The 144,179-nt window shown below is 43.8% G+C and overlaps 4 protein-coding genes across 8 annotated transcripts in view; 1 reads left to right on the forward strand and 3 right to left on the reverse strand.

The window, feature by feature from the left end:
- The first annotated feature begins 1,694 nt into the window (after positions 1 to 1,694).
- MFSD4A (major facilitator superfamily domain containing 4A) lies at positions 1,695 to 62,063 on the forward strand. Of its 2 annotated transcripts, none has more exons than XM_063142706.1 (10): positions 1,695 to 1,956; positions 19,171 to 19,369; positions 21,400 to 21,639; positions 43,564 to 43,732; positions 46,100 to 46,215; positions 47,055 to 47,228; positions 50,483 to 50,630; positions 52,260 to 52,330; positions 53,476 to 53,596; positions 61,999 to 62,063. In XM_063142706.1, exons 1-10 carry the CDS (start codon positions 1,724 to 1,726, stop codon positions 62,061 to 62,063), a joined length of 1,536 nt encoding a protein of 511 aa, XP_062998776.1. In that variant the 5' UTR covers positions 1,695 to 1,723. The 2 variants fall into 2 exon arrangements, with proteins under 2 accessions (XP_062998776.1, XP_062998767.1); XM_063142697.1 differs by lacking the exon at positions 61,999 to 62,063 and adding an exon at positions 54,616 to 55,847 and having other exon boundaries at positions 1,696 to 1,956.
- ELK4 (ETS transcription factor ELK4) lies at positions 58,232 to 81,106 on the reverse strand. 2 transcript variants are annotated; one of them, XR_010026215.1, is made up of 6 exons: positions 80,916 to 81,106; positions 73,124 to 73,339; positions 69,712 to 70,584; positions 67,879 to 67,995; positions 65,931 to 66,641; positions 58,232 to 60,060 (listed from the first exon to the last, which is right to left on the reverse strand). XR_010026215.1 is itself a non-coding variant. In XM_063142731.1 (5 exons), the coding sequence occupies exons 2-5, from the start codon at positions 73,328 to 73,330 to the stop codon at positions 66,543 to 66,545; spliced, it is 1,296 nt and encodes a 431-aa protein (XP_062998801.1). In that variant the 5' UTR covers positions 73,331 to 73,339; positions 80,916 to 81,106; the 3' UTR covers positions 58,232 to 66,542. The 2 variants fall into 2 exon arrangements, 1 of the variants encoding a protein (XP_062998801.1); XM_063142731.1 differs by having other exon boundaries at positions 58,232 to 66,641.
- A 5,928-nt stretch (positions 81,107 to 87,034) lies between these two features.
- LOC134394147 (Krueppel-like factor 15) lies at positions 87,035 to 104,668 on the reverse strand. 2 transcript variants are annotated; one of them, XM_063119342.1, is made up of 3 exons: positions 104,612 to 104,668; positions 95,929 to 96,970; positions 87,035 to 88,200 (listed from the first exon to the last, which is right to left on the reverse strand). In XM_063119342.1, exons 2-3 carry the CDS (start codon positions 96,867 to 96,869, stop codon positions 88,017 to 88,019), a joined length of 1,125 nt encoding a protein of 374 aa, XP_062975412.1. In that variant the 5' UTR covers positions 96,870 to 96,970; positions 104,612 to 104,668; the 3' UTR covers positions 87,035 to 88,016. The 2 variants fall into 2 exon arrangements, with proteins under 2 accessions (XP_062975412.1, XP_062975422.1); XM_063119352.1 differs by lacking the exon at positions 104,612 to 104,668 and adding an exon at positions 99,968 to 100,065.
- A 6,797-nt stretch (positions 104,669 to 111,465) lies between these two features.
- Positions 111,466 to 144,179, reverse strand: part of SLC45A3 (solute carrier family 45 member 3) — a 48,415-nt gene continuing 15,701 nt past the window's right edge. For both annotated transcript variants that reach the window (XM_063142676.1, XM_063142683.1), the window contains exons 2-5: positions 121,475 to 121,892; positions 119,628 to 120,452; positions 116,737 to 117,002; positions 111,466 to 115,670 (exon numbers count right to left, since the gene is read on the reverse strand). In XM_063142676.1, the coding sequence (XP_062998746.1) occupies positions 115,239 to 115,670; positions 116,737 to 117,002; positions 119,628 to 120,452; positions 121,475 to 121,694 (1,743 nt within the window). In that variant the 5' untranslated portion in view covers positions 121,695 to 121,892 and the 3' untranslated portion in view covers positions 111,466 to 115,238. The remainder of the gene's footprint in view (positions 115,671 to 116,736; positions 117,003 to 119,627; positions 120,453 to 121,474; positions 121,893 to 144,179) is intronic.

Below are 144,179 nucleotides of genomic sequence, written 5' to 3' on the forward strand. Positions count from 1 at the left end.
GAAATTCCCTCTTCATCACAATAGTTAAAGCTGCAGAAGCCCTGCCCTCTTGACCAGGTACAAAAGAGGGCAGGGCTCCTGCAACTTTAACTGTTATGAAGAGGGAATTTCACCAGGTGCTGCATGCATACAAATGATACCTGCTGAATGACCCCCTTAATTCGGCACTTATTACTCAAGACATTAGAGTGTGCCAGGCACACCCCTTGAGCACGCCTGTGGTCTTTTGCCATTAATGAACAAGTTGCTAGTAGCGGCTTTGACTGCAACAAACAAAGATCATGATTATATGCATATCTTCCCAAGTGAATTCTCACCTTCAATTCTCAAGGGGGTGGGAAGAAATCAGCCCATTATCAAAGGAGCTGTTTCAGACGTTTATTTATTTATTGCATTTACCACCCCATAGCCGAAGCTCTCTGGGCGGTTTACAAAGATGTTACCATTTTTGCATACAGAAAGTATTTTTGTGTAGGAAAGTAGGAGAAAGCATCATCCTGTGTACTGACTGCAGTGCAAACACGCAAGAATCAGGCAGCAATGACTGGCCACTTTCTCTTAAAATTATTATTTTATTTATATATCACCATCAATGTACAGCAGGTGCAATCTCCAGCAGGTGTAGCCGTGTACTCAGTAGAAAAGACACGTGCCCTATTATCCTTGGCGATCTCAGCACGTCTTTCACAGGTGCCATCCGTACAGGAAAACTGTCCCATCTCAAACACCCCACGTGTGATGAACGCTTCTAGACAGATCCCGCTTCAGGGGCGCTTGAAAAAAAGCTCGCCTGGACGCGGCTTGGAAGGTAACTTTTACCCAGGGGCCACGCCGTGCGCGGAGTCAGTTGCGCCGAACTGAGCATTGAGGATCCGGGCAGAGATGTCGCGCGTAGCAGAACGAACAGCGGCGGAAGGCGAGCGCGTCAACAACGCGGAGGCCGCCGCCTCCCCACTCGGCCATCCAACCCTGCAGCTCCAGCGCGCCGTTCCGAGCCGGCTGGCCATCGCCTTTAGGGGAAGCCGCCTCACGCCTCCTTCCCGGCTGCCCCGGGAGCCGGAGAAGGGAGGCGGCCGCCTGCTGCCGCTTGTGCGCGGCTCCCCGAGCTGAAGGGGCGGAGCCAATCCCCGCTCAGCCCTGCCCTGCAGCCCAGCCCGCTCCCCCTTGCGCGATAGGCGTCCTGCTGCTGCTGCTGCTGCTGCACGCGTCGGGAGTGGGACGGCCGGGAAACCTGGGCAGGGCTGCTCCGTTGCCCTTGGAGAGAGGGGAGCCGAGAGAGCAGGATCTGGGACAGGCGGACTGGGGGGTGGCAGCGGGGGCGGCTTGCACGTGATCGTGGGCGGGAGGGGAGGCTCGCGATTGCACTGGGCGGAGAGGCTTGGGGAGGATCCGGGTTGCAGGTGTTTCCGAGCGGGATTCCGGCTCGCTTTCTGAGGGGGAGAGACAGGGCGCACTGGCTCTGGCGAGGCAAGGGGAAGCGAGGATCTGGCCCGCAGCTGCCGCCGCCGCCGCCGCCGCCGCCAGGAGCGCGGATCCGGATTGCTCGTCTCCCGGGCAGCAGCAGCAGGAAGAGCGGCTTGGCGTGGATCCGAGCGAAGCAGAGGCTCGGAGCCTCAGTGCGCGCGACTAGGGGGCGCCACTCGCCTGCCCGCTGGTCTCCCCGCGCCCGTTGGGACTGGCTTGGGGTCGCCAGCGGCCGCTTCTTCGCCGAGGGCAGCCCAGGATGTTGTGGTGGGATGCGCGGGTGACGACGCTCTTCAAGCGGAACCTCCAGCCCACGCTGACCTACTGGAGCGTCTTCTTCAGCTTCGGCCTGTGCATCGCCTTCCTGGGGCCCACCCTGCTGGACCTGCGCTGCCAGACCCAGAGCTCGCTCTCGCAGATCACCTGGGTCTTCTTCTCGCAACAGTTCTGCCTGCTGATCGGCAGCTGCTTGGGAGGCATTTTCAAGAGAACGTAAGGACACCCCTTCGCCCGCCCCACCCCACCCCATCCTCGTTTGGTGCGTGGTGCTCGCCATCCTTCGGCGTCGCCTGCTGCCCCCTCTTTCCTTCTGGAGCCAGGATGCTGCGAGAAAGCCCGCTTGCTCCTTTTCTGTTCCTTCGCCCCACCTCGGCGCCCTTTTCAGCCCCAAGGAGGCTGCTTTGCTGGCAGCCTGCTAGTGTGGCATGTGCCAGGCTTTGCCCTAGAAATCAGTGCCTGACTCTGGTTATTTGCCCCACACCTGCTTTACTCCCCCTACCCTCGGCAGCCTTTCCGGGACTCCATCCCGTGAACCTGTCACCGACCGATGTGGTGCAATTTCTAACCTCTTAACCTAGGGCTTCTGTGCAAAGTTAGGCACATCTAAACCCGTGGAAATCCATGCCCAGGTCCCCCTCCTCGTAGAATCGGGCTGCACAGTTGCAGTCTGATGCACGCTTGGGAGGAAGTTCCATTGAACTTGGCCGGCCTTATTTCTCAATCCTGCATGCATAGGAGCAGACCGTGAACCCAGCAAACGAAAGCATCGAGGTATATTGTGAAATTGCGCCGACACCCATTAGCCCTGGCACTGAAAGGCATAAAGAGCGCAGCTAGAAATTAAACACTTTGGCTTGGACTGCGCTACATCTCCAGGGAATAGGAGCTCTGCTGTTGTTAGGCAGCCAGTGAGAGTAGCGCTCTGTGTGTTGTTGCTGTTGAGACGTGGCGCACGGAGGAGAACACTGAATGGGCACTCTTGCTTCATCTTGGGGAGAGGGGGCTATGATGGACCTGCCTTCCCCATCTTTGTGCCCTCCAGATGTGCTGGACTACAACTCCCATCATTCCCAGCCAACAAAGCCAATGATCAGGGATAATGGGAGTTGTAGCCAGACACAGGTTGGGAGAAGCTGTCAGGTGGAGCATAAGAAAGTCGACTGTCTCTCAAATTCTGTAGGATTCTAAACGTTTCAGGCTTTATTGGTCAAACATGCCAGTTTAATGCCTTTTACTCGATTCCATGACACCTCTAGCCTCCTGTGCTGGCATGTGTCCACCTTTTTTCTTTTTCTTTTTCTTTTTTTACTAGCTCTGCTCCTGTTAAGAGCAGCCAGACATGCCAGAATCTAGCATCTAAATTGACATTTGTTTATTTGTTTAATTCATAGGCTATAACAAAGTAAGAATGAAATGTGTCTGTGATACAGCTAAGGGTGGGAGTAACCATTCAGCTATCTTAAAAATAATTAAATACATAAACTATTCCCCCCAAAAAACTTTCTCACATTTGAAGCTGTGAATGCAAGAGCAATAAGATGTCCATTCATTTGCCCTTGCTACTAACTTGCAAACTTCAGGTTTTTGCAGATTAGGCCAATGGCCCTTTTCAAAGAGTAAGTTGTCCAAGTATTTGGTTCTTAATTCTTTAAACAGCAGGCATTGGAATATGGAATGTGGCAAGTCTTGGACAGTCTCCTCCCCGCAAATGCAACATCTCAGGTTGTGAGGCGCCTTTACTGTATCTACGGTCCTAGCGCTGCACTGTGCATCTGCTGAATTTGCATGAGAGCCACGGATTTCCTGACTGAATGTTTAGAAAAAACTGATAGATCGCTTTCATATCCCAAAACATGATGCTTGATCATATGGGGCTGCCTTGACCATACACTTTTGTCATCTCAGATTGTGTGTGTGTGTGTAAATGTATCTTTCTCCCTATTCTTAAACACAGCTTTTGCTATTCATAAATTAGTTTCACAAAAATATTCATAGACAGAACAAAGAGACTGAACTAAACATAAGGTCTTCTGAAATGAAGAAATCCCCTTCAAAGAATGAAGCTTACAATGCTCTTTAAGATAGCATTTGGGAAAACTGGTGTCTCTTGTAGTTAATATCAGTATCCAATTGTAAAATAATATGAATGTGCTCACCCACTTCAACAGACAATGCTCCAGTACCAGATCGTTTAAGACAGCCGTCCACAACCCAATACTGTCCAGGCAGGGATAGTGGAAGTTCGATTACAACTCCCACTATCCCCGCCCATTGGTCATGCTGGCTGGGGCTGATGGGAGTTGATGTCCAAAACATCTGCAGCGCATAGTTTGGGGAAGGATTATCTAAGAAGTGCTATGAAAATACTTTTGGGAATTCCTGCTATTGATTAAAGGGTGGTGGGTTTTTTGTAGTTTCTGGATTTAATGACCAATAATGCCACCAGATTTCAGCTACTTATAACATCTGTGGGAGTAATTTGGTAGCTGAGATTTTAAGAGCTGGTAATACAATCTACCAGCTTCCAATAAACAGCTCACTTTCTTCCTGGCATGACACCATTGTGTGTTGGGCTGTAGAAGGTACAGGAACAATAACAAAAACAAGTTGGCTAATGTTGGTAGCAGCATTGTTATTAAAATGTTGGAACTGATTGTTTCATTCTAACTATCTCCCTGAACTCACAATTGTGTGTGTGTGTGTGTGTGTGTTAATCTGTTTCACATTTAGCATAATATTCTTCTCCCCTCTCCCTCCCTGCTTCCTCTCCTATTTCCTTACCCAGTTGGTTTCTAAGCCCATCACCCACTCGCATCTCAAAAACCTCTCTCCCACAATCTCTGTTGCCTTATTCCTTCCTGACTTTCTTTTCCCCTGTGTTTCTCTCTCCTCTTGAATTATTTAAGGACATATCTTTAGAAGCATTCAAAGGGCTCATCTGAATAAGATCAAAGTAATCTGGGTGCTTTTGGATCGACCCAAAAATGATTTGGACAGGTTTGACATAGAAGTCATGCAAAATGAGCCTTACATAACTTGCAGAGCACTTAGTCACTTGAGTGACTTCACAGAAATCATCAAGGCTGCAGAGCTTTTCCTCTGTGGGACCCTGGCTCTGTTGTAGAGCCCACGCAGGCAGGCTCTTGGATCTGCTCATATGATGTCACTGTGATTATCTGAGGTCTCTTTGCGCATGTTGATTGCTGAATTTGGGACAGTGGGGCATATGGCGTGATTCTGCAAAGATTTATGGTGCAGGAGAAATAGAACCCAGCAGTTCCTAATCTACGTCAAAATGGAAACATCAAGCTGCAGAAATCCTGCTGAGGATTTCTCAGAGTGTTTTTGCAACCCGAGGGGTCTGTTGTAAAGGACCTGTTTTAATAACCTTGGTGTCAAAACTCAAGCTGTCCTCTGATTCTCCGGGAAGTTGGCAAGCAGCATCCAGGGTCAAACAAGCACTTAAACGTTGATGTAGGGTAAAGCAGGCACAGTAAATATTCCATTTTCATACAGAGTTCCTGGAAGGGACAAATCATAAAGTGATCCCATCAATGAGGAATTAGTCTCTTTCATGGAGAGATCAGTTGAGAACACGCACATGTTGAACCGGGACTCCCCATTCCCAAAGTATGTCTTTAGTTGCTGTTGAGAATTAATTTTGAATTGAGTTGTTCACATAGCAAAGTAAATTAGAAGTACAACCTCACTTGAACTCTACATAGGGCTACCTTTGTGCCTAGTCCAGAAACTTCAACTAGTTCAAAATATGGCAGCCAGGTTGGTCACCGGTACACCTAGGGGTGACCGCATTACATGGTCTTAAAATCTCTTCATTGGCTGCCAACTACTTTCCGGGCAAAGTACAAAGTGTTGGTTATCACCTTTAAAGCCCTACATGGTGCGGGATTGCCTTCTCCCGTACAATCCGCCCCACACACTCAGGTCCTCTGGGAAGAATTTACTCCAGCCAACAAAAACAAGGCTGACAACTATTACCCAGAGGATCTTTTCTTCTGGTGCTCCCAGTTTGTGGAATGGCTTGCCAGTTGAGATTCGTCAATTTAACAGTCTTTCAGAATTTAAGAAAGCCATAAAGACTAATCTCTTCTGGCAGGCCTACCCAGTTGAATTTTAAGATGCCTTTTTTTAATGGTGTGCTGCTTTTAATGATACAGTGGTTTTAAACATTTGAATTAGTTGTATGTATTTTATGGTGTTTTTCTTTGTGTTGTACCCTGCCTTGATCCAGAGGGAGAGGCGGGTAACAATTTTTTTATTATTATTATTATTATTATTATTATTATTATTATTATTAACGCTTAACTGCTGATATGACCATGATTACTCTGGCCTATATAATAACCTGGCGTAAACTTGATGTAGTATGACCATGCCATGTTTTATAGCACATTCAAGTAAGCGTTTAGTTAATGCATGAGGCATCTGGAAAGGGCCTTGGATTAATTGACCCACATTCAATTAATAGACTGGGCTGCTCTTGGGATGCTTTGACAGGGATATGGAATTTGCATATAGATTTCTCACCTATACCCCATGCTGCAGCTGTTGTATGTTGCTGGGATATGGTGCCAGAAACTTGCTGCCAAACATCATTCTTCCAAGGGCTCTCCATAACAGTGAACCTGTTCTGTGGGTATTTAAAGGAGGAATGAAGTCAAAGGCAGGTCAAGTAATTGCAAATTCTTGAACACTAAGAGATCACTGCCTGGCATATGTTCGTCTATGGCCTCATGGTTTCTCACCAAATAGTTCCTTGGTGACTGTGCTTCTCTCAGTAAGGCAGCCAATGGAAAGGAGTTAATTGACAAACTCTTTCTCAGAAAAGCAGAAAGGTGTTGTTCAGGGTTACCTCTATCATTTATTTATATTTATTTATTTATTAAATTTATATTCTGCCCCATAGCCGAAGCTCTCTGGGCGGTTTACAAGTTAAAAACAGTAAACATTAAAAAGTATACAAATTTTAAACTATCAAAAATATTATATTAACTGAAATTGACGTCATATGCAACATTTCTCCTTAAATTTAAAGCATTTCTATGTAGAAGTAATTCTCCACCTGTGTGTGGCTTCGCACATATAAGAATTGAATAAGTTTGTTGTGATTTATAGACATACTGTGACACAGCTTCTAAGCACATGTATACCATGTGGGTACTATCTACACACAGATGTGCATTATTTTCCAGATGGGAATACTTTCTGTGTATCAACAATATAACGTATGAAGTAGCACTCCATGGACAAACTGGTGTGTTATGGTCCTGCACTATTGGCAGAGGAAAAATGTCATATTCAAAGCTGTTCCTACTGAGGTGGGGCATCACTGGCCAATTTTTTGTAGATTGTTGGCTCTTTGGGTCTAGTCCTCTGGCCATGCTCATTACTTCCTATTATGTCATGTGCTTCTAGGATTTGAGGTGAAATTCTGTGCTGTCTTCACAGTAGAGCAGATTATAATGAATGATTTAGAGCGTGGTAAGAAACCTGATGCCCACCAGTTGTTTTGGACTATAATTCCCATCAGCCGCAGCAAGCAGCCAATGGTCAGGGCTTATGGGAGCTGTAGTTCAAAACATCTGGCAGATACTGTATTGTGTACCCCTGATTTAGACTGACGTCAGTGATCAATTTATGCCTCATTTTCTGACTCTTTGGAGTTCATACATATATGTAGGAAAAAAGATAATGAACTTCCTGCCATCCTAGAAGGCAGTTCTAGGTGGGTTTTCTCTTTGCACCCTATTTAATATTGCCATCTCTCAGGATGAATAGAATATCATCTGGCCTATTTATTTAATAATTTATGTTCCATTTGCCTAATATTTGTTTAAAGCAGCTTTACAGTGTGCTTCAAATGCATAAATGATCCAGCACCTAAAATCAATGAGATGTATCTCATTCTGATAAAACCTTTAAGCTGTCATTAAAATTTCCCTGAAATTATGCAGGATGGAAGGAAATTGCAGAGGATGCACGGTTATACACTCTTACATCCCCTCCACTACATGTTCCTCTTACAGTGGTCACACTTGTATGTGCAAAAACAAATGATTAATTTTCAGCATCTTCAGGTAGGGCTGGGGAAAGTTCTTTTCTGAATCTTGGGAGAGCTGCTGTATGGATGGACCAATGGCAGCTTCCCATATTTTTTTGGTGTAGCATAGAGCTGGAAGGGTCTTTGTAGACCATGAAGTCCAATCCCCTGCTTGATGCAGGAAATCAAGAGCTAGAGCATCCTCAACAGATGACTGTCCAGCCTCTTTTTGATGGCTTTCAATGAGTGAGGGAGATCCCAGCATCGCTTTAGGTAATTGGTTCCATTGTCACTTAAGCTCATTAGATTTAATCCTGTTCTTGGAGCAGTAGAGAACAAGTATTTGCCCTCTTCTATGGGAAAAGGAACCTCTCGTGCAAGCACTGAGTTATTACTGACTCTTGGAGGGACGCCAGCTTTCGCGGACGTTTTCTTGGCAGGCCTTATAGTGGGGTGGTTTGCCGTTGCCTTCCCCAGCCATTGTTACCTTTCCCTCAGCTAGCTGGGTACTCATTTTACCGACCTCGGGAGGATGGAAGGCTGAGTCGACCCGAGCCGGCTGCCTGAAACCAGTTTCCGCTGGGATCGAACTCAGGCCGTGGGGAGAGTTTCAGCTGCAGAAACTGCTGCTTTACCGCTCTGCGCCACACGAGGCTCTTATTCTATGGGAAAACCCTGCAGATATTCAAAGAGTGCTAATGTGACCCCCTTGGTCTACTCTTCTTCAGGCTCAGCATTCCCAGGACAAGCAAGTACTTTATAGGTCAAGTGACTACTTGAATAATGTCTTGTATTCTGATCCTTTTAGATACTGAAACCACATAAATCTTTGTTACTATGTCCCCTTTCTTTATCTAATGTAAATGCAATGCAGGTGAGGGCCGTTGTCTTTTGGTCCCCCTACCAAGCAGATTACTTTGCAAGTCCTGTAACCATTGAGCTTATGGTGAAACACACTCTGAACTGCTGTGCCTCAAAAATGATCAGTCCATCATGTAAATTACTCTGAATGAGTGCGCTCACACAGTTGGCTGTGGGGTGGGGGAATGACTTTCTCACTATATTTGGAGAGAGAATTGAAATTACTCTTTGCTGCAAATGTACTGCTGGAAGGCACGTCCTTAAACTAACAGCTGCAGACCCCAAGTGTTCACAAAGTATCAGCATAGAATCATGGAAATTCTGGTGGGGAATCATGTGATGTTTGAGATCATCACAAAAGATTCCGTTATTTTTATTGGCCTCTTTGTTTTCGACCCAACAGGAATTCAGCATTCAGACATTTATTGGAAGATGCAAGATCTCAAAGAACATGATAGAATTTCAACTAAATCCCATGACTGAGTTGGTAGAGGGAAAACTATAACCATATATGATGAGATGCTATCACAAGACTTGGCAATATTCCTCTAGTTTGCCTGTCCCACTCTATACCCTTCTTGTCCTAGTCAGCAATATGTTACTAAAAGCAATGCATCCCATGTTGGAAGGAACAGACTTCAGCTAATAAGGGCAAGCCTACACAGGTCACTGGACTTAATATACCACATTTATGACTGAGTGTGTGTTCATAATTTCAAATTACATCATAGTGCAGGGCTTTTCACCTCTAGCTGAACAGAAAATACATTTTCCTCCCAGATGTTAGTAAGTGTAAAAGATGTTGCTTTCTGTACTGTCAGACCTTAATGCCTCGTTGAGATGATCAGGGACTTGTGTTGTGATCAGATTCCCCCCCCCCCCCCATCATGCTGGAAAAGGCTGCATGACCTACATCTTCTCATTGGCTTCTGCCCTTGTAAAAGGCTCTGAGGCTTACTAAGGTTTGGAGAAACATTAAAGAGCTCAGTTTTGCCATATCCCCTCAGCCAGTTTTCCGAAAGAGCTAACATATTGGTAGGGTAGTGTTCAAATATGTCCTGAGTTGAGATCTGCAAGTGCTGAATTCTTTTTCCGTGCCTTGTAATTAGATTTTGGGGTACATTGCTTTTCTTTTAGAGAGTCTCTACACGAAGCACTTACTGTGCACTCGTGATTATTCACTCATGGAAGTTTGCGGGGCCTTTTCATCATGTTGTCAATTTCGATGCCTCTTGTACTGTTTTCAAAAGTGCCATTTAAAAAGTCACCAAAATGCAGTAATAACCCTAAATCATGCAATTAAGCACCGCCATCTGCTGGCAGTATCCATGAAACATATGGGAGGAAGCCTGCAAAACAACTCCCTCAAAATTCCAAATCTACCCACCAACCCTATAAGGTTGGGGGATCCCTGTCCTAGAGTTTCAGTAAAGAAAATACAAATGGAGAATTCAGCTGATATATTTAACCTCAGCAAAGTCTATGGGGGAAAAACCTGACAGTATCTGTCAAACTGCTGGCGGTCACTCATCTAAGCGCCTATAAATAAGCCATTTCTTACCCTTTTGGGTAAGAGGGGCCATCCTCAAACTGACGCCTCTTACACGACCAAGATTCAGATCAATCTTCTCAGCTGTTTTCTGAGTAGAAGCTGTAAAGCCTAACCTCTCCTCCACCCCACACCCCATTTCTGGTTATAATAGCAGAATGCAATTTGTTCAACTCACACTTAACATAGGGCCAGCAGGGATAATTACAAGAGACCACCTACTATGCGTGGACAACGGTAGTAGGATACTTTTAGAAACCAGGAACAACAGACATTACAGAAGTTTGATTTGGAGGGGTGGAATTAAGTACCATCCTTTAAGATGTTATGTTTAACTGATCTTATATTATCCAATAGCCATTCTAATGTTTATTTCTGTTTATCTTCTTTTTTTGATGTGTCATATTTGGAAAATATAGCACAAGTCAATCATTGTTATTGTTGTTATTATTAGGAAATACACACATACAGCGTTGGTTTCACTGCTCCTCTGTGTCGGCTTTCGATCCTACCTGTGCTATTTTTAAGTGCTTTTGCTTGCTTGCTTCAACCTGTTCCCATTTCACACATTAGGTTTTCATTAAAAATTGGCTCATTCTTTCTTCCACTGATGGACCCCCATTAGCACTATCTTAGAGAGAGAGAGAGAGAGAGAGAGAGAGAGAGAGAGAGAGAGAGAGAGAACGAACAGTGTTGGATGCCTTAAAGCTATTACTACTAATATATTTATTTCTTACCCGCCTCTCCCTCTGGATCAAAATTTCAATAAAATGCATAAAACTGATTAAAAAACATATAAAACTGATAAAATATTAAAATAACAACTGGACATCTTAAAATTCAAACTGTTTAGTTTTGTTTCTCTCTCTTTCCTGGATTTCAAAGCATATTTTTGTGCTTTTCCCCCCTGTATGCTTAGATTTTGTTCCATTTCTGAAAGGTGGAAAGTTCTGTTCAGCTTTCTAAGAGGGCACATTTAGAACGTGTGGACTTGGTTAAACAGCAGCAACAAGAACCTGCCAAAGTTGTAAGATCTTCTGGGGAGGCACTTCTCTTGGTACCACCAACATTAGAGGAATATTTCTTGGTGGCCACTCCCTGACTCTGCAACTCCCTGCCCAGGGGGACTAGGTTGGCCCTGTCTCTGTTGTCCTTCTGTTGACAGGCAAAACCCTTTATATTCAGACAGAGCTTTGGCATGTAAGCTGGTCTGTTGCTAGAACATTATTGTTGAATTTTTAACTGTTTGGTGCTGCTTATTTCTTTTACTGTTGCATTTTTAATTTATTTGTTTTCATTTTATGTTTTAATTAAGATTTTGTTTTTAATCCAAATATTATTGTTAGTGGCCTCAAGCCCCATTCTTTGGCAGAAAGGCAGGATATAAATTAAATACATTAATACCAGCAACAAGAACAGCAACGTGGGAGTATTGGAAGTGTCTTGTCGGTTAGGATCAAAAGTCCTTCAGTGTTCTATTTCTGAGAGGCCAGGTGGATGCTTCTGTAAAGTATACAAGCAGGCGTATTGCTGGGCACTTACATGACATCGTCATGACACCACAAACTACCGTGAGTGAGAAATCATGAGCGCACAATAAATGCCTGATGCAGAAAGGCTCTTAGACTGGATTCCAACTTGCCATGGGGAATGTAAGTGAGAAAACAGGCCCCTCTTCAAGCCAATGCAGTTTATGGTGGGACAACCCCATGTTATGCAGATTCCCCTATGCAGTGGCCATGTGCACAGATGGGCAGGCCCTAATACTCAGCCACTGAGCAGCCACCAAGAAGAAGGGGGAAGGTGATTTGTATCCCTTTATTATGAGTTAGACTAGAGCTAGTCTCTGAGCACGGCTCTTCCGCAATGGTACTCCCGATTTCTGGTCTACTCCCATCTGCCATTGCTGTCCCACCACCAAGATGTGAATTTCCTCCTTGTTCTATTTTGGAGTTGTTCAGCAGCAGTGGCTGGTGCCACTTCTAATACCACTGACTTCATGTTTGCAAAGCTACAGATAGGAAGGTGCCTTTTGCCAACTGCCCTTTACCTAGGGTGACTATATGAAAAGGAGAACAGGGCTCCTGTATCTTTAACAGTTGCATAGAAAAGGGAATTTCAGCAGGTGTCATTTGTATATATGGAGAACCTGGTGAAATTCTGTCTTCATCACCACAGTTGGAGGTGCAGGAGCTGTACTAGAGTGACCAGATTTAAAAGAGGGCAGGGCACCTGCAGCTTTAACTGTTGTGATGAAGAGGAAATTTCACCAGGTTCCCCATATATACAAATGACACATGCTGAAATTTCCTTTTCAATACAACTGTTAAAGATACAGGAGCCCTGTCCTCCTTTTCATATGGTCACCCTACTTTACCATTGGCCCGTCTAGTCCAGTAGTGTCTACACTGATTGACAGGGGCTTTGTCAGCCCTATCTGGAGATGCTGGGGATCAAACCTAGGACCTTCAGCATTCAAATATGTGTTCTTCCCCTGAGCTATGTCCATTCTCCCTATGCTGCAGAGCAAATATACAGTATAGGTTGGGCTTCTTCATCACTTCTGGATGCTCTTGGAAGGCCCCAGCTGCTGCTCCTCCTCCCTGCTTTTGGCACTGGCTGACTGCCCCATCCTGTGGCCACTTGCCCTTCCCATTGCTATCCCTCGTCCATCTTTGAGCCCATCTGCCAGTGCTCACCTCCACCCCACTTGTCTCCCCTTCATTCATCCCCTTCACTCACCAGTGCCCCACTGCTGCCCACCCCTCCTCTCACTGCTGGCTCTGGTTAAACATAGGATACGCAGCTCCTCCAGAGGAGAGGTGTCCTAGGAGACCCTCAGTACACACTATCTCCTGGGACACCTCTTCAGTCTCCATGATGGAAGGGCCCCTCAGAGCCTGGCACTTGGGCCTGGATGGCTCTCTGAAGAGCCATGCTGGCCAGTTTCTCTTGCTGTAGGGGATTTCCCAGGGAGAGGTGGCAGCAGTGGTGGTGAATGGAGGGTCTTCGAGGTCAACAAAGATGGGCGCTTCTGAAGGCTGTGGGTCCTCGCAACTGCTTGGCCTTGCTGATACTGGACTTGTTCTTCATGATCCTGATTCCTCCAGTGAGCAGTGTTGCATGATAACCATCTAAACCAGATAACCCCCCCCAAATCCCAGAAAATTTATGAAACTTCTGGTCAGATGGCATATTGTAGATTAATGGACAATGGAAATCTGGATACAATCATAGGAAGCAAGCGATTTTTTCTTCTTCCTTGTCACCAGTCCCAGGGGATAAATGCAGTGGTGCATAAAGCAAGTTACTGCGTTGGTTGCTGGCAGTGCATAGCAAAACATTTTCTTAATCTCTTATATAAATTAGAGGACAAAACTTGCTCTTTACTCCCCCTCCAGCCTGCACTCTCTTTTACGTAGCACAGATCTTTATGTTGCCCTAAAGAGCTCATAAATAACAATTAATGTTTAACTCCTCAGTGTGTTCCTAAGCCAAGCAAGGGTAGCTGTTCTTGTTAATTCCACTGAACACGCAAAGAGTTCCAGACTTGGCACCATTCCCATCTCCAGTGTATCTGTTGCTAGCATCTGCATCTTTATCCCCTGATGTGCGCTTTTTGTCTCCCAGAGGAGTCATTTTGTAGCTCTGGGCCTGTTGCTGACACATCACTAGCACTTGGCAGTTGTTTTTCATTCAGTAACCCTAATTTTTTTTGCGGCTGTATATTTCTGCATTGAGCTCCGACTTAGGGGCCAGTTCATACAGTCCCAATGTGAATCACTCCTTTGTAGGAAATACCGATGCAACCTGGGTGCAGATTGTCACATGTGATGCAGACCTCTGCATAACTGCAAGTACAAGAAATGCTTCCTGTGTAGGAAACCTGTCACATTCAGTACAGTCTTAAGCACATTTGCAGGTTGGTGGAACGGGCTGGTGTTTCATTGGGCTCTCCTTGCATCAGAGTATTGATGAAATTTACTGATGCACAAACACTTGCATCAGAGTCATAATTTGCATGAGCCAATCAAAGTTATGCTTCTTTCTTTCTTTATACATTTATGAATCTTTTTTCAGCCAAAATAGTGCGCCCCAAGGTGACTGGCAGTTGAAACTTGCAACAACATTTTTTTTCATTTTTTTTAAAAATCAAAACTTTAAAAACAATTTTAAAACTTTAAATCAACCCTGATAAATTCCACTGACCTCAGTGGGGGTGAGGAAAACATGTGCCCATTCAATAGCATGATCCCAGCAAGTGGAAAGAGCTGTTGCAATCTCTGCTCACTGTACTTAGCTTTGTTTGCAAGCATTTTTTTACACATGATCACAGGCATGTTGCATATTTAAATAACAGGCCACGTCTATTCATGTAAACCAGCCTTAAAAGAACAAATATGATATGAAGTAGTATGGAGTTGCAACTCATAATGTTCAAGATCAACCTAGCATCACTCTTTGGCCTAAGTCAGGGGAAGGCAACCTGGTTCTCTCCAGGTGTTTTGGGTTACAACCCCCATCATCCCCAACCAGTATGAGTTTATGGGCATTGTAGTCCAAAGCATCTGGTGGGCATCAGGTTGCCTATCCATGACCTAAGTAGTTCTGCGTGCGTAGTGAATTGTGGTGATGATGTGCATGTGCAGAAATTGCCACTAAAAAATAATTTGACATCCTGCGAGTTTTAATTTTCTTTCTTTCTTTCTTTCTTTCTTTCTTTCTTTCAAAATGGGGGTTTCTAGCCCTCAGTACTATAGATGTAAGCTTAAAAGTATGTCAGCAAAGTCTGTTTAAATCATGCTGTAAGGAATACCAAGCAGAATTTCTTCACAGACCTTATGTATTTATTTATTTATTTAATGCATTTCTATACCGCCCAATAGCCAAAGCTCTCTGGGTGGTTCACAAAAATTAAAACCATTCAAAGTATAAAACAAACAGTATAAAACCATGAGAAGGGAAAAGCTGGGATCTGAGGCACCTGGAAGCAGGGTTGACCCTGCCATTAACCTAAGTGAGGGGGCCTGTATCTCACAGTGGAATTTGGGCCCAGTGAAAGGACAGCAAATTGCCAAGTTCTTTAATATTATATTTTTTTGCTATTGGGGAGGTACGACTAGTGTTTTTCACAATGAGCATCTTAGGCTGGCCCTATCTGAGAGGGCATTGCAGATTACTGTTGTGTGGGCAAAGCTGGGTCCTTTAAATCGTTGAGTTTCAATTGGCAGGTCAGGATCCTCAAGCTGACCTAAGGTAGGTTGCATCGCCACAATTACTTTATTTAGGGGTTTTTTTAAAAAAAAAAAAATTCTGGGCCTGATGCAAAGGAGGACAGCATCTGCTATTAGGCAGAGTGAGGCAGCCTCCTCAGGTGTCAGATGCTGAGGGATGGGGGCAGCAGTGAGGACAGAACTGTGTGTGCCACATGGACTTGCTCATCTTCCCTAAGTTAGCCTCATTGTCACTGTTGAAGTATTTTAAATCTATAGAGAGAGAAAGAGAGTTAAAAGTGGCAATTCAGAATCTTGAGCCCTTGTTTTCTCTTTGTAACAATAAGCATTTGAAAGCATTTTTATTTTTGTTGAAAGCTTTAGCTGTGCTGCAAATTGCAGTTTTTTCTTTCTTGTCATAGGGTTGAGAACTCTACCCTGTTCTCCTTTCACGGAACGTGTATCTAGGACTAAATTCTACCACCAGTATGGCTGGAATGTTCCCACTCCGATACACATACACCAAATGGCATTAAGATTTTTTAAAAATCTCTCCTTTAGCTGTCCTTCATGGTTTTGTACATTCACCAGCTGATTATAGTCTTTCAGGAGGTTAGTAAGATTATGAGTTCGCCCGTCACAGAAAGAAGTTGAATTCAAGGCTTATTTGTTTAAGAACAATTCACTTAGAGTTTGGTTATATGCGCTACATATTCCTTTGTGGCTGTGCAGTTGCTCCCCATTGTTTATATGACACAGCCGCATGCTATTCCCCAGGAAGCTGCACATTTTCGATGTGTCTTTACCACAAGTTTTTACATTGCTCTGATGTCACTACTGTTGTTTGTTAGTCAGTCATTGGCCTGGTTCAGAAGACACTTTAAACCACGGCTTTAAAGGCGTGGTTTAAAGTGCCTTCTGATCCAGGCCAGTGGTGGCTTCACTTTGGATTAAAAGAGTGGGTGTAGTTAGGGGGAGGATCCCAGTGCAGGGTAGGCATGGGAATAGGGGGCAGGGGGCGGGCTGGACAAGCCCCAGGTGAGTGTTTAGTAATGGCTGTCATGGCAATATTAAGGTCTGGAACAAAAGTAAGGACAGTTATTATGTGTAACGCATAAATCCAATGAACTGTAGCAGCACAGATGCACAGATACCAGCTTTCAAAGCCATAATGTTGTGCAGTGTTGCCAGAAAACAAACAAACAAAAAAGTTCTGGTGGGTTTCAGACTCTTGATATTTGCTGCCCTTTACTACCGTGTGACAGTGGCACTGCACATTTTCCTGCCTGGATAGCCCGCGCTCACTCCTGCCATGTAACCCTATTGATGCCACTTCACGACAGCAATGCTGCAGGGCTTGGGGGGAATCAATAGGTAAAGCGACGCCATATGGACGCCACCCAGTTCTTCCTCAAAGGAGTTTAGGATGGCTAATTCAGCCACTCCCATTTTATTTTCACATCTTATGGTTGGATAGCGCTCCACAGCCGATTTGGGACATGTGGGGAGCTGCAGGAGGAAGAGGCCCAGAAATGTACTGGAATTTCCAAATTAGATTACTGCAATGCCCTCTACATGGGGCAGCCTTTGAAGACGGTCCGGAAACTGCAGCTTGTGCAAAATGCGGCGGCCAGATTGATAGCTGGAACAGGGAGATTTGAGTATATAACACCGATTCTGGCCCACTTGCATTGGCTGCCTACATGTTTCCAAGCCCAATTCAAGGTGCTGGTTTTAACCTATAAAGCCCTACATGGCTTGGGACCACAATACCTGATGGAACGCCTCTCCCGACATGAACCTACCCGTACACTGCGCTCAACATCTAAGGTCCTCCTCCGAGTGCCTACTCCAAGGGAAGCTCGGAGGATGGCAACAAGGGAGAGGGCCTTTTCAGTGGTGGCCCCCCGACTGTGGAATGATCTTCCCGATAAGGCTCGCCTGGCGCCAACGTTGTTATCTTTTCGGCGCCAGGTCAAGACCTTTCTCTTCTCCCAGGCATTTTAACAGCATTTAACAACGTTAAGTTTGTTTTTTAACGGCCCCCCAGAACTGTTGTTTTTAAATGGATACTGTTGTTGTTTTTATACTGTTTTTATGTTTTTTTAAATTTTTGTATACTTTTAATGTTTACTATTTTTAATTGTTGTAAACCACCCAGAGAGCTTCGGCTGGGGGGCGGTATATAAAAGTAATAAAATAAATAAATAAATAAATAAATTTAACCCCTAGAGTCCATACATTCCTGAATGAAGCTGATTTATTTCTTGGCCCATTTCAGTATGGCTTCCAGCCCAGTTTTTGGACTGAAACCATCTTGCTTGCCCCTCTGACGGGCCTTCGCCTGGGAAGTATGTCACCCTGTTGGTTCTGCTGGAACCCTTTTGCCGTTTTCTAAATACCATTGACCGTGGTATTTCTCCAGACTGACTGTTGGGAATGCTACGTTCCTCATTGATGGATCAGTTTCAGAAGGGCATCCTGGGAGACCGTTGCTCTGCTGTGTTGTGGTGTTGCTCCATCTTGATCTCCCAGCTATTTAATATCTATCTGAAACGTCTGTGGGAGTTATTCAGACATTTCAAGTGAGGCATCGTCAGCACGATGATGATGATAGATAACTTGTCATCATATCCAGATGAGGTGGTCAAGATATTGAATTCGGTGTCTGGAAACATTAATGGACTCAGTGGGGTGCCAGTAAATTGAAACTCAACCAAGAAAAGACAGGGGTACTGTTGATTGATTGAAGACTTTGGAAACAACCTGCTCTGGATTGAGCTGCCCTCACCTTAAAGGATAAGATCCAGGGCTGCAGGGGAGGTGTTATTACATTTGAGATGGGGGTGTTATGAGATGCAGATGGTCAGCCAAGTGTTGTTCATGGTGCAAAATGCCTTTACCCAATGTCGGTTGGTATTTCACCTTCTTCATGAAATATTGTGACTCATGTAATTGTTCAGGTTCAGTTACTGTAGGGCTCTCTATGGGGTGGGGGCTGGTGCCTGCAAAGACTGTTCAGAAAATTTGGTGGGTCCTGAATAAGAGTTGCTAGGAGGCAGGTGTACCTTGCTAATACTCAAAGAGCTTCACTAGCTGCTAAATAAAGAGCTTCCAAGCATGACTCAGAGGGATGACTCAAACCTGACATATGCCAGATGTATTGGACCACAATTCCCAGGGCTTGCTGGGAGTTGTAGTCCAACGCATCTGGAGGGCATCAGGTTGGGAAAAGCTGTTCTAAATAGTCAGGGACTGCGGTGTTATCTTCCTGGTCCCATATGAACTTGCCTGGCCTTCTAAGATCTTTGTTGGAAGTTCACCTTTACCTTCAGAGTTGAAGAAGGTGGTGGCCAAGAGACGGGGCCTTCTCTGTAGTGGTCCCTCATATGTAGAGGTCCCTCACCCTATCCATGTTCATCACTGCTTGCTTTGATTATTAATCTGGTGCTTGCTTTGATTGTTAATTTACATATTATCATGTCAACACCTTGTTATTTTCCTGGACTCTTAATGGTGCCTTAGTGGTTGACTAATCAACTTTGCTGTTGTTTTTTTAATCTGCAGAAAGTTGTGCATTTTGTTTTAGTACTGTCATCTGTTTTATATTTTATATGAATATTCTGGTGGTAGTGGGGGGCGTGTTAGTGTTGTAAGCTTCCTCAGTAATACAGTTACTAAGTGCGATGTAAAAAGCTTTTAAATAACTAGAAATAAACTGTGTCTGTTTTCTTCTGACCCAGGTTGGCCCAGTCTCTGCTTGCTCTCTTTGCATCCTCACTTGCTATCTCTGTGGTTTTTGCCATCATTCCTGTCTGCCACAATGTGGTGGTGCTTGCGGTGGTCATGGCCATGGCTGGCCTGGCCATGGGGTGCATCGACACGCTGTCCAATATGCAGCTGGTGAAGATTTATCAGAAGGATTCGGCAGTCTTCCTGCAGGTAAGACAAGTAGCGAGGTGGGGCTGGTCCTGTACTTTGGATCTAGGTACGTTTCCCTGCCTTGAGTTTTTGCCAGGTCCCTGGTAGCCATGAGCCTGCCTTCCCCACACAAGGGATGTGTGGGGTCTCTCCTCTGCTATCACACTGAATGTGAGGCCCAGTTTGACTGTGTGGGGTGTCCTTTCTCAGCCTTCCCATGTTTGAGCTAGGGAGAGGGATGAGGACTGTCTCTACTGCACTGAGCATCAGAGGCTTGATGCATTCCAAGTGTCTCTGATGTTAATGCAGCAGGAGGGAATGCCAGTGGCTAATAGTTCTGACAGCTGTATATTCCTCCAGTACCAGAGGCAGTATGTTGGGGAGCACATGCAGGAAGGTTTTGTTGTGCTCATGTCCTGCTTGTGGGCTTCTCTTGCTGGTTGGACTCTGTGGGAACAGAATGTTGGACTAGATGGGCCTTTGGTATGATCCAGCACTGGCTCTTTTTGCGTTCCCGGCTCTAGACTTAACAAAGGGGCAAGACTCCCTTTAGTGCTGCAAAAAGGTCCGAGAAAAATCTGCACTCGCCAGTTGATAAGTCCATTTGTGGGCTCTTGATCTTTGCTTCTGCTCCAAATCCTTGTGCTTCTTCCCCACATCTATCCTATTTCACTATCTTATTGGGAGGCATTATTCCTATTATACAGCCAGGACAGTTCGACCCCACACATCTGTAGAGAAGGTCTTTGCTCTCAATTTAACACTTTAGTGTGAAATTGGAAGTGCTGGCAGCATTGCCTCCAAAAGGAAGAACAATTTAGCACCAGAGAATCCTACATGCACAGAGTATCCTGGTCATTGGATTGACTAGGCTGTGCTTGACCCCCACATTCAGCCCTGTCTTTTGTGCAGAAAATGAAGAGAACTGACATGTGTGCATTGAGAGCACAGGGCATGTCCAGCCCCCATACAGAAAAAGTCCTTTGCTGATGGTGTAATAATTATGCTGTTATCATATGGACCGCCTGAAGTTACTTGCAACAGGCTTTCAGTACGTTGGCTTGGATGCAACTCTCATTTGGTTTAGATTGTTCATGTTAACAATAAATACTTGTACAGTCCTTCCCCAATGAAAGTTAATCTGCCAATCGATAACACCATCTTTTGTGCATCTCAGGGCATCTCTGCCCAGGATTTGCCCATGTTTCCATCTGGGTGCAGTGGCGTTCACCACAATGTGGGAAGTAACTTGGTAAAGATGGATATCTTCCCCACACACTCACCCAGTGAGCTCGCTGCAGTGTTGGCACGCACTGGACCTGTTGTCAGCTATCAGTAGCTGTGATGGTTGAACACTGGGTTCAAATAGATTGTGGCAGATTTATTTATTTACAACATTTGTATATTGCTCCACATGGAAACAGACTCCAGAGTAGTGAACAAGAAGAGATAAAATTATACAAAGATAAAAAGAATAAAATACAATATTGCAGTTATTCTTTTCTTAAAATCAGGGTGCCAATTAAACTGTGGCTGTTCAACCAAGGAAGGCTTCCTGTTTTTAGGAGATGCCAAAGCAACACAGTGTGGTTGCCTGCCTGACCTCCAGAGGCAGGGAGTTCCATAGGAAGGGGGGCCACCACACTGAAGGCTTTTCATATATCAGATATGTAAACACAGTCCCCCCACCAATAAGCGCAATACACCAGTCATTTGGGTCAAAGCGTCGAGAGCACTTAGGCTGCACAAGATCGTTTATGAAATCTATTGCAGAGTTAATTATCTGATGCATTCTAACCCACAGAGATCTCAATTGTCATCTAAAAAATTGCATGCTGGGAAAACTTCAGCTTTCTTATCCCAGAGCAGTACTAATGAGGGATGATGTGGTTCAGGAAGGGTGCTAGAACATAATGCAGCCCTACTGAGTTATTAGAGAGGGTTCTAACCATTGTACTCGCCTCCTTTTTGATTCCCATTCCATTTATCTGGCCTGACTGGGTGCCATGGTGCTGGCTGTAATCAACCAATTTTCTCATTCCTTTGTGTAGGCCCTTCATTTCTTTGTGGGCTTTGGTGCCCTGCTGAGCCCCCTGATAGCTGACCCTTTTCTGTCGGATACCAACTGCATTCTGGCCAATGGCACAGCCAACGGCAACAGCAACCTTCCTCACCTCCGAAAGTCGCTAGTCCCCCATCACCTCGGGAACCTGTCGCATTATGACCTGCCCACGAAAGGACTGGTGGTGACCCGGGTGTCTTACGCCTTCTGGATTATGGCTTTGATCAATGTGAGTAATGCCGTCCTCATGGATAATACTTCCAGCTGAATGCCTGCAACGTTTTGAAGGGAAGGTGTCTTGGTTTGCATATTCGGAGGAGTCCTGTATAAGGCGGGGTGCCAGTACAAGTCAACTGATTCCAGTTTGCATGCTGAAAAATTTTGAGCATTGCAACCAATCAATTCTCCCACCCTGCTGTCTCCAATGTGAAACACTGCTTGCAGTGGTCATATGCAACACAGGCGGGGAAGTACAGACAAACCTTTATTTGAATTTAACCTAATTTAATTTAACTTATTTATTTTATTTTATTTATTTATTACATTTTTATACCGCCCAATAGCCGAAGCTCTCTGGGCGGTTCACAAAACTTGATTTAAAAGATTGATATCATGCCTTTCAATCCAATGAATGTTGAGGCAGCTTACAGTATATTGTGGTGCAGGGCCCAGAGATCAAGATGGGCAGCCCCACTGTGTAAGGCTGGGTTACATCTTTTTGTCTTCTGCCAGAATTACCGTACATGCAAGGAATGGGTTACGTGAATTGTTTGTCACAAACAAAACCACCATTTGCCTGCCATGTACAACTTTTCACTTACTATAGGGTGACCATATGAAAAGGAGGACAGGGCTCCTGTATCTTTAACAGTTGCATAGAAAAGGGAATTTCAGCAGGTGTCATTTGTATATATGGAGAACCTGGTGAAATTCCCTCTTCATCACCACAGTTAAAGCTGCGGGAGCTATACTAGAGTGACCATTGGTTGGATACTGGGAGTTGGTTTTAAACTGCCAGGGTTTGTGTGGGGCAGTATATGGGGACAGGGGCTGTAGGAGGTGGCCTCCTATTCTGTTATTCCGTCAGGCTGTTGGCCTGTCGAGTCCCTGCTGAGGTTCGCATCCGCTCTCCAAGGTCTTCTGTAACTGGATTTGAGCCTGGGACGTTACATATGCAAAACAAGTGTTCTGTCACTGAGCTATCAGATTTGCCCAGAAGCGTTGTGAAATTTCTCTTCTGTGGAGATTTTCAAGAAGAGACTGCGTGTGCAGTTCTTTCAGCCCGGTGCACGTCAAAGGCATCCTGCTGTGGAAGGAAGTTGTGAAACTCCATGGGCAGCCTTCCCCAACATGGTGCCCTCCGGATGTCGTGTACTGCAATTCCCATCATTATAGGAATTGTGGGAGTTGCAGCCCAATACGTCCGGAGGGTGCTGGTTTGGGGAAGGCTGCTCTAAAGGCATCAGCTCACTTAAATTGGTTTAATAGCCATTCCTCCTCTCCAGAAGGGCTGCTTGGATTTTCTAACTGCATCAAACTGCAGTTCCTATAATTCTTTAGCGGCAGGTGGGGGCAGCCATGATAGCTGAACTACTGCATATGTTTGTTGACCTATCAGCCAGGAGTCCCCTTCCAGGTTAACTTTGGTTGCAGAAGTGTGCCTTGAATGTGCATGGGAAGGAGGTGGTGGGAATTGGACCAGATGGCCGTCATGTCATTGTAGATCGACAGCGTTGTTCTTTGAAGCCTGCAAACTATCAGTTTTACATAGAATGTGGATTTGTGGAATGCCCTCCCCTTGGAGGCCCAGTTGGCGCCAACATTGATTTCATTTCGATTCTAAGTAAAAACGTGGCTTTTTAACAAAGCCTTTGATGGTTAAACTCACTGGCACATTGTTTTAACTGTTTTAACTGCTTTTACTGCTTTTAAATTATATATTGTTTTAACTTGGATCATGGTTCAATTTGTTTTTAACTGTGCATATTTATTGTTTTATGCTGTATGATTTTATTTGTACGCCGCTCTGAGATTTTAATGATATAGGGCGGGATATAAATGTTTTAAATAAATAAAAATAAATATGAAAAGGAGGACAGGGCTCCTGCAGCTTTAACTGTTGTGATGAAGAGGAAATTTCACCAGGTTCCCCATATATACAAATGACACCTGCTGAAATTCCCTTTCCAATACAACTGTTAAAGATACAGGAGCCCTGTCCTCCATTTCATATGGTCACCCTATATAACACCATACAGGCTAAGCTGCCACAATGGCTATTTCACTATCAGCAAAATCAGCCCTTCTGGGTGTTTTCCTTGTATGTTACCTGTATGAATATTAACCAGATGAGATTTCTCTCCACCAATAATAACCAGAAATCACATTTTCTGAAGCCTTTTTCTGCAGAGGATTCCTTGCAGGACCTTTTAAAGTATTGCTCAGCTCAGCTCCAAACTCCCATAAAAAATGAATCTTTGCTGGTGAAGGTGTGATGCTCTAATCTCCGGGCCATATTTCTCACCTGGGATAGTCAGCTGGCATTTGACCTACATTATTATGTTGTAAAGCTCCTTGAGCAATTGTATAATTCTACAGTGCAAGGAAGAAGGGGCTGGAACTAGAAGGACTGCGTGGTGTTGAAAAGGGAGGGTCTGGGGCTGACATGTCTTTCGAAAAGCATCGTGTCAGTTTATATACTCAGCAGAATTGAGTAGTTAAGCTTTTTTTTTCCTGGACTGGACTGTTTCAGGAGGGGAAATTGGTTGTTGCAATCTCCAGGCCCTTTTTCGCGCTCTGCCCCACGTTGATTTGCCTGCTTGTTCCTCCATGTTCTCAGATTATGTTTCCCCATTCTCACTGCCAACCTTAATGGACTTTTCAGATTTAATTTCAGCCCCAGGCATGATGTGATCCCTTGGATGTTTATGTCATAGTAGTAACTAGGACACAGTTCAGTGGGACTTACTCCCAGGGTAAGCGCTCATAAGTTTGGCGCTAATGGCTGCTTGACTCTTGGAGGAGATGGGAGCGGGGTGGGTGGGATGGGACAAGAACTTTATGGGGAATTTTCCCTGAGATGGTAATGTGGAGGGAAACCCCCATAGGCCATGATCTCCATCTTGATTGTGAACCGCCCAAAGAGCTTCGGCTATTGGGCAGCATAAAAATTCAATTGCTTCCCCCATCCCACACAACATGCTTTAAAAGAAGAAGAAATAAATGAAATTTAATTGCACATTTCACTTATCATTTAATTTGGCCAACATTAACCCAGTATTAGGAGCTGTTGGTTTTACAGGGTAGATGCTGCTCCAGTGAACGGCTGTGCTCGTCGCTTTGAAAAATTACTCAAACCCTCATAGAAATGAGATTAGGCTTGGCAACTTTTCTCTAGAAGCTGTCACCAACCTCCCCTCTTTCTTCACTTTCTTACAGATTCACAATTGGGAGTTTAGCTAATTCAGGTATATGCACCTTTTGTTGCTTTAAAACAGGTGGCTTCTGTTTTGTAGTTTGGCCAGAATTTTGAACATCCCAGAGTCTAGCAAAGTCTTACATAAAAGATTTGTTTAGGAAAATAGAAGATAATTTCAGATAATTTCTGACTAATACTCAAATAACATAGGGAAGGAAAGCACTACAAAGAATTCTCTGGGGTGGGGGTGGGGGTTAGATCATTCTTTGAAAACAAAGTCAACCGCATCTTGGCTAACAGAGTCTGTCCACAGCATGTGTTAATTAAACTGTGGAGCAGTGTATCAAACCGAGACCTGATGGCCTTGAGTCATATGAGTTCATCTCTTACGCATGCAGAGGGTTCCTTTGAAGTAGAGTAGTGTAACAATATTTCATAGGAAGGAATTATTTCCAGAATCCTTTTAAGTCCTAATTGCACGGTATATTCATTAACACACAATGCAAACATTGACAAAGTTAGGAAGGGGAGGGCCTTGTTTGAGAATGTTATTGTCATCGTCAATATTGGCTCAGAAATGCAATGACAGGAGTGCTCAGATTTAGCTCAGGGGGATGGTGGCAATTTTTAGTATCTGTTCGAGAGCAAAGACAACCAACATGGTTTAGACACCGTAAACATTCACCTTGGCACGTATATAACTGAAGAACGTGTTTTACAGCGAGGACAGCACTTCACAGTCATTTATAAGCTGTAGTCATAGGCCAGTGCTGTCTAAAAAAATTGGCAAGATCAGATGTACACCATAAAGTTCTCTAACGTAACATCTCTATAGAAAACGTTGTCTGATTTTTACAGTTTACCCCATGCTTAGTTTCTTCTTAGGGAATGGAATCCCTTTCAAGGTGCTTTTCAAGTGAACAAGCCTTTAAATAGCTCTTCAAACAGCAATCCCTGAGCAGCTCTTTAGATAGCAGCAATAGAAATATCAATGTTATACATGCTGGTTCACTGACTATTTATTGGCTTCTGTCTGCTTTAACCTTGGATTTTATATGAAAAGATAACTCTTACTTGTGGTCTTTGGGTCATTATTCAATGCGCAATCTGGTGGCGGTGCTCAAATTCTGTGGTGGAACAGCCATCACATCCAAAACCCAGCTGGGGCTCACTATAGTCAGGACAGGGAGCAGGAACTGTTTCTTTCTCTCTCTCTTCCTTCTGGTGCTTTTTCTCCCTTCCCATTTCAGTGGGAAGAAATTAATTATGCTGTCTCCATGGGTCTGTTTTGGGCTGAAACAGGGGAGCAGATTCATGGCCTCCCCTGACACCGCCCTCTAAACACCCCATCTCCCGCTGGTAGAACATTGCCATTTTACTTTTTTGATTTTATTTGTACCCCAATTTCCCTCCAAGAAAATGCTGATCCAGGTGGCTAACCATCATAGGATTGAAAAAAATTTAAACAAAAAACCTGGCTAAAACAATAGCAAAACAAATACATTAAAAACACAGTTAGCCGCACAAACAACCATGAATGAATAGAAACAGCTTCCAGCCAAACAGATCAGCTTACCTGCCAAAGGCCTGGTTGAATAAAAACTTCTTTGCCTGTCGGCACAAGGAAAGCAGATCATTCTGTCACTACGCTGGGGGCCCCCTCTGGTGGATGTGCTATCCTGTCGGCCAGCCTCCCTCTCTGGCAGTAGAGTGGCACTTCTTCTACTCCATATGGCTCATCGCCCTATGGCTCATCAGCTGCCCTCCCAAGGAGCACAGGATTGTACCCTTAAGCTTCCCCCCCTCCTCGGTGCATCGAATTGAATTAGGTAGGATCCATGCTGTTTGTTTGTTTCTCATAAGCCACCATCTTTGTAACACTCCAATCTCCGCAATGCTCATTTTCTTTAGCTGCTGGTCCCTTCGTTACATTTTCTAAAAACAACTGAGCAAGTGATACCATCATCGCTGAAGAACTGAAAGGGACAGCCCATGCCATTTCCTTCCCCCCCCTCTTTTTTTCTTAAAACTTTTCCTGTTTACCTGAGCTGCTGAAGGGGGCCTACCACTATGGTTGCAATCCTATAAACACTTGCACCCCAGTAAGCACAGAGGGACTTGCTTCCTAGGTAAGCATGCGTAGGTTTGCAGTGCACAATTATTTCAAAACAATCAAAGCGTAATAATTAAATCACAGGCTAGGCGATGCAAGATAGTCCACAAAACAGTAGCGCAAAAAGCAAATCAATCATCAGTCAGATCATAGGCCTACTGAAATTAAATAATAATCAGGTGACATCAAAATTCCACCACCATTATAAATTAAATAAGACAGGAACCAAATGGATCTCCCAGGGCAGAGAGTTCATAAACTGAGCACTGCACCAGAGAAGTTATCTTTTATTGTCTTTATTTCATTCACTGAATCATGTAATTAGTTTTCAGCCTGCATTTAAGCTTCCTTTCAATTTGACAGGCAATCTTCTTTTCCCTGAGTCATCACAGGCCACTTCATTGTCGCTCAGGCTTAACTCCATGGGAAATCCCCCAGATCATTGCCTTTGGGGCTTACTGGGGTCGGATTGGAACCTTTAAGTGTTGCTCTCACGGGCTGCATCTAGAATTTTGGTCCCCAGGATTCCATTTCTCTGTGCATGCAGCTTCAGATCTCATGTCGGTTTGTGTGACTCAGTTATACCCAACGTGCATTTATTGTTGTGCCACGTATGCTCTGCTGGAGTACGTTTTGCACAGACGCATGTTCGCAAAACCAGTTGGATTAAAGCTAGGGTAGCCTTCACCAATCCAGGGCTTGTCTAGAGAGGTGCTTTTCCCCGCGGTAGCTTCGGAGTGGCGGCAGGTGATCTACATGACGCAGCCGCCACTCCGAAGTGATCCAGGGGCGATCCCCAAAGCTCCACTCTAAAAAAGTTGGGCACTTAACCCAACTTTTTAATTAATTACTATTACTAATTATTTATATAGCACCAACAATGTACTTGGTGCTGTACAGTATGTACAAATAAAACAGCAACAATATACTGCCCAGAGGCTTACAATCTAAAATCACATTAAAACATATGACGGGAAGGAGTTACACAAAGTCAGAATAAGGGAAGAATTGAAGCATTGTGAACAATAAATCAGGCTAGGGTTCCAAAAGCGATGGAAAAGAGATGAGTTTTCAAACACTTTTTAAAATCTAAGATAGAACTCGTAGTTCGTAGATGTTCTAGGAGAGCATTCCAAGCAAAAGGGGCAGCCAAAGAGAGCGAGAGAGATAGAGACTCTTGGGCAGGAGAGCAACATAGCGTTTGAGAAACGGAGGATACGAGAGGGATGGTAGAGTGAAATGAGAAAGGAGAGATGAGCAAGACCGCAGCGAGTAAGCTCCGTGCCTCTGTGGACCCTTGATATATATTTAAAGGGGGGGTTGGATATTCTGCGAGGGAGGGAGCACCCCATTCCTCCCCCCTTGTCCCCCCCATTTAGCTGTAAATGCGATCCTTCGCATTTACAGCTTTAAAAAAAGAAAAAAAGAACTACACATAGGCCAATTTTTTAAAAACACACACACACACACACACACAACCTAACCTTGAAAGAGGGGGTGCGGATGCTCCCAGGCAGCCCAGAACTGTTACGTGTGTGCTCGGGTGGGTGGGGACAGCAGCAGCGGCGCCGATTCGAAAGCCCGCAACTGCACTCCTTCCGCTGTAGATGGCCAAAAGGAGTGCCAATGCGGCAGCACACCACCTCGCACCACCCCGCACTGCAGACCCGATGTTGTCAAGACGAGGACCTGGTGTCCTCCAGATGTGTTGGATTACTGCTCTCACCAACTCCAGCCAGGGAGTTGTAGGCGAACACATCTGGAGGCCACCAAGTTGGGGAAGGCTAGTCTAGAGAAAGACCCAACTGCCGGCCTGTTCACCGGGGTGGGGGAAGGTCTACAGAGGTTGGCATAAACGCTTCAAGCTCCTACTGAGGAAATAAATGGAAAACTTGAAGGGAAGGTTTGCATCATTTCTCTAAAGTAGGAATGAATTGAATCCTCACTAGAATTGTCTCCCTTGACTTTTCTTCTGCAGGCAGATGCATTCTTGAATCTCAGCTCAATACTCTTACCTGCAGCTGGGTTAAGCTGGGCATTAGGAACACACAACCTTGCATACTGTCTTGTATGGCGCATCCTTCAATATGACCAGGTATAAGGGGAGGGGGCTATCACACAAGTAGCTGACGGCCTAACTATACATTATGTAAACAGCATGACCTGCAGCCACATCCAGGGAGGTTTTCCTCTTTTACCCGAAGTGCAGGTGGAGGGTGGCTTCTATCAGGACCATGATGCGCAGGCAAGGAAGGTTTAACCCCTTCCTCCCAACTAAAATTGCCCTTTCCTTGCTACAGTTGGCGACGTGGCGGAGGGGAGCACTTATTGGCATCAGTTGAAGGTGTTGTTTGCTCATTGCAGAGTTGGGGAGAACTTTGTTGGGATCCTGGCTGGGGAGGGAAGGGTTAAAACTTCCCTCCCTCGCTTGCTGTGGTCCCACTGGAAATGGGGGCAGGGGCTGCCTCTTGGATTGAAGTGAGGAAAAGCCTGACATGGCTTCATGCGATGCTATCAGTGCAAGGATGGGCCACTGATGGCCTTCCAGATGTTCTAGCCTACAGTTCCATGATCCCTTACCATTGGCTCTGCTGGCTAGGACTGATGGGCGTTGTGGCCCTCCAGATGTTTTGGCCTATAAGTTGACCACCCATGTAATTAATGTAATTAGGCGCTCAGCTTCCAAGATGATTGGGCTTTTGATACTCTGCTCTATCCCAGAGTTTTAAATGAAAGATCACAAAAACTTTTGTAACAAATTTATTTATTTATTTTATTTATTTAATTACATTTATATACCGCCCAACAGCTGAAGCTCTCTGGGCGGTTTACAACAATTAAAAATAGTAAACATTAAAAGTATACAAAAATTAAAAAAACATCAAAACAACAGTATCCATTTAAAAACAACAATTCTGGGGTCCATTAAAAACAAACTTAACATTGTTAAATGCTGTTAAAATGCCTGGGAGAAGAGAAAAGTCTTGACCTGGCGCCGAAAAGATAACAACGTTGGCGCCAGGCGAGCCTCATCGGGAAGATCATTCCACAGTCGGGGGGCAACCACTGAGAAGGCCCTCTCCCTTGTTGCCATCCTCTGAGCTTCCCTCGGAGTAGGCACTCGGAGGAGGACCTTAGATGTTGAGCGCAGTGTACGGGTAGGTTCATGTTGGGAGAGGTTTTCCATCAGGTATTGGAATTTAAAGGCAGAGAAAAGCTCTTGTATCATCCCTGCTGTAAGCTTCCTAATAGTTTGAGGGCCATACTCAAGCAGGGACCATTGTCTCCCCCCTTTCCCCTCCCCCCCATCCAATTCCCTGTCCTTTGCAGTTAATTTTGATCCAAACCAGTGATTCAGGCTCTGTGAGAAGCAGGATGGATTTGGCACTATTGCTGCCACGTTGCTGAGAAAACATGGGTGTAAACTAAACAAACAGGAAAAGGAAGCTGTGGGCAAGGAAAGTAAGGTGAGCATCCACATCTAATGAGAGGCATTCCGTTTCCTCCTGTAGATCGTTAATACACTCTCCAGCCTGCCAATTTCACTGGCGCTTCTTCACTGCTGAACCTAACAGGTTAGGCAACATAAGCCTGCCTGGCAAGCCAATGGCTTGGGGACTGAAAGTGCAAGCCGGGAATGGGTGGCCCTCCCATCATCCCTCCCCATTGGCTATGCTGGCAGTGGCTCATGGGAGTTGCAGTCCACCCCCATCTGGAAGGCCGCACTTTCCCCATCCCTGCTTTAAAAGCCTGGAATGGGATCCTTGGATAAAGAGCAAGCTATAATAACGTTGGATGCTTCCCCGAGGGCTGGGAAACTCCGGGAACAGGGCTGCCCAGGTTTGCTTCCCTTTGGACAAGAGAGCAGGGAACACTTTCAAATATGTGCTTTATTTGCAAATAGTCAAGCAGAGCAAAAGTGGAGGCAAGCAGCAGCCGTGCCTGCAGGACATCAGATAGCGCACATCGCATGCACAGCTTTCTCTTCCTGGGTCTCTTGCAAACTGTTGTTTCTTTGCTCTCTCTCTCTCTCTCTCTCTCTCTCTCTCACACACACACACACACACACACACACACCTCTGCCCCTTCCCCTTGCTGTGATGGGTGTATCATTCAAACACAGAGAGATCCCTAACTATCTTCTGACCATTTCCTGCCATTGGCCAGTCACCTTGGACTATTAACCAGCAGCCTCTGGCCAGCAGCAGTCCTTCCCCAACCCTGATGCTCTTCAGATGTCTTGGGCTGCAAATCTCATTTTACCCTGGGAATGATGGAAGTTGCAGTCCAACACATCTGGAAGGTACAAGGTTGGGGAAGGCTGTTATAAATAATAGCATCAGTTTTATTACTGCATTTTTTTAAACGTAGGCTTTTAACGTATTTATAAAAAGGCATGGGCAGCTACATATCACAAGTTTCCCACTGGCAGGCTCTAGTTTCTTCTGAGCAACCTCCGCATATATTCTATTGCTGGAGGAAGTTTCATTCTGATTAGATCCTCTGATAACGCCAGCCTCATCTCTTTAAAAGATCTCCGTTGCAATACGCTTGCACAATTTTTTAACACTTCACAGCCTCTGCAAGGCTTTCTAGCCCTTAGGTGGGTGTCAGAGCTTCTATTTTCTGCCTTGCTTGGGAAATATTAGAACAACCTGCTTGAAATGCCAAGTCTGGTGTAGTCAAGCTAAACATATGGAGTTGGTAGAACTGGAGAATGAAATGTTCTTTGCCTGAAGGAATAGAGAACTTTTTTTTTGGCTAATTAAACAACTGTGTGGTGGAGTGGGCAGGGTGAAAGAACACAGCCAGAGATTCTGTGAAATGTAAGCGTTTAAGTAGGATTGGTGAAAGGGACAAAATAGACATTGCATATCAGGTAATATCTCAAAAGTTATTAAAAGAATGTGTAATTTTTTTCCAGCCAGAAATATTTGAAAGATGCTTTTAATACGGAAGATGAAAATCCAGATGCTAGCTTGAACAGAGGCTTAGTGATAGCAGCAGGTCAGGCAGTGTGGCACTACTGCAACTTTACATTCCTGTAACTGCAGCCTAGTACAGTAAAGCACATTCTGCTGTTGTATACCATTGATCAGGGATGAGAAGATTGCCTTGGATAGCTGCTCCATCTAGCAGATTCTTTGCACAACAGCTTTTGATGAGGAGCAGTCTTATCTGAGCAGAACTTGGTATTTCAAGAGCATTACTATTAAAGGTCCACAACCATGCCTGATCTAGTCTGGTGCTGGTTCTCAGGAGATGGGAAGAACCCTCTTGCCTTGGTTATAGAGATGAATAGCTACAGGATTGTTAAAACAGCTGAATGGGAGGCTTTGTCATTATTGGAGCCTGAACACTGGAGATCTCCAGCATGGCTGAAACTGTTACATTTGACCTCCTGGTGCACCAGCTTGTCAAGTAATAGAACCTAGAAATGGAGTAAGAAAGAACAACAGTGACAATAACTTGCACTAATTTTGAAGAGGTGTTTGTGTGAGAGCCAGCAGGTCTTTATTTTTGCTGGCTGGCATCCCAGTTCAAAGGCTAGCCTTTAACGGCCCTTCAAGAAATGGATTCTTGTCTCGGTCTCAAGTGGCTGATGTGGGGAGCAGTGAAGGAAATGGTTGCTGCAGTTGTTTGTTTGTTTTCAAAAGGGGGATGGTAGCCTCTAGAAATGTGGCTCATTTTGAGCTCATAAATGCACAATTGCAAAGATATCATCATCATCATCATCATCATCATCATCATCATCATCATCATCATCATCATTTGTTAGCTGCCTTTTAAAAAAATGAATCAAGGTAACTTACAATAGCATTAAAACATACAAAATTTAAAACAGCCACAAAACCATCCATTAAAATATGAGAACATCATAAAACAATGTCAGTGACATCTTAAAAGGAACACGGGATCTTGGCTTTGCTTCTAAGGCCAAACTTCACATGATGCCAGGAGATCATGCTGAGGGGCGGGGGTGGGTGGGATTTTTGTTTGCATAAATAGCCTACGGGGAAAGGGGCAAGCCACCCACTCCCCACCCCCTGGTGTTGCTACTGTGATTAAATTCACAGCCCCACCCTAAGTTTGCGTTTCCTTAAAAATACATGTAGTCCTGATTGACTGAGTCCAGATCTCCCAGCATCACTTTTAGCTTGGCTCATACTGCATATCCTTTGCCTCCACTAGAAAATGTGTCTATGTACTGCAGGTTAGTGCAGATGCAGGAAAGGCCAAGAGGAACTTGAGCCTGCCTTGCATACACGGTGGCTTGGATCCAGATTGAACACTCCAGGAATGGAAGGCCTCCTTCCCTGGACAGAAGACACTAGGATCCAGCAGAAGCTCCCTGCTGGGGGCAGGGAGGTTCATCACCCCTTATGCTGCTCTGGAGGGTCCCCCATTCTTCCAGAGCAGCTTTACTGGGGGCTGCAGGGTGAAGGAGGAATCAGGCAAGATCACCTTCCCGCCCCCTTCCTCCATTGCAAGCGGAACGCCACTAAGCACTGTGTTGGATCGAACCCGGTGTTAGTTTTCTTTATCCAGAAAGCCAAAGAAGCAACACATTCCTACCCTACCAACTGCTGTGCATCCTCAGAGAGCCTGTGGGCTCCTTTGTATTTTTAGGGCACTTGAAGCAAGAAGAGGTAACTTGTATCAGGCGACGCACGCTGCTTCTTGTTTCCCCTTGAAAATCCGGCATAGCAGGGGCATGTCGTTTCATCGTTGCTGCTCCCACGTCTTGTTTTCAAAGGGAAAGTGGCGATGTATGCAAGTATGGCCTTTCATAACGGATGCAGTTTGCACGCGTCTGTTCCTTGAGCCCAAATGGAGCGTAAGGAGGCCCTTTGGGGAAGGTTTCAGGTTCAGCCCCTGGCATCTCCAGCTAGGGCTGGGTGAGACCCATGTTTGAAACTCTGCAGTGTCGCTGCCAGACAGCATAGGTCGGGAGTAGGAACTTTTTCAGCCCGAGAGCTGAATTCCATTGCAGAGAAGCGCTTGGGAGCGTGTTCCAAAGGTGGGCGGGGATGAAGGCAAAGGAGGCGGGGTCAAAAAACCCAGCCTATTTTAGCTGAAAGCTCTTACTGCCAGTAACTAAGCCTCAGGAGAGGCATTTGAACTTCTTAGAATGGGGAAAAAGCCACACATCTGCTTGGAAACTCCTAAAGGATAGGTGGTCAAAGGAAGGGGGAGGGCCAAGGGCAGGGCGTGGCCTTCTGGGGGACCCCAGGTGGATAGATTTGACTCTTGGCAAAGATAATAGTCTAGATAATACTGTGTGGATAATACTCAGCATTGGTGTGATTTGGTATAAGATCATTTCTTATGTTCCTCACTCCATTAAGAAACCATTTAAGTTTCCAACTATGCCTTTGGCTCTGTCTTGGAGTGTCTCTCTACATTAAGGGAAATTGCATTGTTTACCCAGGGCTTTTGTGCTTCCTGTTTCTTTAGTGCAATTGTTTTGGGCTGCATTACATGGGAGGAGAGGGACGACAAGGAGTTTGAATTGAATACTTCCCCTCCATTCAGTTCCATTGAGTTATATTGATACGGTGCTATCTAGTAGTGGGAAATCCTGCTGTTCCCTGGCTATTATCACTTTAAAAGTGGTTCTTTTTATCCAGGATTTTTGGAGGACTCTGGAAGAGTTGTTGGTGACATCATGAAATCGACCCTTAAAACTTCCATGAGTGGCCAATCCCAAGCGTACAATGAATCACTCGTTTAGAGGAGCCATAGGTCAATATGTTCGTCATGTTTCATTTCATTTTTCTCTATAGCTGGCTTGGGACTGAGTATTGTGCATTTCGCCTGCATAATTGCAGGCTGGAGGTTGGCTTGGGTAAAATAATGGTGAATTTGTGCAAGTGCACTCAGAAATGCCCTAATAATTCAAGTAGAATGTACTGGCAAGTGTTCTCCAAAACACAAGTAGCGGGACCTTGAAATGGGAACATGACTTTTTAAGTGGAAGGAAAGAGAGATTGGGAACAAGAGTGATTTTGATGCTTCTGTTCAGACAAATGAAGAAATATTTGTACCTGTGTTACGAGGCGTAACCTTTTTATTTTAAGCCAGCATGTGGAGAAAGCAGTAAACCAGAAACAAAGAACAGTGGGCCATGGGATTTAACTGGAGGTGCAAAGCTGTTTTTATTGGCCTTCATCATGTTCTTTCAATAGCTTCCTGACATCTAGAGAGTCATCAAGTAAAGATCTTTCAGAGTCGGCAGTAGGCAGGTTGCTGTTAAAAGCACCAGAGCAGATCTTGGGATGGGAGTTGCAATTTCAGATGCACCACTTCCGCTCTTGGGTGCTTCCATATGGAGGGGTCTTAGGGCTAAAAGGTATTGTGCAGCTGTTTGGTCCCGTCTTAACGGAACCTGGAAGAAGCAGTGAGAAAACGGGAGGTTTGTGAGTGGAGAATATCTTTGTTTGGAAACCCACCCCCCTCAAAAAAATTCTGTGACTGAGACGGGGCAATGGTGCCATAAAAGCTTTGTTTGGAAGTCCCCTTAATTGCTTGAAAACCATCTACCCAAATGGAAACACCCTTAAGTTCAGCGCTTAGCTTCTCACATCCATTGTTGTTATCATGTCCAAGGCGCACAGCCAAATGCAACTGGTGTGTTTAAATCTTGAACCAGTGGTAGATGTGGGAATTTGTGGGAGCTCTGATGTGGCCAGACGTAGAAGGGCAGCTTGTGGGGAAAGCTGTTTTGGGAATCTACCTTCCCTTGTGCACGAAGCAGCTGTGCTCGTGGTTAGAGGAGGAAAGGCCTTCCTACTTGCATGCTACTAACTTTTCAGATCGGATTGAACAGTTCAGATCATAGGTCATAACAAAGAACATAATTTGATATGTGTGGTGTAGTGGCTAGTGTTGGACCAGGAGTCGGGCGATCCGGGTTCTAGTCCCCACTCAGGAAGCTCACTGGGTGACTTTGGGCCAGTCACAGATTCTCAGCCCAACCCACCTCACAGGGTGGTTGTTGTGAGGATAAAATGGAGGAGGAGGATTATGTACACCATCTTGGGTTCCTTGGAGGAAAAAAGGCAGGATATAAATGCAACAACAACAACAACAACAACAACAACAACAATAATAATATGCATACTCACCCAAAACAATCTTGGAAAATGCAGATCATAAAATATACTGGGACAGAAAAATTCATACTGACAAAACAATACCCTGCAACCAACCAGAAATAACAGTCATAGACAAAAAAGAAAAACATACATACTTCATCGACATAGCAATAGTGAATGACAAAAATGTTGTTGAAGAGGAAGAAGAAAAGAGAGAGAAATATACGCCACTGCCCGTCAAAGAACTATGGCAACAGGAAAAGGTTGCTATGCTATGCATCACATCAAAAAAATATACAAAAAACCTTCAGAAACTGGGCCTACCAAAATACATCGAGAAAATACATCCAGAAAGCAGGCATAATTAAAACATGCTCAATTGTCAGGAAATTCCTGAAACTATAAAAGACAGCATGACTTGGCAATGCACATCATGTCTGTCTAGAAAAACTGCCATGAGCGGGAAAGAGATAACAACAACAATGTTACAATAATCTACTTCCAGAGGAGCAGGGGAAACCTTTGATGTGAACTCTCTGCTGCAAAGGCATAGAGCAGTCTTCCTGCCCTGATCCTACCCAAGTTGGACTCCAGCACCATTGTTCCCAGCCAGCATGGCTGCACATTGGTTGAGGATGATAGGAATGGTAGTCCAATACATCTGCGTACCACCAAGTTGGAGTAGACTGGCACATAAAAAGCCACCTTTTAATTAGCTTCTCCATATATGCTGGAGTTGGGGAGTGTTGGACCTCTTTCAGTCTAAGGGCTTCATTCAGTTTTGGCCAAGCTCTTGGGGGCCACATTAGAGTGGTGGGCAGTCCTGAAAGCAAAAGAGGTGGGGCCCAAAATACAGCATATTTTAGCTTAAAGGCCCAACCCTATGCATGTTTAGACAGAATAAACATGCTGACCTTGGGAACACTGGGAGTTGTTGGGCTTTTTTCTGTCTAAGCAGGCACAGGATTGTACCCTAAAGCACTTCCTGCCAGTAACTAAGCCTCCAAAGAGGCATTTCAACCTTTTACTATGGAGATAAATGGCTCAAAACCCAGGGAACCACCCAACGATCAGCAGTCGTGGGGGAGGGCAGGCCAGAGGAAGGGGGTGTGGCGAGGCGATCTGTGGAATCCCGGAGGGCCAGATTGGGACCCCAGGCAGGCCAGATTTGGCCCGTGGGCCTCAGGTTGAGCACCCCGATGCTATATCCCTGCAAAGGCCAGCTCTGCTTAATGCTGTAGGCTGAACGTTTAGTCACACATGAAATGATCCTGAGTTTGCTGTTTATTTAGACTCGCAGTCTGCTAGCAAGCCCTGTGCCAAGGCCTCTCATTAAACAGTATACCGGGAGGTTCAATATGTCACTCTAAAGCAAGCATGCCGAGTCGTGAGACCCTGTAATAAACCGCCTTGGCCCTGCCCATGTGTATCTTGGCAGATGAACCAGGCTGTGGAAGCCAAATAGGCTCATCAGCACCATTCAGCCTTTAAAAAAGAAAGAAAGAAAGAAAGAAAAGGTAAAACGCAAGCAGAAATCGGAGGAGGGTGAGATTTGTGTAGTTGCGTCTATGAAACACTTGGCTGGACTTGGAGAGAGATTTCACTTGATCACAGAATGACTAATTCAGTAGTTCGACAAGGTTCGTTCTCTTAGGTCGTTTCTACACCTGCCTTTTTCCCGGGATCGTCCCTGGCTCATCCCCGTGCATCCAAATGACACACAGGCGATCCCGGGAGCAGGCAGGGACGATCCCTCCATTTGCCTGGGATAATCCTTAGGTGTAGAAAGGGCCAGAGTCTTTAAGGTACCACAAGAGAATCACACACACCCCCTTTCAAAAGAGATGCTTTAAGTGAAGCTTTTTCTCCAAGCAGAAACCCTGCTTAACCCCAGAAGTTTGAGTGTGGGTTGTGATGATTCAGTGGGGAGGGGAGAACCCTCTACACATGTTCAGACAGACACACCTCATGCTTTCTTGTAACTTTAGGATGCCTTGTCCAAGGCCTGAGTGTTGATATTCAAAACCAGCTCCATCCCTGAGCTCAACATGTCACACTGCATTCTTGCACTCCAAAATGGTTCAGAAATTCCCTTCAAAAGCCAATGCACCTCTGTGTGTGTGTGTGTGTGAGAGAGAGAGAGAGAGAGAGAGATTTTTTCCTCTTTGCTTGCAACAGCCCATGCTAGATGAAGTAACAGCCTGCCTCTTCCTGCAAATACCACTGAAAGGTGTGTCGTTTCTGTTTTGCCTCCAGTTCAGGTTGAAAATTGGCCTTCACCCACAGGCTTCTTACCCTTCACGTGGTATAGTGCTTAGACTGTTGGACGAAGGCTGGGAAGACCCAGGTTCAAATCCCCATGCATTAACAAAGGTCCCATGGCCACCTTAGGCCAGTCACTATCTCTCAGCCAAGCCTACCTTGCAGGGTGGTTGTAAGGATAAAATGAGAGAGGGAGAACTACATACACTGTTCTTGGAGGCGGGGTGGAATCGAAATGGAATAAATCACATCCTTCTGTGCTATGAAATGCTTTGGGTATGGTTTTGTGAGGAAGTCATACAAATAATTAAATATCAGTTTCTTACCGTATAAATAAATAAGTACCTGACTCCCGTAGAGAGACAGAAGTAGGCTGCCATGCTTACCAGGTCTTTGATCTCATTCATTCTCATGGCTCCGCTAGCATCATCACTAAATTCCAACTTAACCCATCTATGCCTTTTCCTCAACAGCACCTTATCTGGGCTCAATGCATCTTGGGGCCTTGTAGATGCTTCTGAAGTCCTGGTAGTGAATTAGCTTAAGTAAAAATGTTGTCAAAGCGGACCAGGACCAATGCTCTGAGTTGGATTTCCTAACTTTGGGGAGTGGTGTGCAAAAACATTCACTTCCAGGACTTCTGGAATGTGTAGGTTCGGGGTTTGGGTACAGCATGCTGAAGCACGGAAACTTACATTAGGGTCACTTTTCCAAGAGCAGCTGCCGACGTTGCAGCATAGCCAGATGTCCAAGTGCCTCACCTCGCGCTCCTTGCTCTATGGACTGAAGAGGAGTTGGTGCAGGTGGTCTAGCTAGCTGTGAAGGTATGTACACACCTTGTGAATGTCTCCTGCACAAGCTCTCATTTCAATTTTACTGCAGAGCACTTCAGCCAGAAGTGAGTGGCAGTTAGGCATCACAGGCGGGGGCTGCAGATGCTGTAATGTCCGAAGCTGACGATGTGCACTGCTGTTCGTTCGTTTTGTTTCTCCCTGTGTCTCACTCCAATTTGTTTTTTATTATTTTTAGTTGGGATGCCTGAAGAAAAGGTGTCACAAAGCTTCTAATCATTTTGGTACATTTGCTTCTTTTGGCTCTTGAACTGGGCGAATGTTTGGATCCAGATGATGATGATCCCGCCTTTTGCCCAATACTGGGCCTCAAGGCGGCCTTACAAAATTCAATACATATACATTTTAAACGTAGGAAAAGAAATGTACAAAATAATAATACAATATTAAAACATAAACGTTTAAAATACACGACAATACTTAGTAAAAAGTACTTTTCCAGGACAATTTGCCAGTCATTGCCAATGAAGGTGAAATGTGCACACAGAAGAGCCACTTGGCCAGGGTGGGCAGAAGGTAGATCTGCAATAGATTTGGAAGATAGGGAACATTGCCTTATACTGAGCCAGTCGGCTGAGGCTCTCCAGGCTTTCAGGCAGGAATTTTTCCTGCTGTACCGTAAGATACCAGGGATCGAACCTGGGAGCTTCTACATGCAAAGTGGGTGCTCTACCCCTGAGCCACCACCCTGTACAGCTTGGCAACACCTGACTCCCACTTGCTTCCCAATAGTAGGACCCCCTAAATTGTACTGTCGTTCCGCATTTTTGTGCAGAAGGGCTGTGGGCTCCATTCAGTTTTGGTGCTCTGCTCAAAACAAATTCATGGGGTCTAAATTCTTTAATTCTAAGTACAGGTCTTTTGCACTTGGCGTTGGTTGGTAAATCTCAGGATGCAAGTAAAAAGCAAGGCAGATCCTGTAAGCCAGAGGATCTTCCTACCCTGGCTGTATGGAAAGGAGAAAGCTTGGATTAAACACAAGAAGTCGCAATAATCAAGAATTTTTAATTAAAATGGAAAGATCTTATCCTCCAAAACAGCTATGGCTATCAAAAGTTCAAAACCTAGACACATGCAAGTCATTGATTTTAAATGAACCCAAACTGGTGACAAGAAGTGGTGTTTTAACTATTGCAAGTAGATGGGGGATATCTTCTGTGCCGCCTTCATGTTTGGTAGTACTTTCCCATCCATAGCGTTCATTTTCACAACACTCAGCAAGGCAGCTCACCATGCCTGCTTTACAGAGGGGAAACTCCGGCTGAGGTATTCAGGCAAACACAGGATGCTTGTCTTCTACCTGCCTAGCCCCGCGTTGTCCAAGTGGACGGTGAAATCTGCTTATGCGGCTCTCGCGTTCACAGCAAACTTGTCATTAGCGCAAGCTGGTCCTGACCTCCGGAAGGATTCTGACTATGAGGGGGAAACGTTTTTTTCGTCTTCCCTGGGACTGAACTGGCTGTTCTTGTTCCCATTGTTCTGCGAACAATGGAGGCCTTTTTAATGAATTCAGTTGAAGAGAAGGGAACAGAGATTGAGAGAATGCCCCATACCTTGAAATAATACCTTGAGCCAACAAAAACCAGGAAATGTGGAGTTACAGCTCTCCTAAGTCACAGACGGAGGGAAAACAAACTTTGAGCCACCAGACCTTTATGATGAATGTCCTGGCTTCCACCATCATTCTCATGGGGCAAGAGGAAGACAGCTTCAATTAACATTGCTTAGTTCCTTTCACATAGTGCAGCACCACACACACAAAGGAATACATCCCAGTAGGGTTAAAAAAAAAAGGGCAGCGTAGAAGACAGGATACCCTGGAGAAGAGGCTGATGCTAGGGAAAGTGGAAGGCAAAAGGAAGAGGGGCCGACCAAGGGCAAGATGGATGGAGGATATTCTGGAGGTGACAGACTTGACCTTGGGGAAGCTGGGGGTTGCAACAGCCGACAGAAAGCTCTGGCTTGGGCTGGTCCATGAAGTCACGAAGAGTCGGAAACGACTGAACGAAAAAACAACAAAAACATTTAATATATGAGTTTTAAACTCATATTTTGTGTCAGTAAATCAGAGGACCACTAGGGGGCGCTGCTCCAATATGTCTGAATGCAGTACTACAAGCACTACTAGAGAAGACTGTGAGCCTTCTAGGGCTGAGGTGTTCATCAGGAAAAACTTCCTCACTGTTAGGATAGTGGAACCAGTTACCAAGGGAGGTTGTGGGCTCTCCCACACTATAGGCCTTAAACAGGCAGCTGGACAACCATCTGTCACGTATGCTTTAGGGTGGATTCCTGCATTGAGCAGGGGGTTGGACTCGATGGCCTTATAGGCTCCTTCCAACTCTACTATTGCATGATTCTATGATTCAGCGTCTGATCTTTAAGTTAGTGGTTGTCCAGATTGGGGGGCATGACTTAGTTGCAGCCGATGATACACAACTATATCTGTCATCTCCGGAACTTTCTCCTGATGTTCACGATCGTATCTCGGCATGTCTTTCAGATATCTCAGCTTGGCTGCTTCATCGTCGCTTGAAGCTTAACATGGCAAAGACTGAATTGCTTGTTTTTCCTCCTAAACCTTCTCCTCATCTCTCATTCTCTCTTACTGTCAATGATGTTACGCTTACTCCGGTCAAGGAAGCTTGTAGCCTTGGCTTTATCTTCGACTCCTCGCTCTCCTTTATTCCTCATATTGAGGCAGTAGCTAAATCTTGTCGATTTTTCCTGTATAATATTGCCAGGATTCGATCATTTTTGTCTGTCTCTTCTGCCAAGACGCTTGTTCATGCACTGGTTATTTCACGGTTGGACTACTGCAACCTTCTTCTCTCTGGCCTTCCTTCTTCTCACATCAGTCCATTGGTTTCTGTTCACCACTCTGCCGCTAAGATCATCTTCTTGGCTCGCCGCTCCGACCATGTTACTCCGCTTCTGAAATCTCTTCATTGGCTTCCAATTCACTTCAGAATCCAATATAAACTTCTCCTGTTAACCTTCAAAGCTTTTCACGGTCTAGCTCCTTCCTATCTCTCCTCTCTCATCTCACACTATTGCCCCGCTCATGCTCTTCGCTCCTCTGATGCCATGTTTCTCGCCTGCCCAAGGGCCTCTACTTCCCTTGCTCAGCTTCGTCCATTTTCGTCTGCTGCCCCTTACGCCTGGAACGCTCTTCCAGAACATTTGAGAACTACAAGTTCAACCGCAGCTTTTAAAGCTCAACTAAAAACTTTTCTTTTTCCTAAAGCTTTTAAAACTTGATGTTGTGCAGACTTCTAATGTTACTTTCTACTGTTAGTTTTACCCTACCCTGTGCCTGCTTACCCTACCCTGTACCTGTTTGCATTCTCTTCCCCTCCTTATTGTTTTACTATGATTTTATTAGATTGTAAGCCTATGCGGCAGGGTCTTGCTATTTACTGTTTTACTCTGTACAGCACCATGTACACTGATGGTGCTATATAATAAATAATAATAATAATAATAATAATAATAATAACAATAACAACAACAACAACAACAACAACAACATACTTGGTTTGCAATTTTGTTTGGACACACCAATGTTGCTGTCGGCCGTGGTGCTAGCCTGCCACCTGCTGGCCGAGTGAGAAATGGCATTGTATTCCAGTGCGGGCACTTCAGTGCATTCCCCAACCAAGAAGTGGCATATTTATAGTTCACATGGCAATGCAGGCAATAAAAATGAATGCGCCATTTGGCGGGGGTGGGTGCGGGGAAGAAGGTCTTTCTGGGAAAATGTCTTCTATTCTAGGTTGGGTGTTACATCTTGGCTTGTTGAGAGCCCTGCATCCCAGCAGAAACAGCTGTCGCACCTGCATAAATGCAGCATTGTTGACACATTCGGATACATTTATGCTCATGTGCCCATGGCTCACATCTGTGCCGCTGGATGAATGCAGTGAGAAATGCAACTGCTGTGTTGGTACCTGCACTGTCGCAGGAGCATTGGGTGTGCTGGTTCTCCCATACCACATTGCTTCTGGTTTTTAAAAAGGTACCAGCCTCCCCTATACAGAGTGGTCTGTTCCTTTTTTAAAAAAAAGTTCTGAAGAAGAGGGAAATTCATCAGGTGCTGATTTTCACATCCTTGTAGGCAAAGCTGCAACTGCTGAAATTCCCCCTTCAACACAACTGTTAAAGACTGGGGAGGCATGTGATCACCCAACCTGTGCCCCTTCCTCCTATGACAGGCTGGCAAGAAGTGACATAGTGAGGACGAGCAATGCCTAAGAGCACACACACAAAAAAAAAACACGCAACCCCAACACACCTGAACTAATGGAACAGCGCCATCTAGTGGGAGAACAGGTACCAATCTATAATATGAAGGCTGTAAAAAGACACAACCTGTGCCTGGCTGACTTGCTTCTTCTGTGTTGTTCTCCAGCTGCCTGTCCCCATTGCAGTGTTCCTTTTGCTCTACAAGGAAAGGCTGGTGCCATGTTGCCAGCACAGCAGCCCCCCACTGCTGCCTGCCGATGAACTGGCGCTGGAAACACGGATAGCCGACAGGGATGATTCTTCAACTTCCTCGCCAAAAATTCAGGCAGAAACAGGTGAGAGCTGCCATGCTAGTTGCACCAATACACTGTGCTGCTGAATGATGGGGGAGAGAGATTGTGGGGTGAGAGGTAGCACTTATTTCCTACAAAAAAAAAAAAAAACCCACTTGCTGAGTGGTTGGAGTTAACTTGAATGAATACAGACGTTGAACTTCAGAAAGTCTTAACTATCTTATAAAATGTATGTGACCAAGTGGTTGCTCAAAGCTTCCTTACAAATAGTGTTTAGGAAACTCAACAAAGGTCCTCCAAGCTTAGCTTAACCGCCTCATCATTGTATCATCTCTGTAGTTCCAGTGGGAACCCCAGAACCTTCCACGTATGTGTGAGTGGAAGCCAAACCAATCCAAATACGTTGATCCCATTAATCCTGTTTGTCCTTAGCTTCTGTTAATATTAGCTCTGCAGACTCTGAATTCTCTGGGCAGGTATACTCAGCTCATAACATAGTAGGAGCTCAGCTGTAATTTCAATAGGTCTCCTGTAAGGACATTTAGTGCTGCCATTTGTGTCAGTTTCTATAGACCCTTTTGCCAGTTGACAATGATGCTTTGTACTCACTTTGGCCTCCAAATATGAATGGCATTTCCTCTAGACAAAAGTGTCTGTTTCCCGGTGTTATGATAACCCCCATGAGTAAAAGGAGGGCAATTATCATCTTGCACAGAGTGGTCTGAAGATGAAAAGTAGTCAGTACGTGCCAGGGAAGTTATTACTGGAGCCTTGTCAGATGCAACTTCTGTGTGTCTCCTAAAGACATATATTTATTTGGTGGTTTTGCTGCAGCAAAAGCACATACAAGCAATACTGTAAGTGCATTTGTATGTACACACCAAGAATGCCAGGCATTTCATATTCATGCCAGTTCCTGTCATGCAGTTGTGATTCTGTGTGTATGTGCATGCGTGCGTGTTTTGTGGCATCTCTGACTCAGATCCCACAAGCCACGCAGCAACTGAGGACAGCATGTGCCAATTCCCTTTAGTGCATCTGGCAAACTGGGAAAACTGTGGCACCAACATGGATGGCACAACCCACGTGCTGGAAAGAGTGCAAAGACCCAGGCAATATGATATGGTAACCTCCTGCAGGATCCATTTAAGTCCAAAGGTCCATCTAGTGAACATTCTGTTTCCAGTGACATCCAGCCAAATGCTTCAGGGAAGCTTCCCAGGAGTGCAACAAGGAAACAGTGCTCCTAAACTGCTAGCCAAAATTAATTATGTGTGAAATCACTGTATGTCAGATGTCTCTTCATTCAGACCTAACCTCACCCACCCACTCCTGACTCTTGCGCACACCTGTGTGCACACCTTCCTAGCATTTGAAATATTTAGGAATAATTAGGCTTGAAAAAAGCCTCCTGCTGCTTCTAACAGGAGGCTTTTAAAAATCCTATTTGCTGCATTGGGAGGCATCTTCATGCACGTGTTTCTATGTGTATTGGGTGGTGGGTTGTGTGTGGCTTTGGTCCCACTCATTGCTGGCATGGGTCATTGGTTACCCACAAGGGAATGTAACCTTTGGGGTTGAAAAGGGTTCCTCATGTCTGAACTAAGCGAAGAAGTGCTTTATTCTGTAGGCAAGGAGCTCCATCAGACTAACGTTTTATTGCATGCTCGTTAGTGGACACTCACAGATTTTCCCTCTCACGATGTTGTCTGCCTCCTGTGCACCTCCTGCTCCTTCTAACTTTCTTCGCACCACAAACCCCTCCCCGCAAGTAAGTCCGATTTATTTTAAAGACAGAAGTTGCTGCTATCTCCCGCTGTGTGCAGGAGAAGCAGCGGGATCAAAACGGCCCACTGAATGGACCATGTGCACATTGTTTACTTCCTCTTTCAAAAGAGAAAGTAATGAGAGACAAATGTGTGGGCGGAGAAGCAACAGCAAGCAAAGACAATTTCCCCCTGTGTGATAACGCTCAAGAAGTTGAGGTGCCAGCAATAGATTGTCAGCCAGCCCTCCTAAAGCAAATACGTCCTTTCATTTCAGTGTTTGCTCCTTTACTTTCATGCTTCTATAATATTGTTCCAAGTCAGTCTCTCTCTCTCTCTCTCATCTCTGGTCATGAGAGATTGGCAGCAGAGTTGCAGAGTGAACAAGGGAGGAAGTCCATCTCTTTAACAACAGTGCCATGTTTTCAAGCCTTCAAAATGTGGGATGCGGAAGTGACAATAACTCTTCCTTTTTTTTCTTGTACCAGATGAGCCCTGCAGAATGTTTCAAAGACAAACTACCAAAGATACTGTAGTCGTAAAATTCATGTTATTGCTAAACCTGTGCTGCACATAGAGAGGGGATCCTAGCTAGCCATGGAAGTTTGCCCTGTGCTTATGTGGTATTGTTTTCTCCACCCAGGGCATGATGACCTCTTTGGATGCTGCCAAAGCAAGAACTTCAGAGGAGCTCCCTGCTCTTACTTTGCTGTTCATGTGACTGGAGCCCTTCTCCTTTTCATGACAGATGGGATCCTGGTAAGAGCAAGCGGCAGAGGAATTGGGTCGGATCCACAACTCGGGGGGCCCTCGAGTGAGCGGAACAAGTGCATTAATTGATGGCTCTTACATTGGCGGGGGAGTCTTTGCTTCTGTTTAAATACTTGTTTTAATCTCGTGCAGCCATTTACAAAAGATTTGTGTGGAGATTGCCATTTTAATTGATATTAATTTTTTCTACATTGCCCGGAGAACTATTGTAATGATTAATAAATTGATGGAATGAAGGAACAAGTGAATAAGTACTACATGTTGAAGGCCACCCTTAACAGCGCAAGAGACAAGGAGCTTTATCACACCAGCGTTATACTGTGCAATCACTGCGAATTGTGTGCAAAGGACTCCAAAGTTTTCCAGCTTAGAATCTGCTTTGACTGTGAAGCACTCCCATGCATCCTTCTTTAATTGTGCTATAAAAGCAAAAGACTCACCATATTTTGATACTAGTTTTTGAGCTTCTCATCCGAGCGGCAGGAGCAGGATTTAAAGAAAAAATAAACAAATGCTTACATCTGCTTAAGCTTTAAAGATAGAGACATCAAAATTGGCACAGTAATAGATATTAAGGAGAGCTTTAATCATACCAAATTTGAATCAGATTGGGTCATCCGTTGATTTTTTATGTTTTGTTTTTTTTACATTTCCCCCCCTTAAACCCATTTCCTGGTATGCAAAGGATCTAGCCGCCCGGTATCAAGAACAACAACGGCGACAGCTTAGCACTGTAGGGGATAATTTGAGGGAAACAGGTACGTGGGATGGAGCTAAAGGCCCGTGCAAGTGTGGCTCTAATGCGGTGTGTTCTCTCTCTCCTTCAGGGCGAGTACTCTGGTTTTGTGTACAGCTATGCCGTGGAGGAACCGCTTTCAGTGGGACATAAAGTGGCTGGCTATCTGCCCAGTCTCTTCTGGGGTTTCATCACACTGGGCAGGCTCATCTCCATCCCTGTGTCATACAGAATGAAGCCAGCAACTATGGTTTTCATCAATGTGGTACGGCCAAATCTTTATCTTCTCCCTTCCTTTTAAGACAGCTGAGATGGTTGAGAAAGCGGGTTCTGGTCGCAGCACTTTCTGGCTGCACTACCAGGCAGGTACTGAGAAGAGAGAGAAACTCTGGAGTTCGATGGAGAAAATAAATGGTTTTAATAGTTTTCTTTCAAAAAATAATCCAACCATTTAAACAATAGTAAAAATCGTGTATTGAGAGCTCAACGTTTCGGACCCGAAGTGGTCCTTCCTCAGGAACCGTGTGTGGAGATCACTTCCATCTATTTGGCAAAAGAAAAGCTCTTAAAGTCTTCTCTGTTGCGCCATAGTGTCGACGCCTTCGTTATGTGTAGAAAGTTATACACGTTCACATAATGAAGGCGTCGACACTACGGCACAACAGAGAAGACTTTAAGAGCTTTCCTCCTGCCTTTAACATGTAAATAGATGGACGTGATCTCCACACACGGCTCCTGAGGAAGGACCACTTCGGGTCCGAAACGTTGAGCTCTCAATACACGATTTTTACTATTGTTTTAATCGTTGGATTATTTTTTGAAAGAAAACTATTAAAACCATTTATTTTCTTCATCGAACTCCAGAGTTTTTCTCTCTTCTCAGTACCAGTATTTTGGTGTTTTTTCCCTCTCTCTACTCCTGCACTACCAGGCAGGCCCATAACACTGATCTAACCAGCAATTGGCAACTTCATTTAGAAGCAAGAGTGCATCCTGGGTAGAGATTCTTGCGACCACTGGTTAGACTGACATGACTTCCCTTCAAGGCATCCTGGGGGTTGTAGTTTTAATGTGGGAGCTGGGAATCCTTTAATAAAGCTGTTGTGGTTCCTCACAAGCCTTTCATTCCTGGGGGGCTTGTTGGGAGTTGTTATGACAGTTCTTACTTAGAAAGAAAAGTTTGCGTTTGTAGTATAGGCACGTTCTACCAGTCTATCAGTCAGTTATAGCCTTTTCCTAAAAGCCATTCAATATTCGTTTAAAAAAATTAAAAATATCCTGCTGTCATTCAAGTAGAAATGAGAACAGCTTATAATATGAATGAAACAAGAATGCAACTGTAAAGTCAAACTACAGAAAATGGGCTGGATCCAGAGTTACGCTGGATCAACTGCATTGGTGGAAGTGGGCTTCCCTGCCCCCTCCTTCCCCTGAAAATGCTACATGGAGTCAGAAGATCCTCTTGAATTGAGTGAACTGTGGTGTGGGTGGGGGGTTCCCCCCCAAATTTAGGTGGAGGAACCTTCTGTGAGCAAAGCCCTCACTCTTGCAGAATGCACATCCTGGATCCAACCCAATAATAATGATGGGTTGGGTGCAGATTGGCCATTCAGTGAAAGTGTGGTATATAAATGTACTGATAGAATAAATGGGGGGAAAGAAGGGGCGGAAATTAACAACTTGCAATGCTTAGACCATGCCAGAGGTCTCCCTAAGAAGGCAGATCTTAACTTGATGTCTGATCATGTTCCGTATTGGGGCCAGGTGAGTTTCTCTAGGGACAGCATTTCACAAGGTTGGTGCCACAACTGGGAAGGCCATGCTCTTTAGAGACACCTGCCACACTTCAGTTGGCAGGGGAAGCCCGGTGGAGCCCTGGATGATGAACTGGCTGCTGCTCTCTTTGGGGAGATGTGGACAAGCAGGAGTAACTCCGCCCATTTCCTTGAAGAAGGTTGAGTTCAAATTAGACCTTAGTTAGGTGCCTTAAGGCAGGACTTATGCACATACATGCCTTCATGCAAATCTTTTTAAAAAAGAGACTTAAATTTCATTGACCTGCAATTCTTCCCAAATTTCTCCTGTTCATTAGAAGGTTATTGGCTCTCTACAGTTGGAGGCTTTCTGTAGGGTTGTAAAAGATGACTGCTAGACAATCACAATGATCATGTATGACTTCACTCCTAGGATCAGAGTGCCCTTGGATTAAATGCTTGGGGACAAATTGAGAGGGCGGTTTTGAAGGGGGGCATGCACTAAGCACTTAGCCATTACTTGTCGTCTGCATGGGCAAGTGACGGCAAATCTTGTGAAGGCTCCTCAGTGTCAGGATGCACTTTGCTGGCTTCTGATTCTTGAGATTTGACATCCAAGTTCCCAAGCCAGATTGGATTGGATCAAGACTGAGTTATGTTTAGAGCAGACCTATTGAAATCAATGAAATTTAGATATGACTAACTTGTCCCATTGATTTCAGTATGCCTACTCTGAGCACGGCTAAGTCTGGATCCAACCCTGAGTATGGGAAGACATTTTATCTAACCTTTTATATGAAGATAAACATTAGGCTCTGGCCGTTTCTACACCTGCCTTTCCCCCCAGGATCGTCCTGGCATCATCCCTGTGCATCTAAATGACACACAGGGGATCCCGGGAGCAGGCAGGGATGATCCCTCTATTTGCCTGGGATAATCCTTAGGTGTAGAAAGGGCCTCTGTTTGCTGGTTGCCTACCATTAAAAGCCTTAGCCTGCTTGGTCATGGGAACATGCAGTCACTACATGGCCATTTTTAGCCAGTAGCACAAAAAATACCCTTAGGTGGAAATGGTCTTCAAAAAAGCAGCTATTGGCTGGATTCTGTGTTAGTTTTCAAATGTGATCTATTGAAATGCAGAGTTGCTGTTTAGTAAAAGAAGTTGCCTTTTTATTCCGGCTTATACATCTGCCAGGGAATGTGATAGCTAATTGGACTTGAAGGTTGTGCATGTCAGCCAAGGCAAATTTCAATATCCCGCACACTGTAGCATCATCAAGCAGTGGTTTTCATGTATGAAACATTCTAGAGTATTTTGAATATAGGCAGGATGTAAACTGAATAAATAAATAAAATAAAATTCTGCACAGAACACCCACCCACAGAGTTTTCTTATCTCGAACAAAATGGGTTGGATCCAGACGTAGCCATGCTACGTCTGGACAGACCCATTGAAATCAATGGGAGACATGACTAACTTGGTGCACTGATTTTGATGAGTCTCTTCTAACCATGGCAAAGTCTAGATCTAACCCAGTGTTTTTCTGTGGCAGTTTACATGTTCACCTGCATGTCATTGGGAGACGTAATACTCAGTGATGCTCAAGCATGTGAATCATTTGCTATCCCGCGGGAAAACTCACCTGGCCATTTTTTCTCAATCTGTTTCTTCTTCAATTTAATTGTTGCTCCTCCTTTTTAACCAAGCCCAGAACGTTTTGATTATACGTATTCATTCCCCCCCCTTCTCTTTATGTCATTGCAGGTTGGAGTGCTCATAACGTTCTTCCTGCTCCTGATCTTTTCCTACAGCATTGTCTTTTTGTTTGTGGGAACTGCTTCACTTGGCTTATTCCTCAGCAGCACTTTCCCCAGTGTGCTGGCCTACACCGAAGACATCCTCCAGTACAAAGGTAAATCAGATCTCTACAGGTGTATTTCTTTCCTGCTGGAAAAGAACAGCCACAGTTACAAAAGCAAAGCAGAGACCTTTAAGTGGAGGGTTTATATTTACTTCGCAAGTTAAGTTTCTTCCTGGCTCCTGGCTCTACAGCTGGGGTCTCCAACATGGTGCCCTTGGGCACCTCTCTGGGATCCTGCCAGGCTTTCCGACCATCCTGATTTTTTACTTCTATTTAGAATATATATATAATTACTTGGAGGCTGGATGGCAGTAAAGCAAAATGCTGGCTTCCACCACCATGTGTATTCCTAAGAATGCCTCTGGGCTCCAGATGTGAGCCCCAGAGACATTCTTTGATAATAAAAATGGCGGAAGTCTACCGTCTGAGAAAAAAAGGAAAAGGTGAATTGCAGGGGGCGTAGGGAGCATCTCGTCTGTGTTAGTTTGCTTGTCTGCCTTTTTTGGTGGAGGTAGGTGTGTGTGTGTTTCTCTGAGCACTACTAGTTCGCATGCTGTGAAATGGGTATTCTCTTCGTGTTTTGTGGTGGAAAATATGTGATTTGGCATTTGGGGGCTCAGCCCCCATCTCTGCCTCGTATTCCATTTCCTGGCCAAGGTATTGCCTCTGAGCCTCATCAGTTTTCCTTCTGAGAAATGGGTATTTGGGGACTCACCATGCCTTGCCACAGCAGCCATTTTGTGAGTGCACCCACAATAATCTCTCCAAATGTTCCCACCAATCCAAAAAGGTTAGGGGACCCCTGAACAATGGACTTTGTTCTCCAGGAACTCACTAGTCATGGGGCCAAGCACACAGCCAAGCACCCAAAATCAGTTTCGCAGGAAGGGATGAAAATCATTCCCTTTGCTCTCACCTGCCATCTCTACTTCTATGTGTAAAGATACGTTAATCAAGAATCTCCTGCCTATGTGACCAACCAGAGAGGCCCACCTGGCGCAAATCTGTTTGGTGGCCCCTCCCCCTAGATCCGAAGGAGATAAATTTAGATGGGTTCATCTTTCTGTCTCGTGGAACCTCTGCAAAGGGACTCTTGCTTTGGGCAAGTAAATTGCTCGTCCTCTGTACGTTTGTCTAGGACAGGATTGTTTAAAATTCTTTTGCTTGGTTTCTTTGCTACTCATTTCTCCCATTTCCTTCTGTTGAACTTGAATGAACATTTTTGGATTTGGACTCTGCAGCGGACTTGGCTATTTTGCCTGGCCAAGATTGGTCCCACCTAGGTGACAAGCTGTAACGTGTTTAGAGGGGAGAACTCAAAGAAGTCACTGACTTGCTCAAAATTACTTTTCTCCTCTCAGGCAAATGAAGTGCATGTCCTGGAGTTTTTCCTCACCCAGACCTAGGTAGAATTTCCAGTAAATAAATTATAGAAGCATGGCCATCTTGGCCCATAGCATGGGAAGAATGGGGCATCATTCTTAAAACTCTCCTATCTGAATCCAAACGCCCTCTTCTGCTCCCCTGGTTTTGTTGCATTCCCAGGAGAAATTTATTCTGATGGGAAGGAAGCTTTTAAAGATGGGACATGCCTATGCTGCTGTGTTCGAGCTGTCTTCATATCATCTGCTTGCTTAAAATGGAAAGCCAGGCATGTAACGTCTGCCATTTTTATTCCAGGATGTGCCACGACTGTGTTGGTGACCGGAGCAGGAGTTGGAGAGATGGTTCTGCAGTTACTGGTGGGGTCGGTAAGTGTACAAGATGAGCACAAACCTAGCGTTAGGCAGAAGCTGTCTTGAATTGCATGCCCAGCCTGTCATGGCTTACAACAGATTCGCACGACCACCTTCCAGAAACTAGATCCTAAATAAGTCAGACCATTGGTCTATCTAGCTCAGTATTGTCTACACCTGACTCCCCCAGATGTTTGGTCCATTGGCCATAATAGCTGGGGATGATGGGAGTTGAAGTCCAAGACACCTTGAGGGCACCAGGTTAAGGAAGGCATGTCGACACTGGCTGGCAGCAGCTCTCCAGGATTTCAGACGGGAGATGCCAGGGATTGAACCTGGGACCTTCTGCATGCAAAGCGAGTGCTCCACCGCTGAGTTCTAGCATGCTGATGTCAGATGATGTGCTGCTGCCAGTTCAGATGTCAGAAGCCTGGATCCTGCAGGTATCCTACTGCCGTCTAGCCTGCAGCGTAGGTCAATGGCTGGCATCATTCCCTGTGTTGCTTCCTTTTAAGCTCGCAGATCAGTGTGGTTTAGTGGTTAGACTGCGGCCCTAGGAGCTGGGCAACCCTGGTTCAAAGCCCCACTCAACCATGAAGATTACTGGGTGACCTGGGGCCACCCTCTCACAGCCTGACCTACCCAACAGGGTTGTTGTGAGGAGAAAACTTGAGTGTGTGGAGAGCAGAGTACATTGCCTGGAGATCCTAGGAGGAAAGGCAGATTAAGAATGTAAGAAATATAAGCATAACTGATGCAACTTTCCTGAGAGAACAAAGATTCAATGTTCTGGGGGTGTTGGGGGGGAATTCTCTAATTAAACCACATCAGTTTATAAGAGGAGTTGGCTTAAGGCACACTTATAATCAAAAGCTAGTACATTTCTGGAACTGGAACTCTCCCCCGCTAGGAGAGTGCAGGTAGAAACCCCAGGGAAACAGATGGCATTTGCCGCTTTCCCCAAAGGTCAGACAATCTGGCTCAGCAGCCCACGGGGAAATGGATCCTATATTACCCGAGTCAGCACTAATGGAGCGGTTTGACGTCGTTATTCCTCTGGCTCCCAGACATATCAAAGCAGTGTGTTGCTCTCATTATTCTTTTGAGGCTGTACTGAAGCTATGGAATCTAAACTTCATGTGTGTGTTTTTCTGTGACAGATCATTCATGATCAGGGCAGTTACAGTTTCCTGGTCTGTGGAACCATCTTTGGAGCCTTGGCCTTTACTTTCTATATCTTCCTTCTATTTTTCCACAGGATGCACCCTCAGCCCCAGTCAGGTAAGAACTGCCAGCCTGTTCCCCCACCCCCTCGCACTCCTGAAAAGAAAGGAAGAGGGTGGGGCGGTATACGTTAGTGCAAAGCAAGCAGGGGGAGTTTGGAGTTTAAAAAATGCAAGGAAGTGTTTATTTTGCAGCTGCTTCCTGTCCCTTCTTCCTGCTCAGATGGGCCTACAATGCTCCAGCAGCCACACCCCCATTGACTTTCCTTACTTTTGGAAGTGAAGTATATTTCACTTCGTTTTCACAGGGAAAACAAAGTATATTTTATCAGAGGGAAGTGGGTGCGAGGGCGGGGGAGAATCTCCCCCATAAAACACCTCTCAAGTCTAAACCACATTTTTGTGGGAGGTATGTGTACACCTCCATGCCAGCACCACACGTGGCCCTTGGGGTCAAATAGGTTGTGCATCCAAGAGCCTGGTTTATGAGCCAATTGTAGACAAGACTTGGATCATTCAATGCAAGCCCCTGGATACATCTGTATTTGCTACAGTAAGCCTGTGAAGGAGAACTGCACATGTCAAATCTGCAGCTGATTCACACTGGGCAGAGCAATTGGCCATTGTTGTTGAGCGTAAGCCCACTGGGTGGTACCTAGAGACACAAGTCTCCAACCAAGACTGCATGTAGAGCAGGGGGGTTGAGGGGATGGTTTTGGGAAGGCCCCTCGCCCCCCCACTCCAGCATCCTGGCTTCGCTTCGGCTGGGTGGGCGCCCAGCCGAAGCAAAGTCAGGACGCTGGGGAGGCCGGAGGCTTCGGAACGGCACGCCCGGATGTTGCTCTCCCAGAGCGGCTTCCGGCCGGGCACACCGTTCCGAAGCTGCCCCACCCCAGCATCCTGGCTTCGCTTCAGCTGGGCAGGCAAGATGGAGTCCCGTGCCCAGGTCCCCGGGGGTTGGGGACCCCTGATGTAGAGGACCGCTTAAAGTCACCCTCTTGGGAAGGCATGCTGCATCCTAGCAACCTCCTCCTTAACTCTCAGTGGGTGGGTTTTGGCATTCCTTTTGTTTTGCAGATATGGATCTGTCACCTGACAAGCCGCCGCCACCAATAGGGGAAGTTGGACTTTATCAGAGCTAAAGGAAGCAGAGTTTTTTATTTGGATCAAGCACACAGTCCCTTCAGCTGAACAATTTGCTCTCACCGCCTGGTATAAAGCTACCTGAATTTTCTACAATTGGACTCGTTCGTTACAACTCTTCCCCATCAACCAGTCGTCCAATGTTACCAGAGGAAGTTCACTGCAGCAAGGCCTAAGAGACAAACTGCAGAATCCTAGAAGGGCTGAAAATTTTGATATATGGAAGTTTAACTCCTCTGGTAAACTAGTTCTGTTTAGGGGCTCAGGTGGTGAAAAGGTGTCTTGCTGTCATTTTACAGGCGTGGGCTAGGGAGGTCTCTCCGTGTTTTATATTCACTACAGCCAGGACATCTATAGATATGGGTGGGCACCCCCTCCTCATCTGGTAAGCTGTAAACTCTTTGTTGAAGGGGAATAAAAAGAAATTCGATCCCTGGTATTATATACAGCCATCCAGATTATTTTTTAAAAATGCATCAAATCACCACCCAGGTCATAGTATTCAAATCTTGTGTGTGTCCCCCAGATGGGATGTCACTATGTTCACAAGGTGATGGGATAGTACATAATGATGGGTTAAGGTCAGTTGAACCAGGATATGCTGGCCTGTTAAAATTAGCATGGTAGAAGATACAAAGAGAGTAGTTGGCTACTTTATTTGAAAGAAGGGACTAACTCCTGAAGTATGAAAGTTCTGAAGTACAGTAAGCCAAGTGTCAGGTCTCTTCCATTTGTGCAATATAATAATAGGTGCCTTCCGTGAGCAAAACTTGAGAGGTACTGAATATCCAGGCCATAGTAGCCATTTTCATGACTGCTATAAATGAAGGTATTGGGATAATTTAAGACATAGCTTTAGCAGAATTGAGCTGGTTTTGTTGCAAATGCTGTCCCGTGGATATACATGTGTATGTATATAAAGGAATGTTTAATATGATTGTTGTTGTCGCATGAACTCATGGAATGACTAAGATGGGACCCGGCAACTTCACTCAAGCAGAGCTATTTTGTCCAAGAGGCTTTTTGCATTGCTCATCTCAAAATTGTACAGTTATACTGAATTTATGTTGCCATTTGGCTTACAGATTGCTATGTTGCATGGGTATGCACCCTCATCTTTGATTTCCATGTTGTCCAAACCTTCAAATATACCTTCCTTGATTACAGACCTTGTGTGTTCTTGTGTCCTTAAATTATTATATATTAGCATGGACATAAGTGGATCATACGCGCCCGTTGGTCAGCAGGATTCTCGGACTAGAGGACAGAACCAGGTGAAGCTTAAACTGATTTAGCAAAGCTAGATCTAAAGCAAGGTTACGGTCTCCGGCTCACTTGAATGAGCAGTGCGACGGTGGAATCAGTTACCTAGGGAGGTTGTGGGCTCTCCCACACTAGAGGCCTTCAAGAGGCAGCTGGACAACCATCTGTCAGGGATGCTTTAGGGTGGATTCCTGCATTGAGCAGGGGGTTGGACTCGATGGCCTTGTAGGCCCCTTCCAACTCTGCTATTCTATGATTCTATGATCTTTGTTAAGGCTTAAGAATTTGGTATTACAAAACAAGCAGAAATGAGCTGTGGTTGTTCATGATCCCAACTTCCACTCAGGCAAGCAGAGGAGAGTAAAAGCTTCTGCTCCTGGCTTACAATAGTCTCCCATAAACTGGGACTGGAAGTTTTTAATCTTACCCCACTATGTACAGGGAGAAGAGTAGGCAGAGGCCCAAGCTTATATCTGCTTGTTAGCAAGCCATGTTTTGTGATATTTCATTTAAAGGCAGCTACTGAGTTTATAGTGTAACTTCCTACGGTAAACATAAGAGGAGAAAAAGTGCATGTTAAATAGTAAAAGTGTATTATAACTTTATATAAATTACACTACATTAGCATAATGCACTTTCCATATCATAGAGACACACTGGGTTGTGTCCAGTGTTAATCCTACTTGGAATAGACTCACTGAAATGAATGTGACTTAAATTAGATTAACATGGGATACAACACACTGTTATACACTGTAACTACTGACTGCTTCATTCTGGAAATTTTTGGTTGTTTACAGTGCAATCCTATACATGCCTACTCAGAAGTAAGCCCCACTATATTCAGTGGGCAAATGTGCATAGGACTGCAGCCTTCATGTCCTTTCACGTTAAGACACAGTGCTAAACAGAAGCTTAATTTCACAGTTGCTCCACTAATAAATCACTAGAAACTAGTGCAAAAAAGTATATGAGCTACATGACCAGACATTTTGATCCTTAGTTTAAAAAGCTATATTTAATTTCAACCAGATCATTACAGGAGTCAATTAGTATGCATACCTTGAGTTATGATCATACTGTTGCTCGTATATTTGGAGTGTCAATCTGCTAAGCTCTGGCTCCAATGAATCAGAATATGTATCTATCCCCCCAAAAAAGATGCTCATGCCCCTTTGCTCAGAAGATGCCTTTTTGTCCTTTGCCCGTTCCAACAATAACCATAGTCCAGCTAGGCAGATTTGGATTAGACACCACTGATGTTACATTTATATGGCAAAGCAGCGGACTGCTGCATTTAGTGTTGTCTATGCAGAAAGCTTCTTCGAATAATATTATTGCTTGCTACAAAAGGACTGCAATATTTCACTTTTGAAGATGCTATGGGAAAAGGAAATATTACATCGATTGCTTGCTAGGAGTGAAAAGGAAAGGGGAGATCTGAATTCATCCACCACCACCCACCTAATAATTTTGTTCAAGATTATGCATGGGCAGCCCTAGGTGCTGAATATAATGGGTCAAGCAACTGGACCCTGTCTGGGGGAAAGCCTGCTTTCTTGTATCGCTTGCCCCTGCCTATTAGGGCAAGTTCTTCACAGTCAGCCCTGCCATAGAGAAGAGTGATGTGATGTGCTTCAGGCAGTTCTAGTGAGTGAATGGAAGACAAGATGAAGGCAGGAATGGGGGATGAGGGTTGCAGTTTTACAAAGACTTCTGAAAGTGTGGCACTACTCCAGGCAGCAAAATGTCCTTTTTAATATGATTATATATCTATATCTCATATCATCTTCAGTGACAGCCAGTTGAATTTTCTTGCTAATTCATGCTCTTCAGTCAATCCAGAAATGAGCTAAATAGCTGCCGATACTTCAGATGGCATGAAGCACAGAAGTTAAACGACAACAACAGAAGGAGGAGGAGGAGGAGGAAGAGGCTCAAGGTACTCTACTCCTTCTGCAGCAAGATTCTCAAATTGTATCCTGATATCACACAAGTATTTTAGCTTTCAAGGCTACATCTGTGCCTTTGAGAGACACACAATGGTTCTTGGCAACAAATGTGCATCATTTAAATACATTCAAATCCAAGAATGCCACCATCACCTCAGACAGGCAGGAGACAAAGTTACATTATACACACAAGACGGGTTCTGACAGTACTTGGTGATTACATTATTGCCACCCTTTCAAGAGTTCAGAGGAAAAGGCTTATATAAAAAAAACCTGCACTACAGTTGAAACTACTTTCCACTGCTGCTGAAGGGGGAAACATTCACGATAACAAATTTCGTTAAAAAATATTTATTTAAAAAAATACAACTGTTTTGCAAGTCTGATTGCACATACTTATTAACATGATTTGCTACAATGTTTAAAGCCAACTTGCATTATTATACAAAGCAAATCCCTCTGTCAGTTCTTAAACAAAATATGTAGCAGTTCCCCCAATTTTTTTTCAAACCCCCCCACAAAAACTCACAACCCCCCCTTTTTTTTTTTTTTTGCACAAAAGTCTAAGGAATGAGGGGGGGGGAAGTCACCTGATTTCTCAGGAAAGACCTTCATTATGTTTGGATGTGCAATAATCAATATACACTAACCAAATCCATAAAATGGCATCACTGTGCAGTCCTTGAACACCATATGACTAACTTTGTACAATTCTTGGCCAACTCTGAAACACATTCTCTTATTTTTAAAAAATGTTTCTCAAGAAGCAGATTTTCTTCCCTTTCAAACATCTCAACATTATGAAGGTCTCCCTAATATCTTACCCAGAGGTGCTTCTAGTCAAGACAATAACACTGAAAAGTTACTTAGAACTTTGGCTATTTATGCAATTGCATTACATACCAGCATTATTTTACACAATGGCATTAACATACTGGGTATATAAAAAGGTACAGATTTTCAATTTTATATGTATATATAAAAAACAAGACTCCAAGAAGCCACTTTCTCCAGCTAACTTCACACAACAACTGTAGCAATAAGCAAAACATTTGCCGGATATCGAATCCTGACTAGACGGAGAACCAAATTCTCAAAGACAGCACATCCCATTTGCACATGTGTTCTCTCTTTGATGTGCCAACGCAGACCTCAGGATATCTGAGACTGTGCAGAGGGGGCAGAAGGCCCAACTAAACCCAAGGCTTTACCCGACTCTTTGCACTGGCACAAATGCTTCCCTAGGTGCAGGGGGTGCAGGAGGAGAAGCTAGAGACAATTATATTTCCTCTACGAAGAACAGTGCAAAGACCTTGGAAGCAAGGCAGGGTTCTGTAATAAAAAAAATCCCTTTTCCTTCTGCAAGCCTGCTGTGCTATACTCTTCGAAGTAAAAACAGACACACTCCTGTCACTCCTCCCTGCACTAGTTAGCATGGAGGGTTATCATGTCTCTAGAAGATGAAAAATCAAGAAACCTCTTTTTTCCTCCTGCCAGATATATACTGGGAAAAAGCAGACACTCCTCCAGAAACTGTAAGCATTTAGAAAAGGAAAGAATGAAAAACCAACTGTGTATTAGCTTATATTAAGTAAAACAGCAATTGCACGAACATGATCTGCCCTGTTATGCCAGATGAAATCCAGCAAAAACAGCTTTAACACAAAAGCATGAGAATACAGCAAAGTGGAGCATCTCTGAACGGCAATATCCACCACAGAGATGATCAGATCACTCCTGCGACTGTATAATGTCCAATATCAATGTAAGCCTATTTGAGATTCAACAGAAGCCTCCAAGCTCATCCCTTCACAAGGCTCTACAAAATGGCACGCACACACACACACACACACGTCATTAGAACGGCAGCAATAGGAAGCATTTCAAAGCACTGGGCTTACGTAACCATACTTCATTCTTAACTATACTTAATTCTGGCAGTTTTCATTTTCTGAAAATTCCCTGCTGGAGCAATATATGAACCAAGGGATATGTTCTGTGTCCTTAGTTTCCCCCCACCCCTCCCAACTTCTAGCTTTCCCTTCTGTAGCCTTACAAGATGTACAAACATACTGACTATGAACACAAGCAGAGAACAAAAGCATTAAGTATGCTACTGTACCTATCACACGCACTGTGATGTACATAAGGCCATCTGGTAACACTGCAGTAAAAACACAAATGATAGTTAAAAATGTATTTAGAACAAGACTTTGCCATACAAGGTTTACAAAGTATTCATTTAAAAGAACAATCTTAGAGCACATATTTAGAAGTCGGTGCAACTGAACAGCAAGACTGAAATTCAAACTTTAAAGCAAGGTTTCAGAACATACTAGCAAAGAAGACATCTCACGGTTCAAAACCTGTATATTCACCTCACCACTCTTTCCTCTACTAATTAAACAAAGTAGACCAAAGGGAGACTTTCTAAGGAGCCCCAGTACCTGTAACTAAAAGCTTCCAGTTATTAGTCTAGTGCTCAATTTATGTTATGGAATTCACTGCCCTAAGACGTTCCGATAACCCCTGGTTTGGAAGGGGAATAGATACATTTGGGGAGAAGACATCTTATTGGCAGCAATGGAACCGCTCACATTCCCCTTGAGGAAGGGCACTACTGAATACCAATTGTTGGGGGTCAAAAGGACTGTTACCTTCACGCCCTGTTTTTAGGCTTCTCAGTAGCATTTGGCTGATGCTACTAAGAAGGCAGAAAAGAAGGTGCTGATGGACCTTCAGCCTGATCCAGCAGGACCTTTTATGTTCTTACTGCGCAAAGATCTCCTACAGGAATCTCTGTCAGACTATTCCTTATCTTCATTCATGTCTGCCAGTGCAGAATATGTTGACTGCAAGCACTTTGGAGTGTCGCCTTTATGAAGGCATGCATTTTGAGTGGGCCATTTCAAATCTTCCTTTCAGAAGCCACACAAATATAGTCACCAAAATTTAAGTGGAGTGACTATTCAACTAAAGGCAAGTTCACTTGTTCAGTTTAAGTGCTGGCAACCGCGTGACATGCAACAGAAAAAGAAAAGGGCTTACTTGGCATGTTTGACTTCCATTGCCATGTGAAGGCCTATTGCAATCATGTGGCAACAGGCAACCATTTCAGCTACTTAGGCTATTAAATGGCAAGCCTCATTGTATGCATAAAGTTATACATGAATTCACTCTCAGATTTTAGTTTAAGATCTTCTGGGAGAAAATGACGTAGAATACTTTTACGTCTTGGCAAGTAGAATGTGGCATAACAGATTATGGTACTAGAAATCCTGAAAGTGCAAGACATTTTAAAAGCTGCAGCTACAAAGCACAGTACTTTCAAACATAAATAATAAATACTATCTAGATGCCCATCTGGGCCGTTTATATCTACAGAATATTCCTTAGAGTGCCAGTTTTTCCAAACAACTGGATTAGCTTCATCAGCTTGATATTCTATAGCACTAAGAAATGGGGAGGGAGAATACTAAAAAGAAAAGAAAAACAACTAGTTTCATGAACTTGAAGAGGGCTTTAGATCCATGTTTCACAAACAGCAGTTCAAACTGCTTTCAAAGTGTGCGCGTTTCAAAAACACATTTGTGGGGGGAGGATGGAACAGATATCCAAAGAAAAATGCTCACAGGGAAAAAAGAGTGATTTGTATCAAGCTTGCTGGGATGTATTGCCCCAACCAGTCAGGGCAGAAATGGAAATGGCTTATGAGCCCAGTTATGAGCCAATTATGAGCCCAGTTATGAGCCCTGCTCAGTTATGAGCCAATTGCAGACAACACATGGATCAGCCAATGCGGGACTCTGGATATATCCATATTTACTACAGTAACCTTGTGAAAGAAAAATGCACATGTAAAATCTGCAGGTGATTCATACTGGGCAGAGCAATTGCCCATAGTTCTTGGGCGTAAGCCCACTGGGTGGTATCTGGAGACACAAGCCTCCAACCACGACTACATGTATAGGACTGTGAAACGTGACTCTTTCGGGAAGGCGTGGACGGCATGCCGCGTTCTAACAAGCTTCTCCTTAACTCTCAGTGGATGGGTTTTGACATTTCTTTTGTTTTGTAATAGCAGCTGAAAGGAATTTTGCAGATATGGATCTGTCACCTGACAAGCCACCTCTGCCAACAGGGAAAGCTGGACTTTATCAGAGCTAAAGGAAGCGGAGAGTTTTTATTTGGATCAAGCCCACAATCCCTCCTTCTGAACAAGTTGCTTTCACCGCCTGCTTTAAACAACATGAATTTTCTACAGTCAGACTTGTTCGTTACAACTTCTTCCCATCAATTAATCGTCTCTCATTATGAGAACAGGGCTGAAAATTGTGATGTATGAAAGTTTTCATGTATGAAATGCCTGTGTTATCTAAACCTTAAAATATACCTTCCTTAGTTACACAACTTGTGTGCTCTTGTGTCCTTAAGTTATTACATATTAAAATGGTCATAGCTGGACCATTTGTGCCTGTTGGTTGGCGGGATTCCTCGATGAGAGAGCAGAACCTGGTGGGTCTTAATCTGATTCAGCAAAGCAAGATCTAAAGCAAGCTTACATACTCAGGGCCCTACTTGGGGAAGTTGGACTGGGACCTCAGGTAGGCCAGATTCAGCCTCCAAACCCCTGCAATAGATGACCACGGTCAGCTTTCCAGTTTCTCCCAATTTCAGTTTCCTTCTCAAAGAACCTGGACTGAGCCGTCTTTATGGTGTTTTGCTGAGTAAGGATAAGAGGTTGGAAAACCAAAACTGCCAACAAGAAAACGAAAGTCCTTGATGCTTGCTTATGATCTTGAAAAATAAAATTTAGCTTGCCAAGCATCACTTAATATTTGTTTTTAAAAACAGAACTCAAATCAAGATAGTCAGCTTGCTACAACACAGAGATGTGTTGTAGGAACAAATGTTTAGAGGCAATTACATATAAAAACAGACAACAAAACCTTAACTCAAGGCAGATAAATGAACAATTTAGAATATCCCTAAGACTATCAAAACTCTAAAGATAATATGTTGGCAATTCATGCCAACATATTAAGCAGAATAAAAAAATAGGATTTTCCTTTCTCTAACCATCTAAGAGAGACCGGACATATAACCAAGAGACTGTTTACTTTAAGAAAATGTAATCAGGTGCATCAATGAACTACACATACAAAGATAGCATCTGATGTTTGTTAGGTCAAATTTTAACTTCGCTTGCACAAACAGCTGAAAAATATTTAGCATGTAAAATATTGAGAGACGTTTACAACGCTGAATGCGTTCAAAAAGACTCTATTCATGAAAGCAATAAAGATCTGTTCACCTCTGGATCTCAATGAAACACAAACACAAAATAGCTATATTTACTCCAAATGTGTAATCACTAATAAAGTGAGGGAAGTGCTGCACCCTGGGATGGTAAGTAAGAGGACTTGAGTGCGCTTCACTAAAATCTGCTAGTGGCTAGCAAACATTAAAAAAGTGAATGGGTGCAGTGGCACAAGTTTACTATTGAAAGAAAGATAGATGGAGGAAGAGGAGGGCAGGTCAAACGGCCAGCAAGAAGGATGAAGAATCCTATCCAGACCAATTACAAAAAAAAGCTTTTACCAGTATAAATAGATTTTAAAAACAAAACAAAAACACAACTCTTTTAGTTACAGAGACAAGCTTGAACATGCAATGCCACAGTCTGCAAGCCTCAGTGCCAAATGCACCAGCCACTCCCAATTCTGGCTCCCAACAGTTCTCGTTCCTAAATGAAAAGCATCCATCACACAAGAGGCAGCAGCTATAAACCCTCAAATGACCTACGTGTCAAGGATGAGGCAGGCAGGCGCAGAGAGAGAGAGAGAGAGAGATCACAGAGAAATATAAAGCCTCCATAAAATGAAGCCCCAGAGCTCCATGAAATCACTAGGAACAGAAGAGCAACGCTTACACACCTCAGGATGGCCAAGCCAACTTCTCAGTGCATCTTTTTTGGGACTGGTGGGGGTGGATTGTGAAACTAGGCTAAACAGAACTGCTACCAAGATTATCTAAGTTTGGGCTCACTTGTGTATCTAAATATATGTACTGCACAGGTGCAGCACATACCGCACAAGACAGTACAATATTTGAACAAAGATAGCCTGATTTTTTTTCCCTTGGCAGAGGGAGACAGGAAAGCAAATCACTTAACTGCTGTTCTTTTAGGGCTCAAGAAGAAATTTAAAACAAAAATCTTGATTTTGAACGCTCTCCTACCCAATATGCAGTCAGCCTAGAGTGACTGCCCTTAAAAAAGTGCTGCTGCTCTTTTTTATTATTATTTTTTGCCCCGGAGGCAGTGTACAAATCAAGAACGCAGGATGCCTACTCTCGCTTACTACTTGCAATTATTTTTCGGCACGTCTGTAATAAAAAGAATCTATGAAATATTGCACATTCAATTTAGGCACAAACAGGTATGGGCCTTTTGACTCTATTCAATTATGTCTGGAACAGGAGCCAGCAATGTGCCACAGGCAACAGGCAGAGCACACTGTCTGCAGTCTCTTTGGGCCCTCTGCCACCTTCTTTTTGTTGCACCAGACATTTAACAAAAATGTTTGTAGAAGGACAGTCCATTAAGTCAGCTTTTGCCTTGTTCTCGTGAATGGTGCCTCACAAAAGATAGAAAGGATCTGGTTTCCTGATTTCAGTGCAGACACATCAGGAAATATCTTCTCCCTTTGTATGGTACTCAGTCTTGGGGCACTCTTAGAAATAGGAACACTCTCTGACATTGAGATCTTGTGGAAGTGCCTGAACAATGTGTGTCCCCCCCCCCCAACTGATCTTTAAAATGGGATGGATACAGAGAAGAGCATTTCAAGCGTCTCTCAAATCCAGCATTTTACTGTTGTTCTGAAGGGCCCATTTCAAATAAAGGCTCACTTTCCAGCATGTCTGCTGCTGAGGACTCCACTATAAGACATCATGATAGGAAAGCTAAATTTAGTTCTTACTAGGCAGGTGGCTAGCGCTCCCTAAGGCCAACCACCATGATCCCTACCTCTACATGCACACACCATCTGCGGACAGGACAATTATCAGACACCATTCCTGGTATTTGCCTTAACTTTCCAGGAAATAACTACCTGATGCTACAAGTCTTCAGGTGCTTTCACAAAGTGACTGATAGCCACTATAGCCACCCAGGGTCTGAGTGTGACATTTCAGGAAAAAATACTCTGGCTCCTCATGCATCTCCTTGAACTGAGCAATAACTACTTGGGTGTGGTACCCAAGTGTGGATAACTACTTGGCTATGGTGGTAGGTTACTACCACCATACTTCTCATTTCTGTTCTTACCTTATAAGCAAGACTTCTGCATCAGCAAGCCAGCATAACATTACCGGTAGTCTCAACTACCACCGTGCTGAAGAAATCACTCAGGATGGTTTGACCGCTGCTTTGCCACAAGGTTAAGTGCAGACTGAAAGCCGCTTTTAGCTCTTTCAGACTACAAGTAGCTCACGCCAATCGGCTCTTTCCCACCCACAACCTCCTCATCAGCAGGAACACTTCCTAATAACTGCACAATATTTCTAGCCTTCAGAGCCTCTACGTGTCGAAAACTTTAGCACAGCTCTTACTCAGATTGCCGGGGGAGGGGGGGATGGATCACCCAGAGGTGTTAGGGGCCAAGCCAAGCGATGCCTCTTCGTTAAGTATCTCATTTGTCGAAGAGGGAAAAAAGAATAAAATGTAAGCATCCACTTCTCAAATGTCTGATCTACACAAGACATTATCAAGCATCCAGACAGCACCACACACAGCATGCCAGATATATAAGGTTAACCCAGTGGCACAACAGATCTACTGCAAGGATCCTCAATTAGCATTATTTGCTAATTTAAATTCTTCACTGTCAGATATCAGGGGAATTTCTTTGATTTTTCTTTTCTGCCTACTAAGTAAAATCAGACTTAAAGCATTCAAATATTTCTAGACAATCACAGCAATTAATTCCACAACCTATACATTTCTGTACTATTCAAACTTACACACAATACCTGGGAGATGAACTGACATTTTCACTAAGGATATGCAGCTAGACCTTCTTTATCTATAGCGATCACCCTTAAGAGATTCTCTTCCATGCCACAGGAAAATCCATCTGTAAAGTTTCTCCTTACAAAGACACAAGATTTTTCTACTGGATCCCTGTATTAATAGAACAGAAATTATTAATTCTAAAAGAAAGCTTCTAATTTTTTAAAAAAATCCAAGTATTTCTTGGAATGCCAGCTTCCAATAGTGATAGGTATTTTGATATAAAAAACAAGAGGCAGGATGCAAAGCTATCAGTCAAAAGGGAAATTGTGTCTTTGATATCAGTTGCTGCAGATTCGATCATTGAGAAGCCTTCTTAGATCAAAACAAGTAAGGGAGAGAGGAGATAATGAAGAAGAGTCTCCAATTAAGGCATTTTCATATGAATTCCCTTATGACTCAAAGGGAATTTTTGCAAAGGCATTTGAACCAGGAATGGCAAAAGTCAAGTCAGTTTATACTGTGTCTGTGGAATTACAAACCACTCCTTAAAAACTGGATTACATAATTGTTGATTAAATGTCTTCTTCTTTTCCCCTTCGCAATCTGCCCTTTTCCCACAAAGCCATATGCTATGTCTTCTGTAAGTCTGGGGAGAAAGGCCCAGGAGTGGAGGGACCATCCATTCCTGACACAGTAAATGGTCCATGTGTATTCAGCACCGATGGAAACTATAAAACAAAAACAGATGTTAAGATTGCAGTTGTGTAAAAGGCTAGACTCTTTAAAATTATTCATCTGCTTCATGGAAATTATCAAATGGTCATCGTAAATGGATTCTCTGCATCCTTTTGACAGCTAAAAGAGTGATATTACAACACTGGAAGGATAAACATTCATCTCCTATAATGCAACAGATTGAGGACCTCATAACACTTTCAACATTTGAACAGGTGGCATATAGACAGCACCTTCAAATGGATACTTGTTTGGATATCTGATCCGCTTTTGTTGAAGCCTATATGTAATTGCTAGAAAGTTGTATATGTTTTATATACATTCATCACTATGGATATATACAAATCCATGTACTTATATAAAAAACTGGAATAAATAAAATAAAATGGGAACCCTTCACAGGCACCATTGAAGGTACCTGTAGGCGCAGGACCCCTGCACTAAATTATCCCCCACATCTGGAAAGAGGTGTGGCACAATTATGTTAAAGGGAACAATTAACTGTTCATCTTACCAGAAGAAAATGGTCCATGTTTACCCAATGACAAAACTATGCTTGCTATTCTGCATTAACATGGAAAAAATCCACTGTGTTAATGTTCATATTTCATTGAAAAGTTCCATTAAAGGAACAAAGGAAGATGTCACTGTCTAGCCTACTGTACATGAATTGGAAAGCCTCCAGGGAATCTTGTAGAGGAATTAAGGAAGCTACAAGCCTTGATGATAAACACTATGCCAGCACTGCCTTTCCTAACCAGAAAAGGAAATCCAGTTCGAACTATGGCTTTCAGTGCTAGCACTAAACATAGTTTGCCAGTTCACATGTCATGGCATGTGTAGTCAGCACTAAACAGAAAACCGAAAGTGGAGCCATGTGCAAGAGGAAAGAAGGGAACATAACAGCCTGAGGCTCATTTCTGATCCTCTGAAATATATAGAGTAGGGGTGGGGAATGAGTGGCCCTCCAGATATTATTGGACTCCAACTCCTAGCAGCCTTGGTCAGATAGTGACTAGGTGAGAGATGATGGGATTTGCAGTCCAACAACATATGGAGTGCCACAAATTCCCTGGCTCCAACATAGAGGATCATATAAATTTAGACTTCTACATGAATAAAGGAGCTCACATTTAAATGAACTTGTAAGTACAAGAAATATTTCCATTTCTTAAAAATTCCTCTCAGCTCTTTAACAGATCTCATCTGCAGTCATTTTCAGGAACTTACCTGGAAAAGGGTGTTAGCACCTGGTAATCTTGCTGGACTGAGGGGAGCAACTGGACTAAGAGTGCTCCAGAAATGGATACTTGAGAGCAAAGGGCTTGGGGTCAGCAAAATAGGCGTCTGCGAGACATATAGAACAACGTCACAAAATCAGTTTTGAGAGTATTTAATACCTGACACTCCCATTAACTTCAATGTAACTTGCAAGCACATAACACTAATGTGCCAAAGTGCTTACTTCAAGGAAACTCAGGTGGAACCAGACACCCAAAATGACAGTTGATCAACACTGGAAAGTCATCACTTAGGAGTATTATTTATTTATTTGTTTGTTTGTTTGTTTATTTAAAACATTTCTATCCCGCTCTATATCATTAAGATCTCAGGGCGACGTACAGATATTATAGTATACATCCTACAATACAGTGGGAGCTAGATGAAAGAGATTCCAGCAAAGATGACTCCCTTAAAAGTAATCTGATCTAATTCGCAACATCCCATGCTTTGTTCATGCTGCGTGCAAGTGAAAATAATATCTTACCCTACCCACGGCCCTCACAGAAATATTATGAAAAATGAACACCCAAAACTCAGTAGATATTTATTTACTCTACACAAACTTAATCTCAAAGACACACTGCAAAAACTGGGATGGACTTGGGACAATTATCTACGTTTTCCAGGTGCAGCAAGAACAGGAAACATAACAAGACTCCCACGCAGTGTCAGATCCTCACACCTATGGGAGAAAAACTTATAGGTTTTTCTCCCAACTTCATTTGGAATCCTACTATCCTATTTTCTGCTCAAGCAACATTAAGGAAGCAAAGCGAAGCAAGTGAACTGTACCCAATGGACTAGTAAAGCTCTCTTTAATATGAGTGAAGCCCTGAATGAGGCCATAAGATAGGACAGATTTCACATAACTTTAGAAAAATGTAACATATAACAGGGACGTAGCCCTGCAAGTTTCTCACTTGGTCCAGATGTATCCATTCCTACATCAGTAATGAAAGAAACACTAACGCAGCCACTCCCATATTATATTTCAAGTGACTCTTCCAAAGCAGCTATTAGTACTCTTAAGAGCAGTAGAGATCTAATATTCTCAGCCAATTAACCATGGTTAAATTATGGGGAACATGTCGTAAGACTGAATGTTCCCTACCATGTTCTCTTTTGTGAAGTGAGAATCCCACCTCCACCACCGTGTCTAAGCATTACTTCTGCAGCAACATTAACTGTAATGAAGACTGAGCAAAGGATTCCTCCTAAATCTAGGATCTGAACCTAGTTGCATTTCAGATCATGTGTTAAGCAGGAATCCTAGCTAAACCTAGCTATGTATAATGTTGCTGCAGGTGCAACAGTGAATTCTGCATCGATTAGGCAGGAGGGATCTGCACCCCAAAGGGAAGAGAAAGTAACTGCTTAGCCATGGTAAAATAATTAGGACCATTGAGTCTGCACTGGCCCTTACTGGAAACAAACATGAAAAATCAGCTTAGGAAGCTTGGACCTCTTGAAGGATTTCCATCTACAAAAGGTTCCAACAACTTAGACATTTGAGATCAACTCCACACCCTGCCTTCAACCCATACAGACTAGTATGATATAACGAACACACTTTGGTATTGTTGGCAATGTACCTGATGATAGGAAACCTAGGTGAGGATTCCATCTGGTCTCTTAAATTCTTACTTTCGCTCCCAACTTTCAAAGAATAGTTAGCACACCTCTTCTCAAGAGGTCACAGAACCAGCAGCCATTTTTTCCTACCAAACTTCCTGTCCTCCTACAGGATTTTGGTTAAAAATAAACAAAAGACAAGGTTACCTGTGAAAAAAGTGCTGGTGTAAGAGAAGCTGTAGGGAGAGAAGGGCTTAGTATTCCCAGTGGACTTGGGTCACTGCCGGTAATGACCAGAGTGGGAGCAATCTCCAGCCCTTTGGGCTTTCTAGTTCGGTTATGACGAAACTCTTTTTCTAGCAGGGAAGAACTCTGCTCTTTAAGTTCCAAGATTTGGCTTTGAGAACGTTCCAGCTGCTCGGTGTCTGTGTCTATAACCAGATCAGGATTAGAACTTAAAAGTGGCAAAGGAGACCTGGAAGGAACCTGGAGAGGAGGAGAAATGGAGGTTGCAGGAGGGGGAGGCGTGAAATTCGCGGTCAAGCTTGGCAAGGAGGCTGACGTTTCACTGGGAGCCCCTTTTGGTGTGACTAAAGACTCCAAGGCTTGGAGACTTTCATCTGAACCGGAAGAGGCAGCTGATATAGTAGAGGTCAGTTGAGCAGTAGAGGCCAGGGGAGACACTGAAGGCTTTTTGGAGGACACGGTCACAAATTTTATGACTGAAGGGGTTGGATCCTGAGGAGTTTTTTTCTCTGCCAGTTTCTCAGTTGGGTTTTCCATCTTGATTGGCTTAAAGAGTTTTACACAAGAGGAGGAATTCAGGGAGTTCAAAGTAAATGAAGAATATAGGCCTGAGTGGATATAGTCATTGCGGCTAGAGGACTTTGCAAAGGACTGATTCTTCTCTTTCCCACCATTTTCCATGTCCTTTGTAGCGTTGCTAGCATCCACACAGCCTGCCTGTGCCTCAGCATCACCCTCAATCCTGCCGACCGCTAGTGGATCCATATTCAAAATCTCCGGGTAAGACACAAATTTGTAAACAAACTTCTGACCGTTCACTTTTTTGATGATGTTCTGTGGAAACAGCAAAACATTAGAAGGCATCAGCCCCCCTTCTCCTGTTTAAATTCTTCCCATAAATGTGCTTCAATTGTTCAACCTGAGGTGGCCCCGCATCAATAAGGAAATGACTTATATTTGAGGGTGAGTATTATATGCTTATTTATTACAGGCTATGTTAGTCACTGTTAGGTCCTACTGACATGGCTGATTAGGTACCACTGTTCTCATTAGGAACCAAGCACAACTAAATTAGCCTGAATCCAACCCTATATTGATATTCCACTCTTCTTTTTGGAAGCTCAGAGTGGCTTACTTGGGGGTTCAGGGGTTACGCATCTATAGTCAGCCATCCTGGCTCTTCTAAGAGTATATATGTCCACTTAGTTTCAACAAGCCTACCGTATTTGGTGATTTCAGAATATTGACTGCTAAAAGAAAACATAATCATGTCTCTCCAAATGACCACCCACACACCAAAAAGGCCATTTACGATCACTACAAATAATAATTTAAATAAAACTACGCTGCAAACATTGATAATAACGGCACGGATTCAGTCAATTACCTACACATTTCACGGCCTTGATTCAGAAAGTAATGAAACTTAAGCACATTTCTGAAGACAGGCCACTTACACCAATGTGCGCACAGCATTGCAGCACCAAGGTTAAGTATTCAAAAGAGAGAACATTTATTAAGATTTCAACGTAGCTGAAGGAAAATGAGCAGCTGAAACATGGAACAGCATGAGCTGCAGCCATTTCAGTGCACCTAAGCAATGTCTGGTGGCACTCATTTCCTTCCGTACTTATTGAAGTCTTGAATATTTGCATCTGTATACTGCAAAGCTACATGCAATGCTGAATAGCCAACCCAGTGCTATCCCAACTTCAGTTCTAATATGCCAGTGGGAGTTGATGTTATCTCCGAAACACTTATTTTCATATCCCAGCCACCCATACTAGCAGAGCTGCAAATTAAGGGCTTAATCCTATAACTTCTGCCCTCAGTACTCATAAGCCTCTGAACCCAGAGGTTAATGAGCATCAAGTGCAGAGCAAGAGAAGGGCAGACACTACTTAGCCTCCACTACTACTCTTGCTCTGCATTTTTTGCTGGATGGGCTTTTTTGGCCATCTAGCTGTAGTGTTTTGGGGGGGGGGGAAGAAGTCTGGAGAGCCTGAGGATACCTTGTATCCCAGCCTCTCCAGTCCATCTCTTCCCTGCCCACCAGAATGCCTCCTTTACCCACTCCCTGAAGTTGAGTTCCCAACCTCAGAGAGGCAGCCGGCGCAATTCTTTCCATGATGGCTTCGAGGGGAAGGAGGGTTCAAAGCACACATTGCCAGATCCAAGGTTGCCGCGCTGTCTCCAACCTCAGATCCAGGAATCCGAAGTATCATATGCCCCCTAGCCTCAGATGCTGTCTAGGAGCCATACGATTGCTCACCCAAATAATTTATTAGGAGTTCATGAAATACCACTAACCACCTTTCCCAGACAGTGCTGAACAGACCTTTTCTGGTGTGCCTGCGGTTTTGGAAAAGCAGTGCCTTTCCAGCAGAGGTGGGGCAGCTTCCCACACCATTTGCTATTTTGGAGAACACAATGACAATATAGCTGGGGGGCGGGGGCAGAGAGAGAAAGTGGGGGAAATCTAGCAGGCTACTCAGCAATGAACCTAATGCAGAATACTTTAGGAGAGAGCCAAATACAAAATACAATTATTTTGTATTGATAGGGCTTCCATTTTCCCTAAATGTGTACTCTTTGGTGATTTGACGCTACTTTTCATGGAAAGCCTCCACTAAAGTCAGATTTTTCCATACATTATTAAAATTAAGCATTCAAACCTATAAAAGCTGAGGGCATACACATTTAAATCAGAGGCACAAGAAATGGAGCTGTTAGATACCCACGCTTGTTCAGCAAACAACGCAAGAGGTTGGGTAGCATGGGAGGTTAATTGCTTGACAGCTAACCCACCCAGCGTGGGTTGTTGTTGAACCATGGATTATCAAGCTGGCTGAACACAGTGGCTGGGTTCACACAACACACTAACCCACCATGGGTTATTGTGTTGTCTCAATGCAGCACATTTTCTGTAAGGTGGGTTATCATGTTGTCTGAACGCAGCACATTTTCCACAGGATTGCTCGTTAACCACCATGAACAACCCAGCAACAAGCCATGGGTTCTCAAAGTGGCTTATTCAAGAAAAATAAATTATAGTGCATGGTTATTAAGCCACCCTGGGGAAAACGTGCTGCCTTCAGACAACACGTTAGCCCATCCTGCAGAACACATGCTGACAACACAATGACCCACAGTGGGTTAGTGTCTTGTGTGAACCCAGCCACTCTATGTCATAAGACTTACTCAATGCACCTGAGGTAAAGCACACAAGCAACACCCTTCTTATTTGCCACTAGCCAGCAGCAATGCCAACACCTATGTGCTTGAAGTGAATGAGAAAAGCAAAGGCATTCATTAAGCGGAAGCTGCAATTCCAGAGGGTCCAACATCCGAGGGAAACAAGAGGCCAAGTTACCTTCACATAATAATATCGGAGAGCGCGACTGAGTTTGTCGTAGTTCATACTGGGCTTGTTCTTACGGATCCCCCAGAGGCGAGCCACTTCTTCTGCCTGGAGAAGTTTGAACTCTCCGTCATTGGAGGTCCAACAGATGATATCCTTCTTCCGAGGCTCCTGAAGGAGTTGCAAAAGGAACTGCCACAAGGTGATAGCACTGTCCATAGCAGTGAGCTGGAATTCAGAAGGAGAGAGAGGAGAGATGGTGGTCATAGGGGGTCATATTTATCTCCCCTAAGTGGAGATGGGCAGCAGGGATTCTGTATTGACAACGACTTATGCCACCAGACAAGAAAGATGGATTGCCAATAGAAACCAAACATGAATGCTTAGGAGACCCACATTATCTGCACTCTCAGCTTTTCCACATGGGACTACACATAGCCTCATTTCGCTAAATCAGGTCAGTTTGGAGTCCCACTGACTCATTGCATTGATCTGCAAAAAGCTCTTGCGTGCTTCCACTTCTGACTAGCTTCAAAAGAAATTGTGCCACTGTAGCAGCCAAATAAGACTTCACCCTCCATTCAAGACAAAAATAGCCCACACAAAAACAAAGCAACTGCAATGCAACCACAATTACAATTTACCCTTTTTCCCTTGAGAGAAAAAAGTGCTTCAAAAAAGCTTCTGGGTTGTATCCAAGATCTGCATTCCACAAGACGAAAGGATCTTTTGCAAGAGGAAGGGATCTCTGCCTGATTTGGGGGGTCTCCTCCCCCATAGCTCACCCCATTCAGCAAGGTCTCCTGTCTCACTGTGTAGCATTTTCAGAGGGCTGGATGGGCTGCCCTGGGAAGGAGTGGGCAGGCAATTCCACTTCTGCCAATGCAGTTGATCCAGTTTAAATCTAGATTCAACACTCTGTGTTCAAGGATTGAACTCCATGTTGCTTTTAGCATCGAAATCAGGGCCGGTACTACAATAGAGGCCACTCAGGCGGCTGCCTAGAGCGCCAAGCTAAAAGGGGTGCAGGGCACAGTGCAGCACTCACATGCCCGGCTGGAGGATTCAGCTGGGCCTGGGCAGGCGAGATGGCGCCTGCCCAGCTGAAGCGAAGCCAGGGACACTGGAGTGGGGGAGGGGTGGCTCCACAGCCGGGGAGCCATGTGAGTTGGCAATTTGTAAGTTCTGTTTTTAGTTTACTTTTTCCTCCAAATACCTATAAGTGGAGTATGTAGGAGGGGTCCCCAGTTATATACAGCAGATACATATAGCACTCAATGCAAGATCCTTCATGGATGGAAATATTCACCTGAACATGTACTGGCCTTGCTTCACTTCAGCAGGTATCCAACAGTGGCCATACCCTTTGCGAGATCCAGTCTTTTAATGGGTGCTGTCTTCTGTATCCCCTTCCTCCAAGTTAAAACCAGGGGCCAAAGAGAGATGTGGAGACAGCAAAGTAGACAGCACAAGGACTTATTTGGAAGACCACAATGAGGATGGCCCTTGAGCGTTAGGACAACACTGCCTTCTGGCACAACTAATTTCTGGAACACACGTACCACCAATTCTACTGGGGTTTTGTTTTTGTTTTTTGCACATTCATACTGAAGTAATAAAAGATTTTGGTGTTAATTCTGTTGCTGAATAATTCATCTATACAAGTAGTAAGAAAGAATCTGCAGAAGGAGAAAATAGGCAGCCTAATCAGAAAGTCCCTGGTTAGTCCTCATCTTGAGCATTGTGTCCAGTTCTGGGCACCACATTTCAAGAAGGATGCAGACAAGCTGGAGTGGGTTCAGAGGACGGCAACAAGGATGATTAGGGGTCTGCAAACAAAGCCTTATGAAGAGGAACTGAAAAAACTGGGCATGTTTAGCCTGGAGAATAGAAGACTGAGGGGAGACATGAGAGTACCCTTCAAATACTTAAAAGGTTGTCACACAGAGGAGGGCCAGGATCTCTTCTCGATCCTCCCAGAGTGCAGGACATGGAATAATAGGCTCAAGTTACAGGAAGCCAGATTCCGGCTGGATATCAGGAAAAACTTCCTGACTGTTAGAGCAGTATGACATTGGAACCAGTTACCTAGGGAGGTTGTGGGCTCTCCCACACTGGAGGCATTCAAGAGGCAGCTGGGCAGCCATCTGTCAGGTATGCTTTAAAGTAGATTCCTGCATTGAGCAGGGGGTTGGACTCAATGGCCTTATAGGTCCCTTCCAACTCTACTATTCTTTGATTCTATGAAATGTAAAAAGATTGGCATAACAATATTATGCCATAGGGCAGGGTTTTCTCTTTTAGGCGGAGTCATCTTATAACGGTATCTTGCCAAGTGAACTGGTCACTCAAGGGATTCAACACATACACCAAGAACATCTAAAGTATTAGCAGGATATCCTTGTCGCGCTGTTCCACTGACTGCACTGCTAAGGAAACAGGCACACTGCCAGTGACGTGGAGTGTGCCAGAGTATCCACAAGTTTCTCGAGCTGTGCTGAAGGCTGCTCTAGAGGGTCTCCCAAGTTTGGGGAACATCTTTCAGGTGTCAACAGTAGAAAGGACAGTCTTGAGAGATCCTGGTGAACGTTTTGTGGCTTTCCACATAGTCCTCTAGATCAGTCACAATCTCTATTTTTTTTTAGAAGTGAAGTATCAAAACTGTCTTTAGCAACAAAACAGGGAATTCTGAAAAAAGGATACGTTCGTAAGTGTACCTAAATCTATTCAGATTCAAAGAGATATTGGTATTTTTATCACTGCTAAGCTAAGTGTTAAATTGGTCACAATTCTTATTGTTGCAGTCAGTAATAAGCCAAAGAGTCAACTCACCACCACCACCACGCCACACTGTAATGATCCTGAGATTATATTTTCCAGGAAATTTTCCTTGAGGTTACCCTTGATTCCTTCCTGTCTGCAAGCCTCCAAGAAGCATTTATCCACTAGATACAACTTGCATAGGTGTGTTTGCTGAAAAGTATGTTGCTCTCTATTGTGTATATTATTTTTGTGGGTGCTAAAGGCTTTTTGTGGGTCCTGTGATTGAATGATGGGTTTGAATCTTACAGTTTTATTTAATATGTATATTATTAATGCCTACGAAGTGGAGGGTGATTCATTAATGTAATAAACAACAGGACTATATACAATTAAGATGCTATGGCAATGACAGCTATTTCCTAAAAACATTAGCCCCCAAACCCATAAGACAAGCAGCATAATAAGTGAGGGGGAACTCAAATAACAATTGAGAATAAATATAATCGATGTAATAGGCTCTAATGTAGCTGCAGCCATAGAAAGTCTGGAAACATTAGGTGTATCAGTAGCTGACAATTCCAGCTCCTTACACATTCCAGAGGCTGCTACCTAAGTCACTATGTACACACATGGAAGAGAACTACATATACCTCTAGACCAGACTTTTAAAGTTTCTATTGCAGCTGCTCAAATGGCTGAGTGGGCAAGCCACTTTTCTTTTCAAAGTTGGTTTGCCCATTTGACTTGCAGCTGGAGAACAAACTCCAAACACTTCCAGCTACATACACAGATGAAGAAAAGTTATTCCCCACATGCACAAGTACTCAACATACTCATGGTCTACAGCTATGATTCTCTATACACATACAAAGCTGAAGTTAACATTTGGGATTTAATTCAGTTGAAGCAAAAATCTTGATCCACCCAGTCGATAGATAAGCATAAAATCTACTGCATCAGAGCCAGGATTCAAAATCTACTTGAGGACCAGAGAATGGTCTTGAGTCACATGATGAAGCTAAAATATGTAAGCTATTCTGAAGTCCTCAACTTTTGATGTCTTAAGAGAGACGCACAAAATCAGAGAGAGGAAAATGTTTGTATGTTTAATGATGTTTTAATTATATGCTGTAAACCTTTGATTACTATCAAATGGGAAAGTGCCCTATACCTTTAAAAAGAAAAGAGAAACAGTTGCAAGCATAATTTTTAAAAGTTATATTTTAGTACATCAGAGAGACAGTTGCATTCTGACTAATACATTTAAACAACACTCTGTTCCTAACATCAGCAAATATAATTGAAAAATACAAATTGGGAGCCCACAAAGAATTGAGGGGAGGGGGAAGAAACCATGAGAACCATAGTGCTATGGTTCAGAGTTCGGGCAGCTACCCCTAAACCCTCCAATACGGTATGTGGGAATGGTGGATTACACCCTCCTGGTGCTTTATGTAAGAATGGGCAGGGAATTGAACATGAGGAACAGGCACCAGCCTGTGGACATCCACCCAACCTCACTTTGCCCCACAAGTTCCTTTAAGGTGTTGGGGTCTGCCCTCTTTACAATTTAACTAGTCCTTTGGGGGAAGGTTAATTTGCATCAGAGGAAGCACTTTTCTCTTTGATCAAATTATCCACCAAAAAGCCCTTCTGAAGCAGAAAAGGATGAAGATCCCCAAACAGGTGGGCAACCTGCAGCCCTCGGCCTAATTTCAAAAGCTATCTGCATGCGATCACTTCAGGCCTCTGGCAAGAGCAACCTGTTCTTTCCTGTAGTCCACTGCATGGGAAGGAAGAGGGAGAGTGAACAGCAGGAAGAAGGTGGCAGGAAGAGAGGGAGTGAAGAGAGTTGGCTCTGACCCCCTGCTCGCTCCTGGCTTTGGTCCCACTCACCACCAACGTGAAGCCCCTGACAGATTACCTATGAGGGAGTGAAACCCTCAACAGAGAAAAGGTCCCCCACTTCTGTTAAAATAATGGTGGGGGGATGAGTTCCATCGGTCATGCATCCCCAGATTGTAATTCCTCTCTGCATTCTTCTCTCTGAAGGCAAGCGAACACCAGGCCTAACACCCATCCAGACCTGGAGAGTCCTCCCAGGAAGCAGAAACCAACCCCTTCTCTCTGCATGGCTTCTTTTACCATCCACTTTGCTATTATATCGTTGCTTAGAAAATGTTGTTTTAAGCAAATGCTTAGGATCTCATAAGCATTTCCAGTGAACAAATCAAAGTTCACAGGAGAAAGGGTAAGCTTACAGAGTTGTTTACAAATAGCTACTGTAGCCTTCCAGAGATCAAAGTCCTGAACGAAATGCGAGATTTCAATGCTTTAGCAGCTGCTTTCATCCAAGTTCTTGGCATGAATGCACATGCGCACATGTATGCTCACACACAGAGGTTTCTCCACCCACTTCAGCCCACAAAACAAAGCCCTCGTGTTTTCGTACAAATAACTCAGACACTGATACAGCGTCCCACCTCACTTACAGCTCTACAGCTAAGCTTTCAGAAGCATTTCTGCAACGATCTTTAACATATACACACACAGCAAGAAGTTCTTGCGTACAGTATTAACAAACTTTCAACTCCCCCACCCAAGGGAAGTGGGGCAGGAGTTCCTCTGCTGAAAAATGCTAAAATGAGCAAATCCAGCTGGTAAATATGAACCCCCCCTCTGCCAGCTTTGGAGCTTTCAAAAATATACATTGGTTTATTTTTCCAGTTAGCTCCTACCAGCCACAAAAACATCCTGCCCTGTCTCTCTGCTCCAGTTGCCACCCACTACTGTCACTGCATCGTTTGGCCAGGGTAGCAGCAAACAGAACACAGCAGAAAGTTAGGGAAACAGGTATGTAGCAAGCAAGTGGCATATAGGTATTTTAATGTGATGGCAATAAGGAAGAAGGGGGCTGCGTTGGATGAGATAAGAAGGCAATAAAACAAGCAGAGATAAGATAGGGGTTATTAAGGAAAGAGGAAAATCCCTTAGAACGAGAGCCTAAGTTGCTGCAAGAATAAGGGTGTGCAGAAGGTAAACAGGGATCTACTCGTAGATCTCTAGGTGATTTGCAGTAGATTGCAAGTTTCTAACTACCTATTGTTTAACAATACAAACTAATAGACTTTTCCCTACCCATGCTGGAAAAGAATGCTTGCGAGGGAACCAGGTATGGACTACTGTGTGCAATACTTGTAAGATAAGTTCTGGTATGGATCACAAATTTCTGAACTGAGTATGCACTCAGAGGCACCCTGTTCATTAACTCTTAATATATATTCACATACCTGGGGTACTATTTCGCACTTTGCTCAAGGTTCTAGTAAAAACCAAAGTAGATCTTGCAAGCCTGAAGTTTGTTCACCCTCGGATTAAAATAAGACAAGGGATGATCATGAAAATATTGTGGATGTGAGGATATACTAGAACATTCTGAAACGTCTGAATGGGGTAGGAAAGAGTAAGCAAGTTGTGGGGGAGAAAGGTTAGGAGGGGTTTCAGAAAAAAAACAGCAACTTATAGGCTCAAGAGCTTCAGCAAGACTTTGTACTAGGGGCAGCGGGAAGACAAGACAACACAGAAGTATGTCTAGAGTTCAGGAGCACTAGGAGAGGAAACAGTGGGAACAGAGGGAGATGCCTGGGGTGTGCAACACCTATCACATAACATGGATTTCTAACTGTTTTAAGCATTCACAATCAGGATTTGTTAGAAATAAGTTCAAGTGTGTGTTCATGTGGAATTAAAGACTGTGATCTTGCAGAGGCACAGGTCATGTTCACATACGTAATTTCAGTTTAACAAACACTTTTAAAGTCTTAGCCCTCATTCGCACAGTGAAGCTGAACACGAGCATGGATTTTTCTTTTAAGAGTTTGGGCAACCATTCCAAGAGAAGGGCCTATTCTTCTTCTTGCCAGGCTGTGTGTCTGCCCATTATGAAACAGCAAAAAACAACTCCTAGAAGCTCCACATTACCTCTTGTTATTATGAAACATGCAACCAGTACAGAGGTTGTGTCCTCCCGAATAACTCCTGCAGAATTACCCAACACACCTTGCTTACATTCATGCAAATGCAGGAACTGTCACAAGTAACAATAGCTAGAACTTGTGTGTGAAGGAGAGCAGGGTGGGGCAAGGGCCCCAAGGTGACAGGACAAGAGATCCTGAAGAGGGGGGCAACTGGGAAGATAACAGCAGGCCTTAAGGGTCACATCTGAAAATTTCAGGCAGGGCAGAATGGAGCATTAGGGTTAAATTCCACAGGCTGAGATTGGGAGTGAAACCCCAAGGGTAGTAGGACAATGTAAAGATGTGAGGAAGAATTAGTGCAGTCCTGCCAGTATAGTCTGGCAGATGCAGATTTGGGCTGGTTAGACCAGGAAGACAGTTCCAAATATATGCTCAGTCAATCTCACACGTTCTATCTCGCTCTCTGCCTCAGTTTTTCATCTGTAAAATGAGAGGAGTAGTTACAATAGAACTGCTATGATGAATGATAACACAAGGCAGCATGTGTTATCAGTAGTGGTGTATGAATTAATAATCAGAAAATGATTAATAAAATCAAGTTAGCAATTACAGAAGGAGGTGAGTAAGCAGACATCTGTCAGGGCAGAGTTGACAGCAAACGGGGAAAGGCATAAAGGAACTCCAGCAGATGACAAGGGGAACTGCTAAGCACCCCATATAGAATCACGAAGCACAGGGCAATGGAGGGAGGCGGTGGGGGGTGGGGGGAGGAAAGAGAAGCTGGACTTCACCTTTATCAGGTTTCAGGCCCGGAACCTTTTATGAAAACCCCAGTTCAACGCTTGAATGTGCATATTAATAATAAGGATGGTTCCCTGAGCATGTGCAGAGTGTATTTCTTCACCCTCTGCAACTAGAGTAATCTCTCACATAAGAAGGATTAGGGGCCGGGGCTCACAGTCCACGGTGTGTGTATCTTGCAGGACGAACCTGGTCGAATTCGGGGGGGTGGCCAAGGCGGTGGGAGGGGGGGAAGAAGGGTCCCGGGCCGGCCCCGCACTCACCTAGGCGGAGCGCCCCGGGCGCCAGGCGTCCCCGTACGACGGCAGGTGCTGAGCTCCCTGCCGAGTCTCTGCCTTTCATGGCCGGCAGCCTCCACGGAGACTCGAACTTCGGGTCCCCATTCCGTCGCGGCCAAAACCGACACAGGGACGCGCGTTGCAAGACTCGTCTTGCAGACCAGTCACTTACTCCGTAACAGACAGACACCCTTTTCCCATCACGGCCGCCGTAGTCTACACTTCCGCCACCACCACCCCCGAGAAAAAGAGGATAGAAACTTGAGAAAATAAACCAATCACAGTAGCCATATTAGGAAGAAAGACCAATGGGAAGCTTCGTCCCGCCCCCTCCCGCAGGGTACTCTGGAGATTGGAGTTTTTAGTAAGTGGGAGCGGGCTGCCTCTACAGGCCAGTGAGGAACAGAGCATGTGCTTGGGGAGAAGGCGGGGCGTCTGGGCTGTTTATTAGAGACATTTGGTCGCCTCGATTCGAAGCCAGTCGCCGGAGCTTTTTTTGGAGCGTGCGTGACCGTCTTCTTGGCACATGTTTTGTTCGAGGCCTGATTTGTTTATTTTAAATAATCTGTTTAGTTAGCTTATCCCCATTCACGTCATAATGTGCGTGGTACCCGTAAAGTGATTAATTAACAGGACAAACCGTATACGAGGACATTGCTTTGAAGTCCAAAAGGATCTGCTTTCAGGACGGATGTAGTGATTAAGAAGTTGCCCCACTGATTTATTTATATGTTTTAATATTCACCGTGAAGCAGTGTTATATCAAATGTACTATATACGTCTGATAGTGAAAACAAAAAGCCAAAGATTCTAAGACAAAGGAGCATTGTCGGATGTTATATGTAAAGGAAAATGTATGTTCCTAACGAACTTTGCCGCCGCCATCCCTAGTAAAAGATATCCCTATGGAACCATTTAGCAAAGTCATTCTGGGGTTCTTCAGAGCATTAGAGACTGGAAGGACTGTCATGAATGGCTTCATCATGGCTGCAATAAAATACTGAGACTTGTGTTGTTTTGATTTATTCTTTTCCTCAAATGCTCTTTGTTTGTTTACAAATAGCAAATAACATAACAGATCCCCACAGAATGGGTAGAGAGGGAATGATGGATGTCCTGCTGCAAAACTAGAAATGGAAATATTGATTTGGTACATTATTAAATGTATAAATGTCTGAAAATTGAGAGTTCTAACAGTTACAGAGATTGTGTGAAAAGCTGAAAAAAAGAAGACAAAAAGTAACTTGTTTCATTATCCTTGGTGGTTACCTACCCAAGTGAAGAGAAGATGCACGATGCAGGCAGGAAGTCTCGTTTTTTAATTACATTTTTCATTCCAGGCTTCAGACTTCTTTAATCTTTGGATGCGATCCAGATGAATTCAGATTGGATACAATCCAGAAGTTGGATTGTACTTCACATGCTAGCACGTTTGCCATCTATATACCAAGTTTTTGCAGCAGCAAACACCATAAAGTGTGAGAGTCGCATCATGTTGGCAGACATGCAGTAGGCACTGGGCATATTCTGGAAGTTGTCATTGTGCATGGATCTCTGGCATATGCCCACTTGCGCATTTATGAACATGCATTTTCACTTCATGCTATATGACGTTTACCACTACAGTGTGCAGGTAGCAAACACACATGAGCTTCAATTGTGTTATTACACTACCTTTCTCCCAAGGCATTACTGATCAGGAGTTGAAAAAGCTATTCCCACCCCACCCCACCATTTGTAATCTCTTGCCTGACGAAGAGCCTGGCTGTCTCCACTAATGGCTGCCCATTCTATCTCCCGTCCCTCATTATTCCTAGTATGGTTTATTTACTCTCTTCTTTCCTCCCTGTTTCTATTTCTTTTCCACCTCTGGTACATGAATAATCAGCAAAAAGATATGTCTTTGTATATGGCATTAGTGTGTATGAAAATAAGGGGAGGTATGTATTCCAGGTAACATCTTGGGATAAATAAGGGCACAATCCTATGCATATTTAAACAAAAATAAGTCCTATAATTCCCAGCATTCCCCAGAGAGCCAAAATATTATTTGCACCCAATTGAGGCTGTCATGAGGTCAAATACGAATATTAGGTTCATAAGCGCTGTACGAGTATATTCTAGACATTGGTTTAGAACAGGGTGGTGAGTGAGAAAGAAAAAAGGTGAACACTTAAAGTGATAAGATCAGAGGCAGGGCTGGCCCAAAACATTTTGCTGCTTGAGGCGAAGGACAAGATGGTGACCCCTTCCCATTCCATACGCAGCAGCTGACCAGAATGGCAGCTAATCTTATTTCAACACTTGTGACCGACAGAACAGTGCCTTCCATTGCATTTGAGGACAGCTGTGTAGCTTAGGGAGTGCATATTAGGCAACATAGGGAATTCACCTCTGTCCTCCAAAGTCTCACTGCCTAGAGCATCAGCGTGCCTCACTCTGCCTAATGCTAGGGCTGGCTCTGAGGGGAAGGTATTTGTATTGCCATTGTATTCCTAAAAAACTTCTAGCACAGAGCAGGAAATGTGCTTACTAGAATGATGAATGAAAATATTATTATCCCACCTTTTGGTCCAATTGGTCTGCAAGTCAGTTTACAAACCCATTCATTTGTGCTGTTCAAAATCAGCATCTTTCTTGCCACCCCTCTTTGTTATTGTTGCAATCCTAAACAAACTTTCTAGGTACTAAGTCCCTATGACCTCAATAGCCAATATGATTGACTTCCAAGTAAACATACTGAGGCTTGCACTGTTATAGTACAATCCTATACTCAGAAGTCCCACTGTGTTCAATGGGGGTTACTCACAGGTAAAGTGGCCATAGGATTACCCTGTTAGTCCTTTTGAATTTCAGGTAGCAGCATCATATACTTTGGGCTAAACTTTAGAATCTAAACCATTACAATTCTAAACTTGGATTTCAGGGACTTAATATATGACATGGTGCAGAGCAGATAGTGCCATTATGTATTCCTAAAACAGTGACAAACCAGTGATGCTTAATGTTCTTAAGGATTGGTAGATTATTTATTTATTTCTCCTAGGCTTCACTGACTGCCACTGTGCTAGCCAGTTATACATATGCCTTAATTTTCCCCACCTCTTAAATGAGATAAATAGCTTCTAAATTGTATAAAAACTTAACATTATTGTGTGTATATGTGTACTATGTGTTTGACTTGCCTTGTATTCTGCTTGTAGCATATACGTAGTCCAAATTATGCTGGCCCTGTCCCCTGATCTGCTTCTATATGCCGGATCACATCCCTGGTGTCTGCTTGCTATACATTCAAAGAAGTATTTCTTTTTCATCTGTGAAATGGTGAAAGGTGTGTGGGGGGGGGATAAAGGTTCAAATTTCAAATAATTCAACAGGATGTATTGCACTTGGTAAAGGCTGATCCACACAACATGTTTTATGTGGTTAGCTGGAAACTATAAAACAACATTGGTTTGTGCAGTCAAATGGGCATCCACTGCCACTTGCACAAATGCAGCCATAGAGAATTCACGTGCTGCAAAAATAATCCAAGTGCATGGATTAGTCACACAGGAGAATACACAGCAGCTATTGTGTGAAGTCATTCCCACCACCACCACCACTATCCAATATGTATTAATGACAATATAAGACAAAGATAAAGCAGGTAATATGAATATGCATCAAGAATTCCAGCCTTGACTGTCCTAAATGTGACAAACATAGCGATAAAGCAAGCATCACCTAAATCTTCATCTGAAAAAACAGTTTCCCTGTCATCCAGACATTTCTTTCAGTAAAAGCCAATTTGCTTCTCTTTCAAGGCTTCTTTGTGGAAGCAACCATTCACTCCCTGCCACAGCAAAACAGGTTGCCATTCCAGTTTCATCCAAGTTCCTTATTCCTTTAAACTCTGCTGAGAGACTGAAAGAACTAGGCATGTTTAGCTTGGAGAAGAGAAGATTGAGGGGCGACATGATAGCACTCTTCAAATACTTAAAAGGTTGTCACACAAAGCAGGGCCAGGATCTCTTCTCGATCCTCCCAGAGTGCAGGACACGGAATAACAGGCTCAAGTTACAGGAAGCCAGATTCCGGCTGGACATCAGGAAAAACTTCCTGACTGTTAGAGCAGTACGACAATGGAACCAGTTACCTAGGGAGGTCGTGGGATCTCTCACGCTAGAGGCCTTCAAGAGGCAGCTGGACAACCATCTGTCAGGTATGCTTTAGGGTGGATTCCTGCATTGAGGAATTGGATTGGATTCGATGGCCTTATAGGCCCCTTCCAACTCTACTATTTTATTATTCTATGCTATGTCTAGAGACACTTGTGTTAACTCATCCAGGGCTTGATTCATGCCATCAACACCCAGAGGTGGTTCTCCCAGGGCTGTTAGCCCGGAATTGCTCCTCTGAAATAACCACCCTGTCTACCCAAATAGAAATCCAGGGTGCTTTTTGGCCATTCATCTTTGCAGACTAATTTAAGAAAAACAATGTAACTTTGGCTCTGTCTATGGAACAGGGAATTTTAGTCACCAAAGTAATAATTCAGATAGTATTTACATGACTGCTTATGCTAAGAAGGAGGTGGTGCAAGGAGGCTCTTTTTACCACAGCTTTCATCAACCTCTGATTGACTTCTTGAATGTGTAATTTATTTACATAGTCAAGAAGTTAATCAGGGGCCAAATTGAGATAGCTGTTATCCCAGGATAAATGATTGCTACATAAACAAGTCCACAGTGATCAACTAGCCAAACAACCATCCATCTGAGTCATATGAAAGCTAAGAAGGAAGGAGTTAGGGGGAGTGGGGAATCACATGGATTGCCTAAACACATTTTCCTTTCCGAAGGAATGCTGCGGTTGGCAAGTAGCTCTGCTGGCTTGAAGGCTGATTTACTTTGTTTTCCTCTACTGTGACATACACAAATACATCTATCTGCATGGCTGGGCATGAATCCTGGATTTTTGCACCTGTGAGCATGAATTCTTTTTTTTGGGGGGGGGGCTTTAAATAATGAAAAATGGCAACTTTACATAGGAGGTGCTTTAAAATCGTTCTTTTGGTGACTTGGGCTCATTCAGTGGGAGGAGTAATGGCGGTGAAACTTCTTCATACATTCATTCCTAGCCCTGCTTGGAGACAGAGGAAGGACAATGTGGGATAATAAAGCTGAAGTGCAAATAGAATGCTTATGTAGAGCAATCTGGAGCAAGGAAAGGAGAAGGAGGTGGTGTGAGTCACCCAGGCTGGCATGTACTGAAAAAGAGGGTGCCTGGAGGGAAGAGGCTTGAACATCCAAAGCAGGCAACAACAAGAAGTATGCCAATCATGTACACATCTCAGAATCACAACCTTCCAAGTAAACATGCCTAAGTGCAGGCTGTTACTCTTACACTTGGTAGACTATTGTTCTCATCTTCTGGCAGGAACTTGGCTGGTGCATCAGGACAGGCAGGAGATGCATAAGACACAAAGGAACAAAGACATGAATGCTTTGTTTCCCAATGCTTCTTGCCTTGTAGATGCAAGGCACGTTGTTGTAGTCAAATACAGCTGCAGAAAGGAAACTTCCCCTTTGCCCAAATGGTGATTCCTTTCTTTTGAAGAAACAGCAGCAGAGTCAACATAAACAACAACGTTGAATGTGTAACTAAAGAAACAACATCCAGAGAAGGAGCCACGTTACGCGCAGCAAAAATGACAAAGCGTCTTGTGGCAGCTTGATGCCATAATATGCTTCTTCATCTTTATGGTACCACAAGACTATGTTGTTTTAACTAAAGAAACATTGCCTTTTGGAAGTTTGTCTGAGGCAGAGTGGCAAATGGCTAAAACAGAGGACTTGGGAGGCCTGGGTTTAAATCTCCACTCAGTCATGAAGTTCACTGGGGCAGGATCTACACTACAGCTTTACAACCAATTTGTAACAATATTGACAACTGTTGGGGCCCATGACACACTCCATATACAGTTTTCAAACCATTTTCAAAGTGTTTTAGCCTGCTTGGGGTAGATCTCGCCTGGTTACTGCTTTGTATGGATACAAGCAAAGTTATCAAAAGTGAAAAATAAAGTAAGCCCAACCTCTTTACACTAGAACCACTTTTGATATATATGGCAGCTCTGGTGGAACAACAATGATCAAAATGAGCTCAAGTAAAAGACATGTGAGCTATATCAGCTAGGTGCAGAATGCCAAATGCTGTACATTTTTACTTGCCTTATTACAAAGGCAAAAGAGATTACATTTCTCACCACGCAACACTTGCTCTAAGAAAAGCAACATGGGCGCACATTTAATTTTGGATACCATTCTCAGGCACTGGCAACCTACAGCTCAGAATAAGCATTTGAATTGGGCCTATAAGTGCCAAGGCAACCATTCATAGTAACCCAAGATACAATTCATTTTCTTAAAGACAAATCATTAAAATCATAGCAAATTATGCTGAATGCTATGAAACGTGTGTGTGTGTGTGTGTGTTTGTGTGTGACAAAATAATGGGTTTTAGGAAAGTGTAGCTCATATTTTCAAAGCAGAAACTTGGAATTCATACAGAAATGTGATTTCCTAATTTTGAAATCAGTTCTAGATTTTGAGACTTGCTTTTGCAATTTTAGTGAACATTCATGTGGTGGTATTTCGATTCCTGTTCATTTCAGTTTTGGAGTCAGTAATAGGGTGATCAGAAAGATGGCTAACCAAAAAAGAAATGCTAATATTTGAATATTACCTTACATGTACACCATGGCAGGAACCTTAGAAATGAATGCCTAAACAGTCCTTATTCCAAAATTCGTATATAAAACTTAGAATCTCACCCTGCCCACCCCAACATCCTTAATAGTCATATTTTCCCCTCAAATGTCATTATTATTTTTACAAGAGTTCACAAGCATCAGAGACTTTGAACTGTGGGCTAGCCCTGATTGTAAGGCAATTTAGATAGAGGTAGGTTTGGGGGTTTCCATAGACCTTAAACAAATCAGTTCCTTATTTCCTCCAATCCCAAAGGAAAGCAATTTTTATATTTCCATTTGTCTTCTGACTTGACTGCAATTCTTCTTTTGGCAAGGCAGCGAAGGGAGGGTTAACTATTACCCACACAACCCTGAGCTGTCCTACTTCCTGAACTGAATGACCCTTTGTGGATCTTCATATGTTTGGATAAATGGTCACTGCGGGCAAATTTCTTCTCACACATTTGGCACTGGTAAGGCTTAAGTCCAGAATGGGAGCGCTTGTGGCGAGAGAGCTCATCCGAACGGGAAAACCTGCCAGACAAAAGAAGAGATGTTTACTGGATATTTATGTGAATCAAAAAGACTGTTTTTAACTGAGTGTCATCATAGACAAACCACAATATATAGGAGAAGCAGGTGGTGCTTTCATTCAAATCTCAAGCATTCAATGTTTTTCCACTTCTAAAATCATGATTTCTATTCTTAATTTCAAGCCACATATAAGTATGTCTAGAAAACAGGTGTAGACAAGAGTCTTCATAATGTGGTGCAATTCTGAGGACAGGTTCACACAAGCCTCCAGCATGAAGGTTCTATAGATGGTGTAGCATATGAACCAGCATGAATAGCTTTGGCTTTGGGGCAGCATAGAAATGCAATAATTAAATAAATGTGGAGTTACGTATATGAACCAAGAGAACAGGAGGGATGGAATCTTAAGGGTTCACAAGAATAAAGATGTAATGGCCCATTATTCTTGTGAATCTCTTGAGATTCTATTGCTCCCAGTTATTGGTGCCTCCCACCGCCCTCCTTCTCCACATATATGAACCAGGGCACATACATAGGACAATAGCAGCTTTGGGCCACGGCAGTTAAGCCTTTGCATCGAGTTCCGTTAGTGCATTCCAACAAAGGAACTCAAAGACCTTGATAAATGTTGACAAAGTCCTTGTGCTTTTGTGAAATACTTTCTCTTTAGAGAGAGGAAAAGAGAGACTCAGAAGGAAGCACAACTTGTCCAACGTTACATAATAATTCAGGAGCAGAGCAGACATGATCTCACTGCCAATCTACTCAAGAGTCATAGCAGAAACAGCCCAAACCCACAGATATTTTCCTTTTTAATTGTAAAAGGCCCTTTGTTCAACCCAACTGGTGTCTGTGAGTGGAAAGATACAATGCAGAAACAGGCAACCTATGGCTCTTGGCCTAATTGCAAAAGCCCTCTGCAAGCGATCGATTCTGGACATCTTGCAAGGTTAATCTGTACATCTCCCTGGCAGCCTGCTGGACAGGGAGGAAGAGGAAAGAGGGTTGTCAGAAAAAGAGAGAGAGAAAAGGGTGTCCTCACCCACATTTGATTTTGGTTCTGCCCACTCCTGGCTTCAAACATACCCATCGCTGACATGTGACCCTTGGCCGATTATGCCTAAGGGAATGAAGCCCTCCATACAAAAAAGGTGCTAACCCTAAAATAAAAGAATAATGTCTCTTTTGTCAGTCTTACCAGGAACTATGGGCTGATAGGAATCTCTGCAACAGGGATGAATGAGCAATTTGTGGCCCTCCAAATGTTTTGGACTACAATTCACATCAGCCTTCAAGTAGTTGAGAGGATTATCTGGCGGTTTGAATACGTGAAAATGATATGGTGACAATGTTGGAGGGTTCCAACTGACGATTTTTCAAAACAGGACAACTGTTTATTAGTCGCCTTATGAAATTATTTATTAGACGCATTATTATGAGATTATTGGATGTCTTGTCATGAATGTTTAATAGATGCCCTATTTATTGGAGGCTTCATTACATATGTCTGACGGACACCTTGTGAATGTTATCTATGCACCTGTTTATGTGCATTTGTGATATACTTTTGAACTATTTGTTTAAAAATGTTTGCTCTTAGGCAGTTTTGTAAAAACGTAAAAAACTATAGTGAACTTCAGTGCTGGTAACGTTGGACATATTTTCTGTTTCTGCTTTTCTTTACTAATTGTTATTGTGGAAGTTTTGCACTGGTGGGTTTGTTTTAAAGGGATTTAAGAATATGTACCAGCTATGAGAATTTGTTCTGTAGATTAATTACAAACTGTATATATGTTGTATATATCACTCATATCTCTAATATATTGCGTCTTTTTTACATTTCTAAGTACCTTTGTGGTTGAGTGTTATCACCCTTATTGTGCCATTGTTATTTTCAACCACAGCCTTCTATCTAGTTTTTCTTTTGTCAGTTTTACCAGGAACTATGGGCTGACAGGAATCTCTGCAACAGGGATGAATGAGCAACTTGTGGCCCTCCAAATGTTTTGGCCTACAATTCACATCAGCCGTATCCAGCAAAACCAACAGTGAGGGATCATGGGAGTTGTAGGCCAAAACATCCAGAGAACCACAAGTTGCCCATTCCTGCTCTGCAACTTCAAACCATAAGAAATAGCTCGACAGAGGGCCAGTGTATATGTTATTATGTTATGCATGCACGAGTGGAATAAACTATTACGTCTGAAGTGACAGTCCTGCCCAGTTGACTGAGTACATGCAACTGAGAGCTGTAACTAGCCAAATCACAGCTACATCCTGCTAATCCCTGTGAAGCTGGACTTTTCTATGTGTCCTTTTACCGCGATTTTTTATATTGCTCCAATGTCACCATGGTTGTTTGTTCGTCTGTCAGTGGTGGCTTCAGTTCAGATTAAGAGAGTGAAGTTAGGGGTGGATCCCAGTGCAGCAGGGGCCTGGGAGTGGGCTCGACAAGCCTAGTAATGGCCACCATGGTGATATTAAAGTCTGGGGAATGAAAGTAAAGACAGTTATGATGTCTAACTCATAAATTCAATGAGTTAGCTGCACAGCTACCAGTTTTCAAAGCTACAGTGTTGTGCAGCATTGCCATAAAACAAACAAAAAAAGGGTTTTCACGGGTTTTTGGTCCCTCGATATTTGCTGCCCATTACCACCATCTGACAACAGTGCTGCAAATTTTCCTGGTGGGACAGCCCATGCTCACTCCTGCCATGTGTGAACCTATTGATGCTGCTTCACAGTTGTGATGCTGTGGGGCTTGGGGAAAAGCAGTAGGCAAAGTGGCAGCGTATAGACCCACCACCACCACCACATTAGTCACTACCAGTGAATGTCTGATTACGATATTTTGCCCCAATGTGTATCACTTTATACTTGCATTCAATCTCATTTGCCATTTGTTGCCCACTCAAGTGGGGAAAGGGGGCTAAGAGTCTCTCCTGCTGGGTATCTGGGAAAACTGGACCTTCCCCACTTCACATGCTGTCATCTTCTCCAAGGGAAGAGGGCTCTGATGCTGCGCAGAAACCAGCAGCTGGGCTTTTCCAGGAGGGGAAGGCCATTAGGAGAGGAAGGTTATTTAAACTCCAACTTGATTCAGAACTTTCTGCATCTGGTAAAGGCAAATATACAATTGTTTTGTAACTATTAACCTGGAATGAAGGAATCCAGGTTTGATTCTCGTTTAGTCACAGATGCCCTGCATGCCACTCGGTGGTGGATATGAGATCTCTTCTACTTCACTGGGCTGTTGGGAAAATACTTTAAAATCTAGTGCCCTTATATTGGAAATGACAGAGCTAAGGAACTAGATAAGGGTATCACTAAAAACAAAAACAAAAAAGACCAGTTATGCTGCATGAAACAAATTCAAGACCTCTAATTAAAAGTGTGCATTCTTGGTGACCCAAACATATGGAGGAGCCATTAGAAGAGCTTATCCATAATGTACAAAAGAATGTGGCATTAGTAGCTTGTTATGACCATTATCTCCCCCGCGCTCCATCCACATTTGGAGCTCATATCTAGTGCAGCAGAGGAGTCTGCTTTTACAGAGCACTGCAGAGATCAAACAATTCCTAATACATTTGCCAGAGCTCTAAGAGGAGAGGAAAAATACTGACTTCTTGCAGTTAAGCAGGAATACATTCCAAAGCCTCAGGTCATTACAGACAAAGAAGCTGGAAGGAAGCAGATCAGCCAAGATCTCAAGGACCCTCTTGAGCAGGAGTGTAGAACCAAATCCTTGGGGCCCAAATGCAGCCCTCCAGGGTTCCCCTACTAGCCATACCTCGATCCCCGAACTGCCCATCTTTCGGTGTTGTCCCAACGTTTGTGCAGTTTTTCCCCTTTCCAAAAGGTTGAAATGCCTATTCTGTGTGCTTGCCTATATACCCTGTATACCTCGTCATGGCTGCGTAGTGGCGCTCTGTTGTCTATATGAAACAGCCACCATCTCACAGCCACATCAGGCTCCCCGCCGCCACCCGAAACTGTGCTTTTTCGTAATATCCTTTTACCGTGACTTTTTCAGTTGCTCTGAGGACACCACATTGTTTCTCCAACTGCCAGTGGTGGCCTTGGTTCGAGTTAAGGAACTGGACATTACTAGGGGAGGGTCAAAGTGCAATGAAAGTGCAGGAACTCAGGGCAGGGGGTGGGCTTGACAATGCTGATGAGAGGTGTAGTCCAGGGGGCCATCTATATGTGGGGAAAGCCCTGTGGTTGCTGTGGATCTGCACCACGTCGGTGACATGACACAAATGCAGCTTCGCAGCCACCGCAGGACTTCCCTGGGATGTTGCGATATGAAAAAGTTGGGGTAAATCCTGTCTTTGGGGGGGATTTAACTGTATTGACATCAACGGCAGCCATGTCAATACAGTGCTTCCACCGTGTTACATTGCTCTGGGGTCGATCCAGCAATTGGTCGCCTTCCACCAGGAAGAAGGCAAGGGTGGCTCCGGGACACAGATGGCCACCCAGAAACCCCATGCTCCCTCCTCGGGATTAACCGATGCCACCCTGGGAGAGGGATAGCGTGAGGCTGAAGAGAGAGATGGTGTCAACCCATGAGGTTGAAGAAGGAGATGGTGTCAACCCGGTGCTGTGCAGACAGCGCCTGGGACATCTGGAGGGCACCACAACTGGGAAAAGGCAGACTTTTCTGCTGGCAGAGTCTCTCTGGGTTCTCAGTCTTTTACATTATCTGCTATCAGAATCTCTCTCTTTCTCTCTTTTAAATGGCGATGCAAGAGAAAGAACCCAAGACCTTCGGTGTTCTAAGCATGCAGTCTGCTATGGTCTTTCCCCACAGGACTCAGCCTCCTTTTCTCACTCTGTACAGTTAGGGTTTCTAGATAAGAGCAGAAGTAGACATGCACATGTCTGGGTTAATTTGGCGGTGCTGGTGGGAAGATAGTTCCAGTCCCTACCCTTCCCCCCTCTTTGGCATCCTTGGAGACTGAAAGCTTTTCTACATGAGGCTGTTCTTCCCTGTATCTGCTTTCAGTTTAATTGCAAAATTGAGATCTGAACGCTACACTAAGAGCTTTTCTTTTCCTACTCTTTTACTACATAACTTCTAGGTGGTACTGTGCTATGGTGGAATATAGCAATTACACAAATAGGAAACTATCTTTCTTTTGCTTTCAAAAATAATACCCCCATTTTCCAAGCTCTAAAAAACAACGAAAGCACTCTTAAAAAAACAGAAGCAAAAACGGAGGATCACGACGTTGTCTAAACAACCCATAAACAACCATGAGTAAGGAATCACGAGTGCACAATAAATGCCTCGTGTAGAAAACGTTTGAATGCGCAAAACCCAATTTTGAAAACAAGATGGACCTTTCACCATCTTCCACTTGCCACAAGCAGTCACTGAGACAAACAGCACATGGCTCTGAGAGATTCTTGTAAAGCTTCCTGCAAGCTCAGGCAATGGCACATTTGTCTGTGGGAGTCTCTCCACATTTTGAAAGTCTCTGCTGATGACAGCTGGAGGCTTTTAAGATTTAAAGAGAGGCACCTGCTTGCAAAAGAGATTCATGTGCAGCAGGCATGAACACAAATGAAATCTTTCAAGGCTTTGCAAACTTCACCCCTTAAGATGTGTCCTGTAACTTCAAAAGACCAGCATAAAGGAAATGTATAAATGGAGTAACACCCGGCTCTGTGGCTCTCTTGAGCTTGTATGTGGGATATCAGCTAGGCACCCCTGAACATAGAAGCTTGTGGGGCTGCAGCCAATCTACTAAAGGAAGGAAATCTGGAAAAAGCAGAAACTGGAGGCAAAGCCGCAAAGTTATTCATGCAGCCATTGAAATAGTATGTTGGGCACAATGCCATGGGATGGGGAGGCTAGTGTTACCACCTTTTCTCCTGGCAGAGCAGGGCTCTTATGCCTTTAGACAGTTGCATGTCAACAAGCAAAAATTCAACATGTGAGGCTTTTCACTGTGCTGCTAAGAAATAAGGAATTTGCCTTATATTCAGTGGTATAATGGTAAATTTTGAAGTGCAGGCACGCATCATGATATTCCCCATAGCCATGCCCCTAAGAAGAGTCCAAACATGCTCAGGGGTATATTAATCCATATCACCAAACCAGTTCCAGCAATTCACATCTTCACCAAAAGCTGTTTTGTTTTGTTTAACGCTAATGGGTTTTAATTGTCCATTCAAGATCAGGCCACCACAAAATACTTCGTATTATCACAGGGATAGCTTACAATATTTATTAATTACATTCTTATACTGCCCAATAGCTGAAGCTTTCTTGGCAGTTCACAACAGTGTGTGTGTATACACGCGCTTTCTGGGAAAACTCTTCCCACCCACCCCAGCTATTGCGAAAATGGCAGCTAAGCTCAGCGCAAACAGGGAATTCTGAAGGGGGTGGCAGAAGACGTCAGCATCCCTGGTAATCTACAGTGGCCATATGAAAAGGAGGACAGAGCTCCTGTATCTTTAACAGTTGTATAAATGACATATGCCTGCAGCACCTGCTGACATTCCCACTTCATCACAACAGTTAAAGGTGCAGGAGCCCTGCCCTCTTTTGTATTGGACTAGAGGGCAGGGCTCCTGCAGCTTTAACTGTTGTGATGAAGAGGGAATGTCAGCAGGTACTGCATGCACACAAATGACACCTGCTGAAATTCCCTTTTCTATGCAACTGTTAAAGATACAGGAGCCCAGTCCTCCTTTTCCACATGGTCACCCTAGCTAATCAAGAAGGGTCAGGGCCATGTCACTTGCAAGCCCTGGCTCCACTGGTCTATCTAGCTTAGTACTGTCTATGCCAGCCTTCTCCAACCTGGTGCCCTCCAAATGGGTTAGACTACAACACCCAGAATCCCCCAGCCAGCTGTTGTAGTCCAACTGTCTGGAGAGCACCAGGTTGAGGAAGGCTGGTCTATGCTGATCAGCAGCAGTTCCTCATGGTTTCCGACACTGGTTGTTCCCACTTCTAGAGGGAGATGCCAGGGCTTGAAACTAGGGTGTTTTCCATACAAACCATATGCTCGACCACTGAACTGTGGTCCTTCTCCCAAAGAAAATGATCAACTGTTAGTTGTGACCTGTCAGGCCGCTGTAACAGGCACCAAAACCTTGTCAGCGAGAGGGAGAAAAGAATGGCAACACTGCAGTGTGTATGTGTGTGTGTGTGTGTGTGAGGGAGAATCGGTCCGTCTCAGACCAAGAGATAAAAGAATAACAATAATTGCTAACAAAATTACAGCAATTAACAGTGTCGCTCACTATTGACTAAATATGTGATTTTTAATAGAGTTGTTTCTTGCAAAATGGAACAGATGGTATTATTAAAGTGCTCCTGCCCAGCTCCCATCTATTTCAATGAAGCTTGTACAGAAACTCCCAGTGGACTGAGCTCAGTGTGTGTGTTTCAGTTAAGGCAATACATTTTTAATTATTTTTTAACTTCACTTAGGCTGCAGTCCTAAATATAAACATACTTACTGGGAAATAAGCCCCGTTGAACATAGCAGGACAGCCTTCTGAGGAAACATGTTTTAAGTTGCACTGTTGGCTGGGAGAAACAATTAAAGCGATTACAATACCTCAAGAGAGTTAATCTTATCTCAGAAGCTTTATTGAGCAATGGATTATGTTAAAAGCAAGACAGGTGACCTATAAAATGCAGAATCAAAAGACTGGAGAGTTCTATTTGGAAGGCAGTTTGCATTGTGACAGACTTACCTCCAGCTACAGTCAGGCCACGTACAGGTGTACGGCTTTTCCCCAGTGTGGCGCCGGAAGTGTGCCTTGAGGTGAGAACTCTTGGTGTACATCTTGGTGCAGCCAGGATGTGTGCATTTGTGGACCCGGATGACAGAAGAGGAGGCTTTGGGGACCTTGGACTCCTCTATGTTCTTTGTGCTTCCAAGAACTCCAGGCCTCAGCACCACAGGCAAAGGGGCTATTCGTACATACTTTTGGTCTGTGCCTGCCATAGGGCTTTGGATGACCTGAGGAAGAACTGTCAGGCTCTGGCCTTGCATTTTGATGACCAATTGGGCCACCCTGATACCACCACAAATAGGGTTCTGGGTAGATGAGCTTTCTTCGCTCGCTTGGATGGGCTGGATCTGAAGGACAACAGGGGTAGTCCCCATGGTTCCTGGTATGCTTGCACCACCAGTCGCCACTCCGGCCTGAGCAGAGTTTGAGAGGCCTTCATCCAGAGCAGTTCTAGGATCAGATTGTTCCCCGGGGCTGCCCAAGTTGGTTTCAGATTTTATCTCAAACTGTCCTCCTACTGGCTGTTTGTCATTCAGCTCATCCTTGAGAAGTGTCTTCTTCTCATTCAGGAACTCCTCAATCTCCTCCAGCGTAGGGATGAAATCCCTGGAGAGTTCTGGGCAGAAATTGGGTAGCTTCAGGTAAGCTTCATAGATGGTAGTCTGTGGTTTCTCCACCTCCTTTTTTACCTTAGACAGCGAGACACCCATCTCAGATGAACAGATGAGGTTGGAGATGACTGCTGGGTTAGGCTCTTGTTCCCTACTGAACTCCTGCAGCAGATTTAATGGTGGCATCTCAGGCTCGAGAGTACCTGAAGTGTTGTCTAGCTGAAGAGAAGCTGAGGCAATCAATGGGCCTGAAGTAGATACCAGTCTGCTATGATTTACAGAGACCATTGGTTGGTCTCCTTCCTCATAAAAGGTGTATTGACCGCCGTATATATAACTATTAAGTAGCTCGGCTGAAAACAATGACGTTTGGAAAGCTATAGATCCACCTGGAAGAAGACAACCACAAGGAGGTACTTACTAAAAAAAGAAATACAGGGAACACAGAAAGCTTTAGGTCCTAGCAGAAGCAGAACTAGTAGGTGATAGATTAGAAGGACATATTTAATATACAAACAAATTCTACCGTTAACATTATCACATTATCCTTGGAATCTACCACAGTATTATCCAGGGTTACATTTCTTCAGTGTAGCAGCAAATTCCTAATAATTCCAGTTAGCAGCAAATTCCTAAGAAAACCATCTTCTGCCTGTATAGTCTGTTGTGTCAATGATGTGCCGTTCCTTTTGCCTGAATTCTGTAAATTTTGAAGCCAAATGCAATGTTGACTTTCAGTTCCAGTGTACAATTTGATATTGGGAAATGTTATTGTATTATGACCAAAATAATAACAATAATCATACCAATTCTAAGATAAAAGAAATTGCTTTTTCTTTGCAAAAAGGAAAAAGCAATAAGAAAAAGTCCAGCCAGGCTCCTTAGATTTAGAAGCCACAATCTAATCCTAGGCATATGCAAGAAGTTGCATCAACAGACCTAGCCAGCCTCTTCAATGTAGACTGAATGAGCACTGCAGTACAGATGCAAATATGCATTCAGATGTGCACCTATCTACTACACATGCAGAACCTTGTTTCCAAACACAGATACCCCTTGCTGGATTGAACCAACTGTTTAACTCTTAGGCATGTTTGTGCTCCTAGTTTAGTAGTCAAGCAGGATGCATCCCAGAGGAAAGGCATGTCCTGTTTCTGGCAAAGAGAGCAGCCCACTCGCAGGGCAAACAGTACAGTCTACAGCAGCCGTGAACTGGTCCTCATCAGCCACGTGGCCTGCTGTGGAACTAACAAGGCCCAGAAGACACAGTGCCCAGGTCTCCTGTACAAATTCATTATATAGACACTAGCACTGGAATAAGATTTGGCAAAAATTTCAAATTGGGCAATCATTTGGATTTTATAATGTGAATTTCAAGTTTCATTCCTGAAAGTTGACTTTGCGGGATAAAGAAAATTTGTTGAGTGTTAAGTCAAGAATATTAAATATCATCTAATTTCTTGGCCTGTTTTTAGAAGTGGGTGGGAAATCCACTGGTCAGAACATCAGAAGATCTATTTCATTTTTGGCCAGTGGGAAAGGGAGATTCTTAAGACAGCAGCAGTTTTTGTTTAGGATCGAGCCAAAATCTGCATACAGTTGATTGGGAGTATAATGATTGATATTTATAGTAATTTTTATTTATCTATGTGGGTTTTTTTTTAGAAGTGTTGAGGCTTGTCTATGACTACAATCCTAACCAACATGCCTGAAAGTAAAAGATTGCACTGTGTATATATTTGTACCTTTTGTACCTATGGTCATACAAATAAAGCTTTATTATTTTGATTACTATTAAATATCAACTAATTCTAAGCTTTTCAAACCTCGTTTTCTCTCCCGTTAAAATCTCCAGTAGTATCCATAGCTGGAAATGTTGAAAAATAAGAGATGATACACCCACATTTCTGTAAATAGATTTGAACAAGAATCTGTTTGAGAATTATTGACCCCACATAAAAACATGTTTCAGCCATAAGCAACCCAGCATATTGAATGCACTAATTTAGAACCATATAGATGTACCTGGAGGGCTTAACAGACTGAAGACTAGAGAACATTTCTTTGGGTGGGGGGTGGATACACAATACCTGCATATGACAAAGGAATTAAAAGAAATTGTTTCACCTAAAATACCTTGCCTGGGAAAATCGTATTTTCCCATTAATAGTTTCCCCATTTTGTTCCAGTTAGAAAATGTCAGGTAATTTCTCAAAAATGGATAGTCTGTATTAATTTCTGAATAAAACTTTAAAAGTTATAATGAACCATTTAGAATCTGTGCACTGGAAGTTTACCTAGAATATTTGTTCATTTTACATCAAGGCAAAATTACAAGGGCCAAGGGGGGAGGGGAGCCTAGATAAAAACAAAGAAGATCATGGAACACATGGAATTTCTTCAGATTTGTCTTGTTTTGCTATTACTATCTTCCCAAATTCTGGAACTCTAACTAGATATTCAAGGAAGCATTCCTGAATAAACACACCCAACCTTTAAGGGAGCAGAACTTAAAAGTATTTGATGCCTGCCGAAGGCAACGTGTGGGTCAAAGACCTGGCATTGCTCAATCCATTTCATAACACCATTCACAACAGTTGGACAGTGTCTTTTAATCCCACACTAAATCTAAATCAACACCCATTCCAAGTGAAATGATTGGGAGGAAACAATCTTGTTTTTCCTTCCCTCTAGGATGTTTTGGTAGCAACTTCTGATGAAATTAAATCCAGTGTTTGTTGAATCTGTTCTTTGCATTTCCTTCTCCCCCCCACCCATGAGACGACTACAGCTTAAACTAGAGACCCTATAGAGCTAAAACCTGATCGTTACCTTCACTAGCTTTGTTACACTGATGAATAGATGACACTTGCTAAAGCCCTGTTTTTAATTATATGCCTCTTTCCCCTGTCCTGCTTTTTTTCTTTTGAAAAGTGGGTTCTTAAAATCTTAAGATTATGTTAAGGCAGCATCCCCAACCTGGTGCCCTCCAGATGTGTTGAACTGCAACTCCCATCATTCCCAGCCTGCTGCATTAGGGCTTTGAGAGCAACAGCTTTCTGGCAGGAGGTGAAGATGTTGTGGACCTTGTCAGGGCTGAGTTGCACGATATTTTTAGGAGGCATGAAAGACGTGTGTGTGTTCATCATGATCCACTTTTAAAATCTTATGTGTATTTTAAAGGTTGGGATGGAAAATGCATGCAACCTCCCTTCATACTTGATGGAGCACACATAGATTTTCATACAATCATAGAATCATAGAATAGCAGAGTTGGAAGGGTCCTACAAGGCCATCTAGTCCAACCCCCTGCTCAATGCAGGAATCCACCCTAAAGCATCCCTGACAGATGGTTGTCCATATATTTTGTATATGTGTTTGCTTACCTGAAAAGGAAAAGGCACAGAGACCAGGGGAGAAACCACTCTCAGAAGTGCCTAAATGTAGCAAAAGTGATGCATTTTGGGAAATAAATTTTCCTTCCTTAGAGACATTTAGCAATCTGCAAAAGTAAACTCTTTAGCCCTGATTATGAAACATGTTGGGCTTTAATAAATGTAGGCACTTCTGAGAAAGATTTGTATCTGAGAGTGGAGTTTACCTGTTGCTCTGCCTAGTTTTGTCAGTAAGCTTCATCCCCATTGCAATGAGGCAAATGAACAGAGAGCTATAACTACGCCACTAATGATACGGCCTCCAAGAAGTTTGGCCACAAGCTGCATTCTACCTGCATTCATCCCTAATTCTGTTAAAACTATGGCATCTGTCCACAATGATAGAATCTCACGGGCTCTGTACCCACCAATACAGAAAACCAAATCCAGAATATGCCCTCCCACATGAATTGGGTCCGATATAATTTAAGACAGAGCTGTGGCTCTCATGGAAGTCATGAAAACCCAAACCAGCCCAGACAAGGAAAAGACCTGTGCCTGTGACCCCGGAAGGCTATTGCCACAACACTGGATAGATGAATACATAGCTTGACCCAGTGGAAGGAAGCTTCCTATGTACCTGCTCTACAACAGAGGTCCTTTTATGACCCCTTCAGGCACCTGAAGAAATGTAAAACATTAATTTATTTAATCCTCTGTAAACGTAAATATGCCCAGCTAATTAGTGCTTTCTGGAAATGGCTCAAGAAATCTTTACAGAAGCCTTAAAGGAACACTGTCTTAGTGGGGGAAATCTGGCAGCCAGGAGGATTGTGCCAGTCTTCCTCCAAATGGTGTCCCCCAGATGTTTTACACTTCAGCTCCCAGCATTCCTGACCATTGGCTATCCTGGCTGGGGCTGATGGGAACTGTAGTTCAAAACATCTGGAGGGCACCAGGTTGGGAGAGGCTGCATTAAGGCATAGTGCCGGGTTCAGATTTGCAAAACTTGGGTCAAAAGCTTTTGTTCTGTCACTTTTTGTGCTTCGGTTCTTACATCTGTTAAAGTTATAAAAGACATTTGCCCTCTTGTACAGGGGTGTTGCAAGAATAAATACATTAAAGATCGTGGTTAACTGAAGGCTTGTAAAGGCTTTTGAGAACATTGGGCAAGAACCACTGTATTATCTCAGGTAATGTTAATCTTGGCACATACCTATCGTTCACAAGGGTTATGTTATCATTAATTTCACAGTAGCCTTTTCTGTAAAGGAACAATTTAATGCTTTTGTCCATTGGTCCATTGCTAATGTTGGTTTAGTTTGGAAATCTGAGACTATCAACCTGCTAAGTGAAAAACCTGGTAAAGTACTAAGTTTAAGTCTCTATATTGGGTCTTAGTCTTTTGTGCAAAGGATAAATGACCCTTCAGTTTGTCCAATAAAAACAGAAGAGTGGGTCTGCTCATAACCTTTATAACATTTTCATTAGCTTGAGGTGAGAAGACTATGATCATGGGTTTGTTTTTAACAGGACCCTGAGCTCCAGCAACTGCAGCCTAGTGCAAAAGACCTTCACTTAGAATTTAAGAATTTGCTTTGGGTAGCAGAAGTGAATGGAGCCCACACTCCTTCCACACCAAAAGGCACTCCTGGTTACCCCCAAGCCTTCCCCATTTCAGCAGTATAATTTAAGGTTGGGGGGAGTGAGTCATTCTGTTGCTGCTATTATTATTAAGTTGGGAGTCAGAAATCTTTGCTTATCTACTGCAAATCACCCAGAGCTCTACCAGTAGATTCAGATCTACCTTCTGCCCAACCCTAGTTTATTGCATCCAATGAGAAAAAAAATACATAAAGGGGATTTTCCCAAGACAACGAGAGAAATAAGAGCAGAGAACTGAAATAGCTGTTATTAGCCAGAAGGGAATGAATCAATCAGCTGGTGTATTGATTGAGAGCCTCAGCCTAGAGTGGGGGAATTGCAGGTATCCCAGCAAGAAGCTGTATGGCTTGTCTGCATGGTTGGAAATGTGTGTATGAGTTTAAAATGAATGAAATAAGTGGGGTGGGTAGAAAGAAATGGGAGCAGATTGGCCTGGAGAGGGAGGAGGACAACATTAGAAAATAGCAATCTACTCTTAGTGAAAGTAGGAATGGGTGTGTAAATTCAGGCTGCCAGGGGTCAGGGAGATTATAAGTATAGTCAGAGGGAAAGAATGTGGCAAGACTACAACTCCCAACACATCGGGAGGGCACCAGAAGGCTGGGCTAAGGGAATGAGAAAGTTGGTAAAACTACGTAAGACAGAAAGAAAAACAGAGCAAGCGCTTGTAAAGATGGGTGGTCTGTGTGTATTATTATTAGCACAAAGTCGGGATGACCTGGAGAGTCTGTATGAGGCCTAGGGTAGGCGTAAGGCTGAAGACGAACAAAGCTCTTGCAGTAGCATTTGAAGGTCTCCCCTATCGGTGCTGGATTTGTTACCCTCCACCGGCACAGCATAGCCAGTGGCAAACCAGGAAAAATAATTAGAGGAGGGATGCACAAAAGGACTAAAATATGAGGGGACAAGCAGGTGAAATGTGCATTTCCTTCACATAACCACAGAAATCTAGCTATTGGGGGGGGCTTCTTGTCTAGGGGGCATTTCTTGTCTAAGGCGCGTTTGCTCTCTCTCTCCTTGGCTTGTGTGCCGGAGGGAGAAAGCAAGTGACATAGGCCTAAGGCTTGGGCCTGCAGGGTCTATTTGTGTCAATGGATATTTTTTGTTTAGCTTAATTTCCATTTTTACAGTGTTGTACGTGTGTGTAACACTCATGAAAAAAAGACCAATCACTCTCTTTTCTTGCATTTTTTCCACACCATTGTAAATTAATTGCAACTAACAAAGAACTTCTCATTTGGGATGATCTGGAGCAGGGTGCAAATTAACTGAACATTTTTATTTTATTTGAGGCGATTTGGCTGAAATGCCAATTGGCTGGGGCTTTGCGTTTTGTGAAATTTAAATAAATCCTAGTCACAACTTCTAAATATGCATGTATGCATATATATTAGCATATGCAAATTTTATGCAGATACTGACCTGTAGGTCTGGCCCCCGAATCTTTTCCTAGTGAAACCCTATTTTCATCTCTCCGGTGTTGAAAGGCATGAAATATGAATCGCAAAGGCCATGCGCCCATTCAGGATCCGCATGATCTTTGACTCTTCATACCCTGCGAGCTGCTCAGACGGAAAGAATGCGCTTCCCGGTCAAAGATAGCGCACGCGAAGGGGTCCGAGCGCAAGCTCAGCTGACTCGCCGGCCGTGTGACAAGACTACTACTCCCTTACTACGCTCCCCTCTCACCACTCATGGCAACCTGGACTCCCGTTCTCCAATCAAGCGGCATGGGTCAGCTCCGCCGTCAATCAACACATTTCCGCGCTTCTGATAGGGCCGCGCAAGGTCGTCTCACCCGGAGACCAGCGGCTCGAGTTACTCGCGTTCAGCAGCTCCTCGCTTCACGCCAGTGGAGGCTGGTAGCTCCGATTTCGGCGGGTGTGTGAACCCATTCTGGGATTCAGTCAGAAACAGCCAGAACTCTAAAGAAGCTATCCAAGGTGCTGAACATAAGTTTTGGCATAGGGTTCAGCACCTTGGATAGAGCTCTGGCTGGTTCTCACTGAAACCCAGAATGGCTTCACAGCCCCACCGAAATCGAAGCCACCAACCTCCACTGCTCCACACGATTGCAAAACCTCTGCCCTGAGAAGTTGAGCCCGTTCGGCTGGATTCCTGCGTTTTTAAAAGCCCCGATTAGGTTTGTCAACGTGACGAGAGAGGGCTATATAGCCTGTATTACTGAATTAATGCGTTCGTGGTATGGAGGATCAGTTTGAAAAAGCCATTCGTCAGTCACTCGCACGCAAGAAATCCAGATTTTCCTCCTGTTCCGGAGGTCAGCGGGAGCCACTTAAAGCCTGAAGTTCACAAGGTGTCTTTGTTTTGCTTTTTAGTTTCTCCACTCGCGCTGCAAAATAACTTAGGGCGCAATCCTATGCATGCTTAGGCAGGAAAAAAGTCCCAACTCCCAGCATTCTGGCTGGCTGGGAAATAATGGGAGTTGTGGGACTTTTTTTCCTGCCTAAACATGCATAGGATTGCGCTCTTGGCTGGTCTTAATTATAAACGGCTGATCCGCTTCCACGATTTCAGTAGGAAAAATCTGCCAAACTGCAAATCACACCCATCAGCAAACAGGTCACAAACATCGTCTCGCCTGATGCATCAAGGGAATCCTGATTTCCTTTGCCCAGCTCAGCCAGCTGGGACAGAGAAAGACCGTACCTCCCTCCCCCCCCCCCCATTATGATTTAGGCATGGGAGGGCGCGTTGAAAAGAACGGGGTGACGTGATGTTTCGTGAGTAAAAGGCTTCGCCCTTTCAATGCACTCACCCGGTGAATTCTTCATTGAAGCCCCATCGCCCCCACGCTTGCCCAAAAAAGGTCCGCTCCGACTCCGGCACCAGAAATGCACCCGAAGCTGCCGTGTCTAATATGCCACGGAGCCCACGCAATGCGCTCCCAACAAATGCCCAGCTCCATGCGGCCTCTCCGGCTCCAATCTTCGCCGTCCACGCCAGCGCAGCTGCCCAATTAACCCTTACCATCGTCGCCCAGCTGCCAGCGGCGCGCTCCCCTTCTCCGTCCGCTTCTATCGCGCTCGTTCGCTCGCTCGCTTTCTGCTCACATGATCTGAGGGAAGGTGGCAGCCGGAACAGCGGGCCCGCCCACTCGAGGGCTTGGCTCCATCCGAGCTGCCCCATTGGACAACTGGTGCAGGGGCTCGCCTGGCCCTGCCTTCATCCCACTCGAGTCGCAGAACCACGTGGCGCTAGCTTGCAGAGAACAGGGCCGTCACGCGCGCCCCGCGACGTTGCGCCGAGAACCAACACTTCGTGATCTTTTATAACACCTCGGCCTGTCACAAATACTCCCTGAATCCGTTCCCGTTGGTTGCGCCGAGACTCGCTTCTTCCAGATAAGCAGCCCGAGGGTGCAAGCCTTATTGCATGTTGAGAGAGAGAGAGAGAGAGAAGTCCTACATGCTGGCGGGGGGATTCTGGGAGTTGTAGGAAATTATTTAGTTATTAATTTATTTATTACATTTCTATACCACCCAATAGCCGGAGTTCTCTGGGCGGTTCACAAAAATTAAAACCATTCAAAATATAAAACAACACTATAAAACCATAATATAAAATTTGGCAGGAGCTCGCGAAGAAGGACCCCTGAGGACGACCTTAGGGACCAGGCAGGTACATATGGGAGGAGGTGTTCCTTCAGATAGCCTGGCCCCAAGCCGTTTAGGGCTTTAAATGTTAATACCAGCACTTTGAATCGGCCCGGACCTGGACTGGCAATAAAAAATAAATTGTTGTTGTTGAACATGCATAGGATTGAGCCCTTAAGGTTTCAGCTTCATCTGCCCTATGACTGGTGGAAGGAACAGAAAGAACTAATTATTAATATATGTAACTTACATGCAACCATTAAGTGAATGGTTCATTATGAGTTGCACAAGTAGTTATTAATTTAGAAACAAGGATACATATACAAGAACGGTTTAGGGCGCAATCCTATGCATGTTTAAGACTGTGGGGGGAAATCCTATAACTCCCAGCATTCCCCAGCTGGCATAAATACATCCCCCAGTTCTGCGTAAATACACAAAGGATTGCACCCTTATTGTGTGCTTTACAGTGCAAGCCTATACATGTTTACTCAGAAGAAAGACCACTGAGTTCAGTGTGCCTTTCTCCCAGTAAATGAGTTTAGGATTGCATGCACAAGGTCAGCGTGGATAGTGTGTTGGAACTCCCTTCCCCTGCTCAGCCATGCTCAAACTCATTCTGGTCATCCTAGGGCAAATCATAACCTTAAACCCCCCCCCCTTCCCACTTGGGAACTAACCCAGCTTTTGGGGCACCTCTAGATGGCCACCCGCCTTCCCTTGCCCCAGCCCTTTCCCAGCAACCACTAATCATTTAGTGTTTCCCCTGCTTTTGTGGAGTTTTTATCCCATTCCAGAAACTTGTAAAGCCTTTCCTAAAGCTTAGTTACATATGCAGAGAACTAAAACGTGCTGGTATTTTGGCCCGCCCTCCTTTCCTTCCGGCCCCACTTACCACTGGAATGTGGCCCCCAATTAGTTTACTGAGAATGGTAATGAGATGTTTCCATCATTAGCTTCTCTTCTGCAGGCTGCTAGCAGTCCCGATTCTTCTTTAATTTATTTCTGGAACTGCCCAGATTTCTGCCACAGTTAAACTGCATGTTTTGACAGGTAGTGCCCCCAAGACAGGGAACAGCCAATCGTTTTTGATGGCCTGAAACATTTAGTCTGTTCTTCCAAGTCAGCAACAGGTTTGTATTTTGCACACAATTTCAAGAAGTTGCTGCATTGGCATCAGTGGGACTAAAACAGGCATAAATGATTGCAGTGTGTGTGCATGTGTGCCATTACTCCACAATTGATTATCTTGTATATGTCTAAGATTAGTATGTCTGGTAAGTATGGGATGTTAGAACTGAGTGGGTGTGGTTTATGATGTAATAGGTGGTGGGGAAAGGAGTATATAAGGAGGGTGTTGGAAGTTTGTGATGGGTATGTATGTGAGTTTGAGTGTGTGTGAGGAGAGTTGTTTAGTTATAGAGTAAGAAGAGTTTGGATTCTAGGGACTTAGGATTGATGTGAAGGGAGTGAGGTAGTTGGTGTGTGGAGAGTTTAGATCAGGCAGGATTGAAAGAATTATATTTTGATTTAAAGCTTTTAAACAACAATAAACTTACTATTATTTTGTTAGCTACCAAATACCACATGTCAGCTTGGCATTATTTACCTGCCTTACAGTTATTAAACACCCACACCAGAGTATTCCCACAGTATATTCAGAAAGATCCTATATTAAACCTGTTTCCCTCATAGCTAGGGGACAAGTTTTATTTAACCCTCCCTCAGGTTTTCAAGTGGTGGTGCTTGGCCTGAGAAGGGTTTATGCGATGGGCCTAGTGTAAAGGGCTGGTGACGTCACAGCATGTCTGTGTGATATTTATTTATTTATTTATTTATTTAAAACGTTTATATCCCACCCTATATCATTAGGATCTCAGGGCAGTGTACAGATAAAAGCATACAGTATAAAACAATAAATATACACAGCTAAAAACAAATTAAACCTTGAACCCAGTTCAAACAATATATAATTTAACAAAACAGTTAAAACAATGTGCCATCTTAGTGAGTTTAACCATTAAAGGCTTTATTAAAAAGCCATGTTTTTACTTGGTGTCGAAATGAAATCAGTGTTGGTACCAGTCGGGCCTCCAAGGGGAGGGCATTCATACATATCTCCATCCTGGGAATGCCAATTGGTGTTGAAGGTGGTGTTTAGTTTAGGAAATAAACAAAAATAAGTACACACAGGCTAAGAGAGCAATCCTATGGCCCCTAGACAGTGTCTGGGGGCGGAGCATAGAATAGTTTGGATTCCTGGACCTGAAGTCACAGTGCTCCAACCTTGGATTCAGGACTCTGAGCTCTCCCCACCCCCCTTGCCCTCACAGCTGGCATGGAAAGCACCGCCATGGCTGCCTCTATGAGCCTGCAAATGCGAGCTCAGAAAGAAAGGAAAGGGGACGGTTTTCTGGAGGTTAGAAGAGACCCGGGCAGGCAGTTTACAAACCATCCTCCAGCCGCCCCAGCCTCCTTCCCTCTCACTCCCTGATGCCTCAGCTAGATGGGTGAAAGTGCCTGTCTAGCTAAAACACAGTGCAGGGAAGCACAGACGGCAATCTCTTCCACACTCCTCCCGCTATGCATAGGATACTTGTCAGCCTCTGAGTTTGGAGGCTGATGGGCATCCAGATAGGATTGTGCCCCAAACTGGTTTACAAATGAGACTGGGTGGTAGAATGAGGGCTAGTTCACACATACATGTTTGTCACTGAACAGCAGCATCAAGTGATAACAGGTGAAATACCATAGATGGACCTTTCAGACAATTTCATGCATGATACTTTTAATCAGATAAGGTTCTCTCTCCAGGCCTCTGGTCCAGCTGTGTGTCGATTGTTTAAACTTTTGTGCTGGGCAATTGGGACAAATTGGGGATTCTCCTGCTTTAACACCCAGCAGCCTCTCTGCCTGAGCTGACAGGGGTAGCCTTGGTGTTGAGGACTCACAGACTGATTGTCCTGGGAGACTTCAAAGCTAATGCTGGGACCGCCTTATACTAACCGCCTGCCTCTCACCATCAAAGTACAGTGTTACAGAGAGCCCCTCATAAAATGTGCCTTAGGAATAGAAAGTGGACCTGCTTGTCACTCATTCCCATTCACCACTCCCACCGTCAGCATTTAGAGAAATAGGGTTTTTCTACACGAAGCATTTATTGTACACTCATTTCCTACTTAACAGATGTTTGTGGGTTCTTTAGACAATGATGTGCCCCTCCAGGTTTGCTTCTGTTTTTAAAAATAATTTTTGGCAAGGTTTTTTTTCTTTTTTAAGAGTAGGGAAAATATGGTATAATTTGTGAAAGCAAAAGAAAGGGCTTTCCCCACTTGTATAATTGCACTATTCTGCTATACCACAGTGCCATATAGAGGAAAGGAAACGCTCTTCACGTAGTGTTCAGATATCAATTGTGTGACTAAAGTGAAAGTAGATACAATGGATTAACAACCGCATGTAAAAAAAGCAAAAGATCCTAGCTTTGGAGACAGAATATCTGCATCTCCAAAGCCCAAATTGGTCACCAGTAATGGCCCAAAGGAGCCAAATTTTAAATGCTGATGTTTACCTTTAAAGCCTTAGATGTCTTTGGACTTAGGTACCTGAAGGAATACCTGCTCACACACCAACCTGTCTGTGCTTTAAAGTAATCTTCAGAAAATCTCCTTCAAGTGCCCTCAACATCTGAAGGCAAGCGGGCGATGACCAGAGAGCTTTCTCAGCCATGGTGCCTCATTTGTGGAACTCACTTTCTCTCCAGAGAGGCTCAGTGCTATATTTTTAGTGCCAGGAAGAGGCACATTTAATTTTCTTAAGCTTTTAAAAGTATTTTGATACACATGTTATTTGTTAAATTTTATTTGTATTTTATCTTGTTTTTGTAAGCTGCCATGGAAGCTCTGCTTAAGGGTAGTATATAAACATATGATGAATAACTATTCAGAATTGCCAAAAGGCGGTGCAGGTTGTCCAGGGGTGTGCAGAAGGTAGATCTCCAGATGGTTTCGAGTTCAGCTCCCAGAAGCCCCTGCCAGAATGGCTAGTTGTCAGAATGCTGGGAACGGACATCCAAAACATGTGGAAATCTTTCTGCCCACCCCTGGTCTAGATGAATGGAAGTCTGAGCTGACTCGTGTACATCAGCTAAGCATGCCCGTGGAAGACCAGGTTGGTGAATAAGACCCAGATTCCAAGGTTAACACGCCTGGCAAAGGGCTGTGCCAGAGAGGTAATTACTGGACCACTAGACTAGGATTCATGCCCCAAAATGTAGGATTATAGATGGAATTGATTCACTGACAGTAACCCGAGGGCTAGGTAAAACCCACAAAATAAAGTGTCTGCGGAAAAATCCTAACTATGGTGCCATTAAAAATCAGAATGTTTCCAAGACCTAGGACATCTTATAGCACCACCTACCGGAGAAAGTGTGCAGAATACACCATATGCAGCTTAAGTGGAATCAGATATTTTATTGAAGCAAGGCAACAACGTCAAAGAAGCAGCTTGCCACTGCTCCTGCCTCACTGCCTGAACAATTGTAGTTTCTCCCCATGATTCTAGCATAGTTAGGGTAGCTGCTAACCTTTCTGCTAACAGGTACCTATTGCCCATCTTTGGCCTTCCATCTTGAATGCCTTTGTCAACTTGCACTGACACTTTTTCACTGGATTGATTTTTTAAAACCTAACGTTGCATGGGCATGCATTTGGGTAGTTTGCCAAATTTCTCTGGCATGGTGCTGGGGCCTTCCCTCTTTTTAATACACATTTAATAAATGTGAACACACACGAAGGATTTCCCCCCCCCCACACACACACACCCTCCCATTCCTCCAAATAATCATTCATAGCTGTGGTTTACCCCAACTGTGATCTAATTATAGCAGTTAGTTTACTCAAGATCATAGCCTTCCACACTTTTAAGACATTCCTCACTCAATAGCTTCTTGTTACTCTTTGACTTAATTCCTCGAATGACTTTGAAGATCTGCAAAGCTTTTGGAAGGATAATGCTATACTGTCAGCATGTTTGACCCTGACAGCTGTAACTTGATTATGTCAACCTGAAGAAAAAACTAGCATAAACTACCTCTAAAAGAAAAAGGTTTTCCTTATTTGCAAAGGTTTGTTTTTTGATATGCCAGGATTTTCCACACACATGTCTCCACTAATCCATATTTATCTCAGCGAGTCCAATGCATTGATTCCTGACTTGCAAATTATTGAAATAGCCTTACTAAACAATCTTCTTTATCCCATTCATGGTGCTTCCAGATAAGGCTTTTAATGGTGACATCACCTTGACCCATTCATGGAATTTTACAAGGGATCCAGATGGCAACATCTTACACTTGAAGCCCTCCCGTGTTTTCTTACTGCAGAAAACCCGTAAAGTAAGAAAATATGGAATAGCTGCACAATGCCTTTGGGACTGTTAGGAACAGAAAGGACTTTTCTTTCTGTGTCAAACACTCTAGAATAGGCGTGGGTAACTTCTCCCCTTTCCCTGGCTGCATTTCTTCTGAGAGGGAATTTATCAGTGACGGCATAGCAGTGGAGGATGGGCCCAAGTCCCCCACCCTAATTTACAAAAGCTGAACTACTGCGACTCTACAAAGAGGTGACCTGGGTTGGGTTGGGGAATAGACATGTCCTTTCCACCACAAGGATATAGTTAACTACATAGGAAGAAATAAGCCAAGGAGGAGTATATTTGCATTCCTAAGCAAGTGCAAAATTCAAGACAAATCAGAAATGTAGACAAATTCACTTGTCATTATTTTGCCATAATAGACGGTGTTTCTTCTTACATCGGATGTTTTAACCCCTCTGGCAATTGATTTGTCTTTTGTGTAATGTATTATTGTTTAGTATGTTGCAATAAGTTGTCATGGGTACATTGTAATATTGAAGAATGTCCATCAGGCTGGTGCTCAGGTTTCTGGAGCAATGTGGACTTTAGCTCCCCTTTTACCATTTTAATCCTTGCTTCTTGAGGAATGTTCCATTTTGAGCAAGCAGCCTGTTTCTCAAAATAAGAGGAGACTCGTGATCTGGTGCAGCATTCATGTGAATGCCTTTTACTGTCTGTACAATTTCAGGTTTATTCATTCTTCCCATTCAGCAGAGAAAAATGGATGAACTCAACACCCAGCTCCAAAGCACAGGAATGTCTTATGGTGTTATTAAATTAAACAGATACCATTTAAAAAGTTCTCACTCCTTAATAGACTTTAATATCCTAATATCCCCTGCACATAAACTGTAGAAAATATTTACTTCCGTAAATAAATAAACATACAAATTGCAGACAGTATTTAGCAAGACACAGCATGGGAGAGATGTTCCCCCTAGAACAAATTATTCAAGGGAATCTCTTGTCGAGAAGTAAAGACAGCATCCAATCACTGGCCCAAACATTGTTCAGTAAATTCCCTTTAAATAAAATCATGTGAGGAAAAGGAGAATGGGACGAAGCACATCAGTAGTGGAGGAAGAATATACTACCTAAAAATACCCTGATAAATGGGAAAACTGGGAAGAAAACTTGTGAAATGGACGGCATCATAACTGAATATACAAAAACAGTGAGATGTGTCAGTCCATTATCAAGTGGTTGGATGCAAACAGCAAGTGAAGAAAGGAGTTGGTCAGCTCCCATCATCCATCGGTCAATCCCTAGAGCAGCCTTCCCCAACATGGCGTCCTCCAGATGTATTGGGCTACAACTCCCAGCATCCCCAACCAGCAGGACCATTGTCCATTCTGACTGGGGATGATGGGACCTACAGCCCAACACTTCTGGAGGCCACCAGGTTGGCAACCAGATTGGTCCTTATGCCAGGCAAGAAAGGGGACATTTAGAATATATAGATTATAAAATATCCCTTCACTTTAATCCATAGATTCCTATGTATGGAAGTAGGATGCCTGCTAAGATCACCACACACCCATGATTAGCCTGAGCTGTATTTGGGGGAGGAAAGGAGGACAGAGTTTAACACTTGACCCCCAAGGTTCAAAATGTTTGAGAAACTTTTAAGAAGAATCTGGGACTTGCTGTGCTAAAGTTATCTATAGCCAAATCACACTTGAGTCCATTCAAATGTACATAGAGATGGAAAGGCTGGGAGAAGGAACACGTTGGGGAAATGGAAGTTCAGCTGGCCCATCTTTCTTTTCTGATATATATGAGATGATGTCAGGGCTGGTGGCTATAAATACATAAACGGGGGGCGGGGGAGGGGAGAGACCAGCCGTGACATCATCATGTCTGGCTGCAAACTGGTTGTGCTTGTTTCATACTCAAGATTTTCTACCTCCCTCAGGAACTAATCAGAGTTATGACACTGTTAAGAGGCTGGGATTTTTGTGGTGAAGTGCCTCAGGCCTCTTGGAGACTTACCCTCAATTGATACTTAATGTGGGAAGCGAGAAAAGGCAGCTGTGATGTGCTTGTTTTCATGCCTTGGCCGACGCCTAGGCCTGTTCAAGAGAGCAGGCAGAACTGTCAAGAGGGCCCAAGACATTGTAGAACCTCAAGTAACTGACCAAAGCAACTATGGCCCTCTTCAGTCAATGTTGACATGTATGTGCTGGCTAGGCATGATTGGAGTTATGGTCCAACACATCTGGAGGGCTCCAGGTTAGGGAACGCTGCACTAAATCGTCAGTACTTCCCTCAAAGTTGAACAAAAACCCATCATTTGTGTGAACAGGGATAGCTGAAGGATGGCCATTTTTCAAGAGGAGCTTGATATACTAAGCTCTTAGAAGTAGCAATACTGCTATTCCACCCTACAGCTGGGGACTTAGTGGCACGTATCTAAGGGGCGACAGCCACACCTATGGTGTCCTGCTACAATCAAAGATGGTCTGGCAGGACTGTAGCATACTGTGGATCTCATGCCGACATAGGGGTTTCATATCCCTAAAGGTCTAATGAGTGGTTACCTACATAATTACCTCATGGCTCAAAATGCAAAAAAGCACAAGATGGAAACCAGGGCTGACATTTTGACCAAACCGCCAAAAGGGATGCAATTTTATTGGTATGTAAATAGCAGGCATGAGAAAGTTTGAGCAGCCTCAGGAGAATGAGGCTAGGGAGGGCAGGGGTTAACTTTTTCTCTCTCTGCCACGCTTCCCCACCCACAAATATGGCCTCAGTTTGTCATGTGTGAACCTGGCGATGCTGAGTGGCTGAGGTGAGTACCAAACCACCTAGCAACCCTCCAACAGAGAATGGTTTGGGGCTGGTTTGTTAATCACCTCTGCCATCCACTATCACCAGGTTCACATGTAATGACAAGCTGTGTTCAGTGGGAGTAATTAAGTCAATCCAGTCAAGGCTGATGGCTCCAATGTTAGTGGGGTGGTGAATCCCCTCTGGGTTTCAGTCAGCTCATTTAGAGTATTGGCTGATTCTGTCTGAAATCCGGAGTTGATTCACAGCCCCACTGATATCGGAGCCACCAGCCTCCACTGGCCAAATCTGCTGGCATGTGCAGGGCCTTATTAACCACCTCCCCTCCCCGCCCTCATGGTCCTCAGGCTTCCTCCTGGCTGCTATTTACATTCACATCAAGCCTACGTTGGCTCTGAGCTGCTTCCATTACAGCCAGAGAACAATCTTTCCAGTTCTAACTTGTGGAATCCAATATACATAGGATCCTGCCTTGGGGAAAGAGAGAGTTGGTCTTGGCCTTCCAGTGTTACTATTCGACACACCCTGAAGTCTCTCTCTCTGTACTGGATGTGCAGTTGTTATGCTCCTAGTTAGAAACAGCTGCACTTCATGCTACTGAATGAATAGCCACAAGCTATATGGCTCATTAAAAATATGCTTTATACCGAAAACATTTTTTCTCTCTGAGAGAGGAGTTCACTTTGCAAAGCTTGCCTGGCACAGGGAGCACCTCTGCTCTATCTGGGTGGCAGAAAGGCTGGATCACACATTGGGGGAAAAGTGCAGCTTGCAGCCGGCCTTGTGGTATACAGAAACATCCTTGGTTTTTCTGTAGAGCCCTTGAGCACAGGGCGGCTGGCCACGTCACCTCCTTATAGCAGGAAAGGCAGCAGAAATGCAAGCATTTTTACCCTGCTGCCACACTGTGCCTCCTATTTAGGACTGCACACAGTGAAAGGCACTGTGATTTGTTTGTGCCAGTCCATCACTTAAAGCCAAATCCCCAGAGAGACATGTTCTTCAGCCGACTGATGTTTACGCGAGCCTCCCTGTTTGCACTAACTGCAAGCTCTGTTTAGGGCATGAGTGGGGGAAAGTATCAGATGATGACCAGGATTTTCATTTCCGTCATGCCACTGCGGAGTTGCCGCCAGTTCAACCACAGCATCCTCTGCTAAACAAGCCCTGCTCCTATGTAGCTCTGCTGAGCATATTCATACCACCTCGATCGTGACCTGTGACACATCTGGAATGGGGAAAGGGAGCGGATTGTTCCTAAAGCCCTTCAAAAAAGCACAGATGTGCCAATTCACAATCTCCTTCCCATGTATATTCTGGTTCACATCAAGACAGGAAAAGCTGATGCCGCACGGGCATGACTTACAGCCCAATGTGAAGATCGACCGGCAGCAATGTTTAAAAACACACACAAACAAAGAAGTGATGAAGTGAGCCATCTTTGGTCCTTTATCCTCCCACATAATCTGACAAAGCTATCAAAGTAAGTACCCGGTTTTAGAAAGCATGGTCCTTTACTTTTCAAACCTGCAAGCCTCTTTTGCAGGCATCGGTGCAGAGGCACTTTGATGAAGGCATCAGGGAGAAACAAAGAATAACATAACCAGACTCCCTGTCATTAGATACCCTGAGATTAGCCCAGCATTTTTGCCCCCTTCAGCCAGAGAGTTTTTGCACATCTCATTAAAACACAACCCAGAAGAGAGGAAGAGGCAATACGTGCACTACTGACCATTCTCCATTATCCATTTCAATGTGCATCAATTTTCGCCACAGCCCTCCTCCTCCTCCTACACTGAATATTTGGCCATGTCGTTTTTGTCAAAGGTCACTTTGGTTGCAAAGTAAATGGCCACCAACCCAAAGCCGGTAGCAGATGCCATATAAGCAGTGACTGACTGTGTAAACTGAACAAGCGAGCCCATGAGGAGGGATGGGATGACCTGTGAAAGGAGGAATGCACTGTCCAAGATGGCCAGGTCTGAACAGATGCCCCGGCTAGCAGCTGCGGTGTCCGAATCTCCCACCATCATCATGAGCGAGACCTCACAGGGTGAGCCAACGCAGAGGGAAGAACCAGCAACAGGGGGTGAGAAGAGGCCTCCTCCGCGTCCATTCTGGTAGGTCAGTTTCTGGCCAGAAAGCTGGCCTTTGAGAAAGCTTTGCTTCTTGTCTAGTTGAACTGAATCTTCTTCTTTGCTTTTATGCTTAGGTAAATATATCTAAAAGGACAGGAAAAGGCCAGTTAAGACAGAACAAAGACAGAATTGGATGTGAAATATGCTACTAGCTGGAGTCAGGGAGAAACTGACTACTTGAAAGAAATGGTTGTTGGCTTCAGTTCCAGATCATGGAATTTACAACCTGGTTAGGGCTAGACAGACAAGAGTTAGCACCAGATTGAGCTTACTAATAGGTGAGTGCACAGTGAAACACTCTGTAAAAGTGATGCACTGTGCAGTGCAACACATTGGGTGCAGCAGCAGATAGCAGGGACATAATAATTAATAAACACAGATTAGATGTGAGGGAGCTGGGAAAGAAGCTACTGTCAGGAAAAGATAGGCCTGGTTCACACATAACAACAACCTAGAGTGCAGGTTGAACATGGGTTGTTGTTGAATCATAAGTTGTTGTTATATGTAGACCCTTCACTATGGTTTAACAATGGGTTGTTAACCACGAACAACCCAGATTCACAACCCAACAACAAACTATGGGTTCCCTTCCAGCAACAACCCATACTCAACTCATACTCTGGGTTGTCGTTATAGTCATAGAATGGAGGCACAGAGATTAGTGTTATATGGCTCTCTGAAATATTAAGATTTTGATAAACAGCTTTGAGGAATGTTACATCTTGTGATAATGGGCAGGGAGAAAACAATCTATGCTACTGGGTGGCTGGTTTGTTTGTTTGTTTGTTGCAATGTCGTTATAATTCCAAAATTGTTATCATTCCAAAATTTTCAACAGGATATTTTAATTGCATAATGGATTTGGGGGCAGTGAGGGAAAGAAAGAAAAAATGTAGTGCAGCTTCCAATTAAGCACATAGGTCATTGAGAATTTAGCTATAAAAGGCCCTTTCTTTAAACCAATGGGCAATTACAGCATCACCACTCAGAATCAAATGCTAGCTATGCTGGATTTTAAGAAGGGGAATAGATCTACTCCAAATCTGGACTCTGTTTTGTTCATACTGGCTGTGCCTCCCCCTCCCTTGCAAAGGCCTTCTAAATCTCATCCCTTCGCTTCTCTTCCCCACGTCTTCAAACATCCACACACCTGTTTTTCATGATGATAAAGCGACGCCAGTGTGTACGGCAGGATCTGCAGCACTGAGAATGGAAAGCCTGTCAGGGCAGCAGAAACAGTGACTATGACGATGCTCTGAGAGAAGCACATGATGAAGGCAGTCAATGGGAATAAGGCCACACTGGCTAGGTAGACGATTCGTGTCCCAAACTGTTTCACCATCCGGTCCATGATTGTAGAGAAGAAGATGGAGATGATGCACTGGAGAAAGAGGCCCAGGCTACCCATTCGAATTCCTGGGAACAGATGCATCAACATTGGGTGAAACAGGGAAGAATCAGTAGGCAGACAAGCAAGATGGCAGCCAGGTTTTAGAAAGCCAAACAGTCTTGGTGCATTGGGCATAATTTTGCCTTTAAATTCTTCAGGTCTTAACTGTCCATATTAACACTTAGGAAGAATCTCTTCCCATTTCATAAGTAATAGTTGGACTGGATGAAAGTATAAATGCATTTAAAACTGAAGATGCTTAGGAACCATGGAAGGGCCAAGGAGACTCCTTCTTTCATTCCTCTCTGCAGAACCGCAGATGGCCCACATACAATAGAGCACTAAACATTCACAGGACTTCTTGTCCAAGAAGTTAACTGTGACCAAGAAGTCTCCTGGCAGTTCACAAATCTTAACTTCTTCACCTAAGGAAGAGGCAGTATGACCAATCAGTGCCAAGTCAGAGTAGCCTTCCCCAACATGATGCCCTCCAAACGTGTTGGACTGCAATTCCCAGAAGAACGAGAATTGCAATCCAACACTTCTGGAGGGCACCTGGTTGGAGAATGCTGTCCTAGAGTTTTTCATCCATAAAATCTTCTGAGGCTTCCACAGAGACATGGACTTTCCACATTACCAAAAGGGGATTTATACCTGGGCCATAGTTCTAGGTTGCTCTGATTGTTGAGCATCATTGTGTATACATGATCAAGAATACAAATCTGGCAGGCCTCATGGGCACTCCTAGGATATGAATGTTACATAATCATTACATTCAAGCTGGGTCACCCAGACCTTCAGTTGACCATTATACTGGAACAAAGGGCAGGCAAGAGACTAAGTAGCTTTAGCAGGAGGCATTCAAAAATCCTGCAGCCACAGCAGCTTTTTTAAGTTAAGAAAGAAAGGGGACAACAGCTTAGATCCACAATAGCGTTTAAAGCCCATGCAATGAGAGGGGAATCCATAAATGTGGAATGGCACATACCAGTCACAGGAAAGGTATAAGGAGGGTCATGCAGCAAGTGAGCCACAGGTTCAATTCATGAAGAGTGTTTTGCTTGTGGGCAACCACACATTAGTCCTGAATTTGCATTAATCTGAGGCATTGACTACTTAAGAAAACTGAGAGCCACCATTAAGAAAGGATAGCCACTCCACAGAATAGCCTTCCCCAATCTGGTGCTCTCCAGATGTTTTGGACTACAACTTCCAGGATTCCTGACCATTGGCTATGCTGGCTAGAGCTGATGGGAGCTGAAGTCAAAAACATCTGGACGGCATCAATTTGGGGAAGAGTGCAGGCGAGGATTAAATGCCAAGCTAGAAACAATATGGATCAAGACAGTACAACAGCAGCAGCAGCAACAGGCCTCTTAACCTTGGAGGAGAGGACCAAAGCCTGGATTTTTTTACATAATATTGCAAAGGAAGAAAAGGAAGCCTAGGAAACTTGCATGGCAAAACAATGTACAAGGCCTCTTTTAGCCTTTTAATTGCAATGTTTTATGGTTGTATAAACTGCATTTTGTTTAATTGTATCCATCTTCTTAATGTTTTATGTGTTGATTTTAAATTGTGATCTTTGTTCAAAATATGTCAGCCTTTTACTGTTTTAATGATTGATATTGTTTTTATCTTGTAATAGTTCCTTGGACCCAAGCAATAAAGTACTGTTGTTACAAGGCTGCTCTTAGGATGGGCAATATCTTGAGCAGAAAATATGCTCAACAGGGGTGACCCTATGTGCTGGGGGATGGCAGATAGTCTTCCTGTTTCTGTTAAACCATTTAATAAGATGTGCAGCTTTGTATGGATGAGGCCTGAGAGTCTTCCTTCCCTACCACCCATTGCAAAAGTGCTCTTGGATACCAGAACAGAAGACTTCTTTCCAAGATGTTATAGGACTGCTGCCAGACATGGTTTACTGAACTAGGCAGCCAAATGGTCTAGTCCTACTCTGTATAAGGCAGATCCTTCTCTCTTTTGTATAAACTTGAATGATATATTTTATCCCCTCACTGTCAAAATAAATCAAGAATGAAAGCATGGATTATCCGGGTCCTTACAAAGAGATGGTGGGCTGCAGAAAGAGACTCTTAGGTTGCATGTGGCTAGCATGTTACATGTTTCCCACATCTGACCTCCATCATACCACACGCGTTAAGAACATTGGCCCTGGCAGGCATAGAAACGTACACATTCAGATCTATGGGCCTCCTGGGCCTTTTAAAAAGTAGACTTTATTTTTGGAAAAATGTAAATGATTCCTATAATATAGTGGGGAAATTCAGATTTAAAGTTGATCATCAAACCAAGGCAATTCTGTATGAGTGCATTGCTGAAAAGGAAGGTTTTAGAACTTGTTTTTCAAGATCTAAGGCCAACATGATCAATGGACCACACTGACACTAACTGGCCTTATTCCCTCCGCTTCCTTCCCAAAGCATTCCAAGTTAAGCAAGAATCAGGAATTTGCAACAAACAGCAAAGGTAACTTAATGAAGTCTTCTCTGCTCACATAATTGATCAGAGTTATGAGAATGAATTTTCTAATTACATCATTTGAAGGGCTTTGAATGTAAAACCTGGCATATTTTAAGGGCACATGCAATGGACACCTTTCCCCCCCACACCAAAAATCAGGTTACCTTCATCATAGTGCCGTCTGGCTTCCGTGCCTGGCTCAGCTCTGGGAACTCCCTGGTAGAGTCCTTCCCCAATAAAGTCCGTGTAGAATAGCATGAACGTCATGAGGGCCATCCAGCTGCACAGCTCAGCCACAAACAGCTGCCGGATTACCTTGGGGATGCGGCAGCAGATTCCATGCAGGCGTGGGGCCAAGCCACAAAGGTTCCTAAAAGCTTGGACCAGATGCCTGGCCCTCAAAAAGCTCTTTGGAAGCCAGAAAGAGCAGCAGCCAATGGGTGGGGGCTTGGAGGAATCCTTCATTGCAGGGCTGCCCAGAACATCTACCTGAGCTGCCACCTCTTCAGTCACAAAGGCAGTGGCCAAGACAGAGCTGAGAAAGATTATGGTGAGGAGGCTGAAGAGACATTCCTCCTGTCCCCCCAGGTAAGGAGCCAGGAAGCTGCTGTCCCAGTCAATTGCTGGTAGCAGGTACCCAATGCAGCCTCCCAGGCTAACCATGAGGGAATACATAGAGAACGCCTGCCGACAGTTGTCAGGGTCCTGGAAGAGATCAGAGAGAAGGGCTTCCAGTGGGGTGAAGCAGACCTGGCCACAGAAGTCAAGCAGACCAATGCCCATGATAAGGAAGGCCAATTCCAGGGAGCGGGTATCCAAGGCAATAAGGCTGGCCAGACGATGAGCATGAGGGATGATCAGAAGGCTCAGTAGAACTCCCAGACACAGGACCCAGATGAAGGGGCGGCGGCGGCCATAGCTACTCTGCCAGTGATCGCTGGCGGAGCCAATGAGTGGCACAAACAGTAGGCCTAGAACTGGCCCAATCCCTAGTAGGGGATTGAAGAAAATACATTAGTTGAGAGGAACGGTTGTGACAAGATGGTAGCAGTCACTTTAGAAACTGACCCAAGGACCCAGCCTAAACTAAACTGAAGGACCTGGCCTAAAAACTGTGGTAGCATCAGAGCCTCCCAACAGCCTCCCAAGGGTAAAATTGGCCTCATTAAAGAGACATTAACAATTGCTAGAGGATTGGCAAGCTATCCTGAAAACTTTGATCTCCGTCACCCCATCCTATGCTTCCAGAACAGAGATTTGTGCCTTCAATGGATTAGGACATGAAGATAGTATTTCCTTCATAGGAGCCATATTTTCCCCTCCAATGTATTGTTTAATTTACACTACTTTGCCCACCTTTATTTAAATCTCCTTAAGGAGGACAACGTCTTGTGGCATCTTGAAGATTCACAGATTTATTATGCAAGACATCTTCATAGGTCAGAGTCCACTTCCATCAGATGCATTCATGTATGTGTGTGATCCTTTAAAGTGCCACAAGACTCATAGCAGTTTTTACTGCAAACCAAACTAACACAGCTATCCTCTCTGGAAATTGTTAAGGAGGACAGTTATTCTGCTTGGCTTATGGAAGCCAAAACCCCTATGCTGAGAATCTCTGCCTTGGACTCTCCTGACCTTGTGGGCCTTGTCTTCTCACATGTACCAGGCAGTGAGTTTGCTACAGAGGAACACCAATTTTCTAGGGAGCAATACTTGAAAGTCATAGCTTTCGCCTCCTGAAATTCAGAAATCTTGAAGCCTCCTTGTTTGGTGCCCAAGATGTCTTAGCCATTCCAAACCTCCATTCAGTTCTCTCCCGGACATGCATTGGAGGTCCTTGCAATATATAGGTTCTTCCTTTATACATACGAACATGCCATAATAATGATGGCTATGTTGCCACCAATACACACATATACCTATCCAGTGCAGTTCAAGCACTAGATCTCACAATGAGAATGGTTGTCTCAAATATACAAATTAATTAATTAATTAGGAGGCCACTTACCCAGAACCATGGTCATGAATTTCTCTTCCACTCCCACTTCCAACAAGAGTGGTGGCACATAGGTGATGCCTGCAGCCAGACAGACTTCCAAGCCAAACGTTAGGGAATTGATCAACAATAGCTGTACTTTGCGGTTCTGGAACAGCATGCTGGCCCAGGCCCTCTGAGCCACAACCCTTTTGCACCTCAACATCAGACAGTTGCGCCAAGCCAACACCATTCTCCTCAAGATGATCCAGAACAGAACATCGGAGTCCTGTGTCTTCTTTTGTGTCTCAGTAACAAAAGGTCAGCAGCCATGTTTTACCCAGCAGTGAACAACTTGTGTTATGTTCCCCACGGCTCAAAACTCAATAGAGGCAGTCTGGGCTCAGGATGAGAGGATTCGTAGTCTGGACTTTCTCCTCTGTGTCACATTCTGCATAAAAACAGGAAAAATTAAACATCACATACATCAACAGCAAATTTCTTCAAGTCTACACACTTTTAAAATGCAGTGACACCATATAGCAAACTCCTCTGTTGGGTAGTTCTCCCGCAATACAACTTCTTCCTACCATCTAAGCTAATCCTACTGGCAGCTTTTTTTTGTTCACAACTGAGAACAATCTTACAGTGTCATTTCTCCCATTTTCTAGCTTCCATGTATAGCACTTTAGGGACAGATCTACACATACTTTTTCATGGCTTTGCAACTGGTTCAACTGTCATGGCTTCTCCAAAGAACTTTGGGTGCTGTTGTTTGAGCAGGTGTTAAGAGATGCCTAAGCACTAATAGCTTAACAAAACTAACCCCCACCCCACCCCCAAACTCCTTGGTTGGGAATGATCACACTCACAGAGCAATCCTATATATCAGAGTTAGGGAACCTCAGGCCCTCGAGCCAGACCTGGTCCTCCTGGATAGCCCTAACCCTTTCCCTGTCTACCATCCCATTCCCTTGACTGCTGATCATTTGGTGGTTTTCCAGCTTTTGCACGCACACACACACACACACACTCAAAGAAGTCAAAATACTTAGCTATGGGCAGGAAAAAATGAAACTAAATGGGCTGGTATTCATTGTATTTTGGCCCCACCCACCACTGGAATGCGGCCCCTGAGAGCTTCTCCAAGATAGAATTTGGCCCTCAGGCTGAAAGAGGTTCCCCATCCCTGTTATACATGTCTACTCAGAAGTAAACCCCATGGCGTTCAATGGGACCTACTCCCAGGTAAGTGCATATAGGACTGCAGCCTTAATTGGCTGAAAATTGGTTTAGTCTTATATTATGTATGTGCCTTAAAGCATGGGTGGGCAGAAAGTAGACCTCCAGATGTTTGGGACTTAAACTCCCAGCATTCCTGACCATTGGCCATCTGGCAGTGGCTTCTGGGATATGAAGTCCAAAATATCTGGAGATCTACCTTGTGCTCAACCCTGCCTTAAAGGTACAAGTGAGAAATATCAATTAAAGATAAATTAGCAGACTAATGAAGTGCATGCCAGGCTGTGTACTGATATTCCTGCCTTAATAAGCTTATCACAAGTACGTCCCATTAGCAGAAAGTCCAACAGGTTATATGGTACATTAAGGCTACAATTCACCACAACGGATGACCCTAGGGGTGACACACACACCCTGGCCCCAGTTCACCACAAGTAATTGTAAAATGATGCACACTGGGGCCAGGGGAATCCTACTATGACATATACACTGACAGGGTCTGAGCTAGTGATCACTAAGGATCATGGTGGAGGCCTCAACAAAGGTATCAGTTCCATGTAAACCAGCTGTGAAAAAGACAAATTCCATGCTAGAGAACATTAGAAAAGGAATTGAAAATGAAAACAGCTGATATTGTAATGCCTTTTCAGAAATCTATGGTGTGGCCATATACAGAATACTGGGTACAGTTCTGGACATCTTATCATTATTCCTACTCTTGACTGGATACAAAAGAGGGCAGGGCTGCTACAGCTTTAACTGTTATGATGAAGAGGGAATTTCACCATGCAAATGACACCTGCTGAAATTCCCTTTTCAATACAACTGTTAAAGATACAAGAGTCCCGTCCTCCTTTCTATATGGTCACCCTATCAAAAAGGCTCCCAGCATAAGAACAGCAATTAAAAAAACCAACAAAGAATATTTATCAATCCATCATTGCAATAAACAGTATAGTATCAATTAGTTTCAAAAAGTAATATTACAACCCAAGCAAGCATTTAACAACAGTACGACTTTTAAATTTGTTACAATATTGGCAATATGAATCATTAAAACATTAATTTGTATTATATATCAGTTACACATACATCTCCAAAAGGATGTCGTAGTTGGAAAAAATTCGGAAAAGGGCGACCAAGATGCTCAAGGGGCTGGAACACCTCCCTTATGAGGAACGTTACAACTTTTCAGACTCTTTAGTTTAGAACAGGGATGAAAACATGCAGCCCTTTGGCCACACACTTCCCTCTCCCCCACCACGCTTTTAAAAAGAAAAGAAAAAAAGGAGACACGACTGGTAAAGATAAAATGCCTTGAGTTCTTTGCAAGAGGAAAAAACCCCGAGATATAAATGTAATAATAAATTCAGGATAAACAAGAGGAAGCACTTCTTTCTACAGGACATAGTATGGAATTTGCTGCTCACAAAATGAGTGGCCACTAATTTAGATCGTTTTAAGAGGGGAGGAGGTCACATTCATAGACAACAAGGCTACCAAGAAGAGGGCCTTTACTGCTGTGGCACCCCGGTTGTGGAATGAGCTTTCCAGAGAGGCTTGCTTGGTGCCTCTTTCTGGCACCAGATGAAGACCTTTTTATTCTCCCAGGCACTTTAGTCTTTAGTGTTGTTTTAAATCTGTTACTGTATTTTAGATCTCTGCACTGCTGCTAGGTTTTATTTTATACTGTGCTTTTAAAGTTTTACATGTTATATTGTATTTTATGATGTATTTTGTGGTTTTAATTACTGTGAACTGTCCAGAGAGCTTTGGCTGTTGGGTGGTTTAGGAAGGAAGGAAAGAAGGAAAGAAGGAAAGAAAGAAAGAAGGAAGGAAGGAAGGAAGGAAGGAAGGAAGGAAGGAAGGAAAGAAAGGCAGGCAGGCAGGCAGGCAGGCAGGCAGGCTACTAGTGGCTACCAGTCACAATGGCTATTTGCAGCCTCCTGTTTGAGATGCAGTATACCTCTGGATACTAATTGCTGGGGAACAGTGGCAGAGGGCTGCTGAGCTCATGCCCTGCTTTGGGGGCTCCCAGGAGATCTGGCTAGCCACTGTGTGGGGAACAGGAGGCTGGATTAGATAGTTCTTCTTTGCTCTGATGCAGCAGGGCTCTTTTGTTCTAAACTTATTGTTATTATTCATTACATCTGTATACCGTCCCATAGCTGAGGCTCTCTGGGTGGTTTACATAGGACTTAACTTAGTAGGATGTGCTTTCAAGTGAACCTTAAGAAGACTGTGCTGCAAGGCTGCAATTCCATCGCCACTGAATTCCCAGGAACTCACTTTTAAATAAACATGCATAGGTTGGGCTGAAAATGTCTTTAGCCTGCTGCATATACCTTTTGATGAATTATCCCCTTGCAGAGAGGCTAGATCTGCAGTGCCATTGCTACACACCTTGTTTAAATCACCAATTGAGTTACTGGAACAAATTACTGGAACAAATGTACTGTTTTTGGGATTGCTAAAGAAAATCTTGTACTGGAGGGAGCCGGATATGAACCCGGAACAGGATGCAGGAATGATCATTAAAAGCAATGAACAATTAAGATTTCCAAGCCAGTTCCATAAGAATGAAGGCATCCTTCCAAAACTGCTCTCAAAAAACAAAACAAAACAAAAAACCTCATCAGGTCTCCTCACCTGAAAACACACCAGACTTTTCTACCCATCACCTGAACGGGGACACGTAGGTGGACTGAACAGATGGCACTTCATTCTGTTTCCCCAATAAACATGATCCACTTCAGCTTCCTGTGCCAGGCAACTGGAGTTAACTTAATGATTAATTTGATGCCTACATTACTGTCACTGAGTTAATTACTTATTTGCCCTTCAAACATCTCCTTTAGTACCTCATTCACATGTATTATGAGGGGAAAGAAAGTAAGCATGCAAAGAAAAGGGGGAACACTTTTTTAAAAGAAGGAAGGAAGGAAGGAAGGAAGGTTGGTTGGTTGGTTTTCCCACCACTTTGGGCTTGGAACACAATTCACTTTTGGTAAGCCATAGTTAAGGGACACACTAGAACAGACCAGTAGGTGGCGATATTGTCTCCATGGCCATGGCTTACCTATATCTAAAGAACTGAAAGTTTACTCCAATTCATTCCTTGAGCACAGTTTATCCTTATGCCACTGTGATTTTCTTTACTGGAATGGAAAGCCCCAAATATGTAGGCTGCAAAGTAGCTTTTCTTCATATGGGGACTAACATCCTTAACCAGCATGTAAAAGTGGTGGGCACTTAGTCTCTGTACTCCTACGACGAAACCCACTGGAGTTCAGGAGGAAACAAAGGCAGATTGCAAATAAAGGCTCTGCAGCCTCTATAAGGAGATGCTAGTTGTTAATATGGAGGTATACTAAATAATATGGAGGTCCAGCTATTCGGTTTGGAAAAGCAAACAAAAGTGATTTTACTGTGTTATATCAGTAGGTGAATGCCACCTGCATGGTCTCCTTACACAGAATAGGAGTTTAAGATTTGCAGAGCTCACTGGCCTTTTCTGGCCAATACACTTCCCTTGCCATAGCTGTTCCCTTGAGCAACCCATAGCAATATCGAAAGGCAACAGAATTTCTCAGCGATTACTACCCGTCATTATTATAATCACAAAGCCTGCATTTGTCCAAATTACAACCCCAGCACAACTGCCCCCCCCCAATAGCCAAATGGTTGGTTTCAAGAAAGGGAAAGGAAAGGAGGGGCGATGAAAAGGTACCATAATATCAACAGCACAACTATTTGTGTTTTGAGAAGCATCCCAGAAAATGCCTCCCAGTTTTCAAGTTGTAAAATATTCAGGCTTGCAGAGATTTCCCTTAAAGGTCTTCGCATCATCCATTTCAAAGGAATTATCCCTGCCTCATCAAGAGCCTTTGCAATAATAGTTACTTTTATGTAAATTACCTTGTTAACCTAGAAAGTGATGGCAGTCCTGTCACTATCAAATGTTACACTGTCCTACCACCAAGGCAAACTATTGCATGACAAATCCAGGTAATTCACAAGGTCCACACTTCTCTAGCATCCGAGTAAATGCAGAGGGATAACTCAGAAGAGACCAACTCCCATTAATTAGCAGACTGAAATATATGTGGCTTTAGAGAAGGCCTGTGTGCTGTATCCCAGGCACACCAACTTCTCCCCAGAGAACTAATTATGGCCCTTAAGGGAGGAGCATCTTGGCTCAGAGTTGAGAAGTTCATCCGGCCATCATCTTAATGCTACACATAACTGGTACAGACATTTTCATGCCTCACATCTTTCCCTCCCCCCAACACTTCATTAGCCCCTCACCCAACTTCATGGTTTCAGTGCATTTCTCTGCATGAAGACTGCATTTCTCTAGCATACATAGGAAAGGCCATCCCAAGGTAGAAGGGAAAAGATGCACTAAGGAGGCATAGTAACACACACACACACACACACACACGCAGAGAGAGAGAGAGAGAGAGAGAGAGAGAGAGAGAGAGAGAGAGAGAGAGAGATGAGCTAGTGCCATTTTGAGAATGGAGGTCAAGCTGAAAAATCCTCCATCTCCAAAAGTTAGATGCCTTAGGGTGCAATTGTATGCATGTTTAGACAGGATGGGAAAGGCCTACAACTCCCAGCATGGGTGGCTGGAGAATGGTGGGAGTTGTAGGACTTTTTACCTATCTAAACATGCATAGGATGGTGCCTTTAGAGTCCCATTCAGTCCGTTTCCTTCTGCAAGTGTGGAAACCCAACTTTACTGTGATTGACTGCAAACTGGGGGAAATGGGAGGCATTGAAATGTGAACAGCTACTGAAGTAACATCTCACACATTTTCCACCTTTAAAGCCAGGAGTATAACATTATTTACACTCCAAGATGTGCTTCTTCCCTCTGTAATAATTTTGAGTCAGCAATAGCAACTCACTTGACAAGCTGAGAATCAGCAACATACAGAGAAGCCAAGAGTCAATCGCAAGGAACATTTTCAATTTCCAGGGGAGTAGCCATGCCAGCCTGTTGCAGGAAGAACAGCAAAGAGCCTGGTGGCACCTTCTTTTGTTAAGTCTCTAAAGTGCCACCAGATCCGTTTGTTGATTTTCACTTGATCAGGATTCACATGGGCAGGGTCTCCGCATCACCCCCACCACCCACATTGGGGTTTCTTTGTATTTTAAGTATATCATTTGCCATATAACCTGGATGATTGGGTGGAACACTGCTCTTCTGGTCTCACAAAAATAGTCATCAACATCATCTATAATCAAAGTGTTTCAGATTCATAAGTTAGCCAAAGATGAAAGTAGGCATATTTTTAAGGATGGTGTGTGCAGCGCCCAGAGAGCTTCGACTATGGGGCGGGATAGAAATGTAATAAATACAGAACCCTCCTGTACAAGTTCTGTGTTTGTTAGTTTTACTAGTTCCCTAGATGACAAAGATAGTTAGATGCCTGGTTTGACTTTACAGTTGCAATCCCTCCATCTGAAAGGGAGAGGTGACAATATCAGAGGCAGTAAGCCTGAATACACTAGTTGCTTGGGAACATGGGTCTGAAGGTGCTGTTACACTGTGTCCTGCTTTGTTGGTCCCTGGTAGACGGCTGGTTGGCCACTATGTGAACAGAGTGTTGGACTAGATGGACCCTTGGTCTGACCCAGCACGGCTCTTATGTTCTTAAGATTTTCTGCACATATTAACTCAATTATATTTATGGTAGCTGAAAAATTGCTGTCTGACTTCTAGAAGATGAGCGAGTCAGCTCTGATGCTGACAAAAGAAAAACTAGTCAGACCATTTAAAAACTTGTCAGGATGAAAACCTCCTTGGGATATACACTTACCCTAAAGCCATGAAACTCAAATAAAAGCACTTTAAGCCTTTCTGAAGTACAACTGCAGATGAACTCAACCAGGTTTCAGATACAGGTTAAGAACTTGGCTGTAGTGCACTGATTTTGGCAGAGCCTGCCACAGTGTGAAGAGGTGAACGGGGTGTGGGGGAGGCTTCCAGGTCTCTAGAAACTGCAGTTTAAGATCTTTCACATAAACCACTCATTTCATTTTGCTTTGGTACTAAACGCCAGGCAGGTCAAAACCTGGGACCCCAATGTTCTCTCATGTGCAAAACTAAATCCATACTCTGGAGTCAAGATGCATTGATATACATCAAAAGCAGGGACCCGAGAAGAAAAAGAGACTCCTAGAAATTCCTGGCTACCACACAAATCCTCTCCTCTACTGTAGTTTATGAAAAACATATCCCCCGTAGTTTTGTAGTTGCAATATTTCAACAATGAACTTCCACAACAAACACAATTTTCTAACTACATTTCTTTCAAAATGTTTGCAACCCTCTTCAAGGAGGAGCATGGGCTGGCTGGGGGTGTGGGGGGAAGTGGAGGAGAGAGAGAAAGAAATCCGAAGAATTATTCTGGGATGGAAAAAGGAGAAGACAGCGTACAGCTAAGAAAGGGCAGCAAGACCACGCTGTTCCAGCCTCTAAGAAACCTCTGAAAAGGCAGCGTTTAATCCCCAGTACCAAGAACCAACTCACCTGATTCTCTGCGGAGGCTGTGGGCCAACAGGTGAACTCCAAGCACACTGGTTTCATTCTCGCAGACAAAGCTTCTGCAACAAAGTGAGTTTGAGCCAGACACAAGGAGTGTGCCGCTCATTGTGAGTGAGAGGTAGTATTAGTTTGCAGGGAGGAGGAGCCGTATTAACCTATATATTCAGCACACCTATCCTATTTGGTTTGGGAGCCCTCCCTCCTGCTCTTTTGCCTTTTCTTTTTCTGTTGCCATCCCCGAAGGATGCCAGTCGCACCACAGAACGATTATTTATTTATTTATTGCATTTTTAAACCCCCCAATAACCGAAGCTCTCTGGGTGGTTCACAAAAATTAAAACCATTCAAAGCATAAAACAAACAGTATAAAAACATGATGTAAAATACAATTTAAAAGCACAACCAGGATAAAATCAGCAGCAGCAGTGCAGAAATACAAATTTAAAATACAAATTTAAAACAGCCAAGTTAAAATTAAATTAATAGACTGTTAAAATACTGAGAGAATAAAAAGGTCTTTACCTGGCATCTGAAAGAATATAGTGTAGGTGCCAGGTGAACCTCCTTAGGGAGCTCATTCCACAGCCGGGGTGCCACAGCAGAGAATATATGTTTTATAGGGAGTTGAACGCAACACAGAGTTCTGGTTACAATGCACCATATGCTCCTATGCCTGAAATCTCACTGCGCCACAGAACAGAGTGGAGGGGCGCAGTTTAAGAATCCCCATGTTTTGGTTGCCACTTTCTTTGCTGGCAGGGCTCCTGAGTTCTTAACAGTAGCACGAGGGATAGTAATCCAACAGGGGCGGTCCCCACCCCACCCCTGCATTTTACAGCAAGCAATGCTTCACCTACTGAATATCTGATCACACAATTGTTAAAAAGGCCCTGCGGGGAGGGAGAAAAAATACAGCTGCCCTCCGCCCCCCCACCCACCCTTGCCCTGAAAGCATTGTCACAAGTCACTGTGTATCTGAATAATTCTGTCTCCAGAACAGAAGAGTTTATACTCAAGCGGGCCTCTTGGAAAGCATGCAAGATTATCCACAGAACTGGCATGGAATAAAAGCAATTGTGAGGGGAGGGCTTACATGTTTCATGAGTAGCTCATCAAGTACAATGTCACTGTTTAACACTTATTGACTCAGAGCAACAAAGTTCCTACATAAGAGCTGGTATGCATATGCCATTTCAGTCCAAGTTTCATGCCTACTGGAAGATCTGACTGCTTTTATCTGGCTCCATTTGTATTAGGACAATACTAGAAAGGAGGATCTGGGTTATTTTGGAAAAGCAACTTCAGCTGACGGGGGGGGGGGGGGGGCGAACTGCAGCAGGAAGAACAGCCAATCAGACCAGGGCAGTGCCTCCCATTTAGATGAATGGACTCAGGTTGTTTCCCAATCATCTGGAGGAAAATATGGATCAAGGTGGGAGGAAGTCAGGGGAAAACCTGTTGTCCTTAATTCTGTGCTCTCTATTTTGCAGGTGCCAGTTTGGCTACAAATAACCGTCTCTACTGAGAGCAGCCATATATTATAAACCACTAATCTCCACCGCAACACATTTGCTGGCAGACTGGGTCTGCCAGGCGCAGCGCCAAATATAGATACCATAGTTGAAGAGTTCCTGACAGATAGGCACATTTGGAGTCTACCATGCTGAAAATAAAGCAGTGGTCATGATGACACTCTGATGAAGCTGCCTTGTTCAGACCTTGAAATCTACACCCTCACATGCATCCCACTCCAGGATTCTAAACACCACATCAAAGAAAAGGCCGAGTCCAGCTCTCAAAATATGTGCAAGCCTGCCTATTGTTTTCCTTAAAGTCATTCAGTTGGAATAATATATATTGCAGCAAGCAGTATGGGAGCATGGGATGAATATGGATGTGGCAGTAAAATATGATTGGAAGTGATGACAGAGAGTAGATACACATGCAAGGCACGAAGAAGTCCCATCCCTAAATCAAGGTGGGTGGGCAACGTGCGGCCAGCAGCGTACATGTGGTCCCCCACAGTCTTTTTCGTGGTCTCCCTGCTAATTTGCCATCATGGCAATTTTGCAAGGAAACAAGGCACTTGGGAGCACTCGACTCGTTTGCAAGCAGGACCACGCTCCCAGAAGCCTCTCTGGTTTCCTTGCACAATCACCACTCTCTTTGCCACTGCTTCAAATGTGGCATCAGCGGAGGCAATTTTGGCAGGGGTGGGTTCTGGGGTCAACAATGCAGCCCCCACCCCAGAGGTTGCTGACCCCTACTTTAAATAATAAGCACTTGGGGTAAGATGGGAGCTCAGTGACGGAGCCCCTGTTTGCATGCAGAATCTGAAGGCAGTCCTGTATGAAAACTCTGACGAACCACTGGCTAGCAGCATAGAGACAATATTGAGCTAAATGGACTAATGGTCTGACTGTATAAGGCAGCATCTTATATCCCCATGTTCCGTCTCAGTCTAAGGCTGGCTGACTGTAATTCACAAAGTATTAATGTACTATACAGCACAGGTAATTACTTGGGGAGTGGGGGTTTCTGAGATAATGCATGTGCTCTTTGGTCGGTAACATCCTGCCAAGTGTGGTGTAGTGGCTAAGGTGTTGGACTGGGAGTCGGGAGATCCGGGTTCTAGTCCCCACTCAGCCATGGAAACCCACTGGGTGACTTTGGGCCAGTCACAGACTCTCAGCCCAATCTACCTCACAGGGTTGTTGTTGTGAGGATAACATGGGGAGGAGGAGGACCTTGGGCTCCTTCAAGGGTGGGATATAAATGAAATAAATAAATATAAAAAGAATTTTACCTAAAATTTGTACACAATCCAAAGTCTGGGAAAGCAAAAGGAAATGGTAAAAAAAAAAAAATCCTTCCCCTCTTGGCAGGATGTTGCAGGCCATGCATCTTATCAAGTAGTTACCTATCCATTCTGAGATGATCAAAACAACTAAAGAAGATATGTGTATGAGTGTGGGGAGAAGCAGGAGCATGCGGTCAGGTTCTGTGTGTCCCCCCCAACCTTCCCCAACCTGTTACCATCTGGTTGTGTTGGACTACATCTCCCATAATCCCCCAGCCAGCGTGGTTGGGAAGGCTGGCCTACATCCATTCACTAGACTTACCTTCAGCCTCTTCAGACCCATACATGCAAAGCAGCCTTCCCAGCCATGTCTACAGAGGCAGCCTTTATCATTATTTATTTTTTATTATTATTTAAATGCAGCTTATAGCCTTTTCACACAATGGTGCCCAAGGCAGCTGACAACCAGCAAGATAAAATACTAAATAAGGCAATCCCATAAAATATAAAGCACCTGGTTTAAATAAATGCTAATTGTAATGGAGCTCCATAACTGAATCTCCAACACATGAATTCTCTGCTAGGCAAAGAGTATATGGATGCATTTGCGGATAAAAAAAATTACCCCACTCCTCCTAATCCCCTTCGTGGATTTCCATTAAAAAAAAAAAACTACTGTCAGTTGTTATCTTCCTACTTTAAATAAATCTTCTGTTAAGCTGTGAATTATGAATGCATTGTAAGCCATCTGCTTTTTGCACTTCTTCTTGTGAAATATGCACATTTAAGCAATAAAATAAGCAACTGTCTTACTATGAATGCAATATAACCAGTAGAGTCTAAACTGATTTGGCACAGGATCAAGAGGGCTCTGCTATATCCCTCCGTGGGAGACAGGCTGAAGATTTTAGTTAAACACAATAGATATAAGCCCTACCCGATGAACTGAGAACAGCATTTCCCCCCTAAGAAACAAGGTAACAACTCGTCAAAATTTCCTAACCTGTAAACCAGGTAAGTGGGCTGGGCCTCAACGTGATTTAAAGGGGAAAAGCCAGACAAAGGGAAGGTAAATTTAGCACACAGTTTTGGAAGACTGGCAGCAACTTCAACAATGGCCAACCTCAAACAAGTCTGGATGTTTAACATTCCTGCAGCTTCAGCACAACTCTCCTCCTATTCCATTCTGCAAGATCCTGGGAAATAGTTCATTTTCTATTTGGATGTGCAACCTTGAAGTCAGCGACACAGTAGAAAATTTATTTATATTTTAATGTTCTCGGGCAGGAACAAAAATCACTGGGGGGGGGGGAGGAATCAGAAACCCTTCCAAGAGGAGCTACTCACTACCACCAACATAGAACTGGCTTTAATATTCTGTGCTAGTTTCCAACTATACAGTAACATCTAAAATACACTTTTAATACCTATCTTGATTTCAGCATTTGATGGGAATTGGAATATTAAGTATTTGTATGCTGCTTTCCCACCTTACAGTCCGCAAAACAACTCACAACAATGATTTTCCTCTATTTCCAACCTTCAGAGGTGAGTGTGGATCCTTATGTACCCAGAATAGACCACCCATACACGAGAGAAGCGCAAACAAGCTTGGGGAAAACCCAAGGTTTGCAGGTGTAAATACCAATCTTTGGGCGGGGAAACTAAAGAGGGGGGCAACCCCCAAAACAGCCCAATGGAGGAAAAAGCATGTGTAGTATATGATGTTAGTAGCCTGGTTCGGACGTAGCACTAGTTTATGCTTACGTGCAAAAGTTAATGTGTTTCCTTCTCCATAGAGTGGCGGTGATCATAAGCTTTTGCTTCCGATTTCAATTAGCCACAGTTTGAGTTGTCCCAACCATAAACTGTAGTTGATTAAACTATGATTAATTGAAACAAGCCAGGTTCATATACTGCTGTTTGAAGTTTGTCCAGGTTTGGACAAACTGCGATTAGTCTAAAATGGAAGCAAAAGCTTTGAGCTCCTCCTAGTGGCAGTGCTAGAGGAGAGGAAAATGGGGCACATACGAGCCTAAGGGTTGCTGTAGCTTGTCCTGAATGAGATGGCTGTGATCAACCATTTATGAAATTTGCCCTCTATGATGGGCAACATATGAACTAATGAATTTTAGGGTGCTTTATGATGTTTTTTTAGGATGTTTTAACAATGTATACTATGTTTTTAATCAGTATTTTATGTATTTCATACTTACTGTTGTTCCCTGCCTCAATCAAAATGGAGAGGGGGTTAAGAAATAAATTGATGATGATGATGATGATGATGATGATGATGATGAAATTTTGACATTTATATCCTGCCACATGTCCTTAGTTAGGACAGCTGTGTTAAATTTTTACATGTCTTTTGGTTGCTTCTCCAAACACATGAGCCAGAAATCAGGCAAAAATGTCTGTTAAAATTAAAATAAAATGTTATGGAGCCTAGTATGTTACATTGCACAATTTGGCAACTGATTATTATTTAAATTCATGGATACTTAACATTGGAGGCAAGATGCAGATCTCTCCTCCCCACAATAGAAAGGGGAGGGCACAGAGCTCATGCCTGTGGAGGACACGAAGAGGGATCAAAAAGGGGGAGGGCATGGGTTGTAAAGTGAAAGCTCAAAAGGAAAAGGACTTGTAGGGCAAGCAATTCCCTCTTCCTCCTCTGTCTATCACTCACCCTCCACTACTGGTCTATTAGGGTTAAAGTGTTGTCAATGAACATGTAGGTTTAATTGATTAAAACACTTTTGATAAACTAAAAATGTGCTCCCAGCTAATCACATAACAGATTTCTTTTAGATGTGGTTAAATACAATTGATACAAAAGCTTACAAAAAACAAAAGTTTGCTAAGTGGCTTAACTTAGCGAGGTGATGTTTGCCCTGTCCTGGATGGGGTTGCACTCCCCCTAAAGGATCGGGTCCGTAGTTTGGGGGTGCTCTGGGATCCAGAACTGTCACTTGAGGCACAGGTGAACTCAGTGGCAAAGAGCACCTTTTATCAGCTCAGGTTGATATACCAGCTGCGCCCTTATCTGGACAGAGATAGCTTAGCTACAGTTATCCATGCTCTGATAACCTCTCGTTTGGATTACTGCAATGCGTTATATGTGGGGCTGCCTTTGAAAACGGTCCGGAAACTTCAACTGGTGCAAAACAGGGCAGCACGCTTACTAACAGGGACTGGCCGACGAGACCACATTACGCCAGTCCTTTTCCAGCTTCATTGGCTGCCAGTCCAGGTCCAGGCCCGATTCAAAGTGCTGGTATTAACATTTAAAGCCCTAAACGGCTTGGGGCCAGGTTATCTGAAGGAACGCCTCCTCCCATATGTACCTGCCCGGACCCTAAGGTCATTTTCAGGGGTCCTTCTCCGTGAGCCCCTGCCAAAGGAAGTGAGGCAGGTGGCTACCAGGAGGAGGGCCTTCTCTGCTGTGGCACCCCGGCTGTGGAATGAGCTCCCTAAGGAGGTTCGCTTGGCACCTACATTATATGCTTTTAGACGCCAGGTGAAGACCTTTTTATTCTCCCAACATTTTAACAATCTATAAATTTTAAATAACATGGTTTTAAATTTGTAATTTTGCATTGCTGCTGTTTTTATCTGGTTGAGCTTTTATATTGTATTTTATATTATGGTTTTATACTGTTGTTTTATACTTTGAATGGTTTTAATTTTTGTGAACCGCCCAGAGAGCTCTGGCTATTGGGCGGTATAGAAATGTAATAAATAAATAAAACACCATATTAGTACAAGCAATTTTATTTTTCTTCCTCTCCCTCACAGCCCCAAACCCCAACCAGCAGTTGCATGTATATACCTAAGTCCTCTGCTACCAGTCAATACCATACACATGTATCCAGCAACCACAGATTACCACAATGCAGAATACAAGTGTGCCACAATTGGAAAGCAGAGCAATGCTCTATGCGCAGAGCAGATTGGAAGTGATTCATGCCACACATTATGTGCATTGTATCATCAAGAAATTAAGCATGTAGAAGACTTTCCAGAAAACATCTGCCCATGGGAACATAACAATTAAGCTTGAGAAATATAAAGTTTAAAATAAAAAGAACTTGAGAGATAATAATGCAAATAGGCCCGTTCCAACTCAACTATTCTATGATTCTCTCTGTCTCCCTCTCAGGGTTCTAGCTAGTGGTGTCTTTCTATCAATGGAACAGACACAGTTATCAGATCAAATTCTCCCTCCACCCGGCAGTGCACACCCAAAATCTGCTCCAGTAGATGTAGCCCTATATTTCAAAAGGTGGGGACAAACAGGGGAATGCTATTACCATTATGCCCCATTCGTAAACGTTTAAGATACATTTTATTTATGACATTGTTATCCTCCCCGTTCTACAAAGAGTTCATCGTTTTTCCCCTGTGCCAATTTCATCTTCCACTCGACAACCCTATGAGGTGGGGCAGGTTGCAGTAGAGTGACTGGCTCCAACACATCTTCACTCATTAAAATCTATCTCTTCAATTGATTTAATCACCTTCCAGATGTTTCCAACCCTTTTGTTCATGTATTGCTCAATTCATTCGGGATTGAGCAATATATTTCCCTTGATTTCTCCAGTGCATCTATAGAAAAAGTGAAAGCTACCTAGTTGCTCCTATTCTTCCCAGTGCTGGCAAATTGTGAATCACTGCCCCTACCCCCAATCAATTAGACACTTACAGCTAGGAGACCCAGGACACTAGGAAATATACCTGGGGCACATCCTCCATGGGACTACATTTAGAAATGTCCATGGAACACAAATAACTAATTGAGTAAGATGTATTTAATTGGGTGATAGCCCTACAATCTACATGGTGGACCTCAACTCAGATTGGTAAAAGGGGATTTGTTGTGTCGGTCTGCCTTTGCAGCCTTCTGTATTGGCAAATCCTTTTCTTGCTCAACCTTTTCCCTTGTATACAGGCATAGCTCCCTATTCTCTCCTCCTTCCCATGGCAGCCGGGGGAGAGAAACTGGAATCTAGATTATTTAAGGCTGACACCCAGGAAAACCTAAAGCTGACTAGCTTAACATTAAATTCACCATAGAGTGTAATTCTGTCTATCTTGTCTAGGATGGAATGGAAAGCTCGCCTGACATCCTCTAACAACCTCCCATTCTGCTCTTCCCAAAGTATGTGTTTGCAGCAGGTAGGGTGCAATCACAGCTGTAATTTATTTAATTTCATCTCTTAGAATTAGCTTTAGGTTTCCGGTGAGCTGAGGCCTCCATTATATACTGGCCCTTCATCAAGATGCAAGGCTAATAACATGCTGCTAGAAAGCTCTTATTACCCAGAAATGTTGCCTTGACACAGTGCTGGATTTAGGAACAAGCCCTGTAAGCCATGGCTTAGGGCCTCATATTATGAGAGGCCTCTAACTATGTTGGAGATAACTAAGATGTAAGATAACTAAGATGAAATCGCTTTGGTGTTGGAAAGCCTGGTGTGACTTACAGCAGAATTGCCTTATATAGAGAAAGTGTGGCAAAATAGCATTTAGTATGGGAGGCAATAAGCACAAACTACAGCCAGTTTAAAAGAAGTTCGAATCAACTTGTTATTAATGCTTTTATACACATCTTCAGGGAAGGCTATCTGTTTAACTACAAGCACTTCCTAATGCTTCCCTTTCATTACCCTTTCTGTTATAATGTAATATCTTTTTTCTTTTCTTTTTTATGGTATGGGGCCTCTGAATCTTGATATGGTTTAAGACCTCAGCAAGTCTTAATCTGGCCCTGCAGGCTTGACAGAGCAGCTTCCTTGGGTACAACAACAAAAACAAGAAAATCCGCAATCTGGAATTGTAGACTTTACCTTCTCCAAGTTTCATGAATCAACATTCAATTGCTCAATTTTATTAGTTCCTCAATAAAAAATTAACGAAAGCTGCAATCCTCTGCACACTGACTGAGGAGTAAGCCCAACTAAACACACCGAGAAATAGCTTTGAGTAAAGTTGTATAGGATTCTGTTGTAAATATAGTGTTTGCCTGTTAGTAATAACAACAGATATCAGTCAATCGTTTTGTTCTTCCAAAAAATAAATAAATCCAATATAGCATTCGGCTTCAGGTTTGTTTTTCAGCAACTCATGTTGTTAACCAGAAACGAGGTGGGACTGTCAGTAACAGAAATTTGAAATAGAAAACTATTTCTGTGTCAAAACAAGAGTTATAAATAAAGTTGCAAGATTAAAGTAAAAAAACACACACCATGTATTTGTTGCAATACTTGAAGCAACCCAAGCAAGGGGAAATGAAGCATTATGGCTTGTGGCATTTATTTTATTTTTTAAAAAAATATCTGGCTTCCTTCTCATCTTCTCACTACCTACCTCCTATCCTAAAGGTGGCTACAGGAGGAGGAGATGAAACACATCAGGTGTCTGATACCAAAATGAGGAGATAATAAGCATGGCCCTCCAGAAAAGGCAAACATTTCAGATTATTGTAGGGATAATAATTGTAGGGATAATAACCAGGCCCCCTTCCCTGAAACTCATTTTGATATGAAGGTATTAGCAGTCACCCCACAAGGCAGATTTGTGTCAGCAAGAGCAACCATAGAACGTGAAGACCCAATAGACAGAGTGGCCCAGTTCCCATGTCACAACAGCCCACAGTCTGAAAGCTCCCACTACACACAGGCGCATTTGAACACCCACAGTCCTTCCATCTGTGGTTTGATTAGCATTACGTACAAACCAGGAATTCTGGCTTGCCTCTCCTCTGACAAGCCAGAGGAAGAAGACATGGTTTGTTTTGGGGTGTTTCTCTGGCTCTCCATCTCTCAGCCTAACATTTGGGGATAAAATAGGGTAATTCCCATAGGGTAATTCCCACACATGCGGTTCAGATTCTTTTCGTGTGGGGTAAAAATCTCAGTCTCATCTGTGTATTAGCTGTATTGCAGATATGCATAGAACTAAATAAATAAATACAAATAAATAAATAGAACTAGGAACATTCCCCATTCTGACCATATCTGAATGGCAGCAGTTTTGCACAGCAACACCATCTGCGAGTAGCAGGCCTGGGTGGGAACCCCGTTAGCCAATGCTGACATGCTGACATCCTGGCTCTGCAGCTAATGAAAGATACTATCACGAAGCGCCTTGAATAGCTCCTTTAGAGTTCTGACTGGCTCTGACTGAAACCGGAGCAGATTCACTGCCCCACTGACACCAGACCCACCAGCCTCCAATGGAACCACATACAGTGCCTTGAGCTCCTTGGAAAGAAGGTAGGATATAAATGGTTTTAAATTTGTTTGCTCAAATGAGAAGGCAGGCTTTGCAGACATGCCAGCATTAAGGCGCTCTGCCCTCGACCTATGCCCATAGCTCCAGCACCTTGTCTGCTTTGCCCTCTGTCAGCAACCCCACCCCACCCCTCTCCAAGTTATTAACAGAAGAATAAAAATGTAAATCAAACCAAGTGGGAAAAACATAAAGCAGCCCCAAACAGGCACCCACCCCCCTTAACCTCTAGGCCATGGTAGTGGGCAGGGATTAAACCCTGCACCACATGACCAGAGCGCTTGTATTTATATGTCAGTGTGTAAAACCCACCCCGCTGAGCCGCCTTTTCTCCGCCTGAGGCTGGGGGCTTCTGCTGAGCGTCTCGCCCAACAGACACACAAAGGGGATTAGCCAAGAGCCTCTCAGCCCTGCAGAGTAATCCATCAAATTATCCCCTTGTTGGTGTTGCTGTCCTCTTCATAGAAAGGGGGGGGGGGGGGAGCGACACCCTCTAAAGGCTTTTGAAGAAGCTGAAATTACACTTGAGCCTGGAACAGTCCACCCAGCTGCTTCTAGCCCGAGAGCGACAATGGGACGGTTGTAAACAGAACACTGGAAGACTGGAGGGAAAGGCGAGCGAGACGTGCCAGGAGAAAGAGGACAGACAGACAGACAGACACTGTTAAAGGGGGCAGTGGCCTCCCCCATGTGTCAAAATCCAACAGGTGGCCCAGCTGCCCTCCCTCAGTTCCTTTCTGTCTCCAGTAAGAGAAACAGCAGCCCTGAAAAGAAGCTGACAAAATATATCCACGCCTTCGCCATTTAGGGAAGGGGGTCTACATTTCTAGAAGTTGGGTTTCCTATTATGTAGCAGCGCCCCAAGCATTTTCCTTCCTTCTAAGCTATGCCAAGTTCAGGGCCTTTGTATCTCTCCCCTGCTTCCTCATAAGCAGGGAAGGGATCCAAGTGCCATTCCTGACCAGTTGTTTCCCAGACACCCGGAGCTATTCCTTGCTTAGCTGTGTTTGACCATCAGGTTGAATTCTTGACCACTTTGAGGTTATAAAGCCACAGACTTGCCCAGAGATAACAGCCAGCATGTCCAGCAGGGATATCATTTTGGAGATGGAGTTTTGCAAAAGTTTCACTCACACATTCCCCACAAGATCTGGAAGAGTATTTGTTTTCGGGCTAAGGGAGAAACCAGGGTGTGTGAGTTTGTGTATTTGAAACGCTGGTAAGTTTGCAAATTCTAAGTTACACCAACATTTCCAGATACCAAGATAAGGAGCAAGATGTTCACTGACCAAGTGCTGTTTGCTCAAGGCTTTCTCCATTTCAATAGGGGCTTTAGAAGGAGAAGCACTCAGTCCTTGTACTGAGCCTACTGTCAAAATGTGCACTTACAAGTTGAGAGCATTCCTCTTTAAAAAATCTGGACTCAGTTGCAAGATCAAAGCACTTTAAACAACAATGTTACATTTTTATTCCAAGAGGTTACTTGAGAAAGCAAAAAGAGGGAAGGGGACATGGCATGCAGCAGGGATAGGCAACCTGGTGCCCTCCAGATATTTGGGGCTACAACTCCCATCATCCTTGACCATTGGGCATGCTAGCTGAAGCGGATGGGAGTTGCAGTCCAAAACAACTCAAGAACTCCAGGTTGCCTAGCACTGATCTGCACTGTAGATTGTTGAAATTGAGGAGTCCTTTTTGTTTTTGCCATGTTTTAATCAGAGTCACACTTATTACTATTGGGCTGTCACACTTATTACTATTTATGTATGAGATTATATAGCCTGTCTTTCCTCTAAGGAAGTTAAAGTAGAGTACATGGTTCTCTTCCCCCTACCCCCTTATTATCCTCACAACAATCCTGCAAGTTAGGATAGATGGCTCAAGGTCATCCAGTGAGCTTCTTGGTCAAGAGGTGGTTTGAAGTCCTGGTCTAATGTTAACCATCTTGCAGGATGGGCTGGTGCTTACAAGATGCTTCTGACTCTGTGGTACTTCCCTGTTCCACATAACACCTTACTTCAAAAACTTGTGTTTTAACTGCATTTGTAAAGCATTTTGCAAAATAAAATAAATGAAGTCATACCATGGACATTGGGGTCTCTAGTTCAGAATACCAAATGGAGGGTTTCCAATTCTCTACTTCCCTTTTCTCTCTCTCTCTCTCTGTCTCTCTCTCATCACCACAGTCCCTAGACTCATATTTGCTACAAAGATTGTGGCTGAAGGTATAATTCAAAGTCACCAAGGTCATAGAGTTAAAAAAAGGAAAGAGAAGAGGTCAGCTTCACTGCCAGTTTCCACTGCTGGAAACATTCAGCAGTAACTAGAAATTGAAGGGCACATGATCTGAAGAGTTCCAGGCTCAGCCCTCTTCCTCTGGACAGAGACAGATACTTTGTCAGCTTAGCATCACTCCATGGTGTCAAGAATCCAAAAAATGCAACTGGCTTTAGGAAGGTCAGACTGAAGAGAGCAGCATCAAACTCTTTGCCCCCTGAATTGTTAAAGACAATTATTTACATTTTCCATTTTGTTGTCTTCTGCCAACCAGCATCATATAAGAGGCCTTTGGACCAGATGAGCAATGAAAAATGCCAACAGATGCAAGCAACACTTCAGTCTTACTCCAGAATTCTTTGATGGAAAATCCAGTTAATGATTCTATTTATTTATTTATTTGTTTGTTTGTTTGTTTGTTTGTTTCATTTCTATACTGCCCAATACCCAAAGCTCTCTGGGCAGTTCACAAAATTAAGACAATTCAAAGTATAAAACAACAGAGGAAGAACAAGTGGGACCTACAACAAAATGTTGCAGTGCGGGATGTTCCTGTTCAAGGTTCCAACCAGCAAGTCATGCCTTCTCCGTTTCATTCGTTCTCCTGGTTTTATGTATGTCTCCCACCCCACCACCACCCCACAACCCAGCAACAGTCAGCATTCTGTGGCCACTGAGTAGACTCAGGCAGGATCTGCACTACTGCTTTATAGCAGTATTGAAGCACACTGACAACAGTTGGGGTCCATGACACATCCCATATGCCATTTTCAAACCACTTTCAACATGTTATATCCTGCTTGGTGTAATAAAATAATAAAATAATAATAATAATAATAATAATAATAATAATAATAATAATAATAATTTCTTACCCGCCTCTCCCTTTGAATCAAGGCGGGGAACAACATTATTACAACAATATAATATAAATCAAATACATAAAATTAATTAAAAGAGAATATAAAACCAATACAATACCAAAAAACAATCAAGACATCTTAAAATTCTTGGTTTGAAATTCACCTGGGTAGGCCTGCTGGAAGAGGCTAGTCTTTATAGCTGTCTTGAACTCGGGAGTTGACGAATCGCCTCCGGCAGGCCATTCCACAGTCTGGGGGCGACAGAAAATAAGGTCTTCTGGGTAACGATTGTCAGCCTAGTTTTGGCTGACTGAAGTAAGTTCTTCCCAGAGGACCTGAAAATGCAGGCGGATTGTACGGGAGAAGGCGATCCCACAAGTAATGTTTGTATCTCTCCCCTGCTTCCTCATAGGCAGGGAAGGGATCCAATTGCCATTCCTGACCAGTTGTTTCCCAGACACCCAGAGCTATTCCTTGCTTAGTGTAGATCTGGCCTCAGTCTTCATTGGGCTGGGGGAGTATTTTAGAGGGCTGAGGGCTTCCTTATGTTTTTTTCCTCTAAAATATGTATTTTATTTCTGCAAATCTTGAAGCTCTCCTGAGAATGCCAATACCTCCCACTCATTCCTCAGTAGCCCCAGTGTGGCTACAGAGCCAACTGCAATTGCTATGACTTCTAAGCTGGCCATATGTCCTCCCTTAGAAGAGAGCTGCCAGATGACTGTGTTGAAGTCATCCTCTATTTGCAGAGCTGTCCAGTCCACATCTGGTATAAAGGAATCATCAGCTGGGCCTTGAAGCTGCCCATCAACAGAACCTGGGCAGCAGACTGGGTAAAAGAAACACAACTCATCTGGGTCACAGACATCCACTATGGTAAGATGCACTGTATTTCTATTTAAATTAGAGTAATTACTTCTAATTAGCATATGCAAATTTTATGCAAATCTTGCTCTCTCCTTTAGGCAATTCACAAGTGGCCACTCATATTGTACATGATGTGTAGAGAAAACTACCACAGATCTAAGAACAAGATTCTGTAAGCACAAGTCCATGAGTCTTACCCAAAAACAAAATGTTGCAAGGTATTTCAACTCTCCTGCACATAGACTCTAGGATTTACAGTTGGTTCCAATGAAACAAACAAAAGACCCTGATATGCTTGACAAAAGGGGAAAATTCTGGATCTAAAGACTCAGAACCCTTAGTCCAAATGGCCTTATTCTGGAGGACAATTTGAAAGCATTACAGCAAACACACCTCTGTTTTTTCTCCTAAAGAACTTTCATCTCCAGGCATTCCAAACTGCTACTCCTGATGCCCATTTAACAGCACAGCTACTGATGAGGGCAAAAGCCAAAACGTTTAGCTTAAATATATTGTTTAATACTCTGTTGTTAGTCTTTCTATCCTACACGCACACACACACACACACACACCAGACATAGTCAGCCCTCTTGTTGGCATCAAGCCACATTTGGTACTATTTTTTGTCATTTTTTCCAGCTGGGTTAGTTAACACCTTACAGATTACATGAACTTGCTTGGTCAAGAGGAAAGAAAATGAGCTTTCAAAGAAAATGCAAGTCTAGCTGCTACTATATGTAAATACAACAGGAAATTAGGCAGTTTTAATGGCCATTGAACTTAAGTGACCTTCTCAGCAACTCCTATCATTAGGATTTATTTAGTATTTCGTGCTGGGTA

This window comes from Elgaria multicarinata, chromosome 1 (assembly GCF_023053635.1).
Source record: "Elgaria multicarinata webbii isolate HBS135686 ecotype San Diego chromosome 1, rElgMul1.1.pri, whole genome shotgun sequence".
Lineage (NCBI taxonomy): Eukaryota > Metazoa > Chordata > Lepidosauria > Squamata > Anguidae > Elgaria > Elgaria multicarinata.

Bases quoted from the DNA above. Each gene is read 5' to 3' on its own strand.
- MFSD4A (XM_063142706.1), top strand. From the start codon at position 1,724: ATGTTGTGGTGGGATGCGCGGGTGACGACGCTCTTCAAGCGGAACCTC. The intron at 43,733-46,099 runs GTGAGAGCTGCC...TTCTCCACCCAG, and splicing joins AAAAATTCAGGCAGAAACAG to GGCATGATGACCTCTTTGGA. The intron at 46,216-47,054 runs GTAAGAGCAAGC...TCTCTCCTTCAG, and splicing joins TCATGACAGATGGGATCCTG to GGCGAGTACTCTGGTTTTGT.
- ELK4 (XM_063142731.1), bottom strand. From the start codon at position 73,330: ATGGACAGTGCTATCACCTTGTGGCAGTTCCTTTTGCAACTCCTTCAG. The intron at 70,585-73,123 runs GTAACTTGGCCT...CTGTTTCCACAG, and splicing joins TCCGATATTATTATGTGAAG to AACATCATCAAAAAAGTGAA. The intron at 66,642-67,878 runs GTAAGTTCCTGA...TTTGTTTTATAG, and splicing joins GTGCTAACACCCTTTTCCAG to TTTCCATCGGTGCTGAATAC.
- LOC134394147 (XM_063119342.1), bottom strand. From the start codon at position 96,869: ATGGTCTCTGTAAATCATAGCAGACTGGTATCTACTTCAGGCCCATTG. The intron at 88,201-95,928 runs GTAAGTCTGTCA...TTTGTCTGGCAG, and splicing joins TGGCCTGACTGTAGCTGGAG to GTTTTCCCGTTCGGATGAGC.